Raw genomic sequence first — 144,179 nt, forward strand, 5'->3', positions numbered from 1 at the left:
CATGTATTACATGATCGTCCATCTTCCTTTCTATCCCTCCAAACAACCATCCATCCATCCATCCATCCATCCATCCATCAATATATCTTCATGTATTACACGATCGTCTATCTTTCTTTCTATCCATCCAAACCACCAACCAACCTTTTATCCATCCATCCATCCATCCATCCATCCATCCATCCATCTATCCATCCATCCAGCCAGCCATCCATCCATCCATCCATCTACATTACATGATGGTCCATATTTCTTTCTATCCATCCAAATAAACATCCAACCGATCAACCAAACTTTCATCAATTCATCCATTTTATTTAAGCTTCTCTTCTGTTTTCCCCATTAAAGTATTAAGAATAAATAATGAAAAAAACCCATTAATGTATCAACAAAACAATCCGTTCAAATTCTCGGTGAATACTTTTTATCAAGAACCGAATTTCTGTTTTCGTCATGCAGAAACCTGTAAAAGTACTCTGCTTCAGGATAAGTTAAAACTTTTGTCTTTACTGTAATTGTTCTCGCGATGAGTCTGATCATCACCAGGTCTGGATTTTATTTTGTTTTCATTTACAGTAATCCTTATTATTAGAAAGTGTATAGATTACGAATCATAAGTATAAACAATTTAAGTGTAATGTGTTAGTATCTGACACGACCTGAATTGATTCCCAGTCATCCTACCTCTTTTCCGTCTACCCTTTCTTCCTATTCATTGTTCTCTTCTGAGTCAGTGGATATCTACAGTATTGGCTTACAGCACATGTACATCCTAAGTCAGGGGATATCTACGGTCTTGATTTACAGCACCTGTACATCCCAAGTCAGGGGATATCTACAGTCTTGATTTACAACACCTGTACATCACGAGTTCAGGGATATCTTGGCTTACAGCACATGTACATCCAGAGTCAGGGGATATCTTCAGTCTTGATTTACAACACCTGTACATCCCATGTCAGGGGATATCTACGGTCTTGATTTACAACACCTGTACATCCCAAGTCAGGGGATATCTATAGTCTTGATTTACAGCACCTTGTACATCCCAAGTCATGGGATATCTATAGTCTTGAATTTACAGCACCTGTACATCCCGAGTCAGGTGATATCTACAGTCTTAATTTACAACACCTGTACATCCCAAGTCCGGGGATATCTACAGTCTTAATTTACAGCACCTGTACATCCCAAGTCAGGGGATATCTACAGTCTTGATTTACAGCACCTGTACATCCCAAGTCAGGGGATATCTATAGTCTTGATTTACAACACCTGTACATTCCGAGTCCGGGAATATCTAAGTCATGATTTACGACAACTGTACATCCCGAGTTCAGGGATATCTACAGTATTGGCTTACAGCACATGTACATCCCAAGTAATGGGATATCTAGTCTTGGCTTACAGCACATGTACATCCTGAGCCAGGGGATATCTACAGTCTTGGCTTACAGCACATGTACATCCTGAGCCAGGGGATATCTAGTCTTGGCTTACAGCACATGTACATCCCGAATCAGGGGATATCTAGTCTTGGCTTACAGCACATGTACATCCCGAATCAGGGGATATCTAGTCTTGGCTTACAGCACATGTACATCCCGAATCAGGGGATATCTAGTCTTGGCTTACAGCACATGTACATCCCGAGTCAGGGGATATCTAGTCTCGGCTTACAGCACATGTACATCCAGAGTCAGGGGATATCTACAGTCTTGGCTTACAGCACATGTACATCCCGAATCAGGGGATATCTAGTCTTGGCTTACAGCACATGTACATCCTGAGCCAGGGGATATCTACAGTCTTGGCTTACAGCACATGTACATCCTGAGCCAGGGGATATCTAGTCTTGGCTTACAGCACATGTACATCCCGAATCAGGGGATATCTAGTCTTGGCTTACAGCACATGTACATCCCGAATCAGGGGATATCTAGTCTTGGCTTACAGCACATGTACATCCCGAATCAGGGGATATCTAGTCTTGGCTTACAGCACATGTACATCCCGAATCAGGGGATATCTAGTCTTGGCTTACAGCACATGTACATCCCGAGTCAGGGGATATCTAGTCTCGGCTTACAGCACATGTACATCCAGAGTCAGGGGATATCTAGTCTTGGCTTACAGCACACACACCCATCCCGGACCCCAAACCATGTTTGATGTGCTGCACAATTAATGACTGCATAAGCTACAAATATAGAAGTTTAGTTCTACCTTTTGGCACTGTATGTATGTATACATGTATATGTACATTTGTATGTATGTACGTATGTATGTATGCATGCATGTATGCATGTATGCATGTATGTAATATGCATGTATGTATGTATAGGTATGCATTTATGTACTTCAATGTACAACTCCTGCAATCAGCTGCGACTCACGTGTATAAAGATATTATGAAATTGGCTTGAAATGATACATCTAAATGTATGTACTAAACCGAATGTGACAAATATTGTTTCAAATATTACAGCTTCTAATAGAACTCGTAAGAAGAGGGTATGAAAATATCCAAGTGTATGCAGAACGATTTTCTACCACGGCAGCGTTGTAACGACGCTTTCGATTGGTTCTTGATGATGTTATACTGATGATACACGAACACGTGCAAGTTTAATTTGCCCTACAGGATTTAAACGTGCAGTTCTCCCCGAAATCATAAGCTATGCATGACCCTTACTTTTGAAAAGACATTAAACTCCATGAAACAAATAAAACAGAGTCTACCAAAAAAATCCATGTGTATTGAAAACTTTAAAATGGTAAGTTTGTCTGACGAGTGAATTTGTTCAAGTGATACATGTAGTACACGCCGGCTAAGATCCAAGTCATAAATTAAAAAATATCACACACAAGTCGAATATGATATCATATAGAGAAGTATAACGTGGTTCACTACAAAAAAGTATATTCGTTGTATTTAGAAAAGTAGTTTACGAAAAGGTTTTGATATTGCTTGTTAATGATTAGGACCAAATTAAGAAATTAAATATTTCTGAAGAAATGTTATTTTCAAGCTTTTGGAAACTGTACTGACATTTTACTTAATTAACGAGGAGGTCATAATTCATGAAGAAACATAGAAATAAATGAATTTGATATGAAACAAATAATGGGGACAAAGGATCCATTAAGGAAAAAAATCTTGTTATTCTCTGTGTATATTTCAGTAATATTTCGCCATAAAGTAAATGTTGATAACGCCCTCATCACCAGGTAAGATAGGGATACTATGATACAAATGTAGTCATACATTACCGGTGTAAGTTTACACCTGAGGAAATATAATTATTGTGACAGATAGACGACAGGTGTCGGCCGGAAACCCGATGCGTGACGACCCTTAACCCTTCCTTGAACTGCTGGAAAGAAGCTGACAGAAAAAAATGGTAAATGTGTCTACTTTTTCAAGTCGCTGTAGGAATTATGCCCTAAGAACAAATATATATTCGGCTGTTTATTCATTTTGCTTTTGTATAATAATCCTGGGAAGGAATGGAGAAGCTATTGTCTGTATTTAGGTAGATTTATATAAAAAAATATCTTTACGATTTTAACAGTAATGCAATCAGGCGATGTCCATTTGTCGAATTCTAGTAGCTAAAATCATTATTTCACCATGTTTGTATGTACTAGACAACTTATCCTGTCATTATAACACGTATCTTTTTGAACACAGCCAACTTTTTCAAACAGCCATTGCCTCTTTAACGATGGCAAAAAGTCTTCAAGAAACGTCAACCCCTGTCAAGATTTTACTTAAAAATACAGTGTCAATATAACGAAGGTGTTTCTTAAAGTGTCCTGACTCTGTCTCGTTGTGCTTTCTAAATGTAGATACTAAATATTGGAGTAGTCTGTTAATGTACAGGATGTCAATTACGGCGTCTCATTCATCGTGTCTGTCTTTCATTTCAGGTAGTAAGACATATATACGTGTAACATGTAACATGATAGATACTAAACTACAAAACGTTGATACTGACCTAACCTGATATCCGGACTCCCGATATATACTCCCTCTGTGTCGGGTCCGTTTCCGTGAGGCGTTTATAAAATCATCGTATCATCTCCAAATCATGTCCATCCGTCCCCTCGGAACGTCCACACCCGCTATACCACATTCACACACCGATTTCCAATTTAAATTGAAGGTACTAAATATGACCACAGTGTAATTTATTACGGTGCAATGTTAGCTGAATTCAGATAAAGGTCATAAAAGCCGGTACTCAACTTTATAAGCGATAAGGGCTGAGGACATGGTCAACATTCCCCGCGTCCCATGGACTTTATTTCCCTGTAACACGTAAACCGTTGGGGACCCGCCCCTTGGGTGTAAATCACCTACAGAAACGTCTCTGAAAATTGGAAGTTTAGGCACATTTTGGGGGGCTAGACATGACCCAAATCAATCTTTCCCCAGTGTTTGTTTTTTCTTTCGTTCTCTTTCAAAAATATCTTATCAGCTAAAGTTCAAAACGCCGAGTGATAAAGATTTGTATGGCTAGTAATAGCTTCACTGCTTGTAACCAGGAAAGGAAACGGGGGCCCTTTTAATACCAAGTTGTAACGCCTGGCATGTTAAGATTAACATTGTATGGACCTTTGTCTTATTGAAAACTTATCATCTGTGATATTTTGCTGTATATCAAATATTATGGTGCTTTTGACGATTGATATTTATGTTTCCAGTCGCAAAATGCATTATACCACATCTCCTACATTGTATGCTTAAAACCCCTTTACGACCCCCCCTTATATGTATCTGTTCCCGCTTTAACAGTAAAATCTCTACTTTATTTGTAACGTTATAGCTGGACTTGATCCCCGTAAAGCGTCAAATAATAGATAGACTTCCTGTGTTGTACGGGACCTCGTAAGATTGTCTTTTAATCTACATTGCCCATTGTATCATAGCTGACGATACAAAACATTCAAACAAGTCATGGTTGGATGACTTACAGAAATGCATAAGTTGTATTTAAATGACAACACATGCAATTTTAACAAAAATCTTCAAAGGAAATATGTAGGTGTGGACTATTTTTCCTTGTAGGGTTGGCAAATGGACATGAACGGTGTGTCTCCGCTGATAAAGACCGTATTTGTGTAGAAGTCTACATATATGTACCGCTTTGTGTTTTCATAACATATAAATTATGACAAAATAACAAAAATGTCTTAAATGAAAGAATATAACCCCCAATGAGGATATAATGCGAGAATCATTACCGTATTTCTTCAGATTTGCAATTGAAACCGGGAAACTACCCAGTGATTACGAGGAATCTCTAATGCTGTGCTCCACTCTCTATATGTAAATGAGTCGCGAAAAACATGCCATGTACGCATGCGTAAACTGGTTTATTTTGAAGAATGGCGGGCAGACGACCAAAGTCATGCATACTTAGTCCGAAGTCGATATGATGTTCTGGTTGCCATCGCGAAGGCAAAGAAACGGACCAGTTAAAATCACGACATTATCTACGACTTACAGAGTCAAATACATGTTTAATTTGAAAAGCAAACAGGAACTGGCAGTGAAACTTACCGTGTTTTATATGTTTTTTTGTTTAACATCCGGGGATGTAACCAACTGGGTAACGGATTGGTTCACGTTTTTTTTTTTTTTTTTTTTTACAAATGTAGGTGTTTATTACAAATTACTTATGAATTGTTTACGTGAATGGGCAGATTTAACGGAAATTTAATGAAGATAACTCCATAAAGGATAATGAAGTTTAACTTGCTTAAGTTTTATATATGTATAAACATAAACAAAGAGAGGCTTTAAACTTGGTCTCTGTAGAGGTAACTCTCTATAGGTAACTATACATATGTAGCGATAAACAATATCTCCCTTATTCGTAGAGGCAAGCGGAAGTAAGCCATATCTCTCCGAATGTGAATTATATCCGTCATTCTATTTCACTTGAGAGGTAAACTGTGTCTCAAAAGAAAACAGATCTTACAGCTCAAAAGATGTAAATGCTTTATCTGAAAAGGTAACCGGTATGCCTCTAGAGGTACCTGATTTATGTAGGGGAAACCGACATCTCTGTAGAGGTAACGGAGAGATCTCCGATAATTCTATACAGGTAAATGATGTCTCGGAGGACGATATCTCTGTAGGTTTAAATCTATCTGTAGAGGTAACCGATATATCTAAACAGGTAACTGATATATCTGTAAAAGTAACTGATCTCTGTAGGAAAAACCGATATCTTTGTTGATGTAAAGGTAATTGATATCTCTGTAGAGGTAACCGATATCTCTGTAGAGGTTACTTATATCTCTGTAGAGGTAACCGATATCTCTGTATAGGTAACCAATATCTCTGTAGAGGTAACCGATAGATATGTAGAGGTAACCGATATCGCTTTAAAGTTAACCGATATATCTGTAGAGTTAACCGATATCTCTTGATGTCAATTATATATCTATAGGGGTAACCGATATCTCTGAAGAGGCAACCGATATCTATGTAGAGGTAACCGATATCGCTTTAAAGTTAACCGATATATCTGTAGAGTTAACCGATATCTCTTGATGTCAATTATATATCTATAGGGGTAACCGATATCTCTGAAGAGGTTACATATATCTCTGTAGGGGTTACGGATATCTCTGTAGGGTTAACCGATATCTATGAAGGGGAAACCGATATCTATATCTATATAGGGGCTACCGATATATTTGAAGAACTAACCGATATCTCTGTAGGGTTAACCGATATCTCTGTAGAGTTAACCGATATCTCTGTAGAGGTAACCGATATCTCTGTAGAGGTAACCGATATCTCTCTAGAGGTAACCCATATCTCTGTAGGGTTAACCGATATCTCTGTAGAGTTAACCGATATCTCTGTAGTGGTAACGGATATCTCTGTAGAGTTAACCGATATCTCTGTAGAGTTAACTGATGTCGCTGTAAAATTAACCGATAGCTCTGTGGGGGTTACCGATATCTCTATAGGGTTAACCGATATCTCTGTAGGGGTAACCGATATCTATGTAGGGGTAACCGATATCTATGTAGAGCTAACCGATATCTCTGTAGAGGCTACCGATATATCTGTAGAGGTTACGGATATATATGTAGAAAAACCGATATCTCTGTTGATGTAACCGATATCGTTGTAGGGTTAATCGATATCTCTGTAGAGTTAACCGATATATTTGTAGGGTTAACCGATATCTCTGTAGAGTTAACCGATATCTCAGTAGGATAAACCGATATCTCTGTAGAGTTAACCGATATCTCTGTATAGCTAACCGATTCATCTGTAGAGCTAACCAATAACTCTGTAGAGGTTACCGATATATCTGTAGAGGTAACCGATATATTTGTAGGGTTAACCGATATCTCTGTAGAGTTAACCGATATCTATGTAGAGGTAACCGTTATCTCTGTAGAATTAACCGATATATCTCTAGGGGTTACCGGTATCTCTGTAGGGTTGACCAATATCTCTGTAGGGTTAATTGATATCTCTGTAGAGTTAACTGATATCTCTGTAAAATTAACCGATATCTCTGTAGGGGTTACCGATATCTCTATAGGGTTAACCGATATCTCTTTAGGGGTTAACGATATCTCTGTAGAGTTAACCGATATCTCTGTAGGGGTAACCGATATGTTTGTAGGGGTAACCGATATATATGTAGGGGCTACCGATATCACTGTAGAGGTATTCGATATCTCTGTAGAGCTATCCGATATCTCTGTAGGGGTTACCGATATATCTGTAGAGGTCACCGATATATATGTAGAAAAACCGATATATTTGTAGGGGTAACCGATATCTCTGTAGAGTTAACCGATATCTCAGTAGGATAAACCGATATCTCTGTAGAGTTAACCGATATCTCTGTAGAGTTAACCGATGCATCTGTAGAGCTAACCAATAACTCTGTAGAGGTTACCGATATCTCTCTAGGGGTTACCAATAACTCTGTAGAGTTAACCGATATCTCTGTAGAATTAACCGATATATCTCTAGGGGTTACCGATATCTCTGTAGGGTTAACCGATATCTCTGTAGAGGTAACCGATATCTCTGTAGAGGTAACCGATACATCTGTAGGGGTTACCGATATCTCTGTAGGGTTAACCGATATCGTTGTAGGTTTAACCGATATCGTTGTAGGGTTAATCGATATCTCTGTAGAGTTAACTGATATCTCTGTAGAGTTAACCGATATCTCTGTAGAGTTAACTGATATCTCTGTAAAATTAACTGATATCTCTGTAGGGGTTACCGATATCTCTATAGGGTTAACCGATATCTCTGTAGGGTTAACCGATTTCTCTGTATAGTCAACCGATATCTCTGTAGCAGCTTACGTTACCCTGGTAAAGATTAACTTGTCGGTGTGCAGATATCCGCCATCGCTATGATAGCGAAAGCCTCCTGTAACTCTGAACCCCAAATGTTTTTGTTTCTCCGTCCTGACCACGAACGAATAACTCCCAGATCCATGGTCGTTAATTAGTTTGCTCGGCCAACATCTGGACTGATGTCTCTTGGTAGGACGTCGTTCTGTATTTCCAAACGGTTGTTGCTCAACTATTCTTTCTGTTTTCTTTTTTTTCTTAAAGATCTATAATTCAAAATTTTTCGTTTTTATTATATCCCCCAAACGCCCGATATCGAATGTCTTTCTTTCTGTGACTTTCTTGTCACGAGAGGTTCATTACTCGGAATTCCCTTTCGCAGTCCCGAAGGTCCTTATTTTTGGTTCTCTAATGCCGATCTGTGCGTTCCTACTTTTATGTAAAGTCAAGGAGATTCCGAGAGTGTATTACGGACAGTTTAATATTTTTGTTTTTAGTGTTGAGCTTACATTTTTCTCTCTTGAATTTATCAATATCAAACGTAATTGGATGATTGACACGTTTTCATTTAAGTTTGTCTCTCTTGGCGCGTTAAAATTTGGTGTAGTCCTGTTGTTGATGCGATTATACAGTACTGGACAAGACAACTGGACAAATAGATAAGTTATATATGTAAATCTGTATCTCATAGTATAGAATAGGAACCACATTATACACAATAGCCTCTGTAATATGTTCAATGTAATACATGTATATGCAAAATTCGGATTTATAAACACCATAAATAACACGAAATATATTCGTAGAATGTCAATTGTGTGACGGCTTATGCTGTGTACGTAACTCTGCTTTAACTTACAGAACATTTTAATGTTGTATATAGCACGACACACTGGGATAAGATTGAGATACATGAGTAATCTCCCTTCGAATTCCTATCTACTCATCTCCTCGAGTACATTTCATTCTTACATATGGTATACGATTCTGTGTTGGTGACGGATTTGTTTGTATAATTATGTGGTATTGTCCTCTATTCATTATTCTAGCACTACATATTCTTTACTTATAGAAATTAATTCGTGATTTTTTTGTGTTTTTTGTTTTGTTTTTACAAAATGTATTGGCTGTAGATCAATCTGACGATATCATATACTGTCAAGATCAAAATGAATCATGTAGACAAAACCGGTCAGAATATACATATCATTAGTTTGTTCAAACTTTCTTTTATTTCATTTCAAACATAATGACACATTGTACAATATGACACAGGGAAATAGGAACAAGTGTCACAGCCACTTAAGTAAACCTATCACCATTACTAAACAGATACTTATAACTTCAGTACATGATAACACTATTCATCCACAAACACTCACTCGCAGACATGTTTACCAATGGTTAATGGCAACAACAAGTTTTGGGGTGAAACATTGTCATATTTTATAAGTTTACATGTCATATCAATCTACTGAAGAAAAACTTGCCAGTTTTAAGTATATAATTCTGTATAGCTAGACATTTTATTTTATTATCATATATCAGAAGAAGATTCGTCTCCAAAAAGTAGTAATTCTAGTAGTAATTCTAGATTCACATCAGAACACAGACAATGTAGGTAGCGTCTTCTTATTTGATCGAATCATCTACGATATAATAAAAAATGCTTGTTGTCTTTGACTTCACCGCATATACATAACGGAGATAGAGAAATATATTTTTTTGCATAAATATATGGCCATTTTAGGGATACACTCCATTCGTAGTCGTGAATGATATATTTGACCCTTACGGGTACCAAAACTATAATAGGTGGGCGTTTTCTGAGTGTATTGCTTATCAAGGTAAGATTTTAAAGCAGCAATAGACGGATTTGAGCGAACATTTTGTGGAAGACTATTCCACTGATCTATAACAGAAGGTAGGAAAGACTGTTTATAAAAAGAGATTTTATGGTCCGGGTTCCTGGTAGCATACCGATGACCTTCAGATACAGTACTCGGGATAAGGTTATATAGATACTCTGGTGTACATTTGTATATTGATAAAACATTTTATCGAACTGTATAATTTTATGAATACATACAATTCGTCATGCGTTATCATGATAACTCTTGATAACATACTCACCTGTTATAATCAAAATAAAATCCTATTTAATTAATTAGTAAGAAAGTGAAGTTTTAATAACTGACTTGGTTGTAATCCATACACAAACACAGACAAAGTAAATAGTGGTATTTTCATTCTGTACTGTTTTAATTTTTCAGTGATAACAAAGAAGAGAGGAGGACTAATGTAGATAATTAAGTAGTAAGCTGTTGTTGAGGGGTAATTTTACATTTTACCAATCCAAAAACAAATATTTCAAACCAATAAACAGTACAGGAAACGTAGAGTTGTCTAAATAAACCACTCAAACCATGACGTCATTAATTCAAGTATTATCTATTAAAATAAGGTAATAGTGATTTTTTATCATTACGAACATGGTTTATCAGCTATGATTTCTTTTATGTCATTATGCAATAGTGCAATTGCGATAAACAATGCTGGCATCTTTCAAGTACATTATAAAGATACAAATAAAAAATCTTGAGTACAGTCTATACAGGCAGGTCTCTGTTTAAGGTCTACATTTTGTAAGATTAAAATAACAATATGGGTCAACACTAATTAATGTCGGGCGTTAATTACGTAATATTCTGAATAACTTATGCAAATTGCATATCTCTACTCCAATTTAGAAAAAAAAATATACACTTTATGCAAATATTGTCGTCTTGCTCACATGCCACGTATGTCAAAGGTGTCAAAACTGTTGGCATGTTAGCAGTGTGACAATGACTGCGCATTTATTACTAAAGTTCAAAACAAACATTACTAATGTAATTTTCAACTAAAACAATCCTTCCTTGTTAAAAAGTACTTAAAAAACAATTTTTAATGTGATTAGATATATGCATATAGTTTTTAAAGAGAACAAAAACCCTACAATCTTTTAACGGAGCAAGGGGGATCACTCTTATACATGAAAAGGAAATGCTCGTTTACAATAGTTTGGTTTACCGATTATCTTTTATGATTTTATTATTTTAAATCCAAAGAGACGACTATCAGTCTAAGTATACACCAGTAAAATTTTATGACATGTTTATCGTTGTATCTATAACGGTATATTTACCTGGCCCAAACGTTCTGGAGAGACACTTAGACTCTCGCGGCGAACATCCCCGGACTTGTTCCGATAGTTCAAGGTTTTTTCGGTGTTCTCCAACAACACCTGGACAAAGTAAATGTGACACGTGGACATGGACATCAGTATACTAGTACTGTTATATAAATGATTGGGTCCGTGATTATGAGTTTAAATCAACTCTTAATGTTTGTCTTACACAGCATGACAAACATATTTTCAAATTATATTTATATGTAAAATTACAACAAAAGATGAAAGAAGTGTCCTCTAAGACACGCTAGTGAGTTCGAAAGGTAGATATCCTGATCCAAAAATATTACTGGTAATAGGTTACTACCTTTGATACATATTTCAACTTTGATTTCAACTACTTTATTGCTTCTTACGAATTCTATAAGGGGTTAGTTCTATCGGTATTAATTAACTTCAGGGGAAAAACTGTTAGTTTGTATCTTACGAATTATATGTAGGATAAGTTAAATCGACATCCCTCAATTTAAAGAAATACTTTATCTCAAAAGTTCCCATAGGGGATAATAACAGAATTCATGGAAGGTTTCTCAGCTAAAATTATTTTTGTATAGAAAAATTAATGTTAAGGAATATTGATGAAACCGATGCCTGGATCTAATATCATCATTGTAGCATCATGCATCTTCATCATGACGTCAAACGTGACCATGGGTACAGGTATTGGTTAGGAATCGGCGATTTTTTAAATTTACATTATATATGTAAAATTTTCAATGCAAAGCGACTTCTTTATTTTACATGCAGTATTACTGCTAAATAAAAAATACCCTGAAATGTAAATATAAGGAATTTATATGTACATGTAGTTTCAAATTTAATATCGTTGCCAAATAACTATCTTATTGACTTACAGATACTTTTAACAACTAACAGCTTTTCAATGTGATGAATTGCTCTACAAATCGCTTTATGAAACCAAACAGAATCTTGACAATCATAGAATTACATTTGATGGTGTTGAAGGATGAACGCAATTCCATCAACGTCATTTCATTCCCGCTCAGTGTAACGTTGGACATTCACTGTGTGTATTAAAGAGGCATACCTTCGTTTGAATAATGTTTAGGTCGTCAAAATTAAACTTACTGGAAAATATGTATTTTTTTTCAAGTAGTAAAAGTTATAATCTTGACATTAATAAGGCAGTTTTACTCTCAAGATAAACCAAATTTCTTCTACTATTAAGTCCTGAAAATTCTGAATTCGACCCGAATTATCACTAAGTACCGCAAATACATACGGTACATTTATTTGTATATGATACGTCTTTTTCTTATACATTTCGGCGTTAATTTCATTACATGTAGGCACAGACACTCATAGAATTATCGTTTGGACATGTATTTCATCAATAGCAATTGTGCATGTTTCGGATGTCCGAACGAAGGAATGCCCCTTTAAGACAAACATTGAGATGCATTCCTGTAATATTGCCGTTTTTATATCTACCTACATGATTTTGTACATTCCCCATACTGTTTGAATTATAACTGTACTAAATACATTGTGTGGAATTAATGTCACGTAAATCAGAAATATATTAATATCCACTCTCATTATTTGCACGCTTCTTGTTGAAGTCTGTAGGTAAGATACCTGTGAATTAGCAGGGTTTTAAGATAAATGTGTTTTCGCACCTTACTGTACATTGAATGTGTATTTGACGGTTGTTAGCGGTACGTTTCGGGCCCGTTATAAAATGTACCACAGCTTGTTGACTTTTATATCCTTATAATTATACGTTTATGGTACTATAATTTTATCACATCATTCTACATCGACCCTTTCATTTATTATGCCCCGAGTTAGAGAGGGCATGGCGGAATACACGGAACTGGGTCTACAGCTATTAGCCAGCCGTGTATATAAAAGTGTAACATAGACCGAGAGATGAGAACTTTTTTGAAAAAAATACTTGATCTTTTTACCTATTATCAACAGATTTGATTGCGGTGAATAGGAAAAACCGTTTTGATTGGTCAAAAAACAAATTATTTCATCATTCGATGATAGTGCATATATAAGTTTTTTTTTATCAGATTGATACTTTCATATATTTCACTGGTAAAAATGTGAAAACAGGAAACTGGCTTAATATTTGTCCAATGTTTACGTAAGTCTTTCAGGGTAAACCATCCACATGACCTATTGATTTATTTAGTTTTTTTTTTGTATATGCAGATATTTGTAGCATGACGTCTCTTTCTCATTTTATCAACATCTTTTCCGTAGCCGTCTCCATACTGCCAATAGCCAAATACATGTAATATTTTGACGAGTTGTCGAAAGTTGAGAGTTGAATGGGACGTCAGGGGAAATAGAACACGTGCATAATCGTGTATTGCCAAATTATACTTTTCATCTACCATTACATAAATCAAACTGTTAAAGTATATAATTGATTGGGGTCGCGTTCGATATTCTATTTCTCATGTGTCCAGTCTAAGATTACCACCAGACCTGATGTACATGGTGGTGGTTTGTAACCCGTGCAGACATTTCTGTTTTATGTACGTCTAATGAGGTAGCACGCCTCGAACTCTAAAGACCGGCGGATTATTAACAGTTAGCCTTGTCTTCTACATCTGGCCCAAATAAAACCCAATTACACTGCCAAAACGACCAAGTGGGAATCTCGTGCCAGTACTGAAACTAGGACATGTTCTAAAAACTACATTAGCCAAAACATATCTGTGGATTGTTCTCTCATGTTCCTTTTTTGTGATATTGTTATGTTTAGTAGTTGATCCTGTTCATGGTATGATAATAAACATTTGTGTGCTGAAACGACCTATAGATTTCTAGTACGCGAAATTTAGATATCGTTCGATATTCACGAAAAATAAGAAAATGATATTCACGAAAAAGAAAGTGTCTTAAGCGATACTGTTTTCTATCCTATGCAAATCAATATAGATTATGTCTACTGTGACGTCATAGAAATATGACGTCAAACTATACTTTGGTCAATTATATCTTTATCAACAAGAAACATTATATACATCTGCTCTACAATGTGGGCATTTTGTGTATGATATTCCTGAATAAATCGATAGTACGTAAGCATTACTATAATGCCGTCTGCAGAAGATACTAGTAGTGTCGGAGAACAAAAGCATCTCAAGGGAAGTAACCCATGCCACACAGTGCGCGTCGTGAGTACAAGGAACGACAACTCTTGGCAGAAATCCGATGGTATCGCTATCAAGGATAGGTACTCAACTCGACTGCCAGGATTATGATGTGATATAACTTAAAAACGAGTATCGTAAGTTAAAAAGCAAAATGATTGTTGTTACAAAACTTATCTAAATAGTAATGATAAACATTAAATTCGAAATCAGACGGAAATTCCTCAAGTTATTTATCAATTTATTGAAAATTTTCATTTATTTTATCTTATTTTTTTTTATTTTTCTTTCTCGCCAATGACTTAAATTATTATCTTAAATACAGGGCAATACAACTGCAATGAACTCCGTTTCATTTTTCATTACTAAACATGATGTTTGAATTATCGTGAAACAAGCAAACAAAAAAACTAACAAGTTAACAATATCAAATGATTTGCTGTCTCGAAAGTAAATGCAAATATTGAATTCTTTATTTTAACATATAAAAAAAAAATATTACAGTATAAATAGTATACAGACAGCTTCGTTCACATTTATTATTCTTCACGATAGAGTTTATATTGTAGGCCGTGTGTAACATTTTCTTGTCGGATTGAACAGTTGCAACCACATTATTGGTATAGTGTCGATGTTTTTTCTTTCTTCTGAGATCCAAGGATATTAAGCACAACTTTAAAATTAGTTTTTGACGATGTCTTCCCTCTCAATATGGAAGGTACATGTATGTATAGAGCCAACCAAAAATCCTTACCTAATGCAAGATGTGAAAGGATTTCCTCAAAGGAGACACAGACTTTCCATCGGTGAACACCAGGCAGTTATGATGAGGAATACATCTTTCAGTGAAGGTTGATGTCAGAATGATAGAAAAAGCTGGTTACATAGAGATTTAGTTGACTTTTATGTGAACAGGTAATTTTGCATCCTCTGTCCCAGCTGAAAGTTTGATTTTCACCTTGGGCCGAGGATGGCTATTCTGATAATATGAACATACTATTGAGTAGTAAGTTGAAGGTGACATAAAAGATATATAAGCATAAAGCACAGTGTTGGCATATTACTAACGTGGAAAGAAATATTAACTAATTCATTGATAGTTTCGGCCACTATGTGAAAGCTTCCTAAGGTTGCGATACTGTCACATACTGTAGTCGAGAATTAAACTTAAATATGACTGCATCTCCCCATGCTTAACAAGACCCTCCCATACACCGTACCGCATGCAAGTGCCCTTTGCTACTTTAAAAAGGCTGTTATGATTTTCTGAAATACATAACCATTGTTTTAGCATTTTCCCATACTTAACGTCTCATATAATGAGGGGTTGGTTGTGAAGGATAAAAGAGTTATTTCCCTTGGACCGATACAGGTTGATGGTGTCTGTAGTTTTTCACGTACAATAAAACTACCTTCTTCCTTAAAGAGAATTATGTTACCTGTTATATATTTACTTAACGATATTTTTTTGTACTTGCCTCTGTTACATAGAACTAAAACAGTTTGAATATCCAGCAGAGATACATTAACTCAAATATGTAATAAAAATATGTGATGACACCTGTTTGATTCCATGCATATTTATCACTTAAAATAAATAACTAAACAAAATAAAAAGAATGAAATGCACGATAAATAAAACAATTTTCTATAAAAATCCTTAAACTTGATCCGGTTTACACTTTACATGACGGAACCGGGTCTGATAATTTTCACGTTATAATTATTTTGATAATTTATCATTCCCTTTATTTCAAGAGAGAAGTTAAAGGATCATATAAAATAAAACTTGAACACCAAATGATATTCTCACTGTAAGCCATAACTGTAGGCCATAACTGTAGGCTAGGCCATAACTGTAGGCTAGGCCATAACTGCCACTTAATACTGTATTAGACCGTCCTGGCCAGTTAACCCGTCTAAGTTGGTAGCCTTATACCCTTACTCAACTGGCAGAGAAAATACAAACATATGATTAAATAGGAAATTGATTTCTCAAACAATCGTGAATTATGTATCAAAGCATATCACTTAAAATACTTAAAGAAAATGGCAATTTTTGTGTTCAATCGTAAACATAAACTTACTTTAGGTACCAATGCTGTTTGGTTTCAAAAATACCATTCTTTTATAGTATTTCCGAGCCAAATGTACCGGAAATACATAACATCAAAAAGTGATATTTCTTCTCACACATGGATGACTAGATTCTGTACAATTGGACAATACATTCGATATTGTTGAAGATATCGTATGTACTTATACATGTTTTATTTTCTAAAATTGGGAAAAAAAATAATGTTGTTTTTCTGCCCTTGAAATATTTTCAAATAACTTTGAATGAGCATATGCAAAGTATTGCATTATTGACTTACTGGAATATGTTAAATACTCATTTTAAAATGCATAGTCGTTTTAAACTGATAATACTGTACATTTACTTGATATCAAATCTAAATATTCACATCCTAAAGAAATAATAATACAACTATAATTTTGATGTATATTTGTTTGAAGGCAACGTTCAAATAAACATTGAATAGTATATGATTAGTTTTAGAGTTTACAAAATTTCCTGAATTTAAGTTTTTAAGATGGAAACCTTTCCCGGGTCATATAGCTAGAAACAAAAACTTGAGAAAACAATGCCCCTTTCTTATATTGAAAATTGAGGATGAAAATGCGGGCCTAAATGTACTCCTAAAGAGATCATGAATTAAGTTCTGTTACATGTAATATGTGTTAAATGATTTGAAATGAAGAATCATGTAGTCACCTGATACTCTGTTAATATATAGACAATATATGGACATGTGTTTTATTTTAGGAAATATTGTCACCTTCCCCTTAATAATAAAAGACAGCATATCACAGGTTGACGAATGACTGTTCCTTAACGAGAACAAAAAAATATCAAAAAGTAAGATTAAAATCCAAAATTAATAGATTAAATCTACATCTTAACGGTAAAATGATCGATGAATCTAAGGATATTCGTGATTAACGGCCTGGCACGAGTTGCATATAACCATTTAGACAATGAAGAAATATGGACCTTGTCGTTTAAAAGAGATATTTCAAAATATAACCAACATTATATACATATTAGACCAAATGCGAATAGATGTTTAAATAGATTTACGAAAAATTCAGACATAGTTTTTTTTTAACACTTCAGATTTTTTTGTGATCATGAGTGTTCCAAACTCTATCAGTTATCCCGAATAACCATTTTGTGAACATATCACAACTTCTCACAATCGGAATACTTTGCTCTAAAGCGTGCGTATATTTCCGATTATTTAAACATTATATGGACATCACAATAATGTTTTAGTCCTGTAAGTTTCCGTTAGAGTTAAGTTTCGGTAATGAGGTAGAAAAGTCTATATATTTTGTAATTGTTTGACAGTTGAAAAGTTAATTCCTTCGTTGATATTTTATGCCATTAACTAATAATGAATTTCAGCACAGAAAAAAAAAAATCTTTGCGTTATTTAACACTCATTCCAATAAAAATAAAAGTCCTGTTATAAAATGCAATAAAATACACTTAATTAGTTTAAGTCATTTAAACAAGATGCCCTTAGAAAGAAAAAAGAAAATTGGTTTGACTAATGATTTTGGCTAGGGATATTTTACTGACTTCAGCTTCAAAATGATCTTTTATGTTTGTTTTAGTGTATAAAAGTCTGAATTATTTCTCTTTTTAAGTCCTTCCCTAGTACAGAAGTGGGTGGAGTCGGTGATTCCGGAAACACCCTATCAAGTTTTCGAGGGTTTGAGAAAAAAATCCCCATCATTTCACACCTTCAAAGAAAAAGCCTCTCTTATTCATTAAATAAACGTGCTGCGACATGACATGCCTTCCGAGACCAGCTTTAGACCGTCAAGCTGTACGATATTTCTAGTAACAGTTATTATCAATTTGTAGATTTAAACAAAAAAAGTATGATTTTCAATGTTTATATATTTATGCAAGAAATTTACGAATCATGATTTAATTATACATACTGTATATTACTATTTTCTTTATAGTTAATTGATATAATTTTGCGCAATTTTGATTTCGGCAAGTTCGAATTAAAAATTATATTACAATTCTTAAAACAATAGGGAAAAACGATTTTTTTTTCAGAATCTGATACTGGGGTTTCTCTCAGTCGCACCGGATGTGACCACCCCGACCCACCCCCAAAGTATCTGGTGCCCTCTTCCCGTCCTCCCTTTGTCAGGAAAAACATTTAAAGTAAATGAATATTGTCACAAACACCGCACACCCGAGGGAAGTATCACCAACGTATCATAACATTGGTTCCTGACATATTGCGAAATAAAAAAAATAAGTATAAGAAGTCGAAGTCATTTTTTTATTTCACACAAATCTAGTTTTAAGCGGTCCAACGGGATCGGAGTTATATACGATATGGGTATGGCTAATCCTCTCTGATTACGTCTCATGTTGATTATAGGCACATAAATCTGGGTTAAAATCTTGTCGGATGAATTGGAGACGCGGGGAAGAGATTTGTGTGTTCTGGGAGAAAGGCGAGGTAATGCCATCACTCACCTATTGGTGTCAAGGAACAAAACTCTAGTTTTAAATATGGCCTCCGTGTCAAAGGAAAGATCCGGAGCATGTTAAAATTTGTGAAATTCTCCCCCTCGCATCTGTAGGACTTCCATCAATAGAGAGGATACGTGACAGATTTATAACGCCAATCTGTCAGGGAGCTTCTTTACGGGTTTCGTTTGGTTTGTAGCTTTTCTCAATGTTTTCCGATCTTCATCCGAAGCTGTACTTTAAAGGCGCTGGCTCTACATACTCACTTCAGAAAATCTTTCTATTGTATAATCCACGTTAAAGACGCACATTTACTACATCAGTGATAGTACTTGCTACTGGTTTTGAAAAATGTGGTATAGCCGGATTCTTTTCCCTTTAACTGTATCCCTTCTTCTCACATCCATATCATTCTCGTCCACTGTGAGGCCATGATAGTAGATGCCAGACTCATTAAATAAATAATAAATAAAATCATATGCATATATTTTATGGCAATTCTTTTTTCTCTCTCGTTAAAATAAGTTCTTTGTTTGAAAGATCAGTTATGCTTTTGAATAACTCAGTGTTTCAATAGTTGAGCCATTTTTTACACCTTGTACTTCTAATATGTTACAGTGTTACATAGTTGTAAAATTGAACCCGATTTACGAATATTTCTAACCTATGACTGATTAAATGAGAACATTCCATTGGGAATCATTACTTTATCTCAGAAAAATGCATAACAATAATATCAATGATATTACCTCTAGATTAATCAAAACTCTATTTAGTCTGTCATTTCTTGTCATTGTAGCCATTTCTTGTCATACCCAGACTGACTATACAAGCCTGATATATGTTTTCGTCGCTATTGAATGGAAGACTTTAACTAACAGGATACCATTGAATAACTTTATAGTAATTCATTGTCTATTTTTTTTTCTGTGTTTGGGGATCTGAGAACGTATGACCAGAATACATGGGGTTCAAATATCTTTAGATATGTGTAAACGTGTGTTAAACTAAGAAACAGATTTTTATAGGAACGCATTTTGTACTATTTAGAAATGCATGTATGCATGTTTTCATGGTGTCACTAGTTCTCTGTAGGTAATTGTATTTTGCGAGAAGGCGAACATTAGTTTTAAATTGTGCCTCATCAATTGTGATAAGTTATAGAAATGCATACATGTATATTGAAATCAAATACTTTGGATATATGTAGTATTAAATGATTTTCAGGCTTACAAATAACACAAGCATGTATAATAGTAATATTGGAACAATAGGTAGCAAAGACGCTTGTCGTTTGTCAAGGGAAATAACTGAATGAAACGCATGTGAATGGCAACAGGGACGTCCAGCTAGCAAAACAACAAAGCTACCCAAAATCAACCGAGTTGATTTAAATACCAATGTTTGTGTATTGCTGAATTTAAACTTGTATCCAAAAGCACATTACTGGCGATGTTGTTTTTCATGTAGTGCGAGCACGTTTATTTTCTCAGTGGTTGGCTTTTGAGGTTTACCATCACTGACAGCTGTCGAACTCTGACCTTGCAGTCTAAATTTAAGACTAATTCAGGGTCAATAAAGCAATATCAGTACGAGATGGTTGTGTGTTCGACTCTTGTGAAAAATAAAACATGAAACTTTTTTTCATGTGTTTATGTTAGTTCTTAAAAGAAAAAAAAGCTTATCGTTTTAAAATCTTCTAATGATAATATTTTCGTGACAATGCTAACCAGGTGCAAATTACTTACAAGTAACAAAAAAAAAAAAAAATGAATAAAGCGTGTCCTTTTCAAATTGTTCATACTAGTTCTACAAGTGATGTTCTTCTTTAGAGGAAGGGTTTTTACAATTACCGAGAGTGATAAGTACGATCGACCAGTATGATGACAAAATAACCAATATGATAACTTCACAGATTTTCAATTAAGAAATCCAGTTTAAATTTCCCGCACGTTGCTACATTATGTTTTAGATAGATTTGAATTATGGAAACTCTTTGAAACTCGTTCATTAACTGTCATCTGCCACAGGGAGTTGCTGAAGATGCATATATCAATCTATCTGAAAATAACAGCTACTTGAATGGAGGGAAGTGCAACTATTCCGTGAAGAAATGCTGTTATTTTGTTCCAAGGGCAACGGAAAACTTCTCGAAAGCGTGTACATACTCAATATATTTAACCAGGGCGCCGATAATACCTCATACCTTTCGCAACATTTTCAGACAGGAGCAGTTGCTCTTTCAAAATCATCTTCAAAGAACTTTTTGCAGACAAAACACACCATGGACACACCGATGAGACCTCTTCTAAAGAATTTTACTGTTTCGACACGTCATCCTTTCAACCCCAAACTGGGAACAGACGGAAAACATATCTCGACAGAAAGAATGGCTCGTACCAACAGATATCTTGTTAACCCTCTCAGATCTTTGTTTACTTTGAAACGGATAGATATAAGTTATGACTTGAAAAAATAAGGCATTTCTCTAGGGTCAGTTTCGGATCACTTATGTTGGAGATGAGCCAAAACGATTTTGCTGCAAACGACACCATTTCATCAAATAGGCAAAAAAGTAAACTTCTTTTTTACCAACAAGAAACGCTGTTGAGAGAAGCGTTCTTAATGATATTTACAGAAGTCTTAAGGTTTGTTTTTGTTTCCGGAGTGTTACAACTTTTAACGCCAATTTTTTGTTGAAACGTTTAGCCGACATATACATAGACACAATATAGTTCTTGAAAGACGGAAGATTGGGTAATATACACACGTGAAAGGGGTATAAGAAAACTCCCAAGACAAACGATATTATGCACTGTACATAACATATAGTGTGAGGTTATAGACAATTACATCTTCCCAAAGCTTTTATTTATCCTCAATAGTATATATCTCCCATAGTATTGTCTATTTTATTTATATAAAGTTTAATGATATTTTGGGTTCTTCAAAGAATGTATAAAAGGAATTTTCCATAAACCTTTTAACAAAATTGATATCACTGCCTGAATATATTATTTAATAAAATTCAAGAATTAATTTAAGGATTTAAAACATAATAATTTCATTACTGAGTAATGGTTCTGATTCCTCTGAATGTCACTCTATCCCAGCATGCATACACATTTTTCTATTTTTGTTTTCGTGAATAATCCAAAATCCATGATTTACGGTATCAATGAAACTATTGCTTAAGGACTCCCCTTTTTAAATTATCATATCTGTTCTTTCCTAAGTTCCGTTAAAAAATTCTTAACTTTTGACCTCTAACACAACTTCAGAATCCAAGCAGAATGAAAGAGCTGTATGATGCGGTTTTACCCATCAGTATAATTTTAATCTATATATACCTGAAAGCTTATACAATTTATGATGTATACGGATGACATTCTCATAAAGCCTTTGTACAACTCACTATTTTTCATTATATTTACCTATGTAGTCGACAAGGAACAGGGTTTCATCTTGATGACATAATTGCAAAAATGAGTATATACAGTATATACAAATATAATTCCATTTTATCTGACACAATCGATTTTTTAAAAAAGTTTTTACTATCCTGTCGAAGTGTACAATAAATAATTGATTTTAGTCTTTACTCAACCACAGAATAACGGATAGATAAGCTAATATTCGCTACCACGCTCTATTCATATCGAGGTTATGTGTTAAAGCAATAAAATAATTGTGAATTGTTTTTAACTGATATTTGTTTTTTTATGATTTGTACTGAATAGTTAATGATGTGCTGTATAATGCTAATTCAATTTAATTAAAAAGATAAAATAAACATCAGTTTACAGCCTTCTTTTTGTGCGTGTCCTTTATTTGCGTAATGGTTGTAGATGATTTATTGGAAAACCATTATTCATTAGCAGTAATGAATGATGTAATCGCTTTTAAATGGTGGAAATATATGATGATTTAGAATCAACAATCAATGCATAAATAAATAATCCCTTAACAATATCACTTTACTGGGTAAACAAATTAATAAAAAATCGCAAAAAAAAGTTTGATTTTTTACCGGGTTACATTATGGTATTAGATTCATCATTTTTTACAATGACACATATTTCAAAGCCTGCATGATGAATAGTGTGATTAGGATCCCGCGCACCGGTTAGTGACGTAAAGATACCAGGCTGATTAATGTTACTCGGCCAGAACACAAATGTTGCGTTCCAATATACACGAGAGGCCGAGAGGGACCAACTACAAGGAAATCTCACCCAATCAAAAGGTCTACAATGTTAGTCGAATGAAGAGTAAATGATACCCAAATGCATGTATTTTAATTACAAAAAACTCTCTAATTCTATCTTAATGTAAAATTACAGTTAGTATATTTCACAATTCATGTGGAAATGTTTTATGACTTTGTTACCGATGACCCCGCCTACTACTGATTAAAATTTGCATACCATGGTTTCGCGCGAGACCTTTGGCGCGCTGTGAAACATCCACTACTGAATCAATATCAGGTTGTGTAGGAGAAAAAAAACTTTACATTACTTCGCACACTGTAAAATCTTGGCAAGTATAAGTGGGTCACTGGCAATCTGGATATACAAACAGACGGTTATCGCGGACTGTACTAGCGGCCCAGTAATGACCAGGCGACAGTCGTTTTGTATTTGGGTCCAGCAGCTGAGAGGCGAGCTGCTAACCTAATTTACTATATATATATATTCTAGTCTCTGGATAATCTAAAAGATGACAAATGCCAGTATTAATAGGAAATATGCAACACGTTGTTTTCTAATTGCAACAGGGTCAAATTCCTTTTGGAATATGTTAATAGATATTAAAGCTAGCGTTTTTAATTGAGAGAAGATTCCAATACAGTAATGTCAGCCATTTACTGCATTTAAATTAGTGAAGTAACCGTCACTCGATAATATGATTGTACATGGTGAGCTTATTTAACTAAACGAAAGCATTTTTTCCTTTTGTCGGAGGACTAATTGTCCTTCAATTTCACCTATAGGTATATTGACGACATACTATCTTAAAATAACACTAACTTTGTTGACAATGGCGATCAGATATGCACTGTTTAACTAGAAATCAAAGACATTCAAGACTCTTCAGCAACAGCCGCTTTCCTCGAACTATATCGTAACCAGGTAGCTTACAGTGGTGGTTTCCTTTCCCAACAGTTAATTTCCCATTTCTAGATAGTATAATCCCTGCTTACCAAACCTGTTCACATCTTTGATTCGATATCCATTTGTTTGACCCACTTATCACGTTTCAGTGACATATGTCGTCTACTACCAGAAAAAAATAACAACACAGGCTTTCGAAAGACGCAGGATGTTGAAGACCATGGCGAAGGTTTATTATCGACATAAGGATATCATTTGGAACTATTTGATTTCATTATGTCGTCAGACGTGTTCGATGCATGTTTATATGCCTATTGGTTCGGTTGTCACCACCCTAGTTCTCATTAATGGACTGTGACCCGGATTTGGCCAAGATTTGGGGATGGGAGTGTTGTCGATTAAATACAATACCCTTACTCTACTGGAACGCCTGATCTTAAACTCCCTGTACTGTTTCAATAGTCTCTATTGAAATACTAATAATTTATTGATATATTGCTCTACTTTTATCAATTTGTTTTTAGAATAGCGGTTCTGTTATTATGTCGAAATTTTCTAAATGTACATTTTTAACGATAGTTTTAGAATTGCAAAAAAACAAAACAACATAAACTTATGAAAAATAACTGGTACAAGTATCAGGCCGTATATATTTTAATCATGTGTGTTTTGTTTCTTACCGGTACCAATAAATCACTGGCCGGTGATCATATCTACAAATATAACGAGAAAGATATTGGTCAATGCCTTAGTGGAGATTCGTTATTCTCTTGATTTGCTTTCTTGAAAACCTCATAGACCTCGTCCTGATTTAGAGACCATTTAAGGAAATATGATTTATCTGAAATTCTAATTCTAATTGGTTTACAGCGCCTTATTTGAATACCATAACTAATGAAATCATCGTAGCATAAACTGGTTCTATCGGATTTTCTCTTTTTTTATGAATATGACTGATATGTGAACAGATAATATTCCGTATTTTTTCTGATTACTCTATAAAGATATTCATATTCCAAGTCATACTTTCTGTAAATGACAATTTCGTAAAGCCGCCATTTATCAGCGCTGACCGTGCCCTTGGAGACAAATTACTCAGCTCGCCCACTCTTGCACGTGTATGCCATGCTGCTAAAGTAACACATTAGGTCACTAGAGATTGATTTCATCCAATACGATCAGACTATAAAATATTATATTATACAATTACTCGATTAATTTATATATCTTCTTTATTTGTTTCATTTAGATATTTCCAGTTTTTTGTGACACCTCATCTGTTGTTGGACCGTCCTGCATTAACTAAATATAGTGTTTTAATAATGACAGCCGAGAAATGATGTCTGCATGATTTCAGAGGCATTCTATTTTTGCTTTAATTCATTTGTACTTCATTTCAAACTCCGTCCCCCCCCCCCCCCCCCCCCTCCACCTCCACCCCCCCATCCTAACCCTCACCCCCACCCCGCAACATGAGTTCAGAGATCATATACATAAAAAGTGAAGACGATACACCCCATCCTGCTAAAACTAAATCAATTGAAAATCATAATCACCTCTCGCTGCGAATCATGTTCGACTGATCAAGTTTAATGAGATATAAGATATGGTGTTAAACATTCATTAAATTTTAAATGTTGAATATTGGTTTTAATAATTTTTGATATTTCAATAATTTTTCTGAACATTGATTACCAAACTGTACACACAAACCAAACATTGTTCCGAATTTCTTCCTATAATTTAATGACTAACAACCCTTTAATGTATCATTTTCGAATCATCATATTACTAGGCGATTTTGGAAATGATAACTGGATGAAATTGCAGTCTTAAGGCAGAATATAATATCATATTGATTATATTTTAAATAAAATTTTATAAACTACAATTTCGCCATTATTGATAAAAAAAACATTGCCTTCACTGCATACATATTTGAGGTTGATATAGTAAATGTTGTTGAGATATTCAGAAAGTAGCCGTCATTTTAACGGAAAGGAAACTATGACAATAAAACAAACACTACACTCTTTAAAAATGATCCGCAACATCAACAATCCAGCTTAGATAATTCATTAAATATATAGTTTACATTGAGTTTGTATTATTGTACACATTGTATATATAAAACAGTACTTATTATGATCATACGATATTTTTCAGTCTATGTAAATGCATTTAGTAGGCGCCTCTGTGATGTTGTACCAAATTAAGCTTGTTTTAGCTCAAGATAAGGATACAAAATATTGAACGAAAAACTGTAATACGCTTTATTTTCTATGCAAGGCTTTGTGTTGTTATGTAGTGAGCCTTTATACAACAGTGTAAAGTGATCTAACGAGGGATTAGGTTTGGTGTGGTTCATTGTCTACGTCGATTGGCTTTCGTGCACAACGAAACAAACCAGAAACAGCGTCAAAACTGCAAGGACGAAATCGACACTCAAATTGTCCTACTGTAATCACATCCTAGAGTGACAAATTTATCTGACGGTGCTTGTTCGGTAACTATTCTGGTAGATAACCTTCAGTCTGGCGCTTGTAAGATGTGAAAAGTACGACTGTTGGGAGAAAGTCACAAAATCTTTTGATTGAATAATAGATGAAATGAGTAATCAGGTCTCATTATCTGCAGTTGCTGCCTTTGTGAAGATATCTATGGAAATAATATACATTGAATGTTTGATCAAGTAGAGCGCTTGGTCAATTCAGCACATATTTCAAAAACTTAATTTACAACACTATTTTTTTTATTTTAATTCAATATTTTCCTATGGTATCGTAAGAAGACATTTAAAAAGGACAATAATAACAATAATAAGTTGAGTTCCGTTATATTAATCCTCAAGGTCTGTTTTTGATTGACCGGTTTACGAACCTGACGCACTGTAACGTGCTTCTGTGGGCGAAAAACTACCGGAACGATATTCAACATTAGAAGGAGACAGAAATACTGGTATCGACTTGTTTAGAAAATTTACCTGTCATATACACACCGATGATATATGGCGATCGATGAGATGCTATTTAAACCTCCAAAAGGTCTCTTTGAGTTAATCTTCCAAACAAAGACTTAGGAAATAGAATATAATACACATTTCATTTCTCCTATTTTTTCAGGAACTAAGCTGGACAGATATGGAAGTTTATGCAAGACAATGTGGGTTCAAATGTGACGTTGGTTACTAATGATGAATACCGAAACAGCTTCTGCATATAGGTTTCATTAACAATATAAATATTTAAATTAGTTCAATACTGTGGAAGCATTTGGTCATTCATATTCAGGTAAGTTACTTCCTGAACTTCATAGAAGTTTGGAGCCATCACACGGTTGGATACATTTCTGTATATCATCTGTGGCAAGAAAGCATTAGGCCAGTTTCATGTGGAAGGCAAACGTTTATTGTATAGGAAGTCCATCGGATATTTAAGTATTACAAGCTTACTCATAGCAGATATTATATTTGAAAATTACCTTTAGTTCTTAAAATAAAGTGTACTTTTACATATAGATCATGTTTTATTTATGATACAGTATATCTGCAACTTTCTTCTCACATGTGTACAATTTACAGGTGTCCTATGAGCCATTAATGGATGTGATTAGCACAAGTGTTATTCTAATGTGGTGTCTCCTTTCTTAGTTGGAGGTTACTATAAACAAATGTACATGCACTTGAATCTCACTTGAATCTCCCTGAGATGAATCTAAATCTTCCCGTCAAAGCAAGTCTTACATTTCAATACGAAGAGATAAAACGATAATCTCTTTTCTACATCGACATTTGAAGGTTATAAATAAGGAAGGACAGGGGAAAAGGAATGTTGGTCTAGCAGGCCTAATTAGATACTTGAGGCGGCGCAGACCACGAGGATTGAAACTTGCCGTAAATAATGATTGGAGTATGAAGAGTGTCAAAAGATATAGTGCCATGTTGGCGGATGCATCCGACTTACCGGCTTGTGAGGGTGGACACCGGGTAGGAATACATCATTCTGTCACGAATCCATGTCAATATGTACTTCCGGTTTTAAGGATTTTAATCCAACGTCGCACAGAAGAGGGCGATGGATCTACGGCAAACATAGGGTAGCCGATACATACAACGCCACACAGCCGGGCTCTGATAATAAATAACACTTTAATTCTATAAAAGAACACATTCACAAATCTCCATGTACATGTACGAAGTTCCATGAAAAAATACACAATCACATTATACCATGTTTAAAATTGCAACATATATTTCCAGCGAATTGATCCACACCTAACACAAGGGAATGTAATCCGGATATACAATTGGGTCGGTATTTAGTGTAATCCGTCCTGTACACGTGTGTCGTGTACGAACGGATGGGGTAAAACTTACCACAGAATAGAGATAGTTTCACTAACTAGGCCCAGATGTTGGTCGGTTTTATACCATGGTAGCGGCGTCGGTGGCCTTTTCAATGGCGATTTATTTAAACATAAATGTATGATTTACCTCTTATAATGCCAGGCAGAGATCGTAATTTCTCTCAATTTAGTACGCCATGTGATGCATACGACCAATCGGGATCCAGGATTCGAACCTATAAAACGTGAAGGTATTGCAATAACACGGCATGTCTCTGATTTCAATGTTTATACGGAGATAACTGATCCCGCTGATAGAGCTATTCTTTTGCAAATTTAACTCATTATTTTACAGGGATTTGCGCTCAGAAAACCCTATAAACTGTCAGGATCGCAACATAACCTTCCATCAAATCCCATCAGCATCTTTATTTTGATGTTCAGTACCTCGTCGCAAACACTACACCGATTGTGGGTATTCTACTTGATGCCTTTGCATTGTTAAGCATCCAATTTATGGTATATTTCACAATTGAGACCGGACATTTGTCTGCCGACTTCACTGCAGACTATTGCAGATTAAAGGAACATTATCCGAACCTGTCAGGTTATGTCCGCCATTAAGTGATGGCGACATGAGACAGCCGGCCATGTGGTGTAACAATGCCTAACAAACTCAGCATACAGAAGCAGGGGCCATTAAAGTGTATACAGAAAAGCCTTGTATCAAATAACAAAAACAAGTTCCTATCTGAACCCGACTTGACTACTATTGACAGCTTGTGCCAGGTTTTTTTTTTAGTTTTCATGGATTTGTTTTTTAACAGCTCATCTGAAATTGCCGACTACCGATATGACGTAAAATATAAAATATATAAAACATTCCAAATATATACGAAAGAACCCCTTTTCAAATATGAGACAAAATAACAACGATAAGAACAATTGGTCGAAAAATATTTGGTGTGTATACATGTCGAAGCATATACTCCCAGTGATAAATTTCTGATAATCCATTGCATGCTCCACTTTACTAGCTCAGACATGCAGTGAAAGGGATGTATTATTTGAGGTAACGTATTCAATAATAAAACACAGTGAATCCTTCGCTATTGCTGTGAATAATTTTCTTGATGTATGCAAAATATGTTTCCTTTACTGTGTTAAATGTATGTTCTTCTATATTCTATTAATGTACATGTAATATACAATAACGCTTAACAGGTAATGACGTCCATAGACGAAGTTGCATCAATTCATGAAACAAGCATTTTTTAATTGCAAGATAAAAAAGATGAAATTTATAGCATAAACGACAACACATACACAGATATGCAATCATATCAACATATTATACTAACGTGGTAATATTATTACATCAGCACATTCCAATTAGTACTAATAAGTGCTTTAACATTAACCAATACACGTCCAAATTCTACCATGATTCGTCAAAACTAAGGTTGCCTATATGAGTGAACACCTGTGTCATTATAATAAAACACCGGTAAGTCACTCAAGCGAGTATTAACGCAATAAGTATGCTCTGTTGATACGTAATGTTACGTAAGGTCAGGTAAGTCTGCCAAGGTAGAGCCCTCTCATCACCAGTGCTATGGACATACCGATGAACCACACCGACACCTCAACAATACTACACCCACGACGCAGTGGCTGCGATAATGTCTTTTGACACCTTAAACCTGCTTGAACAATATCATTTGGTCACGGTGTGAGATCACAGTATTCGTCCGACACCTGCTGGCTTAAATATAGTCTAGAATAAAATAAATGGGATTAATTTGATTTATTACAAGTATTGAAGATTTATAGCTGTACCTGTTAAGTCTCGGGTAGGTTTTAATATGTTGTACTGATGTACCTATGTATTAATTAAAACAATTGTCACTTAATTAGCGATATGACGAACGCATATATTCAATTTTAAACGAAACGGGTAGAGATTTATAACTGAGTTATGTTAAGACATTTGACAATGGCATTAGGAAAATGAATTCGTGGTTGTTAAATTACATTAAAAGTCAGCGGATCCATGGTTTGACTGCTTAATAAGCCGACATTTTCTTGCCAGAATAGACTAATGGCCAATCTTTAACACTTTCTGAACTTATGTCCACACGAAACAACTGGGTTTGCAGTATGTATGCAATGTGTTAATAATGTCTAAATCTACAATGCACACGACAGGAAGATAATACCAGCAATTACATATGCATATGTACATACAAACTAAATAAGTAATGTTTTGCTGAATTATGTATTCGAGTAATTGCTATATGCAGTTTTACAAAACAGAGACATTTTGCAGTAATCAAATCTCTCATAAAAAAGACAATGCACGCGTATAATAACACTTTGTAATGTCACGGCATTAGGCTCCTATACAAATTATTTTGCTGAATTACGTCAAGAGTCGATATATTCAGGAGAAATATAGGTCTATGATTTTGAATATATGATACATATCTTACAAGCTTGTTCATATTATTTTACACATGGAACTTATAGACTTGTCCACTTCCAATATCGTACTAAGTATGATCAGTCGTGTTAGATATAATGTATCATTGCCGATTAATATCCAAGACATCATCATAATTATTCCGATAGTGTTTTATTTCAGTGACGCAATCTTTAAGTCTAACACCAACTATTCTTGTCTGATACCGATTCGATGTCTTAATTTCCTGATGTACTTCTGGTTAAATGACTTCTACGGTTTCACACTTTCTTGATGACAAACTGTCATCATGTTTGTTCATCGCTTCTTTAACGATGTAACAGTGGCATATTCTTTTATTATGCCATATTGCCATGATGACACAGCTCATGGATGGATGCCAAAACACCTTAATAGTGCATTTCCATGAAGCCACATGTACACACTGTGTTACATCCATGTTCGCGTAAGGCCCAATGACATATTTCTCGGAAGCTTTGACACAGGTCACATAAGTCTTTTGCGAGAATTTTGTGAATGTACGTGTATAATTGTGGATTCATTTACATTGTATAGGATATTCTATTTTTGTGTTTTGAGTTATTTTAAAGAATTTGTTTATTTGTCAGCCCCAAACCGTTTCTGTATCAAATGTCTAGTAAAGACATGATCTAGTTACAATACAAATTTGGACCTGATACATACACACAGAGCTTATCAAGCCGGGTACGTATATACACTCACCGAACTAGGACTTGGTTGTATCTATGTGCATATGTGCATATGCACATTGAGTGCTACTTTGTATCTAAGATTCTAACTTTGGTTATTTCCTGGGTGTAATGATGTCGACAAATGCATTAAAATGGAATTTTATAGAGAAATGTGTGATATGGCTTTCGAACTTTTCGAAACTTTTGGCGCAAAAAAAAAAGAAAAAAAAAATGATAAATGGTAAACAAAAATGATCAAGTTTGTGTTTTGGAGATCGTGTTGATATATTTGTGTGATATGGCTGGTTTTTACTCGGCATCTTAAACGTAGACATCTGGCTGAACTAATATGTTTGAAGTATCTATATATTTTTCTGTATATATATATAATGTACGCATGCTAATTGTTTACAGTCATCCAGTGTAACTTTAGTGATGCGGGATACTGTATTAACGAACATAAATCTTTATATATACATGCTAATAGATATCTGATAATTAGATCAAAGAATACTTTAATGTGTGATCATGTCAAAATGTACGAGCGTATTTATGATAAATGAAGGTTTCATATCCAGATATTAACGATAATCATACTATCTTGTTAATTAACTAACATGTGTTAAACCCCAGAGATATTGGCGCATATGAAATTTTCCTCCAACACCTGGTTTACTACTGCTTGCCCGGATTATATAACACAGGGTGCAACATTTCATACACACCGATGACATATCAATATAATCTATACATCTGCAAAGTATTTGGGATTTTCTTTTTATCTCTGAAGTAAAAAAATATACATATATATGATAAAGCATTCGACTTTGATGTCCTTTGATCCTCTTCCAGGCCTCAGGTATTTATTCCACCAAAATGTCAAAATGTCACCATTTTTTGCATGTCCATTGCAGGTGTCTGCATTGTCTATGGAACACGCGGGGTCTGTAGAAATAAAGACCTGTTTATATGTGAATTGGTGAACGGTTGACCTAATAACTCGGTTATACATATGTATGCACTGGTTCACAATAGGATTACCATGTTGTGTATCAAAAGCTGGATTTAATGTCTAGGGTTTTGTTCCGTCTTACTAAAGTTATTTATAGTCTTGTCTATGACTGTTACACAATTCTAGTGTAATGAATTAAGCATGATCTGGTTTCAACACTATCTGCGTTTCAATATGGTACCAGCTACCGCTTGTTGGCCTTGTTATCAGATAGCCTTGGAGGTCAAGGTCAAAGATTAAAAGTACATTTATTTAACTAGGGGAACCAACAGGGTTTGTATGCGTCTCACACGATATTCTCTATTGTTCTTAGTGTCAGGAGTCTATTGTCTGAGAAAAAAAATAGTATGGAATTCAATTTAAATTCATTCATGTTCGTCGGGAACATATGGGGTGAATACACTGAAAATTCTTTTCTAGCTAAATACAACAACACATTTATTTTAAAGTTTGCTTGATCAAATGATTACACAACTAAAAAAATATAATGTTAAAGAAGGTTCATGCCGCGGATAAAGAGCGGTTGCATCTCTATGCATAGAGAATGACGTGAATAATAATTATATAAAAAAAACACACTACAATGCAAATATTATTTTTTTAATAACAAGTACATTTTAAAGACATCAAACAATATTTCATTCTGCTAAAACTTTGATCTACAAAGCAATACATCAAACCCGTCTGTAAGTCTAGCTTTAGTAGAACCTGGTATGAAGAGATCGGGAATGTTACAAAGGGTCACCCCACTATAATAGAGACACAAATACACACAATCAAAAGATCAATCGTGTATGTTAAATACCTTGTCCAGTGTCATCATTTGTCTAATTTACAGATAATTAATTGTTCGTCATTTGATTGAAACATGTCCCCTATTAACAAGGGTTGATAAGTACATTATTGTCTATTACGTAATGCATCGGTTTGTGTCTAATTCTATTGACAGAACCTAGCGTTCCTACGACTAAAGTTGTCGTGCGAGTTGATGAAAAGATAAGGAAGTATATCAGTCTCATCGACGATGAGTAGAAGATACCATTAACATGCGTTGGTAGCGATATGCTGCATTTTCACATTGATATTGCAGTATATTTTGTCAATATTATATTACTACGAATGGTAGATTAAATAGCAAACGTAATGAAATAGTGAGATTAGATAGAGATATACCTTTAATCACATGTAATCAAATGATAAGTAACTGGACCCACCATGATCAGATATTTACACGTACATTTTAATCAACATTAATTTTAACACTTAACACCCCTCGTCATGTGTTTTAGAAATGACTGTCGCGTTGATTTGCCACAAGGTTCAGTAACTGTGTTGTATAGTTGTGACACATAAATATTGATATCCTTAAAAAATTCAAGCATAATTGCATTAAAAAGTAATCGATTATGAAAGTAATATCAGCACAGAATCATTTGATGAAGTAATCGAAAAACACATCCGTTTCATTTTAATCGTGTTTGGATTTCCATTCATGAACTAGCATGCTGCTGAAAGGTAGTTAAATATTGAACGGTCTGTTCAGGTAGGTTTTGCTTTATCTATTTTCAAAAAGCAGGTATAGGATGTACATACGTTAATATTTGCACTAGTATTCAGTGAATTATTGTATCATGTACTCAATTCATATGGACATTTCCATTTCATTGTGTTTCTTTTGTACATTTCGCTGCATAGACACTCTCAAATAAAGAGAAGTATAAACAAACAACCTACTTGGTATGATATTTTAGTGATATATAGAGGACATTGCTCCTTTTCTACGACTACCGCATACCGATGTATATATAATACACTTAAAAGGTGATAGAAAGGAAACGTAACTTACCTTCGCTTAACGAAAGATATGTCAATTATCATGCATTATTATATTGTATCACTTTTTAATAAGTTAACATTCTATTTACGATGCGGAATCCATACCGATGGCAATGTGTCCTTTGCCACAATACTCTTTCACTTTTATAAAAGGATACCAGACATCGCGTTTCCTTTAATCTATAGAACATGTTTATTCGAGATATGCAATGCATTAAAGCTATCTTAGTTATGACAAATAACCATTACCTTTATCATTTGCAATATTAATAGTTTGTGATTTAAAAATGCAGGACCAAATCCTAACAACAGTATTTGACAACTCATCCTTTCTGATGGTAAAGTTATTCACATTTTGTACGATATCACAATGGAATCTTAATTATTTATATTGAGTTGTAATTTATCTGAGTCACCTATGCCTTCAATATTACCATACTGATTAAATCGAAGCTTATAAATGGGAAGACGTATGCATATGATTAATGAATATTAATGTAATTACATTTGTCTATCGCTTTCATAATCCTTTCGGCTATTCAAACGCAGGCTATGTACTGCAATGCTGGTTTTTACTGTCTTTATTTTATGGCCTGAACAAAACAACAGCTTTGGATATAACAGTTGTTGACGACAAAACATATACAGATCAGTTAACAGTTAATTCTGAATTGCATGAAATAAATCACCGAATATGGACTACAGAAAGAAATCGTTTCCTTACTTTGAAACTATTTGATTCTTATGCAACAGCAATTTGCACATGCTTTTCAAGAACCAAAATGATTTGCTAATGCAAAGCAAATTATTTCATGGCATATCTTCATGAACGATCTTGCTTGATGTTGTCAATCGTAAATTCTATCCCGAATATTTAAGTCAGTCTTTACAGCAATGATAGTATATTCATTATATTTAACAAAAAAGAAACATTTAGAAACAGTATTTTTGCTGTACATCAGCTATTACTTTATTGACCAGATATCATATAATTCTATTACTTCTCACCTTTAAAACATAGATAATTAACTGCGAATGCAAGTTTTGTTTTTGTTTTTATTATTACAATGTTTGTAACTATTTGTTACGGGACACTTCGATAAGTACGTATTTATTAGTTGATAGAAGTCGAAATGAGTTACTCAAGTCTATAGTGTCTGATTCATTACATCTGTTAATTATTTTTAGTTACGTGATTATGCCACGGGAAAAAGTAGAAAACAATCTGAATTCAGAACTAACCTATCTCCTGTTTGTATATATGACATCAATATCATATGTAAATCGTGACATTTTCCGCATGTGCACATTTAATTAGCCAGATCTATCTCTCAGACATGTTACACAGCGGTACGTTCAGTTTCTACACAGACTACCTGGTACAACTGTTCTTTTGATTCATCATATATTTTATATATAGACATCGTACTGGTGGCCCCATTATAACCCTTAAAATCCTTCCCGACCCACATCGTGACCTCAAGGTCACCCCGACGAGACAGACGATGTGGGGCCCATGGATTCTAAGTGTTCTGTTTCTGTACCTGCTTCAATTAGGTCACCCCTACCCATCCACGCCGCCGAGTGTAGATCTTCTTCCCTCACATTAGTACAGTTCAAACTCGTAACTCTATCTACAGTACTGAATACTAATTGGCGGGAAATGGTCGAGGTTAACTGTTTATCAGTCACGGGGCACTGCGCATGTGCCCATGTTTTTTTATCCATGTTTTTTTGTGGATGTGCGTTAAAGCAAAAAAAGAGTTTTGTTTCGGATCTGCAAAATGTTTATTCAGATTAAATGAAGCCTACAAGAGATATTGTCATCTATTAAATCTTTTTTGTACATCAGGTAATCGTCTATGAAATCTTATTTTTTTTGTAGACGATTTAAATGTTTGAATTACAGTCAATTATTTTAAACAAAACAAATGTTGACATAGAAAACAATTAATTATCCATCATCGACACGACGAGCGGAGTGCCAGACAGCAGATTAGGGGATGTTACAGAAATACATATATATATATAATTAATAGATAAAGTGGTATTCCAAACGTGTTCATCAAGACCTGAGTAATTGTATGACATATATCTGTTGATAGTGTGCTGTACCGGTGTCACCCGCTTCCTGGCACTCGTCGAAATGGATTCTGATATATATAATAACAAGAGATCGTACCGCCAGACACAATGACGTGTACTGTGTAATTAAATATTATGAAATGGCTATCTATATTAAAAAAATCGTCATAAAAACATGTTTTAGTTTTATTTAGGTAGTATTTCATTGTGTTTACCTTATATGATTTTTTATAAATTAGAAAATTCCGTTATATACAGAAAGAGTGTTCCACATGCCGCTTATCATACAACTGACTAATTATTTTGATCTAATTATGATGTTCAAGGTAAATTATACTGGTATTGATATGCAAATTAATTTTTGTTATTTGGTATTGTGCCGTACTAGTAAAACATGACATTAGCCACTGTTGACATCAGACATGCTATTTGAAATCGATGGTGCATCTGGCAATGTAAATGTCTACAAGATGAACATTTAAATCAATCGCGCTATGCATAATTGAGCCTGTGATATTCAATGGTGTATCATAAGGCTGAGATTGGTTCCCACTTAACACAATCTTATATTAAATGGTATACACATTAATCTTCAGATATAGATAAAAAATAATAAAATATAGCTGACTTTTGTACAAACATGGATTTACATGGATACACCTAAAACCAGAAAATATAACCCGGCGTTCCAAAAGATAAAGAGTCAGCTGTATCATTGACAAATGATCAAAATTTTAGAGAAACCCAGGTCCGAAGTGCCATGTATCAATTCTAATTTTGGAACTGTTTTGTGTGTTATGTAAGTTCCGATAGAGCTTGTATCTACTTCCATTTCCGAACTCTTTATCGGGTCCGATATGTCCTGTATCGGTTCTCTCTTTACCATATCAGCTCCCAGATCCGGATTGACGTTCATCGGCTCCCAGTTCCGAAATGGCAGAAATCGGGTCCTGGTTTCAAGTATCTAGTATCGATTCCCAGGTAAATATTATTCAGTGCTGACTCACAGTTCCGAATTGTTTTGATCGACCTCCAACGCCCACGTCTTATATTGGCTCCCACGAATAGTGTGCAGCATCAACCCAATTAGCAGTTCCACACTCTCCTGCTTTTGCTCCCAGTCCCAATCGGCTACTAGTTCCGAACTGTCCTGAACCGACTAAAAGTTCAAAATCGTTTTGTATCGGCTTCCAGTTCCTTCCGCAATATCCTGTATCGGCTACAGTTCCGAACTGTCGTGTTTCGGTTCTAATGTCCTAACTGTACTCTAACATATCCCATGTCGGAACTATTAAGTATTGACTCACTATTTCAATTTGTCTTCATCAGCTAACAGCTCTGAATCTTCTTGTATCGGCTCCAAGGTCTGAACTCTCCTGTATTGGCCCCAATGTTCACAATGTTCTGGATTGACTCTCAGGTCCGAATTGTCCTTTAGCGGATCGTCCTTTATCCCGCTGATGTCACAAGAAATCCGTTCCACGTCAGTGGCGAGTTATCGTTTTTGAAAGAACTTTTTTATTTAATAACAATCATGGATGCTCATCATAAACGCTTAACCGACACAACAGCCGAGGTATTTGCAGATAGACCCTTCAAGTGAATTAGGACAATACTATAAGATGCAATGTCAAAGCAGAATATATAACGCTTATTTAAGCAAAAAGACACAGGAAATTGCATTTAGCGGAAATATTAGGACATTTTATGTTGACGCCGGAAGGCAGACGGTTCCAGATAAATTCATTGCATTTAAAAACATCACAATAACTGGAGTATAAGCCTTCAGTGGGATACATTCGCTACACATTTTGCCACTAACAAATAGTATCGGACTCCCACTTACACTCTCTTAATTTGACTCTTAGTTCCGAGCTGTCTTTTATCGCCTTCCATGTCTCAATTGTCCTGTAACGGATCCCAGTTCCGAACTGTCCTGTATCGGCTTCCAGGTCTGAATTGTCCTGTATTAGATCCCAGTGCCGAACCGACCTGTTTCAGGTCAAACGTCTGAACTATCTAGTCTACTATTGACTCAGAGTTCCCTATTCTATGGTATCAGCTCCCAATTCTGCATCGTCTCGCATCGACGCCCAGTTCCACACTGTCTTGCATTGACTCCCAGTTCTGAAATGCCTTGTATCGGCTCCCAGTCCCGCGCTCTCTTGTATCAGCTCCTATGCCCGAATTGTCCTGTATCTAGTATTGAATCAGTTCGCAGTTTTCAATCGTTTTGTATTGGCTAAGTTCTGCACTTTCTTGCATCGGCTTCCAATCCAGAATGTTGTCCTTTGGTTTAACAGTTAACTTTGGTCACACATTGCCTTATATGTTAAACTCGTCAACATCCACAAAATGCCGTTTGGTGTTTCCACATAAATTTGAAGATTACCAATCGTACAGAGTAGGAATAACAGCGAAAAACGAAAACGCGGATGCTATATTAAAGTTTTCAAAATGAGATTAATGTGACAATTGTGTCATGGTCTAGATTTTGCCGGAAAAAACTAGATTAGTCGAACATATTCTCCTTGCTGTAGACTAGTTATTGTGTCATATAGACATTAACTAGACCGTGTATAGCACTTTTATTTATTTATCTATTTATTTCTATTTTTTTTCAAATAACTTTATTATGACATAAAATACACAAATATATGTGTGCAGATATATCTACGGAAAGTCCAATACATTTTCGCGGGAGGATGATATTAACATGGATTTGACCCCGTTTAAGTGCATGCTGTCCTATCACTGTAAACAATCTACCCGATACACGTAATATGAATGGCTGAAAGTTAAATAGCGATAATATCAGGTCACATGATAATCAACGCCAGGTTTACGTGACCGTCAATATAATACATTTGTATGGACAGAAGGAATGAGTGCGTACATGAGATCGTCAGACCATTGATAGCGTCGCCAATAGAACAATGCATGCGTTTAAATACCCAATTCGTTTAAAGATATGTTTATATGTAAATCACATCTTTTTTTTATTTGATAGATAAAGACAAATTGTGTATTCACATTTACAATGTTAACATGATATAAATTATAAAGGTGATAACATGTTTTAAAACCTATTCATTTTGACGAACGTCTAGTCTAGATGCTTGCTTCTAGCGAACGTCCACACAAATAGTCACAATTTGAGATGAGTATCTAAGTTTGATTGGCTTCGTGAGTATCGCATACACTAAATCCGTTATTGTTTTTTTTTAATTCTAGCGCAATAAAAAGTCAGGGATTGAACAGGACATCTATCAATTCACAGAGAAAACAAATCATTCAACATCACTACCTCCATTGATATATTTTGTGCAATTTCAATATGCACTATAGTTAAAGAAATTGATGTTGTGACGAGAAGTGTATGATTTTACATATTGGAATTGATTTGGTAGGATGGATATTACGAAAATGGTGGTAAAAGTAATGCATTTTTAATAACTACTGACAAAAGAAAACAAAACAAAAGAAAATAAAACAAAAACAACAACAACAATATAAGGTTTCGAGAGATGCTGGTTGATAAAGACATGGACAATGAAAGTTCTAAGGTTCTAACATGATTTCATTTGTAAATATAGTATTATCTTATGCGATATGAAGTCAGACGTGTTCAATGCTTGTTGATGTGCCTAGTTGTCGCAATTTAAATTCGCATGTAGGGAGTTTGACTTAACCAGAATTTATACAAGGCTTTTATAGCGAATATAGTCGATGAAGCAGAAGACGATCATATTCTCCGGAATACCTATTATTATTATTTGCCACGCATATCAATGGTTTTATTCGACATTTGCCCCTGTTGATTTTGGGGTAGAAATACGGTTTCGTTTTATCGACGGTAGTTTCCGTTGTTTATACCCTACAGCAGTTTTTAAAAGATAATTAAATCGAAAATCTCATGTACATGTAATACCCAGTCCACTGTTTATATTTGTTACTCATTAATTGCTATTGAGATGTTTTAAATGTTCAATTTTGATCTATCAAATGACATCAACGACAGACCAGACTGGAGAAGTCTACCGGACATGTCATGTTCCAAATATCAGTAGAACTATGCTCAAATTAAATCAACCGTTTTAGGTCATATTGTTAAAGTCATTGTGCTAATGTTTTTAGATACGAAGAAATGTGTGACACCCATGATATCCCGGGATATATATACCAACTTAGGCGCTTTCTAAACATATACCGAATGATGGTGAAATGGTAGGTTCACAATTTCATGTTGTATTGCTGGAGGTAACTACATGTGCTATAAGGTCACAACTGCATCTTAAAGTTTGATACATTTCTCGAAATTGAATATTCATGTATGATCAGATGCACAACATCATCAACTGGACTAAAACAATATCTAGAATCTATAAGCTTAGTTTTAAGTGTGTGTTGGATCTCTCATCGTTTAACCTTGGTACCAAACAAAAGTGAGACTGTACAGGGGTGGAACGGTATACAGGAGGAGGTCAGTGGACGGCCTCTGGTGAGAATAGATAGCTTTCCTAGGTATAGGGTCAGGCAAATTACATTCTTCATATCGGGAAATATCACAACCCTTTACGTGCACTGAATTCGAGGCATACGCTGTTGAGTTTGGATCGACGCCATATGTGTTCATATACCTTTCACGTTGTACTAATTACTGCCAATTGTTCTGTAAATAATGAAATCATTGATTATTTTTTCAAAACATACTATGATGTAGTAAAGAGGAATGTCACTCTCACAGTTTGTGTGGGAGACCCAGCGACAGTGTAATAAAGTGCAATGGAGAGTACATTTAGGGTTAATTCTATATGATCCTAGTGTTACAGAATCATATGATAACTTGACAATATAACGATGGCCATCTTCTCTCTAATGTTACAGATCACGTGGTTTACTATACATGCATCGTTGCACTGCTGCTTTTTTATTGATTCAATTCCACATAAAGTTTATGTGGGCGATATTGCACCTTCAGAAGTGTGCCTCCGGGGTCACACGGTAGATCAAACCCAATAAACATAATTGGCTTTAATAAGATATAACTTGTAAATTGTGAAAGAACGAGCAATGTTTAAGACATGCACAGTGTTGTTAGGTCAATTATCAACAAAGACAACAATACAAATTTCTAAAAAAAAAATGCCTCAATTTCAAATTATCGATCGTGATTACATCTGTTAATACCCCAGACTGAGGACTCCTGGCGTTTGTATAGTATATTGACACCGCTGTTTTAAAAGAACATCCGCAATAATATCTGTTTAGACATCCTCGTAAAACATAGCAATCATCCATACGGATAATCACTTCTTTAATTGTGCGGTGATCGAACCATCAAACTCTCAATATATGGATATAGTCTTAACATGTGCGATCAGTACATTTTTTCAGAAGTTTAGCTTTTTTCCAATGTGATATTGCGGTTTCTTGTTTAAAAAAGTGTGTGTGTGTGTGTGTGTGTGTGTGTGAGTGTGGGGGGGGGGGGGGGGGTTAAGTAAGTAGCAGAAATTATATTTATGTTATCTGCCATCTACCATTAACGTAATTTGCCGATGGATTTTACAGATGTTGTTCAATTTTGCTTTAAACACTATTTTGAAATACATTAATACATTATAGATCTGCAAAGCATGTTCCTTTTCTCGTCAGATACACTTAAATTGTATTTTCATTATGCTTAAATTAACATTAAAGTTGATAAAATATAGATACATATATTTTATTCTTCACATATAATCTACTCCAAATATAATAAGTAACACAAAATACTGACTTTAACGTTAGCATAGCTACATGTAACATTGATTCCATCTGTATAGCACAACAACAAGGAGAGGCTTCATTAGCTTTCGTATAAATGGAATTTACATAATCAGCTATCGCAATGTGTTTCTTAAATGAACATTATTTTATTTTTAATTGATATACCCCTTATTTGTATGCATGTACATATAAACACGAAATTGATTATTTGATTGATGTCCCATACTTTCATTATTTTGCGGTTTAAAATAATTTATCTTTATTATTTACAATAAAATCTAAAAACAATTGGCCAGATCAGTTTAACTTCTACATTAAAAAAGAATATCTAATCATATAGTTTTGAGATATTTACTTTAATTTTTGTGTGTGTATGGTCAAAACAGCAGAATTCGCTTAAATTCACATATGTCAAAGTATAATCTTTGGCCAACAATAGCTCAAAAAGCAGAGCAACCACGTATGATTTTCTTTTCGTTTTTATATCTCTGTATTCTCCCCTTTAAAATTACGTTTAACATTTTAAAAAGGTAGTCGTCAGAAAAAATAGACTTTTCACCAGAGTAGATCCTTAGAACAGCCAACAAGCGTGAGGTGAATGCATATGCGTGTGTTGGAAGGCCGCAGTATGTTCATGTTAAGTCTCCTTGTGATAGTCCGGATTTGCAGTGCTACCTCAGTAACGTATACTGCGCAGGACACCCAGCAGAACAACCCACCCGGTCACATTATACTGATAATGGTCAAACTAGTCGTCCTACTCCCAAAATGCTTAGCGTTAAGCAGGTGTTGCAACATACCAGAGTCTTTAAAAATGGATGTCTCGACCAGGAGACAGAACCCAAAGCCTTCCTCACAAAGGCGAACGCTTACCCAAAGGCCAAGTGATTTACAGTATTACTGACGAGCCCTATAACGGTACATTAATGTACATTGTACGTTACACTTTTTTTATTCATTATTCGGAATATGTTATTATACTTATCATATATTAAGATGATTTTTTTTTGTGTCAGGTGTTTCTTTGAATACCACAATAAAAACGAATTACCAATACATCGCCTTAACCAACATTTATTCCCTTCGCGAGACTCTTCAGGTTGTTAATTCCAAATAGTGATACTACAGCAGTTCTTTGGGGTATCACAGTGCGCATTGTATTGACGGTAGTTGTTCGTTCGTCGTTATTAGCTTGCAACGTATACGGCAAAGTTAATGAAGTATCAGAGAGTCGACATGACGCTTGGCCTACAATATGTTTATTTATATATACGAGTGTCTGAGATGTAAAGAAGGATATACTCAAATCAAGACCAGTTAATGAATAAATACATTATAAAGACATAAACGCGATGCCATTCGCTAAAGAGCGCATGGCAGGGATCATAAATCCTTTTGTGAAGACCCTTAATTAACCCTTAAAATCGAATGGTACGACCCAGGCTAATGATAGTGATGAATAATAGCGCGACTCTCTAGTAAGCCAGATCATATGCCCATGTGTATTGAAGGTTGGAAATGATATATCTATTCAGAAGGGTCTGTCATATTAATTTCGTTTCGTTTCTTGTTTTGTCGTTTGACAAATGGATGCAACACAATCTTCACTGCGGAGCTGCTATTTTATATTGTGCCGCCGAAATGAAGAACATTGATTTCGTAAACAATGTTGAAGTTGCAATGTTTATATAAGGGTCAACTAATCGGAATCATTAATCTTGTATTTCGCTGGCTGCCGTTGTTATTTGAACTGGTGCTTGGTCCTAAGAGAATTCAGGACACGATTGAATAAGTGATGGGCCTCTGCTACCGCCATGTATTGGGATCGCCCTTTGGCCGCTAACAACACAGGACATAACTCTTCCATATTTGCTCATTGACTCGCCATTCCACATGGAATAGTCTAGGAGAAAGCAAATCACGTGCATGTTTAATTTCTATTGACCTCAATAAACCTTTCTTTATGTCTCGGCTCTATTTTTCAATGTTCGATTTGCGGTAACCAAGCGTAAATTTCATAAGTGAATGCTTTCATGAATGTGGGCATATTTTATTTGTGACATTGAAACACAATTTGTATTGGTCCATTAATCTATCTACCTAGCAAGTGATGGACCAAACAACTAGCTTATATATTTGATGACGTCATACATTGATGCCTTGATTCTCACAGAAATACGTTGATGTTTTGAGAATTGCAGACGAAATTGAAATGGAGATGAACTTATCTCCAGCGACTTGCGGACGGAACAAAAACCGAACTATGGCATATGCGTTGTCAACGTTAAATCATTGCAATATAGAAATTGTCAGCATACTATAATCTTTGCTTCGAAATTGAATTAGAATGATTGAACTATACAGAACTAAAACCGAAATGAGCTCTTTACACAACAGGTAGGATGAATGAAATTCACCTGCTCTCCCTTTGTTTAAAGGCGACTAGAACTGAGATCGATTTGATCTTCTCGCTGCTTTCTAACCAACCAAACAAGAGTCTATGAAATGGTAGCTGCTACTCCGACTTCAGCATTTTGGGATTGGGATAGCTGGTTCGCCTTTGTCAGTATAATGTGTCCGGATGAGGTGCCCTGTTGGATGTATTTGGCAGTAAGCTTCAGTGAGGTAGAACTATAAAGTCGACATCAGTTTTGCGCTATCACGAGTAGACAAAACACGAACATACCGCCATACCCCCCCCCCCCCCCCCCCCCCCCCACACACACACCACCACCACCACCACCACCACCACAACCACAACCACACACACACGCACGCACACACACACACACACACACACACACTCACACACACACACACACACACACACACACACGCACACTCAAACGAGCTTTGAAGTTTGTTTTATGTACACGTCTGTTTTTATTCTATGTATCGACATTCAATATAATATCTAGTTCAATTCTTACTATACCGTTGCCATCCCATATTTCAAATAGAATACAGGATTCATTCTGTTAAATGTCCACCGATACAGTGTGTACGTTCGTAATGGAATCATCCAATTTAGTGGACAAACAAAACCTGAAATGAAATATGATCCGCGTACGATAAAATATCAGTACTAGCGCAATGTCCAATATAAATACACTTTTAAAGACAAGGATCCACATCAATATTTGAACACCTCCGTATCTCGACACATCGCAAACAGCAGAATGTGTGATTTATTTTGTAAAAATAAACAGTAACGCCATCTACAGGTGTTTGTGAGTTAGGATGTAACATAAGCATATCACATGATGACAGCAATGGAATCGGTCAACTGACGAAAATAGGTCCACGTGTAATTGAGTAATTATGTTATAATCATGGTTGTGTTAGATGAGTTAAATGATGTCCGTCTTGAAGTCACGTTCAGTGCTAACGTCGCGCAGTTAACAATGACCAAAGTCCGTTCTAAAGACGTATTTTGACAACTTGATAGATTTTGCTTTCAATGAAATAATTATCTCAATATACAGCAGAACAAAACATTAATAATAATGATAATCTTTTAAATTAACGATACCATGCTAATTTGTAATCCGAATCACAATTCAGTTTAATAAACTCAATACGTGTCCAAGAAATGTGGATGTTGATAATAACGGAATCCTTTTGTCTCCACTCGTGCTTACGTTAAGAAAGAAATAATGAACGTTCGCATTAAAAACGGAAAAAATATTACTTAAAAACGGGAAAAATATAACAAATCATTGTACAATTATTTTAATTGTCTTTGTCTTTAATGACGTCATGCGTTTATATAACAAATGTTAGTTAACAGAAACGAACATAAATCGGTGTATTGTACACACATATAGCGCCTGGAATGGTTAATGACTTTGATCATGCACTGGAATTTGAGAATGAGAATCGATAGTTTATAACGCTGCCGTGTGTCCTCACTCGATCCACCCATCGGACTTACATCTGAGAGCACACCGACCGATTGTTACTCAATTATTTGGACATTTATAACAAACTTACATCTATGAGGGTATGGAGGGGTCTGTGTATACGTAGGAATGTTTAAGGTATAACTTGGTATCTGTGTTTTGAGACACCGGCGTGATAGTTAAACATTATAATATTCTTCACGTTTCAACAGAGATTATTCCTTGCTGTGTTTCCAAACAGATGTTAGTAAGGTGTCATTTTTACAAACAATTGATTTCTAATGTAATTATAAATTCAATGTACACAATATAGGTGTGCCCCTCCCGCAGTGTCAGAGCCCCATCTGCTGTTATATAGTGTACCGAATGACATGCACGCATAACCGATACAAAATTCTTGTTTATGTTTGAGTAAATTTGTATGGGTTACATATTGTTCTAATTCCTTAATAGCATTGTACATGCCAAGATTTAAAGGCCGATTAGGTTACGTAGGGGCAGCTTGCCTCATGGTGTAGTCGACTTCCATTGTCGAATCCACGTCGTTGACACGTTTGGAATTATTGGTTTCCTGCGTGTGTAAGCCACGAGGTACCACGAACGGTATGACACAACTAGAATACAACTGTGACAAGCGCAGTTCCGATTAATAATGTCTGTTCAAGCATTCATACTGAATTGGTCTACATGACGATTTCTTACATTTTCGCTGCAATATTATTTCATAAATATGTTTTTGTTTTTGTAATTTTTGTCGGCATTCAAATCTAATAAAAATCTCTCGATCTAAATTTCAAAGATTGCTTTATTTTTTTGTTTTGTTATTTTTTTACGAGTGCCAATTAATGAATTAAACAGAAATAATGATTATAAGCTGTAGGTATGCACTTCAAAAATGTTATATCGTTGTGTAACAGATTGTACATTTCGCATATATTGGGAAAAATAATTATGCTTCTATATCTCTACACAGATTAATATTAATTTTCTTATTTAAGAAATAAGTGATATAATGTAGTACATAAAGGTACAATGTATATTGTAATCCTCAACTTAAAGACGATCTTTCTAAATGAATATAAATAATGACTTCGTATTGCTTCTACAAAAATAACATCGGCTTAATTATTATCATGCAAACAGTAATAAACGCCACTCTCCAAAAACTATACTCAGTCTGCAACATATAGCGCCCCCTTTACCAAAAGTTCAATTAAAAGAATAAATAAATAAACAAAGACATCTGGTCCTATATTAAAAGTATACCCTAAAATACTTACCCAAAGCGTACAAAAAAGTATTGTGCCTTGTCCGATCATATCGTTTAACACCTAAAACATCAGGTCCTATATGTAAATCATATCGTCCAATATTAACATTTAAGTGTCATATTCCAACAAAAAATAACACAATTCACAACATAGCATTCCATCTTTAAAACGTAGTTTTCAATTATGCAGGAACCAACATTAACTCGTAGACAGGATCGAGAACACAGACATGACCGGAATCACAGACATGATCGTTCATAGACATGACCGTGAGCATAAACTTGATCGAGAACATAAACTTGATCGACAGCATAGACACGACCGAGAACAAAAATCTGATCGAGAACATAGATTTGATCGAGAACATAGACCTAATGGATAACATAGGCTTGATCGAGAACATAAACATTATCGAGGACATTGACCTAACGGAGAACATAGACTTGATCGAGAATATTGACTTGGTGGAGAGCATAGACTTGATCGAGAACATAGACTTGATCGAGACCATAGACCTCATCGAGAAAATATACTTGATCGAGTACAGAGACTTAATCGAGTACATATATATGTAAGTTTTGTATTGCAAACATACTTATTACGTTATTCGATTGTCATGACAAATTCAATACTTGTTTATACAGTCTTTCGATATATGTAAATCCGTTATAAACGTCAGAATACCTAGTATACATGATATGTCCCTCTGTCAATATTTATTGTATATAAGGTCAAATATTTCCCCACATTACTTTAAATGTTCTCAACCTTGATATTGTTTGTAATACTGGAGTCCCAGCATCAAGTCCAATCTATACCAACATCATCTATACTATTACACAGTATCCGGTTATGTTGACGATACGTTGAAGTTATAGGCTATGTAACATCTTGGAAATACAAATTATTTAGTTTCCTTATATACATTTTAGGACTATGTGCCATATGGTATAAGCTCTTTCATCTTACTTTTGATCAACTCTCTAAACATGCCCTATCATTAAAATAGAACGGTGACTTCAAAACTGATTGTGTTGTGCTATTCGGTAATCACTTCAATTATGGTAGACTGTACACTTAATAACATCGATATCATATGCTGTTCAATGCCTTTCAGAAAATGCATAATTCAATGATCCAAATTTTCGTGAATAATTATATTTCTGCGGATGACATGGAAATCAATTACCTATAATTCCGTACTGATGAATGCCAAACATAATCAATGTATGAGACACATAATTTGAACACAATACGCCAGTAATATACCACCTTTTATACCCGGTATCCATGCTGTGTACTGACTTACCATAAACATTGTTAGCTTGAGCTAAGTACATTAGGAATGTCTAACTTGGACTGCATTCGACATCGATATGCTTACATCAAACAGTGTAGATATGGCGTGTAGTTACACGCATTATGATACATGTATTATGTACCTCACCCATTTGTTTAAGTTTTTGTCTTCACCTATTTTTCTTCACCCTTTGCTTAAATTGATTCTGATGATCTTAATGGGATGTTAAATAAATAGTATAATTAGTTAGCTGCTCATGCATTAATAATTTCGACGTATTCAATCATGTTATCCCTGACAACAGATGTTACATATGCAAAGTGCATATGTTGTTTTACCCCGTAGGGCATCATTAAGTTGACCATAAACATTTTTGTGTCCAGTAGTGGTGTGTCTGTCAAACAAAGAATAATCAAGTCGCGAGGGGAGGTGTTCTCTGTTAATCAGGCAAGGTAAACACTTGGAATTAACGTAGCCGACACCTACTTAAATGTCTACCTGAAATAAGTGTTTTAACCCCGTGTTAGCAATACGTGATAGCACAGGACATATACCATAGCTAAAACGGTTTCGGCGAAATCTGACATAACTATTATTTCCCTGTATAGTGTACAGGTATTGTACCCCAGTGTCGATCAAGGCACTAACATTAGACACGAGAGCTCGTGCTCGCGTGACATAACTAATTCTAGATATATGCACCTGTTGATCTTGACAAGGGTAATTAAAAGGCGGCGTTAAATAAAACATCAGGTTTAAATGGGTTGTCATAATGTATACTTTATACAATATAAACAGATATATTTTGTTATCTTTTGCAGTTTTCATTTATTTAGTTGCTGTCAACAGATTTACAAGGTAGTTGTGTATTGTGTTTCCGTTGCGTCAATGCAGTATATTTCGTTTCTTTTAGATCAGTAATACCAGGTAATATGAATTAAATGATTAACGATATTTTTTTGTATTCAATTTCTCAAATTCCATTGTGGTAAGACGAGGAGTTTAAACTTATTGGTGAAATCTTAAAACAGACGTTGAAATAATTAAGCAAGTCAGGTAAAGATCCTTAACAAAGGATTTTTCCGTGTTTGAATGAGTAATATGAATGTTGTACTACTTTATCTTAAGGCGAGTTAATGAAACTCATAAAGAATGCTGGGAGTATCAGCGTTCACACGAGAGAAGAAGACATGTGGACAAGATATGCCACGTTTACTTGTTTTAACACTAAATACTGGTGTGTGTGATACCATTTTACACTGACTGGACATGTTTACGACGGACGTTTAAAAAAGAGTTGACCAGCGATACACCTTAGTCAGGTAAAATTAACAAGTAGGGGGAGACACTGGCAGGTGACAACGCGCGCGTGACAGATGATGACCGGCCAAGCGAGAGTTTGTCAGACCCAATCTGCCAGTCGTAGTAACAAGTTGTCAGGGAAACTAATTAAACTTCTTGTTTACAAACTGCACGCGACAATAAATATTCAAACCGTTCTCGTGCACATATTCAGGTAGTTTTTGGAGATTACTGTTAATGGTATGCTAAATATAGAATTGATTGCAAAAAATGAGTTGTTTTAATAATAACAATACGATTCAATGAAACATATGTATATAGGTTATTTATAGAATAAAGAAAAACATGTTTGAAATTTATACGGTACATTTTATCGTGTATATATATATTTGAATAAAACAGTTGGATTACGCTAACGTTTACAGGCCTTAAAATATAACTTTGCTGGAATCTGAACATTACACCTGAATTTCTGCCTTATTATAATAAATTTAGTATACATAAGGATATGCATATGTACATCATCATTTTTGATATATATGACTTTTGTATAACATATAACCAGCAAGATGTCGATCAGTCATGGAAAAGCCTTGTACAGGTTGGCAAATAAATAAGAACTCTTCGCCTTTTTTTTTTTTTTTATAAATAGTCTAAATGCAACATATTAACGAAATTGTTGGAAATAGCAATACATATTACTGCGGTCTACACGACACGTGACGGTGTAGCCATGTAAAAAAACTGTGACTATAAGACTTGTAGATACAAAGGGATGCGAGAAAAGATGTTTCGATTGGACATATCATCGAAAAAGATAATGTGGCATCTTAATTCGTGATGTCATGGAATATTATGAAATGTATTTAATTATGGGTATTTTACGACAGTCAATCCAGATTTTAAACATTTTTTTCGGCCTGTTCCGCGGTATGATCACCTCCCTTAGCATCAAGGACGAGCCACAGGATTACAAGGCTACATGGTGAAGTTTGATTAATGTTGGCTCCAATTTATTTACCTCTCAATTTGTTTTGAAATGCGCTTATACATTGTGTGTATTTTTTTGTCCGCTAAAGATTGATGTAAGAAATCCTAACGTACAAAACATCATTAGCTTACAGTGTAGATGTCTGACAGTTTGGGTTATTTTACCTGTGTATTGATAAATACTGCAGACCCGCAGAGAAATAAACTATTGATGGAATTAAACGTAATTAAAATTCATTTGTACCGTCTTCAAAAACACCGATAAAACTCATATATTTTTCTGTATATGTTTGTATTGATAAACACAATATCAGCTGTTTTGCTATACTGGTTTGTTTTCATTCCTAACTTTCTTTTATGTATCTTATATCAAAACAGTCTTACAGAACCAAAACAACATATAAGTAGGTGTTCGTTCGTAGAGCACTGTTATCATTGAAAAACTATCCACTAGGAATTTCACGTAAATCATCAGCAAGCAATGTTATAAAAAAAATACATCTTTTTTGTATCTACACCCACGACTCCAAGTACATATGTTTAGATTCAAACATTATCAGTTTAGGATAAGAACCTTACATATATCAATTCGTATTATGATAACGTCAGAGAAATGTAATCCTAGTATTTTCATTACATGATATGATCTGAATTTCGCGTCAGAATTCAGAATAACATGTATACTCAAACATTAGAGCCAACACTAGAATTTATATTATCATTCAATCTCAAACGCTATATTCCTGATATTCTGTGTCCGCCAGTTCGCTCTTATTGGCAGATTAGTAACACAGCTATTATTGTTCCAATGTAAAGAAAATGAAATGGATTTCTTCACAAAATTGCAAAATCAACAACCCTGAATTTCTTTTTTAGAAACATTAGCAAAACAATTGCTCGGATAAAACATTAATTATACAGCTATCAGAGAAACGATAAGCTAACAATATTATTCGTTTGGAATAAATTCCGCCGATATCGCAAACGCGTTTTGAACTAGCAGGCACACTTGCAGTTCTTCCAGACGAATATGCATAGTACTAAGTACCATTCCGCAACTGCTATTAAATTACAAATCACTATCCCAGCTGACCATCCGATCTGTTCCTTTAACATCTACATTTTAAGCAATTTTAACATAAACAGTACCTCAAGACATCAAAACGTGCCAAAAAAAAAAAAAAATTAAAACAATGAGCTAAATATTATTGCATATCATGTTTCCGACTTAATAAACGCTATTTTGCTTGAAATTCGTAATCAGCCTCTCCAGGAAAAAACTATAAAGATGCAATACATTACATAAAGCCTTCATGTTAAGTATCTATCAGCCTCGTTAAAGTTCAGTTAAATAAAACTTTGATATGTTTGATCCTTTTGTTTGTCAACAATCCGACAAATGCCCCCTATTATGGTAACGGCCTGTGCATTTACAACATGTCACCATATACTGTTTTCGGTTGTTTTATGAGACGCGAAAACCGCAAACAAAACCACGGGTCGTTCCGAGGTTTTAGACCGTAGCAAATTTGGACACGACTCTGTAAATGAATAGATCCCGCATTTTTAGAAGGTAACATTACTTAAGCCTGAGTGGATTCCGTAGCGAGTGAATGAGTTCCTTTCACACACGCCCGGTCCAATGAAGTATCGGAAGGCCGGAGCACGGAGTGACCCAATGTTAGGGTTATTAGCTAATGAAGACATCATGCAACCAATGTTAACATTGTACAAATGATAAATGAGTTTTATTTAACTACGGGTATTGCAAATGACAGAGACTACATAAGCCGGTCCTTCTGTGCGTTTCACAATGACAATATGATACTCAACCGAAACGGGGTGCAGGCTTTTCCATTACCAAAGATAAAGTGTTGGCCTTGTGACTGTTATGCGTTGCTTCCTTTTGACATGATTTGACAAAGCTTAAAAAGCAGTAATCTGGTACAAAATCTGATTTTTCTATTCGCCTTACAACTTATGGATTGAACTCTTATCTTGTATTCGTTGGTGTCAAAAGGTCCTGACTTATCTAGGCTGAGACGATTTCGCATTGACAGGTGGATGTTTCATATCAATAATTGAAATAGATTTTGATGATGCGTATGTCATTTATTGACATTTTGGACAGAGGAGATATTTTTTGTTGATGTACTATTACCTGTCTTCGCAGTATTAGATTACTTATTCTATCTATGGTATATAAGTTGCAAAAAGGAGTGTCTGTAACTAACACAAACTTCTATACTCAAACAATGTTTCATGTGAAAGTTTGCTACATTCCTTGTGATGTAATCAGAACCAATTTTGTAAATATTGTTTTGTAACGATACATTTATCCATTGTTCGCGAGCATTGTAGACTTTTAATTGTAATCAATACCCATGCAAATTTCAAATAAGGCATAAGAAATCTTTCTGGTTCAATACAGTTAAAACTGTACATCCATTTAGACCGTCCTACTAATACTTTATTTTCTAAAAATCCGGTCTTAATAAGTACTCTCTCACGTAATAGAAGCATACTACGCGATGAAACGACAAATTCTAATTAAGATTGGTTGGATTATCTAGGTATTTATCTTCTGAAGTGATTGGCCTATAATTCTCACAGATATGCAGACAAATTTAATAACGCGTGTTATGATTATTTTTTCTGCAATTTCGTGACAATTGTAGGGAAATAACTTTAAAAAAAAAATTGATACTTATATTTCCATTTTGAATTCAAGCTTTTCTTATTATCAACATGTAACAGTGTTATCGCATCCCAAAATCAAATTGCCACAGGAACCTATTCTTGTGACGTCACGAATACACGCCGCCGTTCCCGGTAAACTACACTCGTGTATATTGTTCGTGGAAATAACACAAACGGATCAATCTAATTTTAGCATTTAATCAATAAATTCTATCGTGAGGTTTTTTCACCGTTTATACAACAACACAACCTAAACTATTGCATGTTACATTCAATCTGGTTTTTTAATCCTGTAGCACGAATTTTCGTGATGTCACAGTGAACTTACTATAGTGACGTCAGACAAAACGGCATCTGTGAGATTTATGAATCTGATAAATTTCTATTGTTTTAGTAAAGTTATATGGTGACAACGTAGATAAAATGGAACTATATATGTATATTTATTTGTTCTATGTAAATGTAACTTTTATGGACGTTACTATAATTAATGGTCATCTTTTAAAGAAAAATACATTATCCATAGTACTTTGATTGACACAGAAAAACACAATGCACCTTGGTATCTCAAGAAACAGAGGTGCAATTCATATAAAGTTATTCTGCTGCGCAATATTGAAAATCGGAGTATCCGAAGAAAAAACCCACGTTGTCGTGCAATTGACCCGTATGCCTTTTCACTTTCGATCGGGGAATAGCACCCCGGCCACCTAACTGAAAGAAAAGGGCTAATAGAGTATTTTATCACATTGTAATTATGAATAAGAGCTACTCGATTTACCGATAAACTAGAAACAAATATATGCTCCACAATATCTAGTATCTCATACAAAAAGGGATCGAGTGCTTTCTCTAACGTAGTTTAACTTATGTTGCCAGAGCAAATAATGTCTTTGTGTGCCATAGCCTTCTTATGTTTCATTTTTTTTAAGATAACTACATCCGGACAAGAAATATATGTTTTGATCTTCAAAAGTTCATCTAAGATAAAGTGATCACAATAAATCAATTTAGTAAATATTTGTAATCATAAATTCGTTTTACGTGTACGCTCTAGATATTCTGTGGGCGAAATTTAATTGTATTATCGCCTTCGTCATCAGGTCTTACGGGCGTTTTCGTCTGTATTTTGACATAGATTTGAAAATATGCTCATGTTTTTGAATATCAATGCTATCAGTTTCGCATGTACCTAGTCACTAGTGATAGATTGTCATTATTCGACATTTCTAGGACATCTTTATCTGTATTACCATCCCACAACTAGAACGTTTGTGTACGCTATACCCTGCCCGAGGTGCCGTAAAGCGGTATTTCTTACAATATACAGGTTCTGTTTAGTGCTTCTCGCTGTTATTGATGTCCGGACGACATATATTTTAATATAAATGCATTTATTTAATTTTTGTTTTGTTTTATGGATTTGAAGACCCTATAATGTAATATTTCCTTATCATGTATTCCTATATGTACCTACATATATGATACCATCGTTTTACTTTACACGTGTACCTAGTACCCCGTAGCTTGACCATACATTATCGTACATGACATTTCTCTGACTCTAATGATATTATACCGATACCACCAGTGTCAACAGAGATATCCGTGACGTTTTTAAATAGCTGTCCTCTCAGCAGTTATCAGTGCAGTCAGCCTGGAAAATATATAGCTGAAACTAACAGTTTTGATATACCTGCTTGATATCCAAATCGATATAAAAACACTGTGTAGATCTTTATGCCGATCTGACACGGTATTTTTCGTGTAGTCATAAAAACGGATAAATAGCTTGTTAAAATCATCAATGTTGTTTTTAGATATGAATCCATGTCATCTGTACTTTTCATCGCCAATTTTTCAAGCTAACAATGCTTGTTATAAGAGATGGAGGACTACCCTGATCTGCCAGTTAGACCTACACTATTTGTAATTGTTTATCGTGAGGGACTCGTTTGTTAGCTTTCCTTATCTCGTCATGACAGAGTCTTTATCCGACTTGTGACAGGCGCACTACGAGTGCCGACTTTTTACAAGTGATTTTGGTAAAAATGGAAAGTTTTGATTTAAGCCGTGGATCTCAGGTCGTGCCCTACACAGATAAGGGAAATTAAGACTTCCTTAATTTTAAAACAGATTAATTTTGATCACATTCTCTTCTTATCATCATTTAAGGTTCTCAGATTGTGCTGCAGTTGTTCAAGGCAAATCCCTAAAGCTGCGTTACATTTGTATTATGGTATATACACCTACCCCTCCATTATTATACCTACCTCGCCATTACTATACCTACTCCTCCATTAGTATACCTATATCACCAACAATATACCTACCCCTCCATTATTATACCTACCCCTCCATCATTATACCCATTTCTCCATTATTATACCCATCTTTGCATTTTTATACCTATCTCTCTATTGTTATACTTATATCTCCATTATTATACCTATCTCTCTATTGTTATACTTATATCTCCATTATTATACCTATCTCTCTATTGTTATACTTATTTCTCCATTATTATACCTACCTCACCATTTATTCAAGGTAACATATAAAATGATAGTCTACTAGAATGTTCAAATATTTATTGAAATAACAAAATTTTGATTTAACATCAAAATCACAAAACGACAATCTTTAATATTAATAAAAAAAAACAATTGTTTGGCTGAAATCAAGAAACCAGACTTATGTAGCTTGATACAGTGCTCGTCATTAAAGCAGAACGGTATATATGGCAGGGCTCTATTGTAAGTTTTAAAAATAGTTTCTACTTTGTACCCTAAATGAACATTTACTTAAATGTCTAGAATATTTCACATATTTCAAATGATTATGATCGTACAAGCAATATATTCACCGTAAGTGACTAAACTGCTTACTTTAGTTAATCTGTACCAATCCCTTATTTTTATTTTCTGAGATTGAACGCAATAATATACTTCCGTCTTCAATTGTGGTTACGGTTCTCCATCGTGGTTTTGTATAATAGAAGACCTCCAGACAAGTCTCGCCCTTACGTGACCCAGTGAAAAGTCTCGAGCCTCAGTGACCTTGAGGTCGCAAGCAGTGGACGGAAGTCGGGCCATGTGTCAGTGTGTCAGTCTGACACGTGACATACTCAGGCTGATTACACGTCATATGAACCCTTGGCCATGGTCTCATGTCAGGTCTTAACTTTTCTCATATAAAGTCATTGGTACAGAAAAAAACGATATGAACCCATTAAATACTTAGCGTTAACTGTTAGGCCTCCTCGGTCGGCCAAGTGAAATCGATGCTCGATATTTTCTATTAGAACACAATGATCGAATAGTGATGTTGCAGTTTCGATGTAATGAGACGGAACTGCAATGCCTACCCAGGGTTAAAGCAACTAAGACTCTATACTATAAACGGAGGCATGTCAACACGCAGGAAGTCTCCTGCCATTGTCAAAAATTTCCAACCTGACATATGTCTGTGTGTAAAGGTTTAGCCTCCGTATAACAGTATCACGAAATTTATATTAGTTTCATTTGAGATATTTCTGTCCGAAAATGACTTGTATTTTAAAATCAGAAAAGATCAATAGACAGAAGAGATCAACTTTCTATCCATATAGATATAAACCGACAATCTTGTTGTGATCGTATTAATATAATTTTATCATCCCATTGATCTTTCCATTCTTGTTGTAATTGATACTATTGTGTACAGTGCATGTTAAGACAATTAAAAGAAAATTGTATCCATGTAACATAGTAAAGTGTAGACATACAAGGATATTACGATTGTCTGTACTTGCGTGATATACAGGAACATATTATTTGTATTTAAGCAGAGACACTATCACAAGTGTTGTGAACATCTTATTTTGGCAGAAGAGACTTTGAAATTACATCTTTATTTCACCGAAAATTGTGACATGATATTAGTATTTTGTTTATTACTAATATCATAAAAAACAATCAAAAACAAAAACAAAAACAAGATTTTGTTATATACAGTTTAATAATTTGGACTTATCGTAAGTTATTATATAAAAAAAAAATGCCGAATATAATTCTAAGTTATCCTCTGAATTGTTTGCATTGCTTTTGTATTCCTATTTCAAGTCAAGGTTCGGGAGAGGGGTACATACTGACTATGCAGAATATTCATCTGTTATTTCCTCTTTCGATCATTTAATCATTAATGGTAAAATGCAATGAAACTGGTTCATAATGCTTCTCTTTGTAAAGAGCTGTATTTTGTTGCTTACAAACAGTGTCAAGTAAGTTTAAGCCTTCTGAAAGCAATGTGTTGTTGGATAAGTATTCTTTGTGCTTGCATCTTTCAGTTATCATTATATAAGATGTATTAAATAAGCACCTTTCGTCCTTGGTAGGTCGTGTATTTTAGGCCGCATATATTACTTTATTCTGGCTGTTCCAATGTTTGGTTCATCAAGATTGCAATTAAAAGGGTCCTTTATATAACCTGTATAAGTCAGAAACTATCATGATCAGAGGAACGATCGGTGCACTCTGAAGCAAGTGGCCGTGGCTTAATTTTATTGCATTCTGATAGTGTTGCTGGGCGGAAATCGGGAGCGTTGGTTAAATGTAGATATTCCTTTACTAGTAAGTGCCAACTTGGCGCATTAAGTCGCATTTATGCATCTTATTGGAGGTCATATTTATATTGAATTATTTTTTTGATATGAATTATAGCAAGTGCATATTGCATGTGCACTTCCCCCAATATCTAACGATACAGTCATACAGAGGAATTTATTTCTGAATTTGTTAAATAATTTAATACGAGTATCATAACTTTATCAAGGTAGTGGAATAAACGTTTTGATGGACTGATATGGATAATTGTTAATTTGCGCCATCGATTGCTTTGGATATCACAAGAAAGCGTGCATATTTTGGTACAATAACAACTGCATGGTCCATATCATGCCGTTTGATCATTACATTAATGTAGGTAAAGGCACTTCTTCATCAGTTATGTGTTATAAATTAATATATCTCAAAATGATATATATAATTTTAATGTATATTCTACACTATTTGACACATTTTACTACATAAAATTTATTATAATGAAATATTACAAGACATTAAAAACGGCTTGTTTTTTTCTATATTTACTGTTATTTGAAGGATGTTGCAATGATGGAAGTGTTTTTAATTCATTCATTTTGAATGACTTTGGGTGTATTTATCAAAAGCCTTCCTTGCTAATGATATCCGTGCTTTTTACCTACTTTACTAATTACAAGTAAGCTGTATGTCGTATATATCCTCATATCTGATATACTGTTTTAGACATACCACTCCCGACTCAAGCACACAGTAATGGATCTCCTATTGCTCTCAAACGCCGCTGTTTCATCATGAGTAATGATATAGAAACAAAATATATTTTGACATGCTGAGATACGTCGTTTTTTCTTCTAGGAAGAAATTATATTTATATGATGAAAATTCCAATTTCTAAAGTACAGACGAAGAAACACTACGGAATCATGATATCGTATATACGCTGTCTCTCGTCAGAGCGATATGATTTATGACATTGTAACAAAACTCAACATTAAAACATCTCAACATCAAATCGCTAGGACAAGGTAATGACTCTGTAGTTTTTCTTCCCCGACCTCATACCAAACATTTACTAAGTTCCATTTAATGTGATTTTAATATACCAGTCTCTTTAGACATGTGTTGAGGCTGTGAAGAAAAGTATGCACATCAGATGAGAACTGCGATATCGTGTAACCAATGGATTACCGTAAAGGTCCCTAACGTTTCCAGATACATCAGTTTGGATTTGTATGTTCAGTTAATATCAACTGTTAAAATGCTTCAAACCGTTCACTTTAAGGTAATTGTCGCGTTAGATAGTGGTTCTCTCGGAGTTGATGTTGCACTTTATATCACTGATTGGTCACACTGAATCCCCTTTAAGAAACGTTAAAACTTGACCTTTGTACTCATTTGTCATTACATTGGTTTATTAAAAAAAGTCTGCATGTTTTCTTCGAGACCTGCTGTTACATGTAATTATTTTCTGGTTTCGTCCCTTAATACAAATAGTAAAATTATTACCAGAATACTGCTAACATTACAGAGAACAACACTGTTGAGCAAACATGAAGATGAAGGACAAGCGTTAATGGGAATATTCGTCTTTTCATTTAATGTAAGTATTTTGATTTTCAGAAAGTATTCGATCTATCCCTTTCTCTAGAACTTAATTAAACGAATCAAATCCCAAGGCCATTTGAAATTAATTCGTTGATAATTCAGTCAATTTTGAGATAATGTATCTCATAATATGTCTGTCGATATGATGTTTAGAAACGAACATATTTTACTGAAAATTTTATCAAGAAAATCAATGATTCGCTGATCTGGGTAGTGATATCTATTATAATATCATTGGACATTTCACATATCTTTCCTAAAACGAAAATATGGTGTTGCCCCTTTCATATGTAAATTTCATTCAAAAAGTTAAAAGCACATTTCCCCAAAAATGTAATTAGAATAATACTATATCATTATCAGCATATCTCTGGTTTCTTGAAATAAATCATCATAGTTCGGTTTTATTTGTTTTGCTTGTATGCTACTGTACTATGTGTCATAGGCTTAACATTTGTCCGATTTTCGAATTTCTCTCGGTTTCGCCTAATTTCTATATATATTGATATATATGGAGCATACATAAACATAATATAGTAAAACGATTGAAGAAAACTAAATTGTTTAAAAGCTGTTTGAAATAACAAGTGGATAAATCCAAAACAATATTAGCAATTCGTTTTGTGAAATGCATTCTTAATGCTCATATTTAACTAGAAATTCATCAATGTTGAATTCAAACTTTACGTTTATTTACTCAGCTGTATTGCTTTGTTATATTTTCTATTTATTTGTTCTATTTTATGAAGTTGATTTTTTCATACGAATCATAGTATCAGTAACTTGGTGGAAAATATATTTTTTCAAGAAACTTATGAAAAGACTATAGTAAACTACAGTGGTATGGTAATTGGTTACGGAAACCTCTGAAGATACTTATTATCTTGATGCAGCGAATAATGGACTACATGATTCATACATGTACATATACATTTTTGTATGTATGACTTTTATAGCTAAGAATAACTCCACGGAATGCAAGGACAATTGATTGATATATGGATACGTTTTACAGTCACTATTACGAATCTTGAAAGAAAATAGTATGAAATATTCTGCATATAATTTACTCCGATAAGAATATTTTGACAGGTTTTAACATTTATGTGGTTGTTTTCATATCTTATGTCTTGTTTCAATATTCAAATCTGCATCGTGAGCTTACTTACGTCACTTGTTTGTTTCAACGTGTAAATAAACCAAAATACATTAATATGTACATTTCTCAACCGATATTTTAGCGACATCTGAGCAGGATATGATGTTCGTATTCTAATACACGACAATATTAATTCACCTACATACTATCACAAATAATCATCAAGGAAAATTCTTATATAAACGGTTAAAGTGGTACAATATTATGAATTATGAATGAAAAACTGTGATCACTGTTTGGGAACAATACACTGGATCTACATAGTTAATAACCTTTTTGTTTACGTAAACATGTGTACCTTGAGAGTAACCGAATGTGTATTAAGAAGACAAAAACAGGAAAAATGCTAAATATCAACGGAAAATTTATATCAAAAGTACAGTTACATTTTGATATGAAGTAGATGTCGTTAAACGTTTGTCTGTTTGCTAGGATACTACAGCTCCCCATGTGAACTATTACGGTAATCCCTATAGTACCGATATCGCAATGGAGGCCTTATGTAGAGATAGGAACTAACAGCTTCAAAAGCTGTATGTAAATACCATTTGCATTCAAACAAATCTACTGATAAAACAATTGATAGAAAATGTCATCTCCTGATTTATACTTTTTTAACGACTGTTCAAATGCAAAGCCATTGAATGCTAATTTACATATATGTGTCATTATAAATAGACTTAGTAATGCTTTTATTTCAAGAAAACTGGCCATGATATCACTATATGATCCTGTTGACTTAAAGTCTTTTAAAACCAGAAATTAACTCGAATCAAATGGGAATGAAGGCTTTTTAATCTATACATACCAGGTGTACCTGTATATTAAATTTTATTGTGTTAGACATACATATTTGTTTATACATTATTTTGTATGAATAATGATACAAACATATTTTAAAAAAAAGGTGGGGGGGGGGGGGGGGGGGGGGATTATGTTCAATGTTTAGCAGTGGATATTGTTAAGCTCTGAGTGTTAGTGGTTGATCGGAACGTTGGTTCTTAGAACGAGTGAAATTCCATTTTTATTTGAGTAAACCTGTAGTAAAGGTATTGATATTATGTGCGTCTTCTGTACAAACCTTTGGGATTGCAGGATTGCAGGAGGTACCCACTGCTGGTGGACCATAGTCCCGGAAGTCCATCTTAACTTACACGCGACGTTAAAACTCATTTCAATAGGGAAACAGTTCATAATATTTCATGTACTTAACATTCATTGATATATCAAACATTGACAATTATCAAACTCATTTATCATAGGCTTTTGCATCTCTCTTAACATATTTACAAATTTCGTTGACCTTTGTTGTTTCCTGTTTCCTGTTTCCTCTGTCGACTCCTAGATATCAACACTTAAGGACTTTAGTTTAACTGACAAGGGTCAAGCGATGGACTAATATCTTGTATATTTTCCCGCTGCATTTCGACTGTGCTTTGTAAGCATTACCGTAGTTTTCTAAATATTTTCCAAATAGTGTACGTGGGTTCCTTAAGAACTTTAGTATAACTGACAAGTTTCGAGGGTCAAGCGATGGACTAATCTCTTGTATATCTTTCTTGTATATATATATTTCGACTGTGCTTTGTAAGTATTACCGTATATATACTTTTCTAGATATTTTCCAAATAGTCTACGTAGGTTCCTAAAAGTGTCTTATTATCCTCGAGAATGGTAATCTCTTCCCATAGCTCATCATCAGGAAAGGTAGGACATTCAGTGGTTCATCGTTGTTGAAGGCCATACGTTTTAAGGTCCCATCTGGTAATATTATATTGCCTTATGCGATATGAAGTCAGATGTATTTGATGCTTGTTGATACACCACGTTGTTCCGTTGACACCACACTTACTCTCATTTTGAGATTCTGTCTTAACCAAGATATAACATAGATTTGTATTGTATTGCGGGTGTCGTCAATAAAGCAGAAGACGCTTACTCGTTCGGAGCACCTGACCTTATTGTTCTTATCAGGATTATCCAAACCTTTTGTTTAAGTTTGCCCTTGTTGAATCGTTTGAATTATGTTTTGGTTACTTTGTCTGTATTATTTGTTGGCTTAGCAATATTTGTTCCATCCAATATTTTATTCATTAAAATAATATCAGTTTCTCTCTGTGTTCATAGTTTGATTTAGTATTATCAGTGGCATATTATAATTTCAATGTTCGTACCTTTCACTATTTATTGTCATTAGCATTGTCATGTCCTCTCAGTTCTGTTGCAACCAATCAGTTTTATTGACACATATGCGATATAAGTATTAGTTCCTTTCTTTTTACCGCCTCAATCAATGCTAGATCCTTGAAGTTGTTCGTTCTCTACACCACTGGATTTCTATTTCATTGAATTAGTTTGAATTGCTATCAATCTGGTATGTCACTCGTCATAGTATTTCTTGCATTTTATTAGCAATGTTATGAGTTGAAGTCGTCAGTTTTGTTTTCAAAACTCTTTATCAATAAAAAATAGGAACAACAATTTATCTCCTCAAAATTATCTTTTATTCCAAATTGATCGTACGGTGACGTTTATACGACTGGCAGTATAGCTACCGAAATTGACAATGAACAAATGGCATATATAACATGACAAATGAACGGACACATGATCATTTATGAAGGTAGAAGGTCATGAAATTTAAATATCTTCAAATGAGTCATTTAATATAAATAATATCCATCATAATAAATTTTCAAAGAAACAAATAGGCAGTAAATTCCTATGAATAATTAAATGATAAATGAAACTAATTTCAATGCTATTCTATGGTTTATTTCATTTTTCTCTGCTTTATGCCTTCATCTAAAAAAACTTATGTTAAATGAGTAAAATAATAATTTCAATTACCAGTTTATTCAAAACCGGAATATTAGCAAGAAACAATATTTAGTTTTTTTTTACTTAATTAAAGTAATAATAATTCGGTATGTATTTTCGTTCTTATTGAAATGATACATAAATTTTGAGATAAGTAGAGCAAGAGTAGTCCAATTTCACAATTTGTTAATGCTCCTTATTATACAATCTTCATTTTACCTTGTAGCATGATAATGAGCGCACAGCAATATATCATCAGAAAGCTGGTCTTAATTATAGAAAAAAAATTGTAGAAACACATTAAAATATACATAAAACATTTATAAAATTCAGCATTTTATTATTTCGGTTGTTGTATAACAACTTATTATCTTTCAGATAAAATAAGGTATAAATAAATAGATCAGCTCTCTTTAATCTTTTCCAATATATTCATCATCAAATGGTTGTCATCATCATTCGGTTTAATGAATAAAGCTGAGGGAAACGTCAACCTGCAAAGTTCCTCCTTTACTTTGATTGTAGAAGTATATCAGTCACTAAACAATATATAGATATATTTATATATTCATATGTTTTGTAATTTGAAAAATGTAAAATAAGACCAACACTATTTCGACTATTACGACATAAATAACAAAACAGACACATATACGATTGGAATTGTGGTGGCTGAATAAAATTTTCTCATATCAACGGAAAATATTTATCGCCGATTGATACAATTAATTACATAAATACACAGTTACGATTCATAAGTATTCAATATGCATTACGTAATACATGTACTCATATATTTATTACGTAACCCACACATGATCCTCGTCATTACCCTGATAAGAAAACCGAGGTTACATTAAGTATTTACATGTTCAGTAGTTCATTTTGAAATTCATTAAAGGGACACATTTTGTTGATATTCTATTTATGCAATATACATTTAAATAAATATTTTACTTGTTGTCTTTACCTATAATAGAATGTTAAGTATTGTATCATTTCGATTTAATGTTTATTATGCTGTTGCTTTAACATTGAATCTTGCGGTTTGATACATATGTATATATATATTCATTGTGTATATATTTTAAGAAACTATTTTTTAGCAAAATGTGTCCTTTTAATTATGATACGACGCAATTACTCCATCATAATGAGCACTAAACTATCTGGATTTTCATATACAAAATTACATACATACATCTCACACAATTTCAAATCCATACACACACATTTTCACAACATCTGTTTCACTGCATTTATTCCGCGGTAATTGCTTCTTCCTCCACAATGACTTGAAATACTACACATTTTATGTTAAAATACTGAAATATTCTGTAGATCTAGCAACATACCCTGATTGTACTATCCATATTCTTATGATTGACAATGAACATACTTGCTTGTAGCAGTCGGTAATCTTTCCCTGATTTTCATAATAATAGAATAATAAAACTCTTATTATGAATCATTTTTAAACTTAAATCTTAATAGCAAACATAATTGACTTATATATGTAAAACCAACCTAGAAATAGCCTGCTCTTTGTCAAATTTAACCAATGTATCTCAGTTTACAAAGGTATTCATTTTCCTTTAAAAAATAACACAAAAAAAGCCGATTGGAAAATTCCAAAGGAAAGGTATCCACTAATTAATGGGACACCAGTTCAGTGATGTTACGGTAGCCGAACCGGATCCGGGCCTTTCATCTGTGTCGGATATCTTGCCTGTTTTCAATGCGAATATCCTATGTTTATCCACAGTCGTTGCAGAGCAAGTGCGTGGGCGTAAACAAGCCGGATCTTTGTGACGTCATCATCATAGATATTGACGTAACGTATGACGTAATCTTGAACACGTCAATTGTTGTGTCATTATGTGATATGTCACATCGTTCATAGAATCTGAGTATATTAGTGTTTTACAATTCACAAGGTCCCCTTATGTTCTCGCTCTTGTGACACTTTTTCCAAAGCGTTACAGAAGTTCATGTTTTTGGCTATATGAGAGAGTTTGTGATCTTTTTTCCATTTCATTCTTCGATTCTGGAACCAAATCTTTATTTGCCTCTCTGTGAGATTCAGCGCATGCGCAATTTCGATTCGTCTGCGTCGTGTGAGGTATTTGTTATAATGGAATTCTTTCTCCAGTTCAAGCGTCTGATGCCGTGTATATGATGTCCTTGACCTTTTCGATTCACCATCTGCAGTTTCTGAAATATATAAATTGTTTACAATATAAAAGAATGTACTCTAATATCATAACGGTTGATGAAGTTCAAGTACTCAATACATTATTAATTTTATAACCCGATAAAGGTTAACAGTACCTTGACTTCATATACTTCAATTGTGATATATTAATAGCTTTGTTCGCAAATCAAATGTTAACATTGACAGCAATGCTTTTTTTTCTTAAGACCAATGTTACTAAGGATTTCCGTACATGCAATTTATGTGATATTAAAAATGATCCAGCCTGCCCATATTTGTCTGACCACGACTGATTTATGTTAAATTAGTTATTAGTACCAATGCAACTGTTTACATTGCTGTATAAGGGTAATGATTGAAAATGTGGGAAAAAAATCGAGTATTAAAATACATAAGAATGAAACCTTCAGTGATTGATAATATTTTAATACCCATTAATTCATGTAAGGAAAGACAAACTTACAAACCAATAACGAGTTAAATGCTGGCTTTTTTTATCAATATTTTTATCCGCTATATCTGTATCTATTTAATGCTTAATCTGATGATATACAACTTAAATTAGTACAGTGATATTTTGGCATCTTTTTATAATTAGTTGTCTAGATTATCTCAACTTTGTGACAATATCATCGTTCGTGTCACAATCTCGACATATCACGTTGTTTGCAACAGGTATTTCTGTCCTCTCATCAACTGTCGCTATTTTACAATGTTTGATATCATACAGATGATGGACAGCGAATCATACGATCCGATTTCCTACTCATGCATCAAGTCTCGCGGCACCGAGATCTCGTCAAAACGACAGCCCGACTGACAAGGCGCCAACTTTTGTAACAGGTTTACGACCCTGCTATGTTGATAGTGATGTGCTCTGGCGGACCAGACAACAATAGACGACAATTAATAAGATCAAAGAATATTTTCCATTTCTATGTTCGTTATCATAGTACGTCAAGCTGTTTCTACGGAATAACTAATATATATATATACATATACACACATTTTAAAATATTTCTATATCCATCGTAATCGTAGTAACACCTTAAGGAGCTTTCAATCTGGGACAGTGGCTGTCACATCGGTCTCAAGCTCTTGACTTTTATTGTTCTTCATACAAGTTTCCATATCACAAAGGTGTGATGTTATGGTATCTAGATACGTTTATGACAGCACAAAACCTCTGACTGCCTAATCGATAAGGAATACAGATGTGTGAAGGGGATTCACCGAGCACATTACATGGCGATAACAGACATTGTAGTGTTGTGTCTCTCAGTGTGCAACAGCTTTACTTCTGATTCATATCAAGATAGATGTATTATGCTGAGTAACAATATAACAAGATGTATGTATTATTTTACAACACTGTATTACAAGAAAAATGTATTATCTAAGCGATGCGATACATCATTATTCAAATACAAAAAAAAGGAACTAAATATACAAAATCGATTACACGCATTGTAATCTCATAAGCTTATTGTTATGTGATAAATCGCCTTACAGTAATATAAATTGCACTTTACTTTTTTTTTAGTTACGGTTATTGACTTGCACTGATTGAAGATATATATGCGTACAATGGCGCTGACAACATGATTCAGGGGGGACATGCATGCTGATCACGTTAGTAATACATATGAATAATTAAAATAATTCTGATGTATTGATAATTCTGAAGATTTGAAATAACTACGTATGTTTTTATTTGTTTTAATAAGTCAAGGAAGTCATGTCAGTACAGTTTAACATCCGAAATAGTTGATTTAAGGTGTTGAGGTTTGGTCTACATAATATGAATACCAATTAAGGAATTAGACAGACCTCTGCCATAATCAGCACCACAACAGTACATTTAATTATCGAGATAGGTGTTATTGTTATGAATATGGACAACATAAACATCACGGCGTTAACCATCTTCTACCAATTAAAGTCAACCTGATGTCTGTTGTAGCCATGTCGTATTACAGGAACGTGTCATATGATAATCTGATATACATAAGAGTGAGATACGTACAACAGTACCATAGGAATAGTATTGTCGTTATGCATTAAGTTCAGCGATAAAGTTTTAAATTCGAGCATGAACAGTCTCGCAATATTTTTTTTATGAATCATGGTATTTTCGCTCTATTTTGTTCAGAGCTGGTTTTTTTTTTTTTTTGCTCTGTTTTGTTCATATTTTTGTTTTGTTTAAATTGGTTTGTTTAATAGTTATTGTTTACAATATCAGGCATTATAACAAGGGCATTACTACGTCATAGTATGACATCACAATTGCAATAAAGGTGCAGTTTTGTTAATTGTAAAGATCATAGGCCCTAGGTATAATTCATACAAGATGAAAAAGGCGCAACTGCAGGTAAATGCAAATATGGCATTTGTAAAGATTTTTTCACTTTTAATTTTGCTTATGAATAAGACATTTCAGGTATACGTATTAACCTAACGGTTGACACAGTTTTCATAAATGCCAAATGTCATGGAACCCAGCTGTTAAGCAATTATCTTGTCTTGGGTAAAATCAAAGACGTCATTGACCTAACTTGACTCAATAGCACACATCTGCTTCTTTCAGAAATAAATCATATTGTCTTTTTTATAAGGCAAACGTGTGACCTAACACACGAACTCATCTTAATGACCGAAATCCTTTGCAGATGCTTCCGTAATCCCCTTGAAAGATGAAACGCTTATATATGAAATAAACATATCAAACCTACGTGTCGTACGGAGATGAAACAACAATATAAAGAATGAAACTCAATCCAAGTCTCCAGAATAACAACAACGATGAATTATTTCATTACTGATCGTGAGAAAACACTAAATGGGCCAACTTGAAACAATTCCAAAATGTCAAAATCAACAACCTTTGTACAATTAACTGATTTGATAGGGAAAGGAATACACCCAAACGAGATATGATTTGATAGATGCCTCATTAGTTTCATCTAGTTGATACACTCAGCATACCTGATAGCAGATTAGGGATGGAAATATATGGTGTATAACCCTTTGTTATTCAAATATCTATAGTATTGGAAATTAGCAATGAAAACAATAATGATCATATAGCAATTAACAAAATCGTACTATTTTATAAGGTCAAAGGAAATGAATCTATAGAATGCGCCAACAACTTCATTGACTTCTGCAAATAGTCTTTCTAATATAGATAACGAAATTTATATTTGCAGATGTCGAAACAGATGAATTTTATCACTTTAATATGGTGTGAGATATCGTATTTACTAACATATTTCTAGCCAGTTATTAGTTTGACACCGCATTTAGAATACTTAAGTTCTTGGGCTACATTTCTGGTGACATTTTAATATGTGCTTTCTATGTAGACTTCCAAGACAGTTGTCTATGTATAATTTATCATTAGAATGGTACTTCAAATTTACCCATGTCTTCATACTGTAACTACCAGGTAGGCACTTAGTAGACATTGTAATATGCGGTAATTACAGGTAAGTTATGGTCCAACATAACACTGTCAGACAGTGTCGGGAGGCCAAGCTAGCGAGTCACTCGGACCCATTGTAGAGCACAGTAGCCAAGTCAACTTTGGTGAAAACATATAGGTTTGTTCTGCGTTCAGATAATTCTATCAGTGTCGGGATCGATCTGATATGAGATATCGGTGTCCACATGGTGATAAAGAAGAATTAAATCCGGAACATAAGTAGCAGTTTTCAGAACAACAAAAATATCTACTGAAAAAAGATACATCATAAATTGTCATTCTATCATCATTTGTCGCATTGTCTTACAGTCGGACTATCATTTAAAGCGACCGGTGTGACCAGTTGTATGAGACCAATTTTCAGTATCAATGATCATTTGCTTTCGACCTGCCTCCGACTAGCACGGGACTAAACGATGAAACAGTCGGGGTTAAATGATAGGCTCTATATAACTTTGACTTTGGAAACTGAGGTGACATGACAGGACTCACAACCTCGCGTACGACACTTGGCTTACGGATCGTATTCGGTTGATTGTATTGTGTGTGTAATGAAATGTTCAGAGACGCTAACTGTACTGTATCATTTCTAGACTTTCTGTCCTTAAAAAAGAACAAGTATTCACCTGTTGGCCTTCTGGATATTTCTTCATGTATATCGGGTGATCATGAATTATTACGTTTGATAGAGAAAAATATACAGACATATGTACCGAATGATCTACATGGACTATTCGATTGTGTATTTATTTTGTAAACTACAGAGTACATGCTTGCTATTATATAAATAGAAGACTATTGTTTATACAAATCACGATATGTAACCATTTGTGATAAGCTATATTTACAACCCTGTCGTATGGATATGATATAGCTCCCTAGGTGCATAGGTGCTCAGGGGCATACCATATTATATACGTTACGAGACGCAATCTTCATTAATACTACAAATTAAGCTTGTATAGATTTATACAACATTTATTTACTAGGGCCCCACTTAATCACTGATGTTTAATTAAAGTCCATTTATCAGGCTAATTAGCAATTAACATAACAACATACATTCAAGACTCTTTATTTACTACGCATGTATGCAGTGTCCTCATATGATTAATACGATTAACTAAAGTCTTATATTTGCGAAATAAACAAATGCAAAGTACAACTGCCATACCAATAATCATTGATTTAATCATACTTACTGAATATATACATTCCCATGTGTACTTGAATTACGATATTGGTTTCTGAGATCCTATCGTCTGATATATTTAAAAACCTTCAAATTTAGATTAAGGAATGTATTGGTGTTGTATATCGAACAATAACATATTGGAATAACGAAATATATGTGTGTTTGTTTTTTCATAATTTCCACGTTACATTATACATTTTTATGCTAATTGGCAAACTATCACGGACATTGTAAATGAAAATATTACAACTTTTCTAATCACCTCTTAAAGACATAATGTTGTGGTTATTACTGAAGTCGAAGAACTGAACTAGTCATCGTAATGAAAGTCGCACATCTCACAAGTATTTTAGTCATGGAATGTTTTTTCCATTTTTTTTGTATCTTTGTTTTGCTTCTTCTTACCACTGTCTACCAACCAGTGTAATCATCAGATGCCGGTCCATATTTTGATGCTTTGCTTTAGTGATATTAATAATTCGATTTGTTTGCTTTGTTTTAATAATGACATTGATTAATTCTATTGTCAAGATTGAAAAATAAACGCGATGAAAGTTTTTTTTTATATCAACCTGCTATTTTTTGTGACTGCTTATTCTGAGTTCTATATGTCAATGTCGTAATTATTGAAATTGATTATTCTATTTGATTGAAGATAACACAAACTAAAGCAATACTATTTTTACTCTCTTGTATTTCCAGCATTGCTTCTTTAAAGTAATACAGCGTTCGTCAAAATCAACAACACATCGCATTGTGGAGTGCTGATGATTTAGGTATATCTACCTACTGAGAAACAGATCAGATCCCCAATCCGTCTCATAGTAGGGCCATCCCTCTTCATGTCTTTGACACATAACACCTTATTTGACGAGGTTACTGATATTCTACAGACAACATAGAATACTCTTTTCATAGTCACTTGCTTAATTGACCAGAACAACAAACATATTTCGGTTTTGAAGCACGCCGCTTAAATCCTCATTTACAAATATTTATATATCATTGACAGGACGAGGGTTTTCCTTCAGTGTGTGGACAATACTAAGGTAAGAAGAGATGTATTCGTTCAGGTCAAACATCTACCGAGGATCTTCCATGGCTCATTTCATTTGACACTATCTGACAACGAGGATAAAAGTGTTGTAGGCAGTTGAGAGCTCTTTAGAGTAAACATATAAATTTCATATTAAATACATAGAATAGATGGTTGATGTAGAGACGTGTAACGTGAGAAATTGACGCTTGTATCTCATGACAGTTGTAATAAATGACATTTATAAAATGTATTAAAGGAAATATTTTGCGCGCTTCAGCCATCAAATACAGATGCCGTTAAAGGCCTAGCCGCAATCATGAGTCGGCTATTTGAACTTAGGCAACAATTATTTACATTAAAACATTTAAAGCAATGATATGAAATTCTAAGTGTAAATGTATTTGGGGCATATCAAGCTATTTCAGATATGTAAATGTTTAAAAATAAAGACATATTAATATATATTTTTTTTCATTTTATTTAACAGAGGTTGAGAGAACAATCCTTTGTCAAATATTGACATAAATGAAATTAATTTATCTGACAGATATATTTTTTTTCTTTTTATTTATTGACAACATTATCGTTGAATTCACGATTATCGAGCATTACTAACGACGTCACATTTTTATCCATGTTAAACATCTGAAGGTCAATGTGATACATCTTAGTAATCCATATTTCCTTATTGCTCTGATTCAGAAATTAAGTTTAATATCCTTTTAAATAACCCAACACAGGATTATAGTAACTAGTGTTCTATTGAGGGAAAGTTAACCTCAATTTCATCGGCAGACGAAAATTCGTGTTTTGCTTGTAACGTAATCTTATCGTTTACTGTGATGAGCTAAGGGTTATATATTGGTATGTTACATATGGTCAGGTTAAGGTTATGTAACGAAATAAAACAGTCACTATGATAACATTAGACGAAACTAGATATGAATACTGTCTGGAAATTAGTGCAAATTGTAGAACTCAACTTTGATTTAAATACTCAGAATAAGGTTACTGTATCAAAGTATAAGCTAGTATAACATACGAATACCCGTCTCTGTCTTATAACAATTACAATGCACTAGTTGTATGCATACATGCATGTTTCAATAAATTCTGGGTTGTTTGAATGTGATATTAATTGTTATAAGGACATTTTAGTTATCAATAGGAGCAAAACGAAAATAATGGAAATCTATAACAATGTTTTCACAGAAATCAAAATATCATTTCAGTGAATGAGCAGCCATAATGAGTACCACCTGATTTATAGTTATAAAGGCGTTGTTTATAAATTACCTAAATAATTTTTTTTTTCAAATATTTGTTTATTACATGTAATAATTACAAACTCATTACACATGTTGTGTGTAATATCAACCATCGTAATTTCGGGTGGCACATCAATAATAAAACATCAATTCATGTTTAACAACATCTTGTGTGAACTAAACACATGTCAACAAGTTAACGTAAGTTTGTGATGAAATAGTTTTATGGGCACGATCCCTAAACTTACTGTTACTCTGACGGAATAATTACATTTTTATTACTGTATTAGTATTGGTTATGTTCAGAAAGGTGATTCGGTTTCACTCTGCCATTTCCTTTGTCTCAGTGCTAAAGAACAATGCTGGAGGTCTTTGCTAACCCCCACCTTCACGAAGGCAATTTAGCAAAAAGGCTTGATGCATTAGATTAGTTTTTACTCACTGCCTCAAGTTACACATTGCATAATGCTAGATTTCAAAAAAAATATTGCTTTGAACAGATAATAACTCGCATCAAAAATCTAGCGTTGCAATGAACCATTACATGTTAAAATGTTGACACTTAAATTAAATATGCTAAAGAGGAGATGGTAATTAATGAGAACTGCTTTTACATTGATAGTCTCCACTGAGCAAGGGAAATGAGAATAATCAATGGCAGATCGTTCGTGAAAGATCAATCTGAAGTATTTCTTGTGGAAATCCAGTATCGGTGAGTTATCGTAGTGGTAAATTACAAAAAAAAATCCATTTTAGCTTCAGGAAAAATTGCGGTAGGTACAGAAAACGGCATCCCATATGTTGTGCGCTAAATCCTCCTTGTGCAGTGCTCAGGTGACATTTTGGCCCGGAATACCATCAACCCTTCCATAAAGTACCGCCGATACACATAACGGTTGATAAAGTGCACTTCAGCACTGTAGTGCAGACGACGAAAAAAAATCGGAATGGGGCAAAAATAAAAGAAGACAGTAAAGAGACATATACACACTGACTGTGTGATACGGGGCCCGTAGCATGGGTAAATACTCCAAGGAACTCTTGCATGATTAGCCATCCCGTAGAAATCCTGACCCAGTTGGAAGTGTACGTAGATGACAATATAGAAGACGATTCTTGTTTATCATGATGTATTGCCAATGGCTAAGGTTAATGTGTCATAATTAATAAGACAGAGGCAATATATAGATCATTTGGCTAGACAACACGACAAGTGCCGTTTCTCTGTTCTATCTCTTACACATAAATAACGTCTAGTTGACTCTACATAACGATATAGATAGCTTGTTACAGCCACGTAACAAAGTTATAATGAACATAGACAGAAGCGTTATCTTGCCTAAACTTTCGATGGTGGACTTTAATATTAGTTAATAGTTATTATCTTTTTGCAAACGTGCATAAATAACATCCTATGGATTATGTTATATATATAGTATATATATAAATAATTTCACCCTTTCTCTGGCTCTTCATATATACATCTGAATAAAGTTGGAATAAAATTCACTCTAGTAGACATATTTATGTTACATAACCCGAAAATATAATTTTAATCCACTGTTACAGTAACGCCAATTCACATTCTTTCTAACCTAATTTTAATTAATTACATGCCATTTTGAGTTTCCGGCCATATAATCTGAAAAACAGCTTTTAATTCGAGTTAACAATACTGCCTTTTATATTTTATCTGAATTAACTCTAATTTAGAATACGCCATTCTGCAACGCCGCACCACATTTCGTCTTAATATCTGAAAGCTATAGATATTAGAGCGGAATACCGCAGTGTAAAGGTAGACATAACGGCGACACGTGCAAAGGGCATAAGACACTTGGAAGTTAAGCCATAGAATTTGGTGATCATGTGACTTTCGTTTTTACTTAACCCACCTCGGTGATGTGATATTCGATTCATTCATGAGTTGAAACAATATATATATATACAGAATAAAAAGAAGCTAGTACCCAAATAACTTTATTATAATACCAAAACTAATATATATATATATATATATGATTATGTCTAAACAAAAACCTTGAAATTGAAAAAAAATGTTTATGGAGGGTAGCATTCATATACTTCCAACATCTCAGATGGAAGAAAACTTATCTATCTTATTACACATAGATATTAACACAAATTCAAAATAATACACTATAATGTAATCAAGTCCTGAGAGGTGTATTATGTACTGGCGCCTTATACAACCATCATATTGTTTAATGTTTCGATGTGGTAGGTTTATGTAGGGTTTTTATTGGTTAAGAGATTTATGGTCTGCTACGAATATATAGGTAAGGAGTTCTATAAATCAGGACCTTTCAGTTCTGAACACATATCACCCACATAGGGCATAGGGAAATGTCATACTCTCACACATTCAGATCATCACAATGGGCTCTTGAAGAATACATAATTTAGACAGAGGGATAATACTGAATATAAATAAATTGTTGAATATATGTTGTCGGTGGCTTCGTAGAAAATTTAAGTCATAAAAGTTTAACTTCGTTTGAACAGTAATGGAACTCCCATTAACAACAAGATGGGTGGTTGGCTAATAGCTAAAGTATACCCAGTAGTTGTATTTTTTAAATCATGTCCAATTGTATGTTTGCTTATAAAGTATACACCTAAATTCAAGAAGTTCATCTTTAAACTAGTGCATCTTCACAATCATATTTGTTCTAATTGAAGCCGATTTTATTGGCATACTTGTCTGATTGAATCATACAGGAATGCGTTAATATTAATTATTCTGTTTTACATACAAGACGATCTTAGTATGAATTATAATCATTTTAAAGAGTCCACAGACCTCCTTGATTCAAATACATAATTGAAGTGACAGCATTCTTCATAAAATTATGTTTCCTCGTATAAGAACGGATACCGCAAGGAATTTAATATCAACTTTAGTGATGCTTTATAATATCGGTATTTTTTAACGGAATGATCCCATAAACTGCGTGATTAAGAATTTAATTTGCATCCTCTGTTGTACTTCCCTCATAGCTCATAGTAAATGATAGTTTAAAAGTGTTAACGACTGAAGAGTATGCATTCATTATATTTGACTAAATAAATGAATGCATGCACCAACTTAATGCCAAACTTAATGGCAATTGATACTATTTACGACAACACGGAAGGGTTATGAAACCCCTCGGAAATCAAAGTCGATACGTCAAAAGTTAAATGCGAAAAGACAAAACATTTATGCATATATACTCATATATACACAAGAAGAACAAGAAGGAAAATCTTCTATGTCGAGATCGATCTCTTAAGCAATGAAAATATAGGTCAATTGCCATTTACATGCCATGGCAAACTAGGTCGATTCCCTGTAATGCCGCGTTCCTAAAGTGTGACCCGGAGTAGTAAAATTACAAAAGTCGCTTAAAGCTTTAATCTGACATATATTTTATGAAAATACATTATTTCAAATATAAACTGGAAAGGTGAGACAAAATATTCTTACATATGACGTATACCTGACATTTTATTGGTCATATACCAACAGTAGTAATAAAATTAGCCAGAATATGCTATGTTGAAGTAATAGTCCATAAAATGCCTGCACAATCACGATACATAACATAATATGAAGAAGACGCGAAGATAGTGTTTTAGTTGGCAGGACACGGAGATAACGAGACGATGATAAAATACCACTTCACGCCATAGCCGACAGGTTATAAAAGACAGGGATATAAGCATTATGGAAGATTGTCATTTTGGAAGCGTACTATCATCAATTTCAACAAAATTTTAGTCAAAAGTCAACATATTTCGACACATAACAAGCGCACAGACGCACTATATTTTCTGTTAGTAAAACTTAATACATGCCAGATGTGTTAACTATTTCATTCCTTGACCGCGGGATGACGGCCTGACAGAACAATTAATGAACACGTCAAGCTAGGTACAGGTGCGAGTTACTTGTTTCCTCAGACAGATTCAGAAGGGCCAATCTTGGCAGCGATAAATGAGATTCTATGAGCGAGAGGAAGTATAGCCAGGACGTATATACTGCCAAGTGTCGCCCCCTAGCCAACCTTTTTTTTAACATTCCATTAGGGAAAAATGAATGTTGACATCATACCTATTTATGTCGACTATGCGTTAGCAGTTGTTAATATGAAAAACGAAAATACATTCTTGGCAAAAAACCTTTGTCAGAATGTGTCCACTACATATTTTTCATAACCAGTTCAGCAAAGATATTATTATAAGTTTAACTGGACCAATTTCATTGAAACACCGGATATACAGGCAGAGTAACAGAACATATCTGTGTTGTCCCTATAATGTTCAAACGATAAATAAAGCTGAAACTGCTAAATGATTTAAATATTAGATTTAATTTAATTATTCATTCTGCATGTGATATGCACACACGAAACCACGAGGGCTTTTATTTTCCTGGCATTGTCATGCCCTTATACAAGTTTGTCAACAAAAACATAGATAATTGATATTATGCTTAGTTAATTTATGGATTATATAAAAAGATCGAAAATATTTACTTTGTATTTTCATCCAAAAGTGGTTAGATTCATTAACACATTACACCGAGTCTATCCTGTGTTAAAGTATTAGCAATGCTACTTATACATTTAAGAAAAAATCCTCTCATACTTGCAATCCGGATACAAGTTTTGTACCTAGATGCGAATCCGGTAGTACAATAATGTATATCATAGATAATATTTCATAATACCGTCAGTTGTTCTACTATGCTTTTAAGGTTTATGCTTGACATTTAATAGATATTAATGAGATTTTAAACAGAAGTCACCAAATCAAACTGAATGTCGTGACTTTTTCACGCCACTGTTTTTGGTGTTCAGTACATAACATTCCGGGTACAATCTAACGTTACATGCGACTGACAGATGTGTACTTATAAGATGTAGAGACCCTTTGATGTACAACTGTAGGGTGCGATTGTTATTTCCTTTGCCCACTGTGATAAGGTTTGTTGTAGCACGCTTCGATTAACCCTGCTGTCGAAAATCAAAATATTATCTCCCCTTATGTATTGTCTGTGAAGACAACTTGGCAAAATAAGTCGCAGGCGTTAGCCTTCCTGTCAAACCGTGATTTATGCGTTTTATATTTGAAACTTTTTAACACTGTTGATTAAATACAGAGATATGTATGTCCTAGTAAGAAACAAACAGAATAAAAAATTGTGAACTTAAAAATTAGGAAGCAGTGAAATGGGAAATTTCATTTATGAGCATTAATCTGGGGAATCAAGAACAAATACCACACATATCATGTGAAATATTCTCCAAATCGTTAAAGTTTGAGTAGGATACATTGACAAAAGAGGGAATGTCGCTCAATATGGGTAATCACGCTTAAAGTGACAAAAGTCCAAAACAGCAAACAATTGTAAATGAAAATATATAATGACTTGTATAACACAGACAACATATGATCTGGGCCACTGGTACTAAGTATTGTTATGAAGTGGCAGTTTTAAATTTCGCCACGAAATAAGTCTCCTGTGACCATTTATATTAAGATAAAATTTGATTCCAGTGGATAAATATGTTTTAGACCAGTGTATTGCATAGTACCTATATAAGTCGTTGTTAACTATAGCTGATGAGGGTATCGTATAAATTGTGTCCAGATTTTGACTCATATTTATCATACATGGTTATGTATCATTGATAGTAGCCTGATTTAGCACTATAGTAAATGATGGTTGCCTGATAAATGGTTAATGATATACGTACCAATTTTCACTGGTAGTTTCATAACAAAATCATACGCTTATCAGAAGTGCATGGCTATGTCTTTCAAATCCATAAGAAAATGCCATTCGAAAAAAAAAGTAACCAAATACTTAGATAACTATTTAAATAAGTGTTTTGTTGATCATTATTTAGATCCATAATGAAAAACAAGTGGTAATTGTATGTTGTTATTTGGTTGCAGCATTTGAAGCATATCATAGTTTGTATAATACCTGTTAATATTTCCGTTTTATTCAATGTATTTGCATTTCGAATATTATACCGTCCTCACACCAAATAACCCTAGAGTAGTCTTATATCGTGGTAATGCCAGTGTCAAGGGGATGATTTAGTGTGGAAGAAATCGTCTCGCCGTATCGGGTGTGATCCGAAGACCACCAAACGCTAAGTAAAACGAAAGTAGAGCCATAACTTACACGGATTTGATATTCATTTTGTCAGTTTACCGGCTACAATTACTCTGTTGCCCATTCCCTCCTACCGGTACCAGGAAACCATAGCAATATAACAGTCTGATACAATGCAGCTCTTCTTCATGGATCGTTATATATATAAACACACATATATATATACATACATATATATTGCGGTTTTTAAGGGCCGTGGGCGTACGACCCACCGATGAGTGTTTCAGTTATACACAAACAATCATTTATGATATTGTTTTCGGTATGCTTTTTTATGCTCCATATATTTGATGCCCCCCTGCCCCAAATATTCTGTATCCTGACAAATGAGTGGATTGCCTCAAATTTTGACAATTAATTTTGTCCATACATTTGTTATTGATTTAACCACGCTTATATTTATAGTAGTGTCAAGATCTAAGTGAAAAACATGGATAAAGAACAGTTCCCTTTATCACGATTACTTTGAGAGTCTGTATCCAAATCACATATGTGATAATGAACATGCCAGTTGTACGCATATTTATAAATAAATGTTAAGGGTACATGTTTTTATTTACGTAATAAGTAAATATGTATACTGTGGTGAATCATCTTACTTAGAATTCCATTTTCCACTTGATACATTGGTACTTTAGAAGAATGACCATTGATTACTGTTAATTTGCAAACGTCACGTTTATTAGGGAATTTACCAGTAAATTTGCACCAAGAATCTTTCAATAATCAATTATATTGCACGTCGCAGGAATAAAAACCAATCTGTGAAATCGCCACAACAGATTTAGCTCTAGATAACATAATCGTTAATATGATAAAATAATTGAATTGAAAAAATAAATGTAGTATAATGATTAATTCATTGAATAAAATAATAATTACTAAGTACGTCATGAAGATGAAATATAGTTGTATTATTTCGGCAAAGTGACAATGGAAGGAAGGCACATTTTACAAGAACAACAAAGTGTGACGTCACGCGTAAAATGTGTCATTGTTTTCATACAACGTCCAAATAGTGTTTACACAGTTACAGCAATACTCATTTGCATGATTATATCTGATATAATGAGAGTTATTCAAACATCATTTTTTAGTGGAATAGCATTATCTTATAATCGTGATTATATTATAGTTCGAAATTAGATATATGTAACTATGCTGATGTCAAAGCGATAGATGGTAATGTTGTTGAATGAAAACATCATTTTTGTTGTCATTTGAGTGTCTCTAGTATGTACGGGTAAAAGATACAAAGTCTGTGATTATACATTTAATTTCCCATCAGATTCATAGATTTTCAATGTCTGGCACATCGCTACGTACAAATGGATATCTCCGTATATGCAACATGCTAAATGCGTTCAAATAACATTAACCCTACAAAACCAGGAATTCTTCATCTGATCGGCAGTGATTGATGGATCGATATAATCAAGAACACTTTTCATTTCATTGCGGTAGCATTTAGCAAGTTGTTACAATATATACTTATTATCATTCAAACTACAGGTTTATGTTAACGGAGCAAGATGAAAACTTTATCATAGTTGGTAATTCTAGTATACAACAATGGCCGTTGTTTCTTATCAAAGTATATATCAGACGATGGTTTTCAGCTATATCTTATATGGTTTAATCACAAATCGTAGACTTGTACGTAAATGAACAAAAACTTATTAGGAACAATATAAATACGGGATAGTTTATGGTATACATTTGTGCAAACATATAAGTTGCGCATATACATCTATACACAAACTTTGTTTCCTGTTAATAATGCGTTATAAGTAGCATAATTCAATACTCTTTATACTGAGTGTTGTACTTACCAGGTAACAAGGTAGTGTTGTTCTTCTGAGCTTGTCGAATGACGTTATTGGGATAGTATAATTACAATTTTTTGTCACGCAACGTTACACACAACGTTTTATTGAAATCGATAGCATTCCCTATATCAACAGATGATAAACCAAAAGCTGTATATGAATCTGAAGTTTTGAATATATCATTAAATATATCCTATATTTCACTTACAGGTTTTATTAAAAAGACTGTATTGAAACTTATTCAAATTTTGATGTAGATTAGTTTATGTGATTTCTATTAATAGTGACTCGGATAAAATACAAAGGTGGTCAAAACTACAATGCATCTTTGTGATATGTTTATATTAAATCTATGTCACCAATATTTATCAAATAAATTTCACATTTAGTATGCATTTGCATTAGAAAGTGTGTGTGTGTGTGTGTGTGTGTGTGAGAGAGAGAGAGAGAGAGAGAGAGAGAGAGAGAGAGAGAGAGAGAGAGAGAGAGAGAGAGGTGAGTGTGTTTATGTGTGTGTGAATTGATATATGAACGTATTGGGTATTATTTGAGCAGTTAATGTTAATATGTCCGTTACATACTGTGCTTCATTGTTTTGCAAATTTAATTGATTAATCCATTTGATTGATATAAGTGACAATTTGATTTTCCATAGGAAGATCTGCTGAAAATGTAATGCAATAGCCCCTTAACGTATATATGCTATTTGCAAACAAATCTGAGATATTTCGAAGATTCATTTGTAAAATCGGAATGATATATTTTAGACAGAATTGGCTTTGAAACACTGTTAAGCTATTTATAAACAATTTTTCCAACACCAGAGAAAAGTAATCAACCAGCGAAGCGATCCCCTTGAGTGGTATGTAATCATTTGTGACATGTTGCCAGAGTGACAGATATATATTCGAACTATGTATGACGGTTACAGGAAATCAAATCATTGTTGTTTTAGATAACTCAGACATCTTTTCGAAAGGAAAATCATGCATTATATGGGTTTTATATTATTTAATTGATGTTAACAACGGTTTTAGACCATCCGTGAAGAGGATTACCGTACAAACTAAAGTCATGTCATTCTGAATCATTCTGCTTTTGCCAGCACAACTCGATTTTGTCACAGATTCACGTCATGAGAATATTCTTTATTGGGTATTTTAATGAACATATTAGCCGTTAAAACATTGTTGACGACTAGTATTGAGCCAAATTGTTATTGCAGACGAAGCAATCTAGGTGCATGTTTCTTTCAGACCTAAACTGAAGAGGACTAATGTGTATCTCATTGTTCTCGGATCTTCAAAGCAAGACTTCATGTTTAAATGCAGTTGACGGAATGGTGTTTCGTGATTGAGACTTGGACGAAAAACCCCTGGCATGTGAAGGAAGAAATGCCAGGAAAGTTTGTAGTGTCCTCCATCTAACTGATCCCGCTGGTAATGGATTTTGTGCAAAAAGTCATTCGTTCTTGGAACGGCGTATTCATCGTGGAATTCCAATTGCCGACTCTTACAACAAAACGTTGCAATGGATTACCGAGGTGGCTTCCATACATGCACGCATCACCACCGTTTCCTGTCGTCTGCTAGTTCACATAATTCCCCTCGCTTTCTTGGGTAGTCGTCCAAGTCATTCAGCTAAGATCCACAAGAGGAAATAGTAATCTCATACCAGGAAATGAATCTTGTACGGACCAATGAAGGATGCAACTCATTTCTGTGATCGGTGAAACATGTGGGATTACATGAAATTACATAAGCTAACCAAAACCAAATAGAACAAATCCCTTAAACCAATATTGTATTTTATAGAGATACCAACTCTAATACAATAATTGCTGTGATTTGTGACTAGTAAAACGGTATGAAAACTCACATGTCAATATCATGAATTGTTGTTCGTAAGATTAATTTTCATTTCAATCCATATATATCCATTCCAAGTGAAATTCAGACAGTTTGCATGTACAAGACGATGAATATATGAATTATTGCTAGAGCGGTTGTCATATTTTAACGATAATCGTGCAGCTTCTGGACCAACGATTAGAGACTTCTTGTCTAATCTTGTATTCTAGCCTTTGTATAGAACTCAACACCCTGCTTAGCGTACGTTATGACATGTGAACAGGGATGTCATCGTAAAACATCTCTTTATTTCCGAGGCAGCAAATGATGAGTATAAAATATGCATTCCTGGTTGATTTAAACTGCTTATCTAACAAAACCCCTCTCGATACATCGCGGAACAGTAATCTGGTTTACCGCATTATATGTACAACTCTGTAAGCGGTACCTAATCTAGGATAGTATGGCTTGTGTTAGCTGACTCCCCTTCGTCCAATATTGCACTGCGAATTACCTTCAACCTCAGTAATTTTGATTAGCTTTATATGTTTATAGCTAACCATTTCAATTAAAATTAAGAAGTTTTATAACAATCTATATTTGTGAAAAGAAACTAACCTTTATATAATATTTTATTTGAATATGTCGACGTTTATTCTTCATGTTTGCTATGGTTAAGCTCACAAGACTCGCGATATGATTTCCACCGCTAGGATTTATGGGCTGAGAGGCGCCAGACTCTGGACATATAAACGTATAAGTAGTGACCGTCAATGTTGCCAGTTGTCATCCTAGCGGAGAAACGAAAGCCATCCCAAACAGGATTCTTCCCGGGACATTTTTCATTTCAAAGAGCCGGATAAAATTTCACAGCGAGTAAACTGTTTATTGTATGATTCTAGCATGCAGAGAGGTTACAGATGATGAATGAGTATGCATTCTAGTCAACTGTGTCGATGGTGAAAAGAGAAAACAGCCATGTGAAAATAGTTTCTTACGATGATTTAACAATGTTTACTATTCCATAATAGACATTCATAAATATTTTGATTTAGACGGACGTGTGTGCTGAAACAAACTCCGAGACGTGTAAAATGATTTGCTTATATCTTCTTTTAGCATTTTCATATTTGATGACCCTGATCAAAACTGGGTGTAGTATTGCTCTTTGTGACATTATTTAGGGAATATTCGTGTTTAGAAGTGAAAACAATAACAAAGGCCATTTCGACTTTAAAAAAAAAGAAATAATTAGACAATACATTAATTTTATTTTTATTATGCTTACTGCACTGGTATTTTGTCTTATTTTGCTAAAGGTTTTATTCTATTTAGGTTATAATTCAACCCAAAATCCAGATTATATGTATATGTTTTATGTCGTTAAACTCCATGTAGTATGGGATAAAAACACACCATGTAAAAAAAAATACCAGTGATTTAAATCTCATTAAATTGTTTTTATATGTTTGAGTGAATTTCCTACACTGTTCATTATCTAGTAAAGACTATACACTTGAGTTTAACGATATGCAATAATGCATTTATGTATACATCGTTAACGCACTTGTCAGCTACTCCGATCGGATTACAAACTCAGATGTGCACAGCTTCAGGTCATAAATAGACTGCAATGTGATGGTTCGCAAGTATATTTCATAACATCACTCCCTATGAACTTATATTTACTTAAATTTATCATATTCCAGAAAAACTCCTTTATCTGTATTTTTTTTCTGTCGCTAAGATGTTTAAAAGTGATAAGTGAATAGCTAAAGAAAGAAGTTAGATATATACCGGTCATGATAATATACGCAACGACCGTCTACATCTCTGGCTTGCCCAATGCAGGCATCCGTTAAAATATCATCTGGCAATCTTATGTCTTCATTTATTTGAAATGAATGATAAATAATCTTTTTTTTCATTTGCAATGAAATGAGAATATTTGGACAGAAATTCCTCATATGTAGAATTAAAATAATACAGTCATTGTAGTTGCTTTTGTATTTCATGAATGTCATTATAAATTCAAATAATTATAAGTAATGAAATGTTATATACATGGCGTACCATACATGATCAAATTGAACCATTCATGGGTTTACACCATGCCTGCTAGTTTCGTATGTAAAACAATTGTGTTCGGTACTGGCCTAGGGCTGATAGTCATCACTGACAATTTATTTTATGACCCCTAACGCTGTATCCTCAGTCAAATGTTCAATTACAGAGACATAAAAGTGAGTTATGACCTTCGGCAAAGAGATACGGCTAAAAAAATGATAATACTGACTACTTCTTCGTAAACTACAATAATTTATAGGGCACATATTTCAACATCATTCTAATTGAGAATACCTCTCATCTTTGCGTTAAAGATAAAAGATGCTACATTTTCGCAATGTATACTTAAAAATATACGTACCTCGCTACTTCAGCTAGTGGTTTAAATGTGTTAATTACGACAATAAAGCATTTTCTCACATTTTACTATAATGTTTATCCTGGTAGCGACTGCAGACATCAACGGATCGGCTCTTCAGGAGGTTGATGTAATCGTGTTTTATGAAGTGGATGTTTTATGTTGACGTTTTCCGTTAAGGGTAGATTTAGGTCCTCATAAACAGTATTATAATGAGATTTGCAATATATGACAACCGAAAATATGATGGATTTCTATTAAAATACAGTTACAGATAAAACTTATTCTACATTGACATTGTATCAATTTCACTTGAGTTTGGATTCATGGCACAATAACAAAAATGATATCAATGAGTTTCGTATTTTATTAGATATGATACTATTGTGTAATCATAAGCAAATATAGAAAAAAAAAAAAATTCTGATACAAAAAAACGTATGGAATGTGAATGGGTATACTATACCAAGTAGTAATAAAACGTTTGTACTTTAAATCTGTATAGAAATCTCACTAAATGTCTTGTCAGTTGCATCGATTCACTACTATTGCTGTTTCTAGAGGCGATAGCCAGCGTGATATCAATGACTTATAATACGAATGTATCTCTTTGATATACCATAAACGATACAACCCATATTCACACTGAGATCGACCCTTTAGGTAAGGTACAGGGTTTTAAGTTAAATTTATACACCATTTCATTTCTATGGATATAGCTAGGTAGATGTTAGCGTATGCCTTTGTTTCGGTTTACCGATCGTATTGTCGATAACATAATTTTCGAATACAAGTATGTATGGATGTGCATGTCTTGCATTGTTTCACCGGGTATGGTTTGGGGACTATTGTCAGCAATCATTTATCGTGTATCACCTATTATATGAGACATCCCCTGTTTGCCTGGTTACTTGGCTTACAAAAGAATCATGATAATTTTTTTTATAATTAGAAATTTTGGTTATAAGGTGATAGATATAGCTTCAAATTATGAATAATTGATACCAATTCTTCTAGTTTTGAATCAGCCGCTTCTTAGGCATTGTATGTTTTTCCTGTTCCACAGAAGTATTTTCTACCATTGTCAACCGTTGATATGAATCTCAAGATCGAATATTCTATCATGCTTAAAAATCTCGATTTGCAATGCTATCATAGCATGAACCAAAAATAAGAATAGTGATTTTGATTGCATCACTACTAGCACTACTTCCGTCCTACATGAACATAGAGTAGTCAGAAAATAGACGGAATATGATATACACGTTTATAGCTAGGTAATGATTTTTTTATTCCACGAAGTCTATGTTACAACATAGTAAGCAAAGCGACAAGGTTTTGATGAAAACGATACCCGCTTCCTTGCGAGTATTAAGAGCTATTATACAGCCGATTCACAGAACATAAACCTCTCAACAGGCCGAACCTACCCTGCCCATTACAAAAACCACGTTTCCACATGACTGAATAGATTTCGTGTCAATTTCAAAAACATTTCACGCAGCAGATGATTTTAAAGGGATATTCAGTTATTTGGTTTCTATGCCCTTCCGTTTTGATACACGATTGAGATTGGGTACGAGTCGAGATAAACGTAAATGTACAATAGAACGCCTAGCCGCTTTCACCGATAACATACATGCTTGGTCTTACATTTTTTTTAAATATGAAAACTCTGCTAGACAGGAAAATGTATCATTAACCATGGAAAATTGAACATTCGCTTTAATGTGTAGCTGTGACATTTTGGTCGCTTTCCATTTGACTTGTGTGTGATTTCTATGTAAAGGTGTATACGGTGAAGATGTTTGATAAACTAATCTAAAGTATTAGAGTGGACTGGAAAGTAAGATCGATCATAATTATGCAATTCCTTTGAAGATTCAATTCAAGTAAAGATTTACTCTGCCCTGAAATATATATCGATATTACGAACTTTGATCTCTAGTATGAAACGGCCTCAGGGGGAACGATAAGAGTGTTGGATTCCACCTGATGTTGAAAAGGATACAATACAATTCAAAATTCTGAATAGTTGTCTTGATATCACAATAAAGTATACCGATACATGGAACTATCATACACAATCAGATTCCGTTGCATTATCTTTGAGAACCTGCCAATCAGAACAGTAACATACCAATTCTATCTATACCGTAAATATTTCTATTACATTAGATGATGATCTTGTTGGTGTTGTTAAATTGAATTCGTTTTGTTTGCATAACCTCGTTATAATTACCGGTTTGTTCAAAAAAATGTCTAATATATATGTCACTATATAGAAGAAAATTACTAGTGACAATGCAGAGTGACTTTTCAACATTTCATTTGACAAACATTGCTTTTAGTTAATAATATATATACTTCATTGAAAAAGCAATTGATTCCAATGGGCGTATATAGCTCAGGACTGTAACAACTTGCCTACTACATATTATATTACCTTGTTTTTGTATATGTTATGACTCATTTTTCCTTTACTTCTTTTTTTAATTTTGATTATGTTAGGAACGTAAATTTTTACCTTATAAATCAAGTTTGTTACGCGACTAGTAACCGCAAATTAAATAAGGTGATTTTATTGTTATATGGTAAGAATGTTTGGCAAACATTTGGAGATATTTATAAATCATATTTACATTTTCCATTAAAACATTTAGGCGTGTTTGTAAAAAAATCAAGTAGAATTTGTGAAGTATTGATGTGTATATTTTGTTACTTTAATGTAGTGTAAACATTGATAGTTCCATTAGGATATCACTAGTGCCATTCTTAACACGATTTGGTTTCATAGGCTCGTCAGTAAATCAATCGACTATTCTTTGTTTTATCGAGTTCTTCACGATTGTTCAGATTGGCAGATCACCTTCGTGTAATAAAGACCACGTGCAGTGTATTAACTTAGATCAGTTTACACTCCTCATTTATTTCGAATCCAGGACGATATTTATGACTACGTTTTAGTTCTAAAGGTTCATTTTAATCGATATTTACACCAAACTACTCATCGCAAGCATGCTGCCAATCTCTAGGTATGAGAAATAGCACAACTCGTATCTCATGATCTGGATTATTGAAGCAAATGTGGTATTGATGTTTATATAATCCAGTTTTTTCGAAGGTTGTTTAGGAATATAAAAGAAACACATAAAAAACCATCAAATTGCATCAATAGGCTCAGAGGGAAATTTATATTCTCAAAATGTTCAGCTAATTTAGGTCAAATACAATAAAACGTAATGAAGGTATACTCCAGGGGACATCATTCTAATTACCTTCTAGCATGACTCTATTGTCAGTGACCCACAGATATCCACACTCTGATGACGGAAGCAACACACATTAGCACGTAGTTATACTGGATAGGGAGCATCGAGCACGAACAGGGAGAACGAGCACACAACCATTGATACATACTCATTTTCATAGAACAATGTATTGGCATCTATTGTCTTTCAAATCTTTCGAGAAGATAACATATTGATCCATTCTTAATTCCTTTTGGATTCTTAACTATTTTACTTGGTTTTTTTTATAAAACAATATTTTATAAAGTTATCGGTAACATTGTTGAGTATTCATTAACCTATTTTCGCATATATATAAACAAACAAGAAGCTCAAAATTAATAGAATAAGAAATAAATGTTCTGACAGTTTACACTCCAACGTAATTGGATTAACGGACTAATACTTCTGATATCAAATTATCTATTATCCAGCTGTTTAAATATGAATATTTAGAATGTAGTGTTAAGTTTTCTACTTGAGAATACTCTACATCGCTGGATTATCTACATTGAATACATATCTAACATAAACGTGTTTAATTGTCCAAGTTGTCAGAAAAGAAAACTATCATAATATTATAAGGGGTAGATAACACCAACCTAAATTAATGGTAGCAGTGTATGTATGTAGTCATGTTCTTTTAATGAAAGATTTTCAATTCGAAAACATATTCTTTAAATGCATGCTTAAGATATATACCTTTCAAAATATGGTTACAATGTATTGCAACGTAAATGCAATTTTAAATTCACTTATAACTTGTATGTATGTGTCTGATTAAGAAACCTCAGGGTTGTAACCAAGACCTGTCCCTGCTACAAAACAATGTAAAAAGTAAGGATAGTGTCTCAAAAAGCAATATATATCGCCATCTGTGATCTGGTGTAAAACCTTTAATCATTTATCGTTGTATGACATTACTTTTTGTCCTAGGTTCATAATAACCCCTGTTATCATTTTAAACTTAGGAATAGGAATGATGTTTGGCATCAATCTACTGTTAACTATCTAATTAGTGAACAGATTTTGATGATTTTTTGCTTTTGATTTATTGCTTCTTTATATAACATTCACTCTTTTTTATGTATTCATTATACTAATTTTGACATACAAATATTGGGCTCTCGGTTTTAGTTACGAAAACTTTTTTGTCAAAAACAATAAATCATACTTATTTTTACTGGTTGTAAAGCCTTTTTTCAAACTTAATCAGAAGCATTATTGAAAAACGAGAAAAGCAAACCACCATATATCAATAACACTATATGTTTTTAAATATCAAAAAAATCAACTCAAGCCATGGTCGAGCATCAATATATTTCCGATCAATATATCATTGCACACACTAAGATATATTTACATGAACACAATTCCCATATTTCACACTTTTTCAATGTTAAAAAAATACAGATAATAAATGGTTAATATTTAGTGTTGATATTGTTTAAAAAATACATAAATTGGAAAATAGGGGGACGGATATCTAATTATAAGTCCACTTGATAAGTGGTCATGTTATTGGTATAGATGTAATGGGAAGCTGGGAAGAATAAAAAAAACATGGTATGCTCCATCTCCTACACTAGGGACACAGTGATGAGACACTTAATATAATTAGAGAACGCCTTACAGTACCGTTGCCATGGAAACGCTTTGCTAAATAAACTTAGATCGATTTGGTAGAGAATCCGTTAATTAGCAATATTTTACACACTTTCTTAAAAACAGAATTAATTCGTGCAATTGGGATATTTCAGCTAGGGAAATAAGTGACTGATGGCCATAGTGATTTTATATCAGTTTGTTTCGAATCCCTGAAGAAAACAAATATAGAAAAATCTATATGGTTCGCCAATATATGATAACATCTTGACGTTATTTTACGTAATATGGCCAAATTGTGATAAACCGATGAAATATATTTTTTTTAGAAGTATTTAAATCTAACCTAAAACCTTAACCTGATTATTGTTATCATACAGTTCGAATAATTATATATCATAAAAATATGTATGTCACATGGTAACATATTAATACTTTGAAAAAGTTTGTGCTGTTTTAGATATAGCTTCGTAAACCAATGCCATATAAAGAAAATAATGTGTTGTAAATGTTTTATACTTCCGTTTGCTTGTAGAATTTTAAGTGACAAAATAATATCCAGATATGATATTATTACTTTACGATAAGAGAATGAGCGTCGTTTTACGTGAAGAATTGATATAGGTAAGCATTAATGAATTACTATTCATATCAATGTATTCGTTCGTCTACCTTGTTATGTGTACCGCAATCACGATAGAGTATCGATATTATCAACAACAACAACAACAACAATAAAAACACAATGAAATGGAGATAAATTTTCCAGTAACCACGATTTATATCAAAACATAAAAACTTCCAACCAAAATAACACATATAAGGGCCAACATGATGCGTACACGTTAATATCATTATTCATTAATTCGATGTTTGAATATCACAGATTAAAGCATATATATATTAAAACAAATATTTTTGTCGGAATAATAAATATGTTTGTAGATATTTTCAGGGTGCCTCCCGGTTTATAAAAAATGTGTATATGGTAATGTCAATTTTTTTCGGGAGAACGCGTTTGTGGTCAGTTGTGCTGGCAGTGTTCATGAATTAGTTCTAGACGTTTAGCGCCACTAGGTTTATTATACTGTGGCGTGTGGCTTTTATTTACGACCTATTTTGTTTCTTAACGGACCCTAGACTTGACTGGAAGTAGCAGTATTTTAACGCTATTTATAAAGCAATTTCCTGCCAAAAACTGATTTTCTTACCTTTACGACACGGCATAAAGTTAATATGAAGTTTCCTCTTTCTAATTTAGAAATTTGAGAATATTTTATAAAAAAAAGAATGACTATTTATTTCAATTACAGCTAATCAGCAAAAAAATTAAATTAAATCAAATAATAGACAAAAATACGCAACGATTGTTTTATATTCTTATTTAGACAAGAAATATCCATATTATTATGGAAATATGTATGGAAAATATTCCTATATAATTGACCCGAATAAAATAAACTGGCTGCTTTGGTATATTATATTAAAATATTAATGGTAAAAAAAGGAAATTATCTGCTATAGTATCTTATCGCTCTAAATCGAACATTTATGAATGCTGTGTAAGACACTTTTTAATCCAAATTAATTATTCTCTTTGAGTTTTAAAAAGTCTTTTAGGAGTCAAACCTGGGAAATCATTTTAAATATAGCAGGTAGTAGGATGAAATAGTGCATTTATTTGAGATCAAACAATGTATTCCTGTATGTGTTTACGTCAGAAGAGACATATTTATCGCCTCATGCACATTTTACCCGTTAATTGGATTGGAAATATATAAACTATACAATGCATATGAAACATGATTTATTCAGATGAAATTCTTTCAATATTATTTCCCTTTTGTGTAGTTGGTTTGTTGAAGTGAACGTCCATTTCAACATAAATGTATCATATTTTAAAGTTAAAAAAAATGTTTCCCGGGTGAAAAATGTGAAAAACTACTAAAACAAAGAGTTTCTGTATCTCTTCAGGAAATAATTAGGTATAATATATTATGTTATTTGTTTAAAGTTCGATTTTAACTGATATGTTAAAATGATTTGCAGAAAAAAAAAGAGAGAAAAAAAAAGATAGTAAAACACATCTTAACATTTTAGAACTCAATATATTTATAGTTGATAGACATGTTATGATAGATTATTCATTACTTCAGTAATTGTATGAGTGGAATAAAAATGCAGTTATGTTTGGTTTATGCCATAGGAATTGACTAAAATGGAATTACACGCTTCAAACTAAAAGCCTGTTCGTGATTTGTATGATACTTCCTTTGATTAGATTTTAAATTAGTTTCTAGTGGTAAGCATGTCACTACACTACTACATACACAAACACCCACTTGTGTGTTTGGTGATGTATGAACTACAGGCCTTACCTCAGTTGTGTGTATATACATGTGCAATCTCAAATAGTACAGTATGTATATACTATCAGCGTTTGATATCCTGTTATTCTATCAAACATAACATTGACTGAACGCATTAAATAGTTTGTAATGAATATTCATTATTAACCAATTATTGTAATATCTCATGTATCTAAATATAGATATTCTGGACCAATATTGTTGGATATGTTTTATGTAAACAATATCAGTTGATTTTTAAAATCAGAATGGATAGCTGTTAATTTTGCAATCATTTCTATTTACCTGTTAGATGAGATGTATATAAAATTTAATTGTACCTATGACAGACAGGAAAACAACCAGGTACATTTATGGACAGGTGTATTTTTCACCTGAGTTACCAGTGGTGTTAACTGACCACAGTATGACATCTATAAATGCCTACATTAATTTCACACTAACGTGGATATGTCTAGACTAACACTGTAGTCGTGAAACAAACATATGTTTAATGCATATTAAATTATATTAGCTGTAAGAGCTGAATACTGTTATTAATTGCTATCTATTTCGACACGTTGAATAAACACGTAAATGTTACTATATTTTATATTTTTTAGCAGAAATATGTCATATATATTTCAAGAATGAAACATATATTTATTGTGTTTCATTAATGTGTTCAAATGTTGTTTTAGTATCACAGCAGACCATTGCAACCGCATGGTCCATTGTTTACATTTGTTGGACAAAATGGCTTCCGCTCGTAAATCATGGTTTGTCCTTTTGTGTTGATTAGTGTTAAACCACCGTAATCCTAGAAACCATATATTGGTTAGTATATGTATCTTGCTTGACTCTACTTTCCATAGTTTACACATATCAAGTCATTTCAAGAATATATATAGTTTGTAATTTATATCATAAATTATTGAAAAGCGGTATTTTTGTTTTGAATGAATAACGACAAATATGGCTGGGTGTGACCTCATTCAATGTGTATACAACTTCACCAGTACTTAGCCCAGTTTTGAATTTAATCTACGGGTAATGTCCCATTACAGAGATATTGCAATCCCATAAAATTCTTCAATGTTTAAAATGGAAACATTAAAATTTGCATATCCTCTTTTCGCGACAACCTCACATAATCGGATTTACTGTGGATTTTTGCCATTTCCTATCATTCTGCACAGGGCAATGATCTATGTCATTGCTCATTACTCGATAATGAAATCAAATATTAAATTATATCACGGAATTATAAATGAATGAACGTTTATGATTTATTTTCAATGAAAATTTAATTTATTTTTTATTATTATACGGTATCATTTATATATTATACACAAGATATTCTCTTTATAAGATATCAATTTGGAATGAATATCTCCTCATAAAACTATGTCTTGTATTGGCAAATACAGACAGGTAATCGAAGTACCTACCTTGAGAATACTGCATCCTCCTCATCCACGGGTAAATGTGTGGGGGTGTGTACTGATCCGTTGGTCGAGGAGATTGAGGTGCCTGGTTTGTAGCGGATTGTGGCGAGACCTGGGATTGCTGCTGGTCCGGGGGTGTGGGTGGGGGTTGGTGTGAGGGTGGGGTGGTTCTGTTCCTCTCCACCCCACCACTCAATTGCCCATTCGGATAATATGAACCACTACTATTTGAATTTGTCCGTATATTACAAGATGACCTTTCACTAGATGGGATATGATGGACGTTTTGAGAATTACTATTTCCGACATGGAGGTTGTGAGGGGAAGAACAAGGACTGGTATGAGGCAAATGGCTCAACCTGGGAGCTCCGTAATAGTCGCCATTTTGGTCTTCAATCCGTTCCTCTTTAGACGGATAAGGGTACCTTCCACCCGGGAAACCCGGATACAGCGTACCGGAATGCTGATAATTTCCATTTCTATGAAAACTGGCTTCAGAACAGCTGTCTAGTCCAACAGTTTGTCCATAGCACGTGGATAAAGAATTAACGAAGTATGAACTCATCGGTACCGTAGTAATTTCGGATCGTAAAACTGTCCCGTACCGTCAGGGTTGGACGCGTGCAGAATGAATTATGTTGATGTTGTTGAAGTACGTAGGGAGCGTTGTAACATAGAGAATCACTCGCCACTGAAAAGAAGCCATGATAACCACGTGATTAAAATAGCCAATCATAGCCTCGCTTTCATTGCAGAGGGTAAAAGTCAGACCAAAATAGATTTGAATATTTACACTTCTACAAAAGATTAGAGAGTAATATAAATATGATGTTTACAAAATACTTACAGAGAAACCAACTTACATGTGCATGGACTATGTGACGTCCTTGTCCGATCTGTTTCATTGTTAAATCTACACTGACACGCTGTCGCACTGGTATACATACAAGTTCGTCCAGCATTGAGCCTGCCCATCGATCAAATAAACCCACGTGGGTTATTGTATCGCAGGACACACTTCAGCGCATATGAAATATTACACACTATACACCCTATGTTTAAACAGCAAATCAACTTTGCTCTGCTAGCAGACAAAAAACTTCTAGTTATACTTATGTTAATAACGCGATTTCTCTATAACTGATATATGTGATAAAAAAGTGATTCTTTATACAATACCGACTACTAGCCTGTCGACGGACTAATGTGTTTTGAACTGTACCTCCGAACGACCGAGAGTCATTAGTAAACCACCATTAACCTAGAACGCGCCAACACATTATTTTGATTTTCATCTGCTAGTACTGTGTCCAGATATATATATAAATATGTGTGTAAAATAACGCTCTTATGATGAATGGATTTTAGGGCATTATACTTACGGTGTACACGTAGAACTAGCCCTGTAGTTGAGACTGTGGTCAGAAGAATACATAAATATTTAATGTAGCATTTTCTTCCAACAACCTGAAATGTTTCTCCGGTCTGTCTCTATTTACGAAGGAATGTCTCACCTGAAAGAAACAAAAATGGATATATAATATCTCTTACTGTTCCCCACATATCTTGGTACAAAAGTGATAGCAGTTGACGATGATCTGAAAATTAATATACACGCTGTAATATTTTTGTAATATTTTATGTTCAATCAAAGGGAATATATGTAATTTTGTTTATTTTTCTAGTATCTATCTTCAGAGACATAAATTCAGTATAAGCATATTTTGTTTGTCTTAAGCGCATCTGTTTTATTTGATGATGCATAGACAGTGTATACAAATAAACTGTGTAAATATTAATAAAACGGAGATAAATTTCAGGATATAAGACAAGCTAATTATAGACATAATGTAAAGTCAGCACAACAAAATAATAAATTAAATATATTTTTGTTCTCGTTTAAATTGATCTAATTGCATAGATATGTGTCATATTAAAAAAGATAAAACTGAACACTGATTAACCTAGTTCGAGTATAAACATAATGATGATATAAAAACCCCTTTCAAATATTATGCTTTCATTGCTAAGAATGAAATGCATTTAATTTTCATAGTTTTGTATCAGTTTCTCTGCCAGTTGAAATAATAATAGCAATAGTAAATTATCATTTTATTACCCGTGGAAAACAATGTGGGAACAATACGTAACTGTTTTATTTTATATTTTCGCGTTCTTCAGGGTTAAATGTCGATTGCACTTTAGTTGTTGTGACTTGATCACGAAGAGGAAAATGATTAGTAAGATGGTACATACATAATCAACACATTTATCATCAAATGCAAGTGCAATTCTTATCCATCACTAAGTCACTAATTTATTCATATTCGAATTACTGGAATTTGCGCTAGTGAGAATAATATTGATTGAATCGAACTTAAATACAAAAAATAAATACACAACCTGAAGTTAGTTTTTCGAGATAATGTATGCGTGTTCCACCGGAAAGTGTTGGGAGATAACGAAATAAAACAATGCTAGGGGGAGGAGAGAGTTTGTGTTAAACTACTGGTGATAAGACAGCTCAACTTAACTGTCTGAATAAATCTTGGACGTGGTGTCGTAAATCGTAAACTCTTTATATCTATGTTATAGTAGATTTATTTCTATATCATACTAATATATTGGCACGTGTTTGTGTTATTTACGATACCATAACAAACAGTCAGAGAATCTTGTTAGAAAGGAAGGCTAATTAACTAACATAAATAAAAAGAAACCCACATGGACATATCTGTCCCTGGTGTGATGTATCGTGAGCAGGACTGAATAAATAAACGGACACAAGACTAAGACGACAGTTTATGATTTATTCCCGTTTTGGCGTCTAGCTAAAGCCATTTGACAGCTATGTATATGATTATTTTTCCTGTGATTCATTGGATGATTTCTATCTTGAATAATCGAATATACAATGAGCAATAAAGGTTTTATCTAAAATAATACAACAACCATTTTCTCATATTTCACGTTTGTCATTGGTTCTCTTATGCGAACTTCAAACATTCATGTTTTCCATTTAAAATTTTATTTTACTTTATGTTCTAATGTTTAATATATTCACTGAACATAGGTATCAATACCTAGTGTTAGCCTTTTTAAAGAAGTCTTTCCCATTTTGTGGATGTGCAACTTGTGTTAAATAACTCACCAGTTATTTATACTCCATGCATAGCTATGCAGTTTATCTAACGAACGCTTTTCATTGGATAAAAAAGAATGGATAAAAAATGACAACAACATGTGGTAAAATGAAGAAGCGTAAACAAATTGTTTTCACTCCGGTAAGCCAAGGTTCGATATATTCTTATTAAGGGTAATTTCTTTCCTACTGGGAACCGCGTGGACGATTAATTAATGCACTACTTTGGTATTAAAAATGCATGGATTACAGTAACACATACCGAGCATATACACGACTCGTAGACAGTTGATGGGGCATTTTACGGGGGATAGTGGATATAGACGTTACATTCACTTGAAAACTGACATAGCATTCATCAATACACATGACTACATTGCATTTATCATTTCACTTTAATACATTTCTCACCAGCATTGCTATTTTGCTATGCGCAATACCGCATTAATCGGTTAGATAAACATATAATATAAAAAAAACATATACATATTTGTTTTCGAGAGTTGATTATTGTGAAAGTTAATCAGCTATAGTAAATAGTATACAACTACCTAACATCTCAATACAAGATGACAATGTAAAATGTTTGATACGCTTTTTTGTTTTTTGTTTTACAGGCAGGCTATTTGTTATTATGATAATAAGACGACATAATGAATGATAAATTCGTATTATTTATTTATCTATTTTTAATTCTTTTACAACTGCATCGTAGATATCCATCCTGCTTTCCGTGACGTTTTTTTTAATAATCCTTCTATGTTTTTGTTTTTTTTTACATACAAAAGTTTCGTTGATTCATTTATTACTATCTGTAAGCCTGTGTCGTTTTTTTGTTTTTTGTTTGTTTGTTTGTTTGTTTGTTTGTTTTGTTTTTAATTTCTTTTCAAGTGAAAATCAAATTAAATACTGCGATGTGAGATTACTTTTTATTTTATTCTTTTCAATCTAGTATATTTGTTAACATTTTAGTAACATCTGTTCTTTGATAATTCATATTTTACCATTTCAAAAATAAACACCAGTTGGTGTTGACATTTAAATGTATGTGTATAAAATAATGACACTTAAAAATCAATTAAATTATCACAAATAAAACCGTTGTAAGCATTTCAAATAAACTGAAAATGACTGCTTGAAATTAATAGACTGAAATCCACGAGTAGAATATATCAGATAATGAATTTGTCATTCTTAGTTAACCGATTACTTATTCACCATGAAAATAACAATAGGGTAAATCATCCATATACAACGTACTCATTCACACTGATTTTGACCTCAGTTTTAAATAGTACACCGAAATATCAGTATTAACATTATCATTAATTATCATTTATAATTATATAATTCTAACAACCATATGCCTATTTATACAAGTATATACAATGCAATAACGTGATATGATAACAACATATAAACTGGAATTATCAAATGGATTGTTTATTGCAACTTTAAGTTCAAGAATGGAAAAACGGTCGTTATCAACTGAAAACGTTTGTAATTTATGTTTCATTATACTATATCCGCTTGGTCAAATTTAGTCGATTTTGTATGAGATCAGTACTGTTGTAAATATTTTGTTTAATGCTTAATATGAAGAAAAATATTGCAATTTGAAACAATAAAAAAAAATTAAAATAAATAAAATAAATAAACATTATGGTCGGTATATGTCTGCATATGAATAAAACATTACGTTGCTGGTGGGCGATTGGGAAATTACCGGTACTGTAATCATACATGTCAGCATATTAATCGAGAACATTCAATGGTATCATAAGGGTTCACAGGGGCAGAAGAGGACAAGGCATACAGACCTGGAAATAGAAATCAATTAACCAATTGTATCCAATAGATTTACGAGGTGTGATTTTATCCGGGTTAACAATATCTCAAGCGGTGATGACCCAAACATTTCAAAATATATCGCGTACGTGTACGTCCTGTTTGGCAGTTTAAACATACTGTCGTTTAGTTAGTTTCGGTCACGAAAAGTACGCACGCTACATATAGCGTCTTTGTCCCTTGAACCGTCGTTGTTTTTCTTATTTACTTATCATTATGAACAAGTCAAAAGAAATTATTGTTATCCAGTATGTTATACACAAAAATGTGTGTTCATTTACGTTAAACATTCTGCTGCCACGCAAACATATATCAATTTAATTGATGTTTACTTTAGTAATATTTTCTGTCTTTTTTAACGGACGCTATCGAGCATAGGATCTCCCTTGATAAAATCATGATTGAAAAAGAATATTCTACTCAAGAAGGCATCAAGAATTATTCATTTATAGTATCAATATAATGCATGAATATAAATCTAAACACACATGATGGCCAAATGTAATCATGATATAATGACTTGAAATGCTACAATTTTAGAGCCGCAGATGGTGTTTGGCAAATATTTCTTACTTGCTTTACTTACTAAACCATCATTTTGATTCTTGCAATCTCTTATTAGCAGACTACTGTTCTCTTTCTGTTCTCGTCCTGGGTATAAACACATACTCGTTTTACATAATGGTCATGTTAGATTTTATATGGAAAGTTAAAAGAATGTCGTGGTTTTCTTTGTTGTAAATATGGTGCCCAATCCCATGTCAATGTCAACGTGTCACGAGCCTGTCGCCTCCAATATCAAAATACCTTCTCACCTCAGTACAGTTCATTTCTTACACACATACACACACCTTGAAATAGACACACGTGGTCACCACTTAAAACCTTGCAGACGCTGTAAAACCACACGCTTACCTGCTTCATGTTGTCAATGACACAATATATTTTCATTCGTTATTTATAATATTCATATAATTGTTTACCAATGAAACAGTAAGTTAATTGCTGTACAATACACATACTTTTTCAAGGCAGTATGCATAATGTTATATCAGTATTATGTATTTCTGTTTCACTTTAATCTACAGAAAGGCTGTTTTATCCATTTTGCTGAGAAAGAAAAGTTGATTTACACTTTATATTGACGTGCAATTTCATTCACGAAAAATTTGTAAAAGATTAAGGTTTAGTGGATATTAATGTCGCAATATCTTATACTTCAAAGAGATGTTGGAGATGTTTCAAATAAGACAGAAAAATGTTAAAATATCTTATAAAAGATGGTAAATATCTGGTAAGCCAGAGAAATATTCAATACTATAAAAGCCAGATATAGTTAAATGTCAAATAATTTAGAAGACATGTTAAGTGTAAACAAATTACTTATCAGAAACATATCCATATTGATTTAAATCATTAACTACTTCGTATCATAATGAATACGAAAAATAAGAACACCCATTGCACTAATGCATGCTCTCCAACTACTAGTAAAATTATCTAAATAATGTTATTTGGATTTCCCACACATAGCCAAAATGCATTGCGCTTGATTAGATCGCACTAGCGGATGGTGACTTTCCAACAGTAGATATGTGCATCTAAATTGGGGTTGATGATACCTTTGGGGATGGCGCTACCTCCTTTGCAGGGTCATTTTATACATTTGTCCACCATGAAGGATTATCAAGCTCAACATTCACGTTGATTTGGAAACATATTACAGAAACATATGATGGAAGAAATATATGCTTATATAGGACCTAACCATCATTTTGTACGCGTCTTTCCAAATTTGATTTTGTGGCCAGTTTGACATATACAATAGAAAGGAAAAAGCAATTTTTCACAAGGTTCGAGAAAAAAATTTTAGTTATTGGACCGGCGAAGCTTATGATTAAATCATGAAAGACCATCAAACCATCGACAGACGTGTAAAACAGAGCAGTGAAAATCTTATGGAAGACACGTATAGACAAGAACCACAGACTTTAATAAATGGCAGATACGAGATACGACGCTAGTGTTTTCGCTGTGTCTGATGTTAGTTGAAAAATGACGCATAATAATACGGTTTTTTCTTTATTATACTCTGGCTAGCTGCAGATGAATCTTTCGTGGTAGAAAATAATTACTTCTCTACGTCGGCTGACCTTTCCACAGATTCGGTTATCCGCCTATACTGGACAATATCGCACAGAACTACATGTCGTGAAAATTAACTGCTTCTTTCCTTCCAATTTTTGTCTGAGTGATTCATGTGTTTTCTGGAAATAGTAATTTGTTTTCCTGCTCCTTTCTTTCACCCTTTGCCTGGAGGCCCGCGCTAGGCTTCTGGACTAGCTACAATCCGCTACAATCCGTGCTAGGACACCCTCTTCATCATTTCAGAACTAACATTCTTCATCCACGAAAATCCGCGTAGAAAATTCCATGAATTTTGTTTCTTGAGATAGAAAGAGCTTCCACTTCTTCAAGATGGAAAATGGCATATGTTTGAGCGTATCTGTGCTTTGTGATTAATCCATAGATTGGAATATCAAATACATCAACATTTACAATATCAACACTTTATTTTTCAAAAAAAGATATGTAAATTGATAATGATATTATAATGTACACAAAACATTTCATCTTCAAACAAATACTTTTTTAACTCTTTTTATAAATCAAAGCATTTGAACTATTATCAACTATTCTCAATATTGCTGGACTTTTTGACGATAGAATATTAAAGTTTTGCAAAAAAGCTTTAGGTGTTAAATAAACAAATGATTTGAGTTTCCAATATATAAACAACCGATTAACGAGATGTTAAACTTTGCTTGCAAAGGACGCGTAAGAAGAATACAGCTGTGAAAACTGGAAAGAATCAATGTTCTACAATCATTTATAGCGACGGCAGCGTGAGTGCCAATGACGGAAAACTATCATATCTGTTTGAAAGTAGCGTTAACCATCCGATAAGCGACAATAAGGAGGAGAAGAACTTAAAAGTAAGTCATATATGGGAGTATATATCGATTTTAGTGAGCCAGATCACCAGGAATGTGTCCGATGGAACTTGCTCTCAATCAAAGAACACATCTGGCATGTATTGGTATTCCCGGGGAGTCATTTCTGAATCAGACCAGGGATAGCAAGTAAACACTATACACAGTACAACTCAATAATCAGACAAGTAGTGTTTTTTTTTTTTTTTTTAGATGAGGGGTCTAACAGTTCAATACCGCAGGCAAGCCAGGAAATATACTTTTAGTAGTGTTGATGATGTTTATAGAATGGTAGCTGGTGATGGACAATGATGAACTTAAATAGTATTAAAAAAGAGTTATCAATATACATATATATATATACAAGCTTCTTCAATTTAATAGTCAATAAATGGAATTATGTCTGAATCAATTTATAATTGCTTGGAAAAATACAGTCGTGATGGCTTTTAGTTAAAGACAGTGATACAAATTCTAAGTTAAACAACGTTGATGGATTAAATTTCAATAAACATCAAATTATCAGTATATCTTTTTTTTTAAAGCCGACAATATAATGTTCTGATATTAAGAATATGTAACAAGGCTGGACGGCTAAAAGCAATATTTACTACACAGAAAACATCTTGTTTAAATGTAAAGTTGTTACGTAGTGGTAACAATTAGTAATGTCCTTTCATATCACCATTTAATAAATTGAAAAAATATCCCGCCAAGCTCCTTAATAAGTGACTATGCATTGAAGGATGTAGATATGTTTATACATGGTTCAAAGGAGCATCCCACCCACCATCATCTACATCACATTTGTGCCAACAAGTAGAGAGCATCATCACAGTTTAATGATTATGTTGTAACTTAATTTCACTGATGTGTGTTCAATGGCATTGATTTGATGCGCATGGCATTTTGGAGAAAAAATTACGTTTTGAATACTTTCAAATCTGTTAAATTCAGCAGAAGATATATGCCGTTATACATGCCCCATTTGCTCCTCCCAATTATATGGTCATAACATTAGTTTTTGAACATGTGATAAATATAGATATTTATATCTTTTGCAAGTCGCAGCTTCTTGCTTGCATAATTTGTTTCAAGTACTCATCAAGGATTTTGTCGTTCTCATTTCATTAGAATAAATTGGCAAAGTATGGTTCCATCTTTTACCGAGTTTACATTGAATTTAGGATGTTTAAGATATTTTATATGATTGGAAAAATGAGAAAAAAAAAACCCTGGTAGCCCTGGACCTGACAGGTGGTACAGGAAACGCACACCCTTCCGGAACATCTCGTTCAATATCTATATCAATATACTGCTATCTGAGGAACAGGGTACATTTTCCGTTCACTATTTGATAATGAATTTCCCGTTTTATAACAACGAAAACAATTATTATACTTAAGCAACAATAAATAACCAGTTTCAAAAATCCACAATATGTATTTCTATTTTTGTTATATCTTCCTGTAAAATATGTCATTTATACAATTATCGGTTTTTTTTTCTGAAACTGTATATAAGGTGCAGATAAGTCAGCTGCAGTGTTATAATATGTAAATTTGAAACTTAGATTCATACAAAACGTTGCAAGTGATTCCAGCCATTTTTTCCAGGAGATAGCATATGTCCCTAAAGTTTATGCTTCATTCTTAAACTTATTTGATCCATGATTTAAAATATTTATTACAAAATTATCGTAAAGTATTCAAAAACAGTTTAATGGAAGCAATTTATATGCAGACATTGCATAATTTTGTAGTGGATGTTTACTTCGGATGTTTGACAGTGCTTGAAACTTTTGATATGGGGTTATACTTTATATAGATTCAAAAATATAGCTTCATTAAAATACATGATAAACATAAAAACAGAAGCCCAAAAAGATGGTGTGGTTATTGTTATATGTATATAATATGCAGCATTGCAATCAGCTTCATTGATGTAGGAATCAACTGAAGAGTGGCCGACAAATTAATTATTTATTGTGTTTCAGCGAACCTGCTGGAAAATAATGGAGCAAAATAAATTCAGTATTTATAATGGATTTCCTTTGTATTAAGCATGGAGAGGTATTAAGCATAGGCATTCCTAGCGGCTTCCTTTTCCTTTATCACCATGAAGCAGATAACGGAGTTTGAGGATGGAAGTTTAGTATGTAAGATATATATATATAATGGTGTATCCATAATATTTAGCTTCAATTTTTATATCTAATATTATCAAACTTTTTCAGACAAAATTTGTAAAGATGATAATGGAACATAAACAATTTTGTTGACAGTTTACAGCCACCTCATTTGAAATTAACATTAGCAAAAATGCTAATAATTATTGTACAAAGTAGCGTAAGGTGTTGTTTTATCTGTCGTTGACAATTTTGTTTATGGTTATATACGTAAGTTAGTCACACTAATATGCAAAACATTGTATTTTTCTAAATCTTTATAGTGAAGGCGAAGAAGTAAACGTTTGCGAAAACGTAAATAAACAACGAAATATTTATGATGTTGCCTGACATTATAACCATAAATAGTAATATTTTCATAAACCTGTACAGGCAATCATGTACCTGTGTGGGATACATTATAGGGCCATTTATGCAAGGTAAATGATGTCCTGTATTACTCTCCTATATAACATTTCTAATTAAATGAATAACATTTTCTCTTTTTTCCCCAAAATTGCTTCCATAAATACTGCCACAATTATAGCGGGCATAATTGCAATTAGTTATGATATATTTGTTTTGTATAAACCAATCAAATTCATGGCAATATTCATTCTTGTATGTTTGACGTATACTGTTCTTAGACACATTTATTTACGTTTATGTTTACAGACGTATGACATCTTCTTTTCGATAAATTTAAACTCAGGTAATATGTAAATATTCCTAATATTTTGGGGAAATACACATATTGGTTTTATCATAGCTAGTTTATCTCAATGGCAAAATAAACATAGCATCAATAACGTAGAGACAATAACAATCGGTACATTCATTTATGTTTAACATCGTGATAATATTAGTGTTTGATTAATTAAGATTACTATACTTCTTAAATAAGCACTGGTTAATTAACACCAAAATAAAGTGTGGTGTGCCAGTTGATTACTTTTTTCTTCATTCATAAATGAATAAAGCTAGTGACTTTGCAATCAGACGGTTAGACATTACACACACTCACCCTTCTACTTAAGGTTTTTTATATGACGTTGGATTAGTCGCGGATGTCAATAGAAAAGTCGGAGAATGCAAATGGGCGAAAACACACTGATTTATGGAGGCATATAACTAAGTGTTTCGCAAAGATGAATATTCATTTTCCCAACCAATATGATACTTCACTCTCTATCGATTTAGAGTTGTGGATTATTTAAAATAGATATACAAATGTAGTATTTGTAAACGATGTTAGAGCCTAGCCTATGATGCAGTATATAAATAGTAGTGGTAACGTATACTTACTGTTTAATCTCTTCTACAGTCTCAAAAACAGCTCACACACGAGAACATTACAACATATTTCAAATCTGGTCCTGTACAGCCCGCTATCATCAATTATAGAACTCGCCCAATGTAGGCGGAGCCACGCTTTGCCGTTCTATTTGACTCCCTCGACAAATATGATTTACGACGTAAAAATCTTTTAAGATGGGTCCCAGCAAGCGACACGGACAGTTGGTTTAAATTGAAAAAGCCATTTATAGTGTATACACGGGGCTGGGCCAGCTCTCCAGACAGGATGAGATTGCGCAGAGATTTGACAGGTCGAGCTGGGCTGTTAACGAGTTTTACACAGAGCACGTGGGGAGTATCGAATGAAAACAAACCAGGAGTCGTCTACTAGACCGATACGTTGCATCATGATTGGTAGAAACGAGTTCTATAAAATCTAGTGTATATATACGCGATGTACATACAACGTTTAATAGGTAAAACGCAAGTTATTTTCAATATGTGTGTATGCGTATTTTCGTCCTTAGGTAAGATATCTTGAAACCGTGAATAGGGCCTTTAGCGAAAGATATTTACGACTGTATGTGGATATTTTTTGTTTAACAACTTACTTGTATTTAACGTATTGTTTCATTTATGTAACTCATTGATATATGTTTATATAGATTTTTTCAAAATTAAAAACCATGGTTTTCATTATACTTTTTTTCTTATCAATAATAATATCAAGTTAAAAGAGCGGCAATACTTACTTAATATATCAAATAACTTTATTAAATGTGTATCCTCTAAATTGTACAGATCTTGTATGGCATAATATAATATTTCTTCAAATAACACCCGGCTAGGAACCGCCATCTTACATCTGTGTTTATATTGAAATATAGTGTTTACAGTATAACGGACATGTGCTTTTTTCTGAAAATTAAATCATGAGTTGATAATTACTTTTAGAGGTTAAAAAAATATATAAATAAGAAATGAATAAAACCCTACTATAACTTACAAACTGAAGAAAAACTAATATTTATTTTGTCAATATCCACGATTTCTGACAATTTCAAAATTTCTGAAACTGTGTCGGACCTCTTACATGCTTCTTTGTTTTACAACTAGCATTTTGCACTACATTTATGAACGCAAATCATTGAGTGTATATTTATTTACAAAATTATCATTAGCGAGGAAACGTTCTATGATAGTGAACATAGTACAGCTTTCTTAGCCATGGGACAACTGGTCTATTTGGATCGAATTGATATATTATGGATACTGTTTTTAGGGGTATTTTTACGTAATTTATTGCTCATATTGTGCATGGCTGTTCTTTATGAAAATAATACCAAAATACATTTTAACTAATATTAGAATTGTTTCTGAAACTGGAAAATAAATATTATGGTGCAATGCTATGGGAATGTACTTTGTAACATAAAGATGGAGAATCCACTGGAATTGTAATAAAACAATTATGGTTAATTAATAGAATACTTACTACCGGGAATGACCGATCTCGGTCAGATTAACACATGCCTACCCTGGAAATGTGTGAACAAAGTATTCCTAGTCAGGGTACAGGCTTAGCTAGACTTATCCCGCGGTGGAGATGCGTATCCAGCGACACATAATATAAACAACGGATGATTCATCATTAATACCTTTTCTGCTATTTAAATGATTACTAGATATACGTGGTTTGGACAATTTAAATTAAATATAATACAATAATAAGAAGAAAAAAAACAGAACATAGTTACCATTGAATAAATGCGTGATTGTTTCGGCCATTAAGTACTGTGAATATAAGTTACCAGTAAGCAGATATTGCAATATCTTTATTTAAAGTAGCTTCACGAATCAGCGTTAGTTACTAAAATAACCGTAGTATTTTCATCAAATAGCTGACTTCAATTGTAAGAATAGCATTTTCATTATACACATGTACATGTTAATGTTTACAAATGACAATTTCTAGAATATACAAAATATCGAATAGAAAATTAATTAGAATACGGGGTTAATGAACCTCCGTCTTAATTCCATCATTTTATTAGGCCCATTTTATTTTTCCTGATGTACACACGTCTAGTCCCTTAGCATCAGTTACGAGTCCTCGAAGAACTAAACAGCTGTGTGGTGCAGTTTAAATCCCTTTTTCGGCATACATTGTATTTTACACTTAATTAATATCTAGGGTATTATTCATTCTATACAACTGAATTGTCCAACTTATTAAGAGAATGTGTGTTTATATGCTTAATGTGGTGCAGAATAGCGCAAAATAGGGGGGAAAAGAAAACTAAATAATATTGACGAATGTCGCGTATATCTTGTTTAAAAAATGATATTTCGGATATCATGAAATGGAAGCAATCAAGAAAGTTTACGTTAACAGACAAATAATCAAATTCCTGATTTTAAATGATATACCCAATACATCCCAGTGATGTCAACTTAATTTCTATAGAATTTCTATTGTAAGCACAATGGCCGTAACTTTTAATATGTTTATATATCCTCTGTATTATAACAGGTTGTCTTACTTCTTGTTCGAGGCTTCTTCGGCAAAGTGTTAATCTGAATCTTAAACATACTTGTTGAGAAAGTACTTTACAATTAAATAACAGAATTATATCTATATTAAAATACTTCGTTAGTCAGTATGTATACTCATGCATATCAACCGAACTGTTTAACAATGTTACACAGTCAGTGTAAACAAACTTGAAAAACAATATTTCCCATGTGTAAAATAGTCGAATTTGTCGTTTCTGTACAATGATGCAAGTGTCTGCTGACCACATTCATAATTATATGGATACTGTGTATACAACACTCATAATAACGATGATCGCATCAATGTCTAATTGTTAGAACTAAAAAAAAGGGTGTATGCCATTTTGAAATAAAATGGCGGTGCAGTATTTTATAATGTAATGTCTGATGGTATCAACTATAAACAAGGAAAGTCTTACAACTCATGTATACTATATTCACGTAATTATTACTTAAATGACATACATTTCTAAACCTAGAAAATTAGTAAGACATATCAGACTTCAAAGAAAACAAATGCAGTCTTTGGCTGTCAGCTACTAGATAAACACAAGGCGACGGAGATGTTGTAACAATATACTGTTCATTCCTCTTGACATGCTACATACAAAGGTAAACAAGGTGACGACAGAGGCTAAAATAAACACAAATAAAAGCCATACTGCTTATTCTGCTGTTCAAACATCAATACATATTTTAAATATGTTTGTATATTTCTTATCTGGCAAGAAAAGAACATCGCAGAATATGACATCACCAGATTATGGCGTCCTGGGTGTCCTGTAAGGTACAGCATTGCTACAGACGGAAGGCGTGGATAGCTTTAAAAGTTCATTAATATGTATAAATACGACCACCTCTTATACCAGTGTATGTTCAAAGTCGCGAGGTAGTGTCGGCCAGTACTGGACTAAGCTGTCTAAACGGCTCTCTCTCCGAGGAAAGGTGTCGCGGACTAGTGTCAACTCCGTGGTCACTAAATATCGCTAATCCGTTTTAGCGCTCTCTCTGCTCTCGCCGCTGGACATAATGGTTCCCCAGTCAGAACGCAATAGCTGCTTCATCATCTATAATTTGTTCACAAGTAGAGTTGAAGTGTGTTCCAATCAGGGAGTGACCTTCGAGGTTCTGCCAGATGATCCGGAATTGGTTCTCGATATTAGTGTCGACCACAAAGCTGGCAAAACCAATTGGACGTACCGTTGCGTGCTCGAGGTGGCATACATTATCCTTTATGTGTTTAGATTTGGGCAAATGGCGGATTTACAACTTCTGGATGGGCAATAATGCACGCGCCCGCACCATAAAGATACAATAAACGTCAAAACTCAATGTATATTTTTATTCCTTTCATTTGTTCTTGTTTGTCGAGAGACGTTAGCAAATCACAAGAAAAAAATTGCAGAAACTTTGTTTTACCATTTCCTTTTTAAAAAATATCAGTTACAAAGCTTCTGCATAAAATCATTGCGTAACCATAAACATAATCTGATGTGCTAAATGCTCATTGTTAAATACACTTTTAATTAGATTGGGCATTTCTGTGTTATCAGTGTAAATTATCCAACATATTTCATCACAATGATAGCTGAAAATATATAACGGACTTCATGTAAAGGGCTACCCTGTGTATGATTGTGGTCGCTAAATTAGCAAGTAAACATTGGTGAAAAAAAACAACAACAATAAAAAAAAGTATCCGTCGAACAGTTTGCATGGTCTTATATACTCATTGTATATATACCTCGGATAACTCGAACCACTATTCGTTGAATACCCTGTATATCAGTATACCATCCTATTTTTTATGTGGCTTAGTGAGGACAGATTATAAGATGTATAAAAGTTTATAATACTCGAAAACTTCCCTAATTCCTCTTCAAACTTAGGTAATTTTAAAACTCTAAACATGTTATAATCCTTTGTTCCTACTCCTTCCTTTCCCCTAGTAAACAATACTGCCATCTTTCTAGGCTTTATATCTATGTATTTAACTGATACCTTATTGCCAATTCCCGAGCCCCCTTAAAACATGATAATACCATGTCTAAATACAATTTTGCAAGTGCATTTGAAGTATATGTGTAATACTCCTTGTTACACTCAACAGAAGTGAGGATATGTCTATATAATATCACAGCTACATTTCTTCCTATGCACGTTAACTACACCAAACTGATAATAAGTCAGATAGTGATATTGAATTGCTTGTATTTTCAATGGTAAAGATAAGCAGTAATTGTAAATCCATACCGTGTACTGTTATATATACGACAGACTAATGCTTTAATCTTTATGACGGAAAGAAAAGCAACCAAGTTTTTTTTCCCCCGACTCCATTCGGATGAAACGGCGAAAATATATAACGTATTTGTGGTTTATATACCATTTCATGTCTGGACAAACAGATGGGTACATTTTTCATTATTACACTTGGCATTGTCATCGAGTCCAAATATGGCTAGAGCCACTTTCCAAGGGAGATAACCACCAACTGACATAAAACAGAAAAAAAAATCGATTTTATTCAAACGATATACTTTTAGATGCTTTATTTATTGATTAATAATAAAAATATCCCCATTTTCTTCTATTTAGGAAACAATAAACATCGAATCAAACACGTATTGTTTCATAATTTCATTGAGCATTAGTTAGATGTCATACATTGCACCAGATATCGATTTTGTTTTTATTTCTTTGCGAAAACTGACACCAGGGACGGACGGCTAAAAAGTATACACATTTTTTACTATTCAATTATTGGAATGCGAGATCATAGAAAATGTAGAATGTTTATTCGTCTTTTGGTCGCTCATTGATACGAAATGTAGTCCTTCACCATAATAAATTTTAATTTTAGATTGTATCAACATTGCATATACGTAGTTTCTCTCTTAAATCTTCCTCAATGGGTGCAGGAACGTTATCGCCTGACGTAATGCCCTCTAAATGTACGGTTCTGATTTAAATGCTACTGTTTTACCGTTTGTTGCCGAGCCGGAATTATAACGATAACTGTATATCGATTTAATGTTGTTTGTTATTCTCGACGCAGTCATTAGTGAATGAAATTCAAAAGAATGAGAAAAAAATCTATTAATTAGCATTGATCCGAAATTGCAACTTGGAAATCAAATTTAATAGTCTCTTAGGATTTCAAATGTGTAGAGTAATTATAACTAAATCTCAGAACTTAAATTCGATTTAATTTTGGATAAAATACTAACCTTGATTCTCTATTAATGATGTTATGTAAAATGTCCCATTAAATATCTGAGTTATTTTTCTTCTGAGCAAAGCAAAATTTGTTCATTATTTAAAAATGATTAATCCCTTTTCTCTTACTTACTTAAAAAGTCTCGATAGTATTTTCAGTTTTGCTGTAAAGAAGTATTCTGCTATAAAGTGTGTTTTATCTGCGAACTCACAACAAGACGAACAGTACACGTGTAAGTGGAATCACGTGTCCATTACATTACATGTAACGCCAGAAAATTATCCATTAGCAGTGAAGGGTTCAATTCTAAGGTATTAACATCGGGATATACATAATGAATAAACGATGGTACTGTAAAATGACATCTATCCGAAAAACAATTGAAATGTTCATTACATGTTTGACGCGCATGCGCTTGCACGAAGAAAATACGCGAAAGCCTTGGTGATCAATCTACACGATGATTGTTCTGACTTTTTTTTTCAGATCATGTTTTCTGGAATTCATTTTGAGATGATGAATTGAGATTTCGTCTCACATCTGACATCAGATTTGTACTAATTATTCTGACGAATCATCGACACCGCGTCATGTTACCAATCATTAAGGTCTTGGAATTTCGTTTGCTTTAATTAAAAAAAAAAAAAGAAGATATGTGTGAAAATTATAAAAAAAGACTGGATACATCGAAAAGGGTTGACATTAAACATCCTCTGTATCTACCCGACGAAGGTATTAAACCTAGAATTGCGGTGTTTGGCCACGTACATAGGGGTTGTGTGGCTTTATTTGTTATGGTTTTGTTTCATAGTTACTCGGAGTTTATGTTGATTGGTCTTAAATCTTGCAGAGGCAGCGAAAAGTGTACCACCAATATGTCCCAATTTGACAAGCAGGCCAATGCTGTGGTTGTGATTTATTTCATATTCAAATATGTGCAACATGAACGAATCTAGATCTTGACTTTAAGCTACAACATGAGGTTGAGACTGTTCAATAAATTTGGTTGTTGGTAAGAGAGTATATAATTCATATCCAGCTCTTACATTTGTATTCGAATGAAAGTTGTTACCAGATTATCTTCCTTGAAGCGTAAACATTCCATAAATTCTCAGTAGTAGGTAAATTATGATGCTACAGTTAATGTATTCAGAGGTACCATATGCTTCCATTTGTTCATGCACCACACAGAAAAGTATAAGAATGTACGATGAAAACCCTCCTCGTTTGTCAGTATGACATATATACGTTTTCGCTGTATATACCTTCCTTAGATAAAACCTGCTGAAAGTATTACAAGCATGAAATAGGAAGAATTGTAAACATAGCTTTAAACTTTCATATCGGAGATTCCGTCATGTTGTTATAGTAGTCCAGAACCAATCATGACGGCATATCCATTTCAAATACTGACAGAAATTTCAATTTACAGCTTAACATGGTTTGGACAAGACAGATAATGAATTAAAAAATATCTGATCAAAAATTTATCTGAATTATCAATTAAAGTTGTATACAGAATATACTTGTTTATCATGTAGAAACAGCAACGTACTCCGAACAAGCTATATATAAATTATAGTGTACTTAAGGCATTTCCCAGATCTCACAATGAAATATATTAAAACGTAACAATGTAACATTTTATTACAGATATTTCTTAAATGTGCATTACAATCCGCTGAATCAATGTGATATTTTCACGTAAACTGTGCACGAGATAGGACGTCATTATTAATGTTCACGTTGAATTAATAATCTGCCTGCAGAAAAGTCACACTCATATCTCAAACCTGCTAAACATTCACCAGTTGAAGCGAAGAGGTTAAGAGTTCATGACAATGTGCTCGCAAGTGTCCAATACAAATGGTATTTCCCTCTGAGACTGCCAAAATCCTGCTGCTATTAACCTAACGGATTTATTCGAAAGCTGCAGTATTACGCTAGATGTGATTTCATCACGCATGTGTAATTAGGCGTCTGGGTAATTAAAATAAAGACTAAAAACAACACTGATTTATTTGTACATTTTTAGGTTAAGGTTAGGAGTTGAGATCCGGGTCACAGGTGGTATGGGAAAGTCTTACATAACTGACGATATACTGATGTATGTGTTTGTTTATCATTTGTATATGTATATCATCAGAGAGTATTAATATTTTTTTTTTATTATTTATTTCGTTTTGCGGCTAAAACTACGTTATTTACAAACAGACTATAACGCATGAGAAGAGGATAGTAATTCTTTAAATGCATTCTTATCAGAAGCTTGTACTGTTTAAATATTAATGTATTCCACAAATTGTACAAATTAATGATATAATAAAATCCGTATAAACAGTTTCTATTTTTCACTTATTCTTTATACTGAATTTATGTGTATTGTTTGTAATGCACCTCGGCCAAAGCTCGATACATTCAATGTGAACATGAAAATATATATTGACGGATTGGCGTACACTATAGCATGGATTGCAGGAAATAGAGAAGAGTTTTGTTAGTTTTGTTTGTTTTTGTTTAACGTCCTATTAACAGCCAGGGTCATTTAAGGACGTGCCAGGTTTTGCAGGTGGAAGAAAGCCGGAGTACCCGGAGAAAACCCACCGGCCTACGGTCAGTACCTGGCAACTGCCACACGTAGGTTTCGAACTCACAACCCAGAGGTGGAGGGCTAGTGTTAAAGTGTCGGGACACCTTAACCACTCGGCCACCGCGGCCCCATATATATATATATATATATATATATATATATATATATATATATATATATATATATAGAGAGAGAGAGAGAGAGAGAGAGAGAGAGAGAGAGAGAGAGAGAGAGAGAGAGAGAGAGAAGAGATGGAATGACGAAGTAATGTCGAACATGAACACATGGAGTAGTGAAGAAGTGCTCTGGAGTTAAAACAAGTAGTATAGATCAAATGATACAGAAAGTATAGAAGATAACTGAATATTGAAAACGCGACATTACCAGGATTGACCTAGATTTGCATCACACGTGTCAAGGTACCAGAAGACGCTGTGTTTCCGGAACACGTGGTCTTATTATCATATCACTGCTGAAGGGGTCTAAATGTTAATTGGTGTTATATGTTTATAATTTGTCCCCATTTTATCGATTTTGGGTTGCAATTCAGTTTAAGTATAAACGTCGATATTCACTCTTGTTTTCAATGCAAGACATATCTGGGCGATGAGGTAAATTTAGAATTTTGATTTATTGGCAATGCTATGACTTATCTTACCAAACTGTGCAAACTAGAGCAATGCAAGGATGCAGCAAGTAATCATGAGAGGGACTGGCGTAAAAAGGTAGTCATCATCGTGTTGAGTCGATGTGCGCTTCTGACTTGCTGCCGTGCAACTGTTACGATAACTAAGCTTGGCCAATACCATGTCCCATGTCATTTGCTGCACGTGTGCTTCCTTACCTTCCATTACATAACTGCCTTTTTATGATCAGAAAAAATAACACGCACGCTGTATTAGTTTAGGTATGTAATCTGTTTTAACTGTGTTCATGTCAACGAATTAATCAATGGATGTAAATTATTCATTAAGGTCTTACGTAACGTTGCGCCTGATAATCTCTGCAGTTCGTCACCGCATTAACACACGAACAGGTTGCAGTACACCTAATCTGGGGATGCCCTGCAGGCTCCCAACACACACAATGGCGTGTAACGTACGTATACGTATCTCCATGGGAAAATAATAACACAATCAATTCAGAAACGTCTATAAAAATGCTAGTACTTTTGTTATAATAGACGGTTGAATACGATTCGGGTCACAAGGGGTCGCTGCCTGAAACATGGGTTACAGAGCGATCGATACATTCCCAGCCGTAGTCACGTATAATGTTTCATTCCCGAGCTTTTGGACAGGGTAGGGTACCGTGACTAGGCCTAGTGGCATGAACAATCGCTATGCTTTTGTTAATTACGGGTTTGTAATAAAACTACTATTGCAGCTAGGATGCTACTTATATATTTGACATGGATGTTCATTGAGAGCACTTTCGAGTGGGCGTGAGTATATCACATCTGAATTACACTCTACCTTTACCAGCTTGTTTGAAATGAACGATCCGGAAAGTAGGGAAAGGAAAAACAATATAAAATACGGAAAAAAATATAACGAGCAGTTTAGAGACTTGGTTAATTGACTCTCCTGTAGCTAGATAAATGTCAAAATCAATTACATTAATGCAAACTGCACTGACTATTTTATGGCCAGTGTTCGTATAATTGACCCCCAGAAGTTTAAATAAACGTTAAATGGAATTGTTTTATTGCAGAGAGGTCCCCACTCCGATAGAACTATCCCGCCCGCTGCCTTTTAATTTAGCATTAACTAGCATTGTTTTATTACAGACAGACAATCCTGTGTTTGAGGACCTCTTCATAGTAATTGGGCATTATCTTACGCTTATTAGCATCGTGATGGTTCGTAAATCTTACTCAATGTAGACAGGGAAGCCGATTGTGTTTTTGCCTGTGATAAAAACTCGTAAACATATATGGTGATGACGTGACGTGGTCAGATGTACATCCACGAACTAATAACTCAAAAAGACATCTTTCTAAATTAGTGTTGCTGTGTTACAGTTTTCTTATGAAGAATATTATTTTGATATATCTATAATAATATATTCTAAAAAGACATGATCACCAAATATTCGCGTACACGTACCTCATCCCAAACTAAGATCACGCGCTCGCTCTGTTGTTAGAAGAAATAACATTTTAAGTATTTGGTCATGGACACGTCTAAAAACAATACCGACATCATCACCAAATAATATTTCTAACTCAATATCGATAAAATATTAAGCACAAAAATCTAGATTAACATGTAGATACTCGAAACAGTATAGTGAGACCTCGCGTATTCGTGAACACACTAAGCAGAGGTATACTTACAATAACTGAATTCATGACAGACAATATTTATGTCGAGTTGAAGAACAACATTCCTATTCCTAGTCTATTTCCATGCACATGACAGCCGCTCTAATCGCTAGACCAACTTTGTTTAATATACCTGGCTGGATTTATTGGGTGTCTTATCAAGAGGGAATCCAATGCCTTTGTCTAGATTTCTTATATTCAGACATGTTTATGATGTACCTCATTGATTATGCCGATCACATGCACCTATCAACGTTACTTCCATAAGCTTCCATTTTTTTTTTTTCAACTACAAGAACAGATAGTGTAACTAATTCATCTGTACATAGATCATCCCCGTATGTTTACACATACTGACTGATTACAGATTCAAATTATCTTTTTCCAGCTATAACGAACTAATTGAAAAATATCGACTATTGATATATAAACAGATTTATTGAGACTACGATTATAAACATATATGTGTGTGTTACGGTCGGAATTATGTCAGTTGGTACTACCACGGTTCTTAGTTTGAACACGTGGCAGGCCTTTGATGTGACCCATATTTAGATGTAGTCCTGTTAACATGTCCGCATTGTCTTTGTTTCGTAAAGTGAACATTAGAGGGAGATATGTGCTTTGTATTGTTGCGTGTGCTGTATATTTATTACATCGATCTGGTGCATTCGGATTATGGACACTATGAACATATTCCATGAAAACAAGTTTTTTACGTTCGCTAAGGTAAATATGTTTATTGATTATGTAGATTTCGTACCTTGTCTGGTTTCCATGTTAAAGCATGTGATAAAATCATAATCAACCTTTCTTCCTAATCAGGTACCGTAAAAAGGGGTATCGGTGATAAAATTGAATCAGAGAATACTTTACTTATTTATGAAGATGTTTTCATGTAGACATCTGGCTAAGTCGAGGTGTGCGAGTCTGACACTTGTGACAGGTACTACAGATTGTCATAGATATACACAAGACGCTGGACATACATAAATCTGCCCAGGCGTGGAAATGGACGAGCCTCCTTGTACCACAACAATTCATTCATAATTCTAACAAATGATGTATTAGTGCCTGTCTTGTTATCCACTCAGTTCGTTTATCTGCATTCTTACTTCACTGGTAAACATTCTCTCTATTACAAACTACCTAGTGTTTACTAATGTAAAAATCACTGTACACAGATACGTTTTACTTCCCCTCCGACCTTCGCCCGAGATATGGATTTGCAACTCTATACACATTTTGAAGGAACACTCCTGGTGAATTTGTATACTTTTCCTTCGCATTCACACAAATACAATTTGGTATTATGGCCATTTTAAACATTATTGAAATTAATATAGAGAAGTATTACATGTATTATAACAATATAGAAGATTGTCGAAATATAACGCAATGGAAGATAGTGAGCCAACTATAAGAATTTATTATCAAACGATTGCAACTCTATGTTTGCATTCTATACTACTTTTCCCTTGTGAATATAATATGAATTGTTATTTCTGTTTGCATAATACAGATAAAAATCATTGCTGCCAACCTAAGCAACTGTCTTTCTTGGGATTTTGTGATTAGAATCGAAATTTATCGAGATCTGCTTATATTTGTCATCCACACCAACTGGGAGCTCCAAACACATGCTCGTCAGTTGGTTTAATATTTGTAAAAAATATAAAAACAATAATGTTGCTAAGTGAACCGAATTATATAGCACTCTATATACAGGATATGTCAAAAGCATGGGTTGGATTTACAAAGTCTGTATATCCATTACGAAGATAAGGCCTTCCATATGTATTTCAATGTCATTTCTATATCTACATATTTCTATTATAAACCAAAACTTTGATCCCTTGTGTATGGCATTCAATTGATTGGTATACCCCAATCACGATAACGATTTTTTGTGCCGACGTAATGTTTGGCGGTCTATATCATGATATCATTTGGAATATTATATTTCCTCATGCGATATGAATTCAGACGTGTTCGATGTTGGTACGCCTGGCGGTTTCGTTTTCACTACTTTAAATCCAATTTTGAGAATGTAATTTAACCCGGATTTGAAATATAACTTTATATGGTGGTGTCGTCGATAAAGTAGAAGACGCTTACACGTCCGGACCACCTGGTCTTATTCCCCCTCTGCATGTTCAAGGGTCAATGGTTATTATGGTATCGTTATTGTGTCGGTATTATTTGGTATTGTTTACATATAGGGCCACAATTGTAACTAAAACAAGTTATAAAACAAGTGATAACCATTATAATTTTATTTTAAAGAAGGGCATTAACAGCCTAAGTTCCATCAGTATTCCTTCAATCATTTTTTTTTCATAGAAAAAAATATCGCATTTAAGGAAAATAGCTTACTTAAGGAATGCTCCATTTTGTTCGTTTTCAATGTTAATTTTTAAGTTTAACAATCTCCTTAAATGACGGAATATTGATGAAGCTAGGGCCTGGGAACCAATTCGTACATTTGGATAGATTTCTTTATTTTATACCTAACATTACCACCCTCAGATATGCTTTCTTGGTTGCACCTGTCCACCCCATGCTACCGGGAAAAACTGTATCATTTCTTTCACTGAGACAGGAATCCTCACTATCGTAGATTCTATGAAACCATAGCTGTTTCAAGAGGCAAAATCGTGACCGGGATCTTTTTCATAAATGATATATGTACTTCACCGCTCGACATGATATAGTCCTGGCGAAAACCAGTAAATAAGGGGATGGCTAAATAATGCATCACAGCACGAACGGACATGTATTCAACTAAACGTTATGGATTACAATGTCTACACCTTATGAAAAGTTTACTGCAACTTAACATATTGCACCAGATCTATTTACATTTTTGTTGCAAGGTTTCAAATTTGTTTGGGGTATATAATTTCCTGGGACAAAACTAGATCAAAATACAGGTTAACTATATAGAATTATTAAAGTTCAAAACCGTGGTAAAATATGTATTCATGTCAAGTCCGTAATCGTGTTTGAAAATCGTTGTAACATAAAGAAGGTCAGTGAGTTTGTGTAAGAGCAATTCCTTATACCTTTAACGAGGTTGTCATTTAGCCATGGATTTGACACAATGGTTTCTGGGTCTTTTCTTGTTGTGCAGAATATAACTGTATTGAATACAAAGGCGTGGTAAAAATATCTGCTAGAGCATACAATTCATTGTAATTGATTACTGAATATATTTAACATGGTTTTGTTTTGTATATATTTGCTCGGGCTATCAGTTATCTGATCGTTTTTCATTTACTATTCCTTATTCATCTTTCGCGAATTTAACGCCATTTTGAATCTGCTTAGCACACAACTTGTTGACACTATCAAAACCATAATATTTCATTTGTGATAATCAAAGAACAGAAAATATGGAAACCAAATTGTAGGTGTGCTAGCTTAACGACAGGCCTATACATATAACATGTTACTTGTATTTAACCAAGAGAATGTATAGATAGATAAAAGCTGGATAATATAGATTTTGCAAACATTAACCAACTTTTATATAGGTTTGTCTTCATTCATAATCCCTCATTATGACAGTATAACCGCCCGCATGGCTGAAAACCAACGAATCAATGCACCTACATAAAAATATCTTATATATGATGATGTTGTGACGTCATAATTACGTGACGTCACGTTTTTGTCTTAGTAGTAAAAAATGTTCCTCACCTTCAATCACCAGAATATAGAAGAGAAACACTAATGTATAGATTTGAAACATAACTTTTTGACCTGTATAATGAAATATAAAACCGTGCGCCCGTGCAACGTACACGTATATGCTAAGATACCAAGTGTTCAAACAACATACCAAGTTTTATCTACAACATAATATGCAATACTGAATAGATTAAAAGCTTAAGCTTAAAATGAAAACAGTTTATATATATAAATTAATCGATAGTACAAACATGAAACGCCCTGTTAGATCCCGCATTTGTATTTAACTACATTTACCCTTATATTAACGTGATACCAGGAAACACCTCAGCTACATTGTTTACACTGGTTTATATACAAGGTAATCTTTGTTGTCATTGGCACTGTCACGGCTACATTGAACTGTATGCAATTTTACATCACGAAACAGAGTTAAAATCCAATTAATATTCTGTACAAATATGAAATACTGTGATATTTTCGCAAAAACTTACCATTAGAAACTCTTATTTATGGAATAAACATAATCTTTCACAGGTTTTCATATCATATTCAATGAAATGCAAAATAAACCATTAAAATCTGTGTTTTGCAAATGATAATTGAAGGTGGTCTATGTTTCATTTTTCCCAGAACTGCTCCGAGTTTTGAATTAATTTTGTTGTGTTTTCCCAAGTAGTTGAGAAAGTTTTGCCTTGTTTGTAGTATGTCATATCTTAGATACAATCAAAGATGTCTCGAGTATTCGAGGTTACCTGGTATATCTTAAATAGAATGGGAATTATTGGAACAAATTTGTTTTTCTTTGATTTCAACAATTTTCAGGTTATAAGAGTTCGGGATTACGAAAGTTGACAGTATGTCGCATTGCAGTGAGTTGTGCTCAAATAACCTACACTAGCAGTGAGTTGTGCTCAAATAACCTACACTAGTAATGAGTTGTGCTCAAGTAACCTACACTAGCAGTGAGTTGTGCTCAAATAACCTACACTAGCAATGAGTTGTGCTCAAGTAACCTACACTAGCAGTGAGTTGTGCTCAAATAACCTACACTAGCAGTGAGGAGATATGTTGAATGCATACAGGCACTACGGTGAACTCTGCTCAATGGCGTAATGACAAATGGAGAAGAGAGAGCTGCAGAGATCATGGCTATCTGTCAAAAAAGAAAAATATCAAGTTAATGGTAGAAAAAACAAACACCACCCTCAAAGAACTATTGCTTATCAGCGCCTCGTAAATCCCCATTTGAGGGACCAAATGTGTATTTTCTTAAGAACATTGATACCACACTGAACTAATACCTACGGTACGAATCTGTCGCTTTTTCTCACAAAAGAAAACATATCCTCGTATTTTCTAACATGCTAATGTGAGATTCCTTAAAACTGAGTTACAAGGATATTTAATTCGTTTCTGAAGTGAGAGACCTCGCGGGTTCATGCCAGTTGCACATACAAAACACTGGGAGAGGTATTGCACAACTGTGTATAATTGTTAGAGCGGTACCGAAGTGGCACCGTGGTAGGAATTATTGCTCCGCCATAGTGATAAAAGGAGAGCAATCTACGTTCACACATTATGCTTCATATTAGTTTCACAAATGTATTGGGACAAAGGAGTGGGATTACATCAGTGTTTTGTTAACCATTACGACACGTTTAAGTGTACCTGCCATGGAGAGGGCCTAGCTTGTTTCATAAAAGTCATGTATTACTCCACGTAAAATGCTGTAAAGCGAAAAATACGTTCACGCACTTCAGGCAAAACATAAACAAACGAATTCGTTTACACAGAACTTTTGAAGTTCTTCGCAAATAAAGACATGTTTAAAAATGTTACCCTTTGCTAAACAAATAACAGGCTCTTATGTAAAGTGTCTTGCATAATTTTCTGTTGCATATGGTGTTTACGAAACGAATCTATGAACTTCTAACGAATTTCATAACCGTCTAAAATGAAATTAATTCGATATCGATGTACAATGGATCTATATATGAACACATAATGTCTTCAAACATGACCTTTGAAAACCTGCTTTCTCGATGTTTGTAAATCTATTGGATCCTGCAATAAAATAATCTGAAATTAATTTAATTTTTCATTATCGTTTTCAACATAGTGACTCTGTCATATCTATAAAGGTATCATATTTTGTTGACACTACAAAAATCATATTAGAGGAGTTTGAACAGACATCTGGTATTGGTGACTACACTGTCATAAAATAATGATCTATTACAAAGAAACAACTGGCAGCGACTGTCTGTCTTTGCACCATGTCTGTATGTAACGAGTTGGAACTCAATACTCTAGTTAACCTTGAATTATACAAGCTAAGATCATCAATAGTATATATAGAAATAGGGAAAAGCCGTATATACCGAATAAAGACAATGTATACGAATGAAATATGTACAGTGATTGCCAACACTAGAATTTTGTACTTTTCTTGACGTCATTGAAGCTGACCGCATCCATCTTGTAGAATACTAGAATATGTCAAATTTTCGTTTTAAATCAATGCAGCATGATACCGTTACTATTTGAGGTTTAGATTGACTTTTAGACAGTAAAACAACAATACACTTGGTATCCTACTATACCATATGACATCGTTTTCAAATACAATGTACCGTCAAACCTTTTTATATCCAAGTTAGGTGGGTCATGCATAAACAAATTCGAAGTAACTGGGTATATTGTATATCGATTTTAATTGCTGTACATGATGTTTATCTTCGAGTGAAGCAGAGTTATCGAGTTATTATGATTCGGGATATCGAAGTTAGAGTGTATATGACGTCGTGCGTATCATTCATAGTTTAGATAACTTTCTGACATACCGGTTATTTACAGAAAAACTTGTGAACAAAACAATACATCTGGAAAATTGCAGAGCAAAAATGCATCTAAGAATGTCTCGGGCAACTGCTGACACGTTCTATGTCGTTGTTTATACATGAAACGGATGTCCAGAGAGAAAGTAACAAGTCCCTATCTTTATTGTTAAAGGCGAATGACAGACGGATCAACAAAGACATTAATATCGTCAACGGCCGCAGACTCGTCATACATAATACACGATATATGGCCGGGCTTTTTGCACATTTCTTGCAGAGACAACAATCGTCATATGTAGCTAGGAAGGACAAAGTGTAAATAGGTGTACAGAAGATATCTGTTTTGTAAGATAACATGTTAGTGCTAATTGGATCATAACTGTGTATAGCACTAGGATAGCGATTCATAATTACTATCTGTATCGTCACGGTGTTTATATAAATGACCTTTGGCCATTACGAACATTTGTATAATGTCCGAGGATTTCGAGCAGTATGACCACGCAATGTGTCTGATACAACTGTCCTAGCGCACTACGATGTCGAGTGTGAGCGAAGACAAAGAAATCCCGTCTTAGTTTTCTTTTATAAATTCATACCTTGTTACCAAAATCAGAATCATCGTTTAAATCGTTATTATCATATTTTCTAAATTAAAATACTTAAATGTGTAAGGAGGCGATTTAGAAAAGATCGTCACTAATACAAAACAAACAAGTCATGAGAAATCTGAGTTCTGACTCTACAAATATAAAGAACTATGCTCGCACATTGACAAAGAATAATTAATGCATACTAGTTACTACGAAAAACACTTCTTTATTCTTAAAATACCTTTATAATGACTTACAATCTCATCGAATGTCACAATTTGCATAAGCAAAGCATTCATAGTATGTATATATATGAGCAATCCTCTTCTATGTTGTGACATCATCTTGCAATGAGACTAGGATGTCATAATTTGGACAGTTTCCGCGCTTTTGTACATACAGAGTGACATTGAACTGTTACACCCATAGAGGATAGTGGTATCCTGTACCTCAACATGTAAAGAATAGTTGTACCCCAACCCATATAGGACAGACAATCTCTATGGATCCTAATACTGTATGTGTTTTATGCTTTTAGAGGATAATGAAATCAGACACTTTTTACACCCATAGCTTATCAAGCCTTTCTACACCTATGGATACGTAGACATTTTCTACGCTTAATAATCATATTAGCATTGATGTAAACTTATAAATGATAGGAATACCCATCAACCGTATATCTGTCGTTTGACATTCCCTACAATTACGCATAATTATGAATGTCATGCACCCATTAATAGATAGTCATTTGCAAAGCTTATAAATGATAGGGATATCCATAATCTTTAAAAAGACCTACATTTTTAAACCGTAGGAATAATTCATATCAAAAGAAATTGACACCACTTGCACTCAAATGTAATACAAATGTCCTAACCCTTTAATAGGGATAGAGGTGAACTACATTAAGAGTTGCTATATATAATAACTTAGAGTCACATATGTATGTGAACGCACAAGAAAACCTATGATATAAATATACATAAGATTGATGTATTCACTACACCTTTATACATATTACAAATGGGACGTGTTTTCATGAATTTCATTTTTAATTCAACTAATGGAAAGACGATTTTTTCCTATTTTTGTTTGTGTATTTCACACTGTGAGTTTTCTTGCATTCGATAAATTGTAGAAAAAAAGTGGGCTTTAATCATGATTGCCTCTTCGCCGTGTCATCTTGATGTTTTAGCTGACTAATTGCCATGAGTAATACCTATTTGCATATGTGTACATATAAATATATATACCATGACCTGCGTAATGCAGCTGGTTGGAGTAATGCAATAAATTCTCCAAATTCATTTCTATTTTTCTCTCCATGCTCTTGCACTGATATTTCTAAAATGTATAATAATTTATCAAAGCAAAATAAAAACCAGATCTTCCACATCAGATAATAAAGATCTACTTAGTTTCAGTATCGATATCATATAAAAAATACTACCTGCATATTGTATTCATAGCATCATATGAGTAGTACATTTTACCATTCAAGGTTCTATGCATTGAATACGCATGATGTATTTATAAATATTTTGTGTTATAATATAAGTATACAACAATGTCAGGATCGAGCTGAAATGTTTGAGACATTGCGAACTATATGAATTAATTTTCTTTCCCCACAATGTGACTTGTATCAAGTCAGGATATCGGTAAGATCCGATGGCCGGAACACTATCTTACCGGACGTCGGAGCATGAAATACATCCTACCTTCAACCCTATCGCTTACAAGCGAGAGACATCGATCTTTTCAAACAAACATGGCTAGCTGAATTTGATACATACTCATGGATATTTATAGAGTGACAACAAATTGGCTCAGTCAACGTCCAGAATGCACCCTATCACTTCACAAGTAAACAAATCCAACATGCAATTTGTTAACATTTTATCTTATTTTAAAGGGTTTTTTTAACAATGATTTAATGCAGGACAAATCAAACTTAGTTCAAGGACAGACATATTCTACACTTTGTTAAAAAATTATTTTTAATAAGTATAAGCCAAATAAGTTTCAAATCGATTAAAAGAAACATACAGGTAATGAAGTAATAATACCAGTTTAATGTGTAAATATATTACTTAAATTCGGGTTTGTGGAATTTGAAAAATCCGTCTTTGTGCATGAATGTGTAATAAACTGTCCTGCCATCCCCTCCCTCTGTTTTTTATTTGTATTGTGTACATTAAGATGTGGCGAAGGAGAACAAGTCGTTTCCGTGTTACAACAGGTTTTCCTAGTGTCATTAGGACTAGTAAAAGTTTATCACAAAGTTTAAATCTGATTCATTACGCTTTCCCTTGTGTTTGGTCCCGTCGCAACAAGCGCCTTATACAATGTATAGACGATGTACAAACGAGGGAAAAGCTACCTATTAAAAAACAGATCATTTACATTTAAACTTTTATGCCCTGCCGGTGGATTTGAAGACGAGAAAAAGATGAGGATCATTTATTATGCCATTAGAATTAGTGTTGGCCTTACTCAGACGACTGTGATAGACATTTTCTTATAAAGCCATCACATTTTATTACTCTTATCGGCAGTGGCCGTAAGACCACGCGCGCACGAGACATAATGTATTTAGTTTTTACCAAGTCCCCAGAGGTACTGCAATGCAAATTGCCACATATTCCTCGGCAGCTGAAAGCGCGTTTTGATGAATCTGAACATTTCCCTGAACACTCCAAAACTCGTACAGAATGTAAATAGATCGGCTACGTAATCGGTTTATCGGAATTTTCCCCGGACGATAAACAGTAGATGATGTATTGGCCGCAAATACCTACTATAAACATTTACAAATGTTTTCTTCTGCATACAAAGGGATCTCTTAAGTAACTCTCTCCATTGTAAACGTCATCAAAGGCGCGCTTCTGAGGAGATATTACTCAAGTTCACAATCCTCCCGAGTCTCTCGATGTTCCTCGCTCTACTTTGTCACCTAGATCTATCCCTCCACTGTACAGGGGCCCGGCCACACCAGGGAGTTATTATGTTACCAAGTTTAAGGATAAAGTCCCCTTATACAGATCCAATGTACTTAAATTTAAAATATCTGTAAGTGCAGCTATATCACAGCTATGTCGACCGTGTACCTGTCTCTGGTGCAATGGTCTTACAATATGATCCCCGTAATATGATCACTCTATAGGCTAGTATACAATCTAATCTGTCGTAAGCTTTTTTTATTCCGGGACATTGGCAAGTATTTCAGCATCGTTGGAAATATAGCTGGTCATGGTACATTTCAAATACTTATGTAACATAAGTAAGGACACATATGGTACCGCATTGTCTATGTTCTAAAGCTGGAAGCAAAGCAACGATTCCAGAAATGTCCATATGGAAAATGTCACATGATAATATAAATTGATTACAGTCAAGAGTTTGAATAGAATTAATGTTAATACATAAGAATCCAAAAGTTGACACATAGCTATACTGCAATGTGAATACTTAAAAAAAATCTGAGCAGAAGACTAGTCTTTGTGCAAGGATCACTACATGGCCTATAATACACAACGATCACTTCAGGGTGTAAGTTATAACATACCACGATCTCTACAGGGTTATAACATACCACGATCACTACAGGGTTATAACATACCACGATCACTACAGGGTTATAACATACCACGATCACTACAGGGTGTATAACATACCACGATCACTACTGGGTGTATAACATACCACGATCACTACAGGGTTATAACATACCACGATCACTACAGGGTTATAACATACCACGATCACTACAGGGTTATAACATACCACGATCACTACAGGGTTATAACATACCACGATCACTACAGGGTTATAACATACCACGATCACTACAGGGTTATAACATACCACGATCACTACAGTGTGTATAACATACCACGATCACTACAGGGTTATAACATACCACGATCACTACAGGGTTATAACATACCACGATCACTACAGTGTGTATAACATACCACGATCACTACAGGGTGTATAACATACCACGATCACTACAGGGTGTATAACATACCACGATCACTACAGGGTGTATAACATACCACGATAACTACAGGGCGTATAACATACCACGATCTCTACAGGGTGTATAACATACCACGATAACTACAGGGCGTATAACATACCACGATCTCTACAGGGTGTATAACATACCACGATCTCTACAGGAGGTATAACATACCACGATAACTACAGGGTGTATAACATACCACGATAACTACAGGGTGTATAACATACCACGATCACTACAGGGTGTATAACATACCACGATCACTACAGGGTTATAACATACCACGATCACTACAGGGTGTATAACATACCACGATCACTACAGGGTGTATAACATACCACGATCACTACAGGGTTATAACATACCACGGTCACTACAGGGTGTATAACATACCACGATCACTACAGGGTTATAACATACCACGATCACTACAGGGTTAAAACATACCACGATCATTACAGGGCGTATAACATACCACGATCACTACAGGGTGTATAACATACCACGATCACTACAGGGTTATAACATACCACGATCACTACAGGGTTATAACATACCACGATCACTACAGGGTTAAAACATACCACGATCACTACAGGGTTATAACATACCACGATCACTACAGGGTGTATAACATACCACGATCACTACAGGGTGTATAACATACCACGATCACTACAGGGTTATAACATACCACGATCACTACAGGGTGTATAACATACCACGATCACTACAGGGTTATAACATACCACGATCACTACAGGGTTAAAACATACCACGATCATTACAGGGCGTATAACATACCACAATCACTACAGGGTTATAACATACCACGATCACTACAGGGTTATAACATACCACGATCACTACAGTGTGTATAACATACCACGATCACTACAGGGTTATAACATACCACGATCACTACAGGGTGTATAACATACCACAATCACTACAGGGTTATAACATACCACGATCACTACAGGGTTATAACATACCACGATCACTACAGTGTGTATAACATACCACGATCACTACAGGGTTATAACATACCACGATCACTACAGGGTTATAACATACCACGATCACTACAGTGTGTATAACATACCACGATCACTACAGGGTGTATAACATACCACGATCACTACAGGGTGTATAACATACCACGATCACTACAGTGTGTATAACATACCACGATCACTACAGGGTGTATAACATACCACGATCACTACAGGGTGTATAACATACCACGATCACTACAGGGTTATAACATACCACGATCACTACAGGGTGTATAACATACCACGATCACTACAGGGTTATAACATACCACGATCACTACAGGGTGTATAACATACCACGATCACTACAGGGTGTATAACATACCACGATCACTACAGGGTTATAACATACCACGGTCACTACAGGGTGTATAACATACCACGATCACTACAGGGTTATAACATACCACGATCACTACAGGGTTAAAACATACCACGATCATTACAGGGCGTATAACATACCACGATCACTACAGGGTTATAACATACCACGATCACTACAGGGTGTATAACATACCACGATCACTACAGGGTGTATAACATACCACGATCACTACAGGGTGTATAACATACTACGATCACTACAGGGTTATAACATACCACAATCACTACAGGGTTATAACATACCACGATCACTACAGGGTGTATAACATACCACGATCACTACAGGGTGTATAACATACCACGATCACTACAGGGTTATAACATACCACGATCACTACAGGGTGTATAACATACCACGATCACTACAGGGTTATAACATACCACGATCACTACAGGGTTAAAACATACCACGATCATTACAGGGCGTATAACATACCACGATCACTACAGGGTTATAACATACCATGATAACTACAGGGTGTATAACATACCACGATCTCTACAGGGTGTATAACATACCACGATCTCTACAGGACGTATAACATACCACGATAACTACAGGGTTATAACATACCACGATCACTACAGGGTTATAACATACCACGATCATTACAGGGCGTATAACATACCACGATCACTACAGGGTTATAACATACCATGATAACTACAGGGTGTATAACATACCACGATCTCTACAGGGTGTATAACATACCACGATCTCTACAGGACGTATAACATACCACGATCACTACAGGGTTATAACATACCATGATAACTACAGGGTGTATAACATACCACGATCTCTACAGGGTGTATAACATACCACGATAACTACAGGGTTATAACATACCACGATCACTACAGGGTGTATAACATACCACGATCACTACAGGGCGTATAACATACCACGATCACTACAGGAGGTATAACATACCACGATCACTACAGGGTGTATAACATACCACGATCACTACAGGGTGTATAACATACCACGATCACTACAGGGTGTATAACATACCACGATCACCACAGGGCGTATAACATACCACGATCACTACAGGAGGTATAACATACCACGATCACTACAGGGTGTATAACATACCACGATCACTACAGGGTGTATAACATACCACGATCACTACAGGGCGTATTACATACCACGATCACTACAGGGTGTATAACATACCACGATCATTACAGGGCGTATTACATACCACGATCACTACAGGGTGTATAACATACCACGATCACTACAGGGTTATAACATACCACGATCATTACAGGGCGTATAACATACCACGATCACTACAGGGTTATAACATACCACGATCACTACAGGGTGTATAACATACCACGATAACTACAGGACGTATAACATACCACAATCACTACAGGGTGTATAACATACCACGATCACTACAGGGTTATAACATACCACGATCACTACAGGGTGTATAACATACCACGATCATTACAGGGCGTATTACATACCACGATCACTACAGGGTGTATAACATACCACGATCACTACAGGGTTATAACATACCACGATCACTACAGGGCGTATTACATACCACGATCACTACAGGGCGTATTACATACCACGATCACTACAGGGTTATAACATACCACGATCACTACAGGGCGTATAACATACCACGATCACTACAGGGCGTATTACATACCACGATCACTACAGGGTGTATAACATACCACGATCACTACAGGACGTATTACATACCACGATCACTACAGGGTGTATAACATACCACGATCACTACAGGGTTATAACATACCACGAACACTACAGGGTGTATAACATACCACGATCTCTACAGGGTTATAACATACCACGATCACTACAGGGTGTATAACATACCACGATCACTACAGGGTTATAACATACCACAATCACTACAGGGTGTATAACATACCACGATCACTACAGGGTGTATAACATACCACGATCACTACAGGGTGTATAACATACTACGATCACTACAGGGTTATAACATACCACGATCACTACAGGGCGTATAACATACCACGATCACTACAGGACGTATAACATACCACGATCACTACAGGGTGTATAACATACCACAATCACTACAGGGTTATAACATACCACGATCACTACAGGGTGTATAACATACCACGATCACTACAGGGCGTATTACATACCACGATCACTACAGGGTGTATAACATACCACGATCACTACAGGGTGTATAACATACCACGATCTCTATAGGGTGTATAACATACCACGATCACTACAGGGTGTATAACATACCACGATCTCTACAGGGTGTATAACATACCACGATCTCTACAGGGTGTATAACATACCACGATCACTACAGGGTGTATAACATACCACGATCACTACAGGGTTATAACATACTACGATCACTACAGGGTTATAACATACCACAATCACTACAGGGTGTATAACATACCACGATCACTACAGGGTGTATAACATACCACGATCACTACAGGGTTATAACATACCACGATCACTACAGGGCGTATAACATACCACGATCACTACAGGACGTATAACATACCACGATCACTACAGGGTGTATAACATACCACAATCACTACAGGGTTATAACATACCACAATCACTACAGGGTGTATAACATACCACGATCACTACAGGGTGTATAACATACCACGATCACTACAGGGTGTATAACATACTACGATCACTACAGGGTTATAACATACCACAATCACTACAGGGTGTATAACATACCACGATCACTACAGGGTGTATAACATACCACGATCTCTACAGGGTGTATAACATACCACGATCACTACAGGGTGTATAACATACCACGATCACTACAGGGCGTATAACATACCACGATCACTACAGGGTGTATAACATACCACGATCACTACAGGGTGTATAACATACCACGATCTCTATAGGGTGTATAACATACCACGATCACTACAGGGTGTATAACATACCACGATCACTACAGGGTGTATAACATACCACGATCACTACAGGGTGTATAACATACCACGATCACTACAGGGTGTATAACATACCACGATCACTACAGGGTGTATAACATACCACGATCACTACAGGGTGTATAACATACCACGATCACTACAGGGTGTATAACATACCACGATCACTACAGGGCGTATAACATACCACGATAACTACAGGGTGTATAACATACCACGATCACTACAGGGTGTATAACATACCACGATCACTACAGGGCGTATAACATACCACGATCACTACAGGGTGTATAACATACCACGATCTCTACAGGAGGTATAACATACCACGATCACTACAGGGTTATAACATACCACGATCACTACAGGGTGTATAACATACTACGATCACTACAGGACGTATAACATACCATTTACATGTTTATGATTGACTAATAGATGACAACGTCCATCCTTTACAGTAGACATGTCTCTGGATTGTTAATCTTTACATCTTTATTAATGATTTTGCGATTATTAAATTTGAAGTGGTTGTTTGTATATGCAATCATTTGAATATAATGGTTTCGGTTTCTTGATGTATTCTTGTATTGAGTAAATAGTTCAAGGTCAACATTTCACCTAAAAATTACCGTTGACATTGTATAAACACGGCTTATGTTGTCAGGAATTGATGTTGTGTTGGTTCCACTGCCATAACATATATTGAACCAAACAAATCTAGCAATAATCATCGGTGTGTTTTTAAGTTCATACTCTCGTGCTCCCTCTTGTACTTTGTCTCAGGATAGTGCCTGTTTTAGTCGATATTTTCTGTCGATAATTACTGAATTACTACTGCTGTCGAATAATGGTCCCGCCCAGAGCAGCAACGTTTTGACCAGACTGTTTTATGGTTTTAGATGGACTTGAAGACAATACGCACAAGTGTCGTGTTGAATGTGTCTACATTATACCTTTGTCCAGATTTCTGTCGTCTAAGTGTAGTATTCATAATTTCTTGAGAAGGATTCGTCTAAAATGATAAGTTATAAACCGCTGTGATTCATGATTGTATTAGATGATGTCATGTGGCCTTTTTGGGGCTTTTTTTCTGATTCTTAGCATACGTGAGGAAGACATACACAATTAATATATTCTTCTGAAAATATGCCAAGGAAGGTTATGTCTGTCTAATATTTGGGACGCATGCTTCCACTGTCATAGTTATAACGTAACATCCATTTACCCCTTTCTGTTAAACTCATTATAAGACCATAAATGTCATGAATGTATTTCGCTTTCATCAGAAGACTCAATAGGTTACCATTAAATTCAAATTCGTTGATATCATTGCGATAAAATCGTGGAAAAAACAGCTCAAGTTAACCTATCTTTGAACTTACGTTCAAAGTGACATTGGCAAAGGTCAACGGAAATGCATCAATCCCGTCCTTGACAAACACTCACACGAATCTAGCAAACAAACAAATTTTATTTTAAGAAAAATACCAAACGTTATTGACTTCAAGGCCAGGGAAACAATTACTAGTGTAGAAGGTGGGGAATGTATGCTACTCTTCTTCTATCTCGTCGCGAACCAAGAAAGAGGCTCGGTTACCAGTCAACAATTAATCTTCCTAGCTAAATTAAATAGAATTGGAGAAGACGAGAAGAGAAAAAACGCAGACAAAACAGTCCCTAGTTCGTAGCAGACTTCTCTGAAACCAACCAAAACCGGGGATCGATAAAGACATCCACAAAAAAAATCTGAAAATTACGTTTCTGACTTGTTCCTGTGTTTTCCAAATGCAACGGATATCATTTCAGTTAGTATATGTTCATGTTCTACCAGTTCAGTACACATGGCAATTGGATAATTTGATTAAGTATAGATGCAAGTGACAGAAAGGGAAATTAACATGCCATGCAAAGAAAAAAAAACTGTATGATTTCTAATTGGTCTACGTGACCTACATGGATAGTAGCCATGTAACAAAGCCTGATCGGCAAACAATAGCATCACCAATAATTTACATGCCAACAACAGTTTCCTTTTGAATGAAATGTTGTTTATGGTGTGAACCTTTTTTTCTTGATAGTGCTTTTCCTTACGTAATGCATTTGATTTAATTAACTCTAGCTTGTTTGTTCATATTTTTGTTATAAACATTTTTATGTTCGTAGCTTTGTTTGATATTGCATCAGTATATCATCTGGAGTTAAAAAATAAAAGAAGAAAGAAGAATAAAAATCAACTTATTACGTTAATTACATATCTTCGGATGTGTTGTCGACGTCCTTCTTTAATGAAATCCCAGCAAGCAAACATATTAAAATATAACGAACCTTGTCCATATGCGTTTCATTATAATTAACATTCCCGTAGCTTTAACTAAGAAACATGTTGATATATCAAAGATATTTCGCTCAATCTACAAAAACACCACTCTTTAATCAAATCTCTGTCCTAACGCTGTTTCAAACAACCCATTCAAATTCTTTTTCTGTGTACTTTATTTCATGAACAAGGTATGGGAGTCTTATTCTCCAGAAGTTGAATTTGAATTGTAGTTTAATTTCATTTGTACATTTGAAACACAAGCTTTAATTATAATCTCACGACACGTTAATTCTCAAATGACTCCCTTCTTTATTGCTATACAATGCAATGTGGTGTGAGGGTTAATAATAAAAATCACACAAACTGAAAAAAAGGCAGTATTAAGGTATGCAATTTCGCTAGTATATATACGTAAACTACATGTACGTAACTTAACGCGTACTTATCTATCCAAAACTAACGGGTAATGTCATTATATATATAATAATGCGCGGCATATTGTTTGATAATACAATTGTATGTGACATCGTGTTTGATAATACATTGGTATGTGACATAGTGTTTGATAATACATCCGTATGTGACATCGTGTTCGATAATACATCTCTATGTGACATCGTGTTTGATAGTAGATCTGTATGTGACATCGTTTTTGATAATACATCCGTATGTGACATCGTGTTTGATAATACATCCGTATGTGACATCGTGTTCGATAATACATCTCTATGTGACATCGTGTTTGATATTTCATCCGTATGTAACATCGTGTTTGATAATACATCCGTATGTGACATCGTGTTTGATAATACATCCCTATGTGACATCGTCTTTGATAGTACATATGTATATGACATCGTGTTTGATAATACATCCGTATGTGACATCGTGTTTGATAATACATCCGTATGTGACATCGTGTTTGATAATACATCTGTGTTTGACATCGTGTTTGATGATACATCTGTATGTGACATCGTGTTTGATAATACATCCGTATGTGACATCGTGTTTGATAGTACATCCGAATGTGACATCGTGTTTCATAATACATCTCTATGTGACAGCGTGTTTGATAATACATCCGTATGTGACATCGTGTTTGATAATACATCTTTATGTGACAACGTGTTTGATAATACATCCGTATGTGACATCGTGTTTGATAATACATCCGTATGTGACATCATGTTTGATAATACATCCGTATGTGACATCGTGTTTGATAATACATCTTAATGTGACATCGTGTTTGATAATACATCTCTATGTGACAGCGTGTTTGATAATACATCCGTATGTGACATCGTGTTTGATGATACATCCGAATGTGACATCGTATTTGATAATACATCCGTATGTGACATCGTGTTTGATAATACATCCGTATGTAACATCGTGTTTGATAATACATCCGAATGTGACATCGTATTTGATTATACATCTGTATGTGACATCGTGTTTGATAATACATCCGTATGTGACATCGTGTTTGATAGTACATCAGTATGTGACATCGTGTTTGATAGTACATCAGTATGTGACATCGTGTTTGATAATACATCTTTAGATGACATCGTGTTTGATAATACATCCGTATATACCATCGTATTTGATAATACATCTGTGTTTGACATCGTTTTTGATAGTACATCCGTATGTGACAGCGTGTTTGATAATACATCTCTATGTGACATCGCGTTTGATAATACATCTCTATTTGACATCGTGTTTGATAATACATCTCTATGTGACATCGTGTTTGATAATACATCCGTATATGTGTCATAATGTATCTAATATATCGGTTTAAAAACGTTATTTATATTTATTATATTGATATTTTACGTGATATCGAACGTGATCGTGAATTAGTTTGTGACATCGTGTATTTGAATGTACATGGACAAGTTTGAGAGGTGATATAAAATACATTGTATATTAAATATAACCTGGGTATTTGTATGACTTGTCATGAATGATAACGAAGTATAACAACTGATGTGAGTTGTATTCTGATAGTGTTTGTAAATGTGTCGCACTAAGATATTGTACGATGTGGTCCCAATCCATCAATCATACTTTTAAAACTGCCTGCGTATGTGATTTGATAGGATTTTACATTTGTCGTAATTTGAAAACACATGAATCGTGCCGTATTTCGATAGTACGTGGTTCTTGTCGTTAGTCGGAAAGTACAATGTACTATGCTTTAAATAAAATAGTATTGTCTCCATAGAAATCAATGTTTTCAACAAAATTAGGAATCAGTAATAATCGATTTCAGGAAAGAATGATTTATTCCTGGATAAATAAACATAAAAACTTTCCGCTAAATAACTAAAACATTTGGATATGACAGAGGTTTGTTCAGTGGGTTAAACTGATCCAAATAAATCTATGTATCTATATTCCGGAAGTACAATACGGCTTAAAGCTATAAATGACATGTACTTTTCCACATACATTTCCAAAACTTTAAATTTGTAGCTTCATTTTATTTTTTATAATTATTACCGAGGAACTGGACAAATATACCATATATCATATTTAATTTAATGATATGGTATGTTTATTTCGTCGTAGTAAACAAATGACAGTTGAATCGACTTCATTCCATATATTATTATTACATTACATTGATAATTACATACAATTCATCAACTAAGCTGCATACTAAAAACATCTGTAAATAAACTTAAGACTTTTATTAATATATACTACTGTGTGCTTCAGACAAGAACAAACTAGACGATAATCGGCCGCAATGTACAATGTTAGCCTCCTACACGGAAAAAGGGAATGTTTGTCAAGATATTTAATGAGCATTTATGTTAGCCTAATGGTTACCTCGTCCCAGAAATTACTTAAAATCTAATTAATTGAGATGATAGCTTTAATGTATGTCCTTTGTTTCACATATTTGCTGGTAATGTCCTAGATATGCTTTAATTATTCCGTCAATATAATTATTTGTTCGATAAATGTGTAATACAATGAAACACTACTGCGCCGCGATCTGAGACGAGAGAATTCCGGAAAATAACGAGTTATATAGACATTCATATTTATACATAAAGTAAATTATTCTGGTTTAATATTTCTAGATGTCTTTAATCATAGTTTAATAAGGTATCCTGAAGCTTTAGATGCTTCCATTTTTCATATATATGGCCTTAAACTTAAGAATCGCATTGGCGCGCGTGCCTTTTGGATTTTTTTTAATATACATGCTTCATAACATAGTGGTCAAATCGGCAAACACGATTGATCTTCATACAACCTATTATATACAGACTAGGACAATTTATTGGTTTTAAATATATATAGATCATTAGAAAACAGTTTATTATATTTTAATCATCCAGGTATTGCCAAATACTTTTAAAAGCAAACTATGATAAATACAGGGAATAACTACAGGATAAGATGAAGGAGTGTTGTATGTTGAACCCCAAATGGTTTATATAATCAGTCACGGTAGCGTAACGGAACTGTATTAATGTGACAGCAACAGCATTCATTATAATATCTATCTTTTTAAGTAAATTTTTGAAGTTAACGTTTTGAATAAAACACATATTTCATGTGTTTTGTCAAAATCAAAACGTAAAATCAAAAGAGAAGAAAAATGTTTACGTATCTGTAAAAAATTCCTTTGGAGATAAAATCTGGCTTCTCACGTATTTTACAGCATTCAAGTGAAATGTTTTGAGAAGTCAGTGTAAGGTATAGAATATGCTGTCCGAATGATGAATGTCGCTTACACTCTAGACAAGATGAAAAGACGACGGCATAGAAAAGGAGCCCACTCCACCGCTAGATAAGAGACGGCACAAGATTGATGTATTTTGCCTACGAAGACAAGTTTTGCGATACCGTAAGACCACTTCAGTACCATAGTACGGAAATAGTACTATCAGAACTGAACAAAGACGTCTCGGTGGTAATTGCAATTTATGGGACAGAAGAACAAAGACATAATAATTGACCGTTGTCGACGTTACAGAACCCGTTAATCTGCAATAAACGTTAAGATAGTTCAGCCACCTCGATTTTCCATGCAACAACAACACATCATGTGTTTTTCGTCATAGCAAAATTTATTAATTGATTAAAGACAAATGTTTCTTCTTGGTGGTGTTCTGAATGTTGAGATCACTCTTAAAATGTAGTATTAGCGCTTCAGATTTATATCCAAAGTTGAGACAAGTTTTTCACATAACTGATCTGTTGCGCGATTTAATTAACAGCGTGTGCTATATGCCGCATGCCACGGCTAGTATACCGTTATTATGACTTCATTCACAAGAATGTCTCGAATGGCAAACTGTATGATTCCGCGTACAAAAGTCTGCAAATAGTTTGGAAACTAAAACATAACTGACATCAACGCTTATAATTATTTTTTGAAATAGATTTTCAAAATTAAAATATGTCGTATGTACAATTTGTGATATCGTATTGTGACGTCACATTTTTCGCGCCATTTTCGGATTTTTTTCCCCCACAAAGGTATGAAAAAAAATCTCAACCAATCAGAAAGCTGCATTTTGTGTACAAACGATGGAAAATTAATCATAGGAATGTGAACTGAAATGGGTATGAATGCAAACGTGCGATGCATTAAAATAAAAGGACAGGTCTTAGTTGGACAAGACGTTATTGAAAACATCGTGACTTTATTCACTTCCGTTAAATCACCATAATGTATCAACAAATAAACTTGAAGGTTAAAAAAAGTCAAAAGTCAAAAAGGCATGAACGTTTAGTCACTGTCCTTCATGGGAAGGTTGTACAGTATAGTTTCAGTACGCCTATCTCCTCTGAAATAAGGTTGACATTGATTGTCACCAAGTTATCACTAGATACTTGTATCTCGAGAGAAGACGATTCGTACCCATATAAACAGTGTAGTCGACCAGCAATATAATGCATGCATAGCAGTCTTATATCCAATAAAAAAACAAGACACCTGACATATTTTGTCATGACAACCGCATCACTGACGTAATAAACACACGATGTCATTTATAATATTTATAATATACGGCAGTTATTTCCAGTGTGGATTTACAGTTCTTTCAGACGACAAGACCAGTACAAAAGAATAAAGGGTTGTTCTGCCAATTCAAGATTTCAGAGGCTCTTTAAGATATATATTTCTTTCATTTTCGTTTTTTTTTTTTTTTTTTTTGTAATGCAATGAAGGTTCATGGCTGTAACCCGAAACAGAATTTGGTTTAATGTTTAATGAGTAATGTAATCAATAGAATATTGCATATGTTATTGGTTTTATTACATCGTCCACAAATGTGTATGACAACGCCCTAAAGGCTCACCAGACTACTATATGAGACACACTTCCATAAGTTCGTCTGAAGTTTTCGACAATGTTTTGTATTTAGTATTTGCCTACAGTGATAAACAAATCCGTAAAGACTACTTCTACATGTAACTGTAAATTTGATGTATCATTGTATGTGAGGAAATCGTCAGAGTACCCAAGCTGTTTTTTTTCGATCAAGGAATCGCCTAGGTAAAAATGCAAGTCAACACTGTTCCAACCGACCACCTTCACAACTACATCCCGTGTTGTAACTCAAAATCGATAACAATTAGGAGGAGAAATATCAAATTTACGAAAAATATTTAAGATGAATTTAGAGCATGATTGATAATTTTACCTGTAGTTAAATAGTTATATCGTATGAGCTTTATAAGTCTTTGTACTGCAACATACGATGTGTAATGTTTTAAATCATTGATTTTTGTGTATTTTACAAAAGTACATATAGCTGTTTTGAGTTGTCATAAATAATTGTAAATTCTAACAATAACATTTCTGGATATCAGTGATATGTCTATGATATGCACAAGAATCCAGATGTATGAAATCCCTAAAGAACTATAACGATCAACGCTGTTTACATTAACACGTATGGACGAACCCATTACACAATATACGTATACAAGCTATTATAAAATTTAATTATATGAAGAAATTTTCTCATACTATGGGATTCACACATGTATATTCTAAGCAGGCTATCTGAAATGGTATATGGACACGTGTGTCAATATGGCAGTCTGTTTTCGCTTTCGCAAAATATAATGATTCGCACTTGCGGCGGAAGGATTTAAAGCAGGAATGATTACCCGGGTAGGCAATGGCAGTATAAGTCCACCGGGTAACGTTCAACCCTTCCTATCATAAAGTCAGCTCTTTTTGGCCCTTCTCCACGTGAACCGATCTCACCGAGTGATATGAACCTTTTGATGTTGTGTATCCACATAGTTATGATATATTAACATCCGTTTTATCGATATAGTGCTAGCGTTTGTGATTTACGGATTATTCGCGCGTTATCACCATACACTTGCATGCGTAATGAAAAATGAATGTCAAAATACGTTAAAAAGAAACAGCGTAATGTTTCTGTAGACGACGTATTAAACGAATATCAATTTCACTGAATGAAAAATGATGACAAATGATTGCAAAAATGTATGATATGATTCTGTAATTACTCTCGAATTTTCCGGTTTACACAGTGGCATAAGGTGGTATTTATGTTGATAGTGTCGGCCAAATTGGTGAGAGATGTGTTACGTAACGAGTAAATGATTCTACAACTTTGGAGAGTCACCTGGGGCACGCCCACAAAGGTCACTAAGCCGAGGGGTGCACTGTAAACAGGGCAAGTCAACGTTACAGGTACAATAGCATTCGCTTCAAGCTGTACTTTCTCAATTCCTTAATGGTTTCACTTAATATAAAGAATTTATTTCTACATTTTCAGTATTTCTAAGACGGTCAAATATATCAAAATTATTCAAATTGCGTTTTCATTTGTAGAGATGCCGGATTTGTATGAGAATTCTACCGTCTTACATCACTTTACCAAATATACTTTTGCTATTTTCCATAATTAAATGAGCATCTCAAATTTTAGCGGATAACCGATAACTTGATCTAAGAAGATTATCATTTTATATCAACTGTATCTATTTTTCATGATTTTAAAAACCCCACAAAAACAAAAACGAAAACTTGAACGTCATACGTCTTGGTAATTTCCACTTGCACTTTATTTTATTGTCTTAATATATTATATTATCTCTATATTTCTGTACCTCGAACCCATTATCAACGAAAACTGAAGCAAAGCAAATTCAAAAGATCTTATATTTGAAAATAGTCACAATAGTATTTAACACTCTCTAAACAACTATCGTTATAGAGGCAGGGAGCCTTTATGTACATGTACAACGTAAGCTATCGTAGAAACCTGGTTTTGGAATTGTGGTATTGCAGATCATGCAAAACGTTAGTACACAAAATAGTTTGAAATACTTTTATTTTGATCATTGATGTCCACATTTTGAAATGTTAATATATCATTATACTTAATTATACCTATTTACAATTGCCACATTTCATCGATAACCTTAGTGTGGGCAACTCAATAACTTGAGTGTAGAACGTGACCTAGATCGCCGCGTATGAATATATGTTAATATTGGCGGAAGTCTTCCGCAAACCACATGTCAGTGTTCACTAATGAATATTTATAATTTGTTTATAATATCTATATCATCATCATCATCAATAACTCATTTCATTAAGTATTACGGTTACTATGGAATAATGCGATTGAATGGGAATACAAAATTTGAAATACGTGAACTATTTTCTTCTCTTGACACGGAGAAATGGGCGGTCTTTTATTACCCTTCTATCTGCAGCTTTTGCAAATGGCTGCGTTGTATATCAGTAAACTAGACGTCGACATTATTTTGAATGTAGATCACACGTGATGTGTCTATTGGATGAACGCTGTTATTGCTGAATCAAAATATCATAGTTAAGATTAAAAACGTTACCACGTGTTCCATTGGATTTATGAGTTCATAAACTAAACAAAATTCTAATACAATCCTTAGATAAACGCAAGTTGACTATAACAACGATTAATAATATAGATATAATTGATTTAGAGAAGGTATGCATGTTTAGAATCCTTCATCGAATTATAACTTTTTTCCATAAACAGACGGTCTTTATATTATCTGAATGGCCAGTGATGTCACAATAGAATAACGTCAGCGTCGTAGTACTAGTAGTAAACGCATTGTTTGATATTTGGAACGTAATTATAAGTTAATATTTGATTTCCACTTTATATTGCGTTTCATTTTAGTTGTTGAAAAAGTAAAAAATGCATGTACTTGCTTAATGCATAGGTTACAGCGATGGTAACGATACATCATCCATTGTGAGGATTTCTGAGTGATTTCATGAGGATAACACTAGACAATAAACAACCCTGGCGAAATAAAACGCAATGTCTGAAATGTCCTCTAATGTGAAATAGAGGGAGTAGTAACAAGAGAGAATACAATGAAAACCACATCTATCCCCTCATGTATAGCTAACGGTTTTGTTGTTAGGTATACATACCAATCTTATTTTATGTTATATTTATTCTTCCACTGATATCACTACCTTGACAGATTTATATATTTGTCGTTGTTTCGTCTTTTGATAAATTATTAGTTTATCACAGTTGAATTATTAACTCTAGACTCGGTGTTTACGTTGTTATACTATTTTGTATATATATATAATAAGTAATGACCACATGCAACATACGATACTTAAAGACGCAATGCCCCTTTAACTGTTCCCTATCTGTACAAATGGGTATTACGTGATGTTTATTTGGTTTGCTATTATCGTTCGCCTGGGATAAGTTTCACAGTGTTGCACTCGATAACTAACAAGGGTTCTGTACTAACTCTGCATACAAATTGTCTGCAGATATCCGAGAGTATGGATTCACACAAGAAATATGTGTGTTTATCATATATCTTCACAAACTGTGCTGTAGAGTAATGTTCTGGTCATAACCTCTGGGGTAGATTTGGTTACCAAGTCCTTTCTGAACCCTCCGACAGAAAGATCACTAAACAAAACTGCCTTGAACCGCATCTCTGTGAATGATATCACGATATTACTAAGTTTGTGAATCTACAGTTTAATCTTCAATTATAAGGCATAATGAATCACAACTTCAATGACTATTTGCATATTGTTGTAAACATGCAATCATGAATGCCAAAATGCAAACCCAATTAATGCAAAAAAAAGCCAGAAGATATAATTGGTGCTAATTTAAACCTTGATTGAATATATCACTGTGGTTGGTCAGGGCTGGAACCATACGTATGTCTTACCATATAAGCATGGACAGCTTGATCTAATTCGCATCTAATACGCTTTAACCCATGTGAATATGATGCTTCATATACTGGTCATTTATTTCTCCGGCCATGATATCAAAATCTATACTGTTCTGTTTCTGCAATTTTATGGTGAATTCTCCTCGGTTTAATTCATACATATCACGTTCTACAGACGCAATCGTTATGCTTATATAGCAATACGTTTGTCAGATTTACAATGAAATGTATCGCTGTTGAATATAAAATAATCTTTAATTGCAGAGTCCAGAAATACGTGTTTAAGTCACTTCATGGCATTCAACTAAAATTCTATCATAATAATTGCGTTATTGGCATGCTAAGGATCAATTAGAGATTGCCAATCACATTATAATTGGAAATCAAGGTAATATTAACACTGACAGAAGATAGTGAACTATATGTGC

At 34.2% G+C, this 144,179-nt stretch overlaps 1 protein-coding gene across 3 annotated transcripts; it reads right to left on the minus strand.

The window, feature by feature from the left end:
- Nucleotides 1–63,912: 63,912 nt before the first annotated feature.
- LOC117321756 (homeobox protein Hox-B4-like) lies at nucleotides 63,913–106,000 on the minus strand. 3 transcript variants are annotated; one of them, XM_033876271.1, is made up of 4 exons: nucleotides 105,896–106,000; nucleotides 95,823–95,954; nucleotides 94,444–95,131; nucleotides 63,913–66,465 (listed from the first exon to the last, which is right to left on the minus strand). In XM_033876271.1, the coding sequence occupies exons 3-4, from the start codon at nucleotides 95,003–95,005 to the stop codon at nucleotides 66,182–66,184; spliced, it is 846 nt and encodes a 281-aa protein (XP_033732162.1). In that variant the 5' UTR covers nucleotides 95,006–95,131; nucleotides 95,823–95,954; nucleotides 105,896–106,000; the 3' UTR covers nucleotides 63,913–66,181. The 3 variants fall into 3 exon arrangements, with proteins under 3 accessions (XP_033732162.1, XP_033732164.1, XP_033732163.1); XM_033876273.1 differs by lacking the exons at nucleotides 95,823–95,954; nucleotides 105,896–106,000 and adding an exon at nucleotides 95,304–95,375; XM_033876272.1 differs by lacking the exons at nucleotides 95,823–95,954; nucleotides 105,896–106,000 and adding an exon at nucleotides 95,288–95,375.
- Nucleotides 106,001–144,179: the final 38,179 nt, after the last annotated feature.

This window comes from Pecten maximus, chromosome 2 (assembly GCF_902652985.1).
Source record: "Pecten maximus chromosome 2, xPecMax1.1, whole genome shotgun sequence".
Lineage (NCBI taxonomy): Eukaryota > Metazoa > Mollusca > Bivalvia > Pectinida > Pectinidae > Pecten > Pecten maximus.

What these genes read in the sequence shown, in the direction of transcription:
- LOC117321756 (XM_033876271.1), bottom strand. Translation starts at nt 95,005, where the DNA reads ATGAGTTCATACTTCGTTAATTCTTTATCCACGTGCTATGGACAAACT. An exon ending in GAGGATGCAGTATTCTCAAG is followed by an intron (nt 66,466 to 94,443) that starts GTAGGTACTTCG and finishes TATATATTTCAG; the next exon opens with AAACTGCAGATGGTGAATCG.